Raw genomic sequence first — 121,218 nt, 5'->3', positions numbered from 1 at the left:
TGACACAATTGCACATTCTAAAATTACATTTTCTAAACTTTTAAATCATTTTTGCAATGTCTTAAATTTTACCAACACATGCAACAATTTATCAACAACACTTTGCATTTATATGACATCTTCAATACAGTAAAATGTCCCAAGGCACATCAAGAGTATAGCTTTGAAAAGATTGGCTCTGCGCCACATAAGGAGACATTAGGGCAGTTGTCTAATAGAGGTAGGTATTGAGGAGCATTTTAAATAAGGAAAGGAAAACAGAGAGTTTTCTGGGGTGAGAAATTCAAGAGTTTAGATTCTAGGCAGCTGAAGGCACAGCCCCCAGGGATTCTCAAGAGGCCTGAATTGGAACAGTGCAGGTATCTCAGAGTGTTGTAGGGTTGGAGGAGATTACAGAGATAGGAAGCATTGTGGACATGGCAGAGGTTTGAAAGCCAAGAAGTGAATTTTCAAATTGGGGCATCACTCAACTAGGAGACAATGCATATCAACAAGAACAAGGGCCACAGGTGAATGGGACTTGCTAAGTTAGGACACAGATGACAGAGCTTTGGAAGAGTTCAAATTCATAGAGAATGCAAGGTGGAAGACTGCCAGGAGGGCATTGGAATAGTTAAGTCTAGAGGTAAAAAAGGCATGAATGAGGGTTTTAACACCAGATCAGTTGAGGCAAGGGTGGAAACAAGTGATGATATGAAGTAGGTGATAGAAAAGATAATGGGCTTAAAATCTCAGCTCAGAGTTAAATAGGTTGCCAAGGTTGCAATTATTCTGATTCTGCCTTGAGCAGAGGTTAGCAGGAGAGACAAAATTGATTTATTGCAGCAAGGACAAAAGACCTTAGTTTTTCCAATATTTAGCTGGAGGATATTTATGCTCATCAATTCTAGAGGTTGGAACATAAGAATTTAAGAAATAAGAGCAGAAGTAGACTATACAGCCCATCAAGCCTACTCCACCATTCCATATAATCATGTTTGAGCTTCAACTCCACTTTCCCATCCACTCCCCATATCCCTTAATTTCCCAAGAGACCAAAAGTCTGTCTTTCACAGCCTTAAATGTATACAATGAGGGTGCATCCACAAACCTCTGGGGTAGAGAAATCCAAAAATTAACCATCTGAGTGGAGAAATTTGCCCTCATCTCACTCCTTAATGATCCGCCCCTTATCCTGAAACTGTTCCCGTGTTCTAGATTCTTCAGCCAGGGGAAACAACATCTCAATATCTACCCTGTGAAGCCCCTTCATAATCGTTTCAAAGAGATCATCTCCCATTCTTCTAGACGCCATAGAATATAGATCCAATTTACTCAGTCTCTCATCACAGAACAATCTTCTCATTACAGGGACCAATCTAGTAAACCTTTGCTTACTGCCTCTAATACAAGTATATATTTCCTTGTATATGTAAACCAAGATTCCACACAGAATTCTGGATGTGTTACGGAATTCTCCAGCCATGCATGCCCCAAGACCGGAAGTTCCCACCTGAGCTCAACAGACCTTGAAATGGTCCACCGAATTTTCTGTCCTGCCCGCTATGATTCCTGCTGCGGGCAAGACGGGAGAATTTCAGCTGTGGTCTCACCAAAGTAGCTAGACTTTTTAAAAATGTAATCCTATCCCTTTGCAATAAAGACCAACATGCTATTTTATTTCCTAATTCTTATATCGGCAAGCTAAGATCTTGTGCTCCTTGTATGAGTACATTCTGATGTCTCTCTGAACATCAACATTTACACATTTCAAAAATATTCTGCTTTTCTATTCTTATGATCAAAATGAATAAGTTTTAAGTTTATTTATCAGTGTCACAAATACAGTAAGTAGTCTCACAACACAGATTAAAGTGCAACAGGTTTATTTGGCAGCACAAACTTTAGGAGTGCCACTGAAACAACTATATGGTGACATCAACAAGTTCCATCCCACCATCAGACTCACCATGGACTACTCTCCAGAATCAGTTGCATTCTTGGACACACACATCTCCATCAAGGATGGTCACTTCAGCACTTCACTGTACCGCAAGCCTACAGATAAGCTCACGATGCTCCAACTTCCACCCTAAACACGTTAAAGAAGCCATCCCCTACGGACAAGCCTTCCATATACACAGGATCTGCATAGATGAGGAGGATCGCAACAGACATCTACAGACGCTGAAAGACACCCTCGTAAGAACAGGATATGGTGCTCAACTCATCGATCAACAGTTCCGACGCACCACAGTGAAAGACCGCATCGATCTCCTCAGAAGACAAACACGGGACACGGCGGACAGAGTACCCTTCGCCGTCCAGTACTTCCCCAGAGCGGAGAAGCTATGACATCTTCTCCGGAGTCTTCAACATGTCATCGATGAAGACGAACATCTCATCAAGGCCATCCCCACACCCCCACTACTTGCCTTCAAACAACCGAGCAACCTCAAACAGACCATTGTCCACAGCAAACTACCCAGCCTTCAGGAGAACAGTGACCACGGCACCACACAACCCTGCCACAACAACCTCTGCAAGACATGCCTGATCATCGACACGGATGCCATCATCTCACGTGAGAACACCATCCACCAGGTACATGGTACATACTCTTGCGACTCGGCCAGCATTGTTTACCTGATACACTGCAGGAAAGGATGTTCCGAGGCATGGCACATTGGCGAGACCATGCAGACGCTACGACAACGGATGAATGGCCACCGCTCGACAATCACCAGGCAGGAATGTTCCTTTCCTGTTGGGGAACACTTCAGCAGTCAAGGGCATTCAGCCTCTGATCTTCAGGTAAGCGTTCTCCAAGGCGGCCTTCACGACACACGACAACGCAGAATCGCTGAGCAGAAACTGATAGCCAAGTTCCGCACACATGAGGACGGCCTCAACCGGGATCTTGGGTTCATGTCACACTATCTGTAACCCCCAAGGACTTGCAAAATCTCACAAACTGTCCTGGCTGGAGACAATTCACACCTGTGTTTAACCCTCTCTCCACTCACATTGTCTGCACCTGTAAAGACTTGATTACCTGTTAAGACTTGCATTCCAACCATTATCTTGTAATTGAGTTTGTGTCTATCGTTCCGAAAGCTCGTGCTACCAGATAAACCTGTTGGACTTTAACCTGGTGTTGTGAGACTACCCCAGTCCAACGCCAGCAACTCCACATCATGTCACAAGTAGGCTTACATTAAAACTGCAATGAAGTTACTGTGAAAATCCTCTAGTTGCCACATCCCAGTGCCTGTTCAGGTACACTGGGGGAGAATTTAGCACAGCCAATACACCTAACCAGCATGTCAACGGGGACAAAGTAGAAACGGTTGAGAGCTTCAAGTTTCTAGGTGTCCAGATCACCAACAACCTGTCCTGGACCCTCCACGTTGACGCTATAGTTAAGAAAGCCCACCAATGCCTCTACTTTCTCAGGAGGCTAAGAAAATTTGGCATGTCTGCTACGACCCTCACCAACTCTTACAGATGCACCATAGAAAGCATTCTTTCTGGTTGCAACACAGCTTGGTATGGCTCCTGCTCTGTCCCAGCCCGTAAGAAACTACAAAGGGTCTTGAACGAAGCCCAGTCCATCACGCAAACCGGCCTCCCACCCAATGACTCTGCCTACACTTCCTGCTGCCTCAGGAAAGCAGCCAGCATAATCAAGTACCCCTCACACCCCAGACATATTCTGTTCCAGGTTCTGGGACATGATTTTGCAGAAAACTATAATGAAAACACTCAAGAAACTTGCTACCTTTATGAAATGAGCTTGTCTGATTATCCCAATCTTCATGGAAGTTAAAATCCTCCATTAATACTACACTGCCTTTACTATGTGCTTGTCTAATCCCTGAATTAATGCACTCTGCCACTCCACAGCTGCTTCTAGGGGCCATAGATGCAACTCCCAGTCCAGTTTTAAATCATTGCTTATTTGATTATTCTGTCCATAAAACCTCCGCTGCATGTTTATCTCTCATTTTATCACATCATAGAAGTAATGTCATCTTTAATCAGCAATGCCACCCCCTCCACCAGATTCCCTGCCCTTCCTGTAGACATTATCATCCTTGTATTTTCAGTTGCCAGTCCTGATTCTCTTGCAGCCATGCCTCAGTAATGATTACTATATTGTAACTTTTAAGTTGAATTTACACCTGCAAATTATTTCATTATACTTGATGGGCGGAATGAATCTACTCTGCATTGTATAAAGGGCACTTGTTAACCTGTTATGCTCTGATAATTTTCTCACAAATTTCATATTTCTACCTCTTAATTGGATTATTTGGCATCTTGTACTTTTTACATATATTTCCTAACGCAATTAATAATAATAATGGTCAGTTTTTGTCTGTCTGGATTATATTGATTGGTCAGTTTGAGGGGCAAGTCTGTTGGTGGGTTTCTTTGATGTGCAGTGCCTGACACCTGTCATGGCACGTGGGGCATGCGAAGGACTGAAGCAGTTGCCAATGGTTGGTACAGCGGTGGTATGGATGTTTGGTGGAGAACATAAACAGTGGAAAGTAAGGAGAACCCATTTGCAAAGTTACGCCTGTCTGGAGAGATTTTTGCCATGATAGATGGAGTGATATTGATGGGAGGGATGGGGATGGAAAGAGCAGGATAGGGATGGCATAGAATTGATGGAACAGATGGAATGAGGATGGCATTGAAGGATGGCATGGGAGGGATGGATGAGATGATAGGATTGGTTAAGTGCAGCAAAATCGTGGGGACAATTACTTGATACAATTATTATTCAAAATCCATTTGTTGTGCTAAAAATTAAGATTCACTGAATTTGAATGAAAAAGTTTTGAAAAAACTGTCAGGTGAATTAAAAGAATACATCAGCATTGATCCTATAGATCAAGAAGATGATAACAATCTATACCCTCAAGAGTTTCTACACATTCTAACTCCAAAAGGCATGCCACCACACAAAATTAGGCTCAAGGGAAGAGTTATAATGTTGTTACAAAACTTGAGTCCTGAACAAGGACTTTGTCACGGAACAAGATTAGCAGTTAGGAAGTTGCTTTCTTTGATAATAGCTGCTGAAATTATAACAGGCAAATTTCAAGGGAATAGTGTTTATTTCTGGAATAATGTTCAGCAAATCAGATGCAAACCTATTTTATTTCCAAATGAGGAGAAACAGTTGCTAATTAGACTTTCTTATTCTAGAAAAATAAACAAGTTACAAGGCCAGACTCTTAACAAATTTTGCATTTATTTTCTGTTTTTACACATGGACAGCTTTATGTAACTTTTTCAAAAGTGATAAATTTTACTTCAATAAAAGCTTTTGGTGAAACTGGAGATCCTGTTTTTAAAGCAATGTTTCAATAAAGATGCTAATTGTACTGCAAATTGAACTGCTAGTTTCTGAATATTATTCTACTCTCATCCTTTCCATTTGTTTTATTATATCTGGATCACTCAATGAAGATTGCCCTGATATCAGATCTAAATGATTGGTTACAAGTTTAAACTCGTGTTCTCCTCCTGTAATTTAAAGGAACATTCCAGGGTTACCTTTTATAGAATCATAGAATCCTACAGGGCAGAAGGAGGCCATTTGGCCCATTGAGTCTGCACCGACCACAATCCCACCCAGGCCCTATCCCCACAACTCCATGCATTTACCCAAGCTAGTCCCCCTGACACTAAGGGGCAATTTAGCATGGCCAATCCACATAACCTGCACATTTTGGAGTGTGGGAGGAAACTGGAGCACTTGGAGGAAACCCACGCAGACACAGGGAGAATGTGCAAACTCCACACAGACAGTCACCCAAGCCAGGAATCGAACCTTGGGTCCCTGGTGCTGTGAGGCAGCAGTGCTAACCACTGTGCCACCATGCCGCCCCATTTTATATACCTTTTAAAAAGGAGTGCTGGATCAGAAAGACCTGACCTGGCGGTTTATATATACATATATTTGTAGGTGGGAGGGTAAGTTAGGAACATAGAAAAATGTATAGCATATGAAGCCATTCAGTCCAACATGTCCCTTCTTGCTGAAAAAGCACCATCCAGCCTAACTTCATTTTCCAGCTTTTGGTCCATAGCCTTGTGGCTTTGGCACTTTAAGCAAATATCCAAGTGTTTTTTTTAAATACATATTTCTATTCTAGCTTTTCAAATAACTCCGCTCTGATCTTTCTACCAATTACTTCAAATCTGTACCCCTGGTTATTGAGCTCTCTGCTAATGGATATAGATCCTACCTATCCATTCTGTCTAAGCCCCCTCACAATTTTATATAGTATATCTCAAATAAATCTTTACTCCGCCTCCTTTGTTCCAAATAAAACATTCCCAAGCTATCCAATCTTTCTTCATAGCTAAACTTTTAAATTTTTGGCAATACTATCATAGAAACCTTTTCTCTGGAGCAACATCCTTCCTGTTATACCATGATTATTTTTCTGTACAGTTGTAACATAACCTCCTTGCTCTTGTGCTCTAGGCTTCAGCCAATAATAATCGAATAATCCTGTATGCCTTCTTGACCACTGTCTCTACTTGTCTAAATACCTTCAGAGATCTGTGGACATGCACCAATATTCCTCTGTTCCTCTACATTTTTCAGACTCCGATAATTTATTGTGTATTCCCTTGCCTTGTTTGTCCGCCTCAAATTCATTATCTCACACTTCTCCAGATTGAATTCCATTTGTCACTTTTCTGCCCCCTTACTAGTCCATTGATATTTTCATGTAGTCTACAGCTTTCTTCCTTACTATCAACCACATGGTCATTTTTTATATTACCTGTAAACTTCTTAATCACATCTATTAATATGTTGATATGGCTGTTAAAAAGCGTACAGGATTCTGGACGATATAAATAGAAGACTACACAAAAATAATGAAGTTTTATTAAACTTTTATAATGCATTTCTTAAAAATAATAATTAATTTGAACAGCATAAAGACATCAAGGCAGGTGACGTGTTGCAACTGAAAATGTAGAGCTCCAGTGAGATCCAAGACAAACATGTCTGCAGTAAGTGTCTGCAGCTCAAGGAACTTTGGCTCAGAGTTAATGAGCTGGAATCTGAGCTTCGGACACTGAGATTCATTACAGAGGGGGAAAGTTACCCGGACATTTTGTCCCAAGTGACAGTCACACCTCTTTGGTTAGGGTCTTCTGATTTAGTCCATGGTGAGGGGCAGGCTGCAAGTGAGGCAGATATGGAGGGGGGGGTATTCTCCCAAAAAAATTCTAACTGCCGAATTCATGTGAAAACGGGAGCAACTCCAGTTGTTTTTTTTAACGTGATTTTGAGAATGAATCTCCCACATTCTGTGCATCACGCAAGATTCACTCTGAAAATCAGTGGGCATGGCTTATTCCTGCTGGAGAGGCCAGCAGCATAGTGCTGAGCAGGCCACTGCTCATGCGTCAATCTGTCAGAGTGAAGGTCAGCGCGTGTGCAGTGGTCCCGCACTGCCGTCCTCCCTAACGCTGGCCAACCCCATGACCCCGCATCGCTGCCCCAATGATCCCCCCACCCCCGATCGCTGGTCTCCTGGACTTCTCTGGGCCAGTCCTGATGCCCCCTACATCCCCAATCTCCCGACCATCCTCCCCCAGCAGTGCCGACTCCCCGCTGCAGTCCCGAAATCCCCCCACACCGGCAGCCCCAACCCCCCACACCCTCACCTGGAGGTCAGTCCCAATCACCCCCTCCCTCCCTCTCCCAGCGATCATCTGGCAGAGTGGCAGCAGGACCCTTTGCCCCCACTGATCGGCTTCCCAATAGGCCCCCTCTGTACCACCCCCTTGGCATTGTCTGATGCCCGGTGGGCAGTGCCAAGGTTGGCACTGCTCAAGGGACATCCCCCTTACCCCTGACCTCCTGGGCAATGGCTTCTATTCCCGCCAGCAGGGTCAGCCATCTGTCCCCCGGTAGTAGGGAGCTGACTTCCAGCGCGAAGCTGATTACTCCAAAAATCTTGGAACTGGAGATGCGCAATAAGAATTTGGAATTAACGTTGGGAAATAAGGAAATGGCAGAAGCATTGAACAGATATCCTATGCCTGTCTTTATCATTGAAGATGCAAATAACATCCCAGAAATATTTGTAAATCAAGACGTGAAAGGGAAGAACTTAAAATAATTTCAATCACCAAGACAAGGATACCAAATACTTTTTAGAACTACAAGTTCTCAAGTCCTGATGGATTTCATCCTAAGGTCTTAAAAGTACTGGCGAATGAGATAGTGGATGCACTGTGTTTAATTTTCCAAAATTCCCTAGATTCTGAAAGATCCCAACAGATTGGAAAATCACAAATATTACTCATCTATCTACTCATCTGCACTCAACCCTGGAATGCCTAGATAAAAAAGACACCTATGTCAGACTCCTATTTATTGACTACAGCTCAGCCTTCAACACTATTATTCCCACAGAACTCATCCCCAAACTCCGTGGCCTGGGCCTCAGCTCATCCCTCTGCAACTGCATCCTGAACTTCCTAATTCACAGACCATAATCAGTAAGGAGAGGCAACAACACTTCCTCCACAATCATCCTCAACACCAGTGCCCCACAAAGCTGTGTTCTCAGCCCCCTACTATACTTTTTATATACCTATGACTGTGTGGCCAAATTCCCCTCCAATTCGATTTTCAAGTTTGCTGATGACATCACCGTAGTGGGTCGGATCTCAAAAGATGACGAAACAGAGTACAGGAATGAGATCGAGAATCTGGTGAACTGGTGTGGTGACAATAATCTCTCCCTCAATGTCAACAAAATGAAGGAGATTGTCATCAACTTCAGGAAGCGTAGAGGAAAACATGCCCCTGTCTACATCAAGGGGACGAAGTAGAGAGGGTCGAGAGCTTCAAGTTTTTAGGTGTCCAGATCACCAACAACCTGTCCTGGTCTCCCCATGCCGACACTATAGTTAAGAAAGCCCACCAACGCCTCTACTTTCTCAGAAGACTAAGGAAATTTGGCATGTCAGGTACGGCTCTCACAAGCTTTTACAGATGCACCATAGAAAGCATTCTTTCTGGTTGTATCACAGCTTGGTATGGCTCCTGCTCTGCCCAAGACCGCAAGAAACTACAAAAGGTTGTGAATGTAGCCCAATCCATCACACAAACCAGCTTCCCATCCATTGACTCTGTCTACACTTCCAGCTGCCTCGGAAAGCAGCCAGCATAATTAAGGACCCCACGCACTCCAGACATTCTTTCTTCCACCTTCTTCTGTCAGGAAAAAGATACAAAAGTCTGAGGTCACATACCAATCGACTCAAGTACAGCTTTTTCCCTGCTGCCGTCAGACTTTTGAATGGACCTACCTTGCATTAAGTTAATCTTTCTCTCACCCTAGCTATGACTGTAACACTACATTCTGCACTCTCTCCTTTCCTTCTCTATGAATGGTAGGCTTTGACTGCATAGCGCGCAAGAAATAATACTTTTCACTGTATGCTAATACATGTGACAATAATAAATCAAATCTATTCAAGAAAAGAGAGGTCCAGAGAGGAGGAAATTACAGAACTAATATTTGTCACAGGGGAAAATACTGGAATGTTAAGGAGGTTTTAGCAGAGAACCTTGAAAATCTTAATGCAACCAGGCAGAGTCAACATGGTTTTGTGAAAAAGAAATTGTGTTGACTACTTTATTAGTGTTCTTTGAGAAAATGGCAAGTAACATGGATAAAGAGGTAGATATTGTGTACTTGGATTTCCAGAAGGCATTTGATATGGTTTCGATTGTGCACAAGGCAAGAGCTCCTGGTGTAGGGGGTAACATATTAAAATGGATAGAGGATTGGGAGCTAAGACAAAACAGAATAAGGATAAAGGGTAATTTTCAGGTTGGTAAGATGTAATTAATGGATTGCCACAGGGATCAATGCTGGGGCCTCAATTGTTTACAATATGTATCAATGATTTGGATGCATGAACCAAATGTATGGTTGCTAACTATGTTAATCAGAGTAAGTTGTGAAGAGGTCAGAAGGAGTTTACAAAGGATAGATAGGATAAGTGCATGGATAAAAAATGGCAGATGGAATATAATATGGGATATTGTGAACTTGTCCGCTTTGGCTGGAAGAATAGAAAAGCAGCATATTATTTAAATGGAGAGAAATTGCAGAACTCTGAGTTACAGGGGAATCTGGATTTCCTGCTATAATAATCACAAAAAGTTAGTTTGTTGGTACAGCAAGTGATGAGAAAAGCAAATTGAATATTTGTCATTTATTTCAAGAAGAATTGAATATAAAAGTAACAAATTTCACTACAGTTCTACGGTTGGTGAGATCACATCTGAAGTACTGTGTGCAGTTTTGGTCTCCATATTTAAGAAAGGATATACTTGCATTGGAAGCTGTACAAAGAAGGTTCCATCAACTGATTCCTGGGACGAAGGGGTTGTCTTGTGAGGAAAGGTTGGATAGATTGGCCTGTATCAATTTGGAGTTCTGAAGAATGATAGATGATCTTATTGAAACAATAAGGTTTGATAGGGTGCATGCTAAAAGGATGTTTCCCCTTATGGGAATGAGTAAAATAGGGGACATAGTTTAAAAATAAGGAGAAATTAGGAGGTTTTTTTTATGAAGCTCATTAATCTATGGAATTCACTTCCCCAGAAAGCAGTGGAGGCAGAGTCATTGAATATTTCAAAGGCTGATTTAGATGGATTGTTGGAAAATCTCCGCATGTCTGGCAGCATCTGTAAGGAGAGAAAAGAGCTGAAGTTTCGAGTCCAGATGACCCTTTGTCAAAGCTTTTACAAAGGGTCATCTGGACTCAAAACATCAGCTCTTTTCTCTCCTTACAGATGCTGCCAGATCTGCTGAGATTTTCCAGCATTTTCTCTTTTGGATTCAGATTCCAGCATCCGCAGTAATTTGCTTAGTTTAGTTTGCTTAATTTAGTTTAGTTTAGTTTGCTTAATTTAGGTGGATTGTTGACTGACAAGGGAGTCAATAGGAAAGTAGAAGCCACAATCAGATCAACCTTGATCTTATCAAATGACGAAGCAGGCTTGAGAGGCTGAATGGCCAACTGCTGCTCCTAATTCATATGTTTGTAATTCATTGGTTGGACCTTAGCTGGAGTATTGTACCCAGCACACTTTAAGAAGAATGCCAATGGCCTCAGAGAGAGTGCAGAAGAAATTTATTAGAATGTAGAATTAGAATTATTAGATAATATTAAAATAATGTGACCGTAATGATAATACATTAATAGAATGAGACCAGGGCCATGTTATTTAGAGAGATTAGAGAAGCTGGAACTGTCATCCTTCGATAGTGTTTAAAATTATTAATTGATGGAATAAATAATGCAGAAGAATAGGTAACCAGAGGACCTTTAGCAAGAGATGATTTTATTGAAGCAGTGAACAGGTATGATTTAAAATATATTATAAATAAAATTTATTGGCCTACATCTTTTAAACAATGAAGTTACTATTGAATACTGGAACTATAGGATGGTCAAAACTGAGTCAAATGTAAATTTCAAAAGGGAATCGGATAAATACTTGAACAAGCAAAACTGCAGGACGATTGGGGAAAGAGCAGGAGGGTGAGACTGATTCTTTGGACTCTGGATCGGTTCCAAGTGTGGCCTAACCAAAGTTTTATAAAACTGAAATATGACATCCTGACTTTTGCACTCTGCCCCAACAAATAAAGGCAACCGTGCCATATGCCATTTAGCACCTTATCTACTTGTGTAGATTAAACAGGGTAGATTCAGAGAGAATGCTCCCAGTGGTGGGATAGTACAGAACTATCATTGAATCATATAATCCCTCCAGTGCAGGAGGCCATTCAGCCCATCAAGCCTGCACTGACAACAGTCCCATCCAGCCCCTATCCCCATAACCCCATTTATTTACCTTGTTAATCCCCCTCACCTACACATCTTGGGACACTAAGAGGCAATTTAGTATGGCCAATTCACCTAACCTGCACATCTTTGCAGTGGGTCTTGGGGTCATAGTTGAGGATAAAGGGAAAATCTTTTAAGACTGAGATGAGGAGAAATATTTTCACCAGAGAGCAGCGAATCTATGGAATACACTACCAAAAGAAGTAGTTGAGGCACTATCAGGGTATTGAATTTAATGGTCAGCCATGATCATAATGAATGGTGGTGCAGGCTTGAACAGCCGAATGGCCCACTCCTGCTTTTATTTTCTATGTATGTTTCTATGTAATTGGAGCATTCTTCTAAAGAGCCAACACTGGCAGGATGGGCCAAAAGGCCTCCTTTGCTTTTGTGTGGCTCCATCAATTAGCAAGATTTTGTTTTGCCCTGAAAGCTCTGGCGCGTGGAGCACTCTTGTTCCACCAGGCAGTCTGGTTGTGTGCAAGTTCAGTAAGAAGGCTAACAACACCAGGTTAAAGTCCAACAGGCTTCCTTTTTACCAAATAAACCTGTTGGACTTTAACCTGACGTTGTTAGACTTCTTACTGTGTTTACCCCAGTCCAACGCCGGCATTCCCACATCATGTGTGCAAGTTCACCCAGGGGCGAGGAGAGTGTTTGGTGCCCGAGGCAAAGTAGGCCCGGGCCACAGACCGAAACTCTCCCTCTCCCTGGCCCCGCCCTCACACATCCGGCCCCGCCCACTCTCTCCCGATCCCGCCCATTTCTCAATTGGCCCCGCCCATCTCCCTCGGCCCCCTCCCCCCTGGCCCCACATTTATTCTCTCCCGGCTCCGCCCTGGCCCCGCCCCCTGCTGGAATGCCAGCGCAGCGACGCGAGGGAGGGAGCGAGCCATCGATTGGGGGGGGGGGGGGGGGAGGGAAAGCGCGCGGCCACGTGACCCGAATGGAATGAAAACAATGTGGCGCGCGGCTGTCCATCAGCAGCCTCGGAAACCCCGCCCACATTCTGAGGCGTGGAGGAGGGAGGGGGGGGAAGGAGTGAGGAGAAAATAGAGTCTGATCAAGAGGCTGATGGTGGGTGTAATTAAAACCCCTCAACACAATACTGGAAAGGAAATCAAATAACTTCAGAGCAGGAGCGGCACAAACCAACTCAATTAAACTGCCAAGTAAGGAAAAAAAACTTACAAAGACTCATCACACCTTTCAATGGTTAAACTGCATTGCTTTATTTAAAGTAGCTGTAGATTATGCATAAAGTTTATTGTCCTAGATTTTTTTTTTGCAATAATTCTATTGAAAACTGGGAATGATGTGGCGTGAGGAGCCATTGTGTGTATCTTCTTCCTGGAATATTACTGTGATGTGCCTGTTAACAATTGATGCAAGTTATTGAGCAGGAAAAGTTTATTTATTAGTGTCACAAGCAGGCTTACATTGCAATGAAGTTACTGTGATGGGCATTAATGCCCATCATGATTCTGATGACTGACTGCTGGGTGAATGGGGGGAACCATTTGTTTTAAACCAGGTTATTTGGGACGCTGGGCAGATTGCGAGATATTTTCTCCCGGTTGTGGAATGTAGTTTGTGGGCTGGAGCTGCCTTCCATTGGCTCGGACCCGCATAACTCAGAGAGAGAGAGAGAGAGGGAGGGAGAGACTGCCATCGTTCACTCCATTAATCCGGGGGCAGATTTCTGGGCAGAAGTTTGTGTGTGTGTTGTGTGTTTTTAAGGTACAGTTAACGAGAGAGAGAGAGAGGGGGAATTTCCTCGATGGCAGCGGTAACGTATTTATTTAAACCCATCTCGCGCTGTCAACTGATTTTCTTTTTTTAAAAAAAAAACGTTTCTCTCTCCACTAACCTGAAGTAAAGTTAATCTCAATTCCTTGGCGACGTGATGAATTTTTCAGGAAGGTTCCTTTGGTGGAGGGGGGGGGGGCCCTCTGATCAGTTTTGGAGGATGGATCGATCCGATTTGAGGGGAGAGGGAGTTCGATCTGATTTCCCTTCCAAACAAAAAATCACACGGTAACCGTCTCCGAAAACTTGTTTTTTAAAATATTATTATTTCTCCTTTCCCCCCTCCCCACACACACACTTCGGTGAGGGGAGGAAGAGGGGGCGGCCGAAAGACTCGACGGTTGACAGCTTTGCGGGTAAATGTCTGCTGATTCAGGCCCCGCAAAGCAGCAGCCAGCGCTGCTGGAAGCTGCATGCTTTCGGCAGTCTGTCATCGGTAATTCTGGCGGCTGGGTTGGCTCTGCACTCGTACTGTACAAAACTTTAATGGGGTTTTAAATTGCCCTGCTGGCTCTCTCTCTTTTTTAAAAAAAACAAAAAATAAACCAATATCAGGCCGTGTAACATTTCCCCGTTGAAATCTTTTAAAATCCCAGCTCCCCAAACTTTTTTTTTTGGTTGTGTTCTTCTTAAGAAACTTGGGTGGATTTGAGTCAAATATTGTTGGAAAAGCTTGCTTTGAAAATGATCGATTCTTTTCCAACCCCTCTTTTTTTTAACTTTAGTACCTCATGCTGCTTAAATGCCGCAACTAACACCCGCGTAGATGTCAGTGCTGTGTTTGATAAAGGACCGTCAAAACGTTGAATGTTAACATTGTATATATAATTGCTGCTTTTCGTCGCACCAAACACTTTGTGATCCAAAATTAGATATATTTCTGCGAGCCGATGTTTTAGTTGACATTTTATAAAACAGCTTGACCTTTCCCCATACACCCAAGATAAAGCAGAATTTAACTGAATGCCATTTTGATTGGTGTGTCTTCCTGTTGTCTTGAAAAATCACAAAGAAAAATTGTTGATAGCGATCACTTTGTACCTAGGAAAACTCGCATACTATATTAACTGCGTACATTTCAACTGCAGGGTAACCCCACTCCCCCTGTTTCTATTTTTCCCTCTGAATATTGGTGGACATTTCTCAGACATTTACAACGCAAAACAACTTACATAAACAACTTCGTTTACACGTTAAATTCATTACAATTGTTTGATGGGCAATCTTCGTATAATCGCTTTATAACATTTCACATTTTAAAAAGTCATTTTGCGGGATGTGGATGTCGCTGGAAAGGCCACTATTTATTGCCCATCCCTAATTGTCCATAAGGTGAGTTGCATTCTTGAACTGTTGCAGCTCCTATGGCATAGGTACACCCACAATGCTGTTAGGAAAGGAATTCAGGATTTTGGCCCAGCAACAGTGAAGAAGTGACAATATATTTACAAGTCACCATGGTGAGTGACTTGGATGGAAACTTCCAGGTGGTGGTGTTCCCATTTGCCTGCTGTCCTTGCCCTCCTAGATGATAGTAATTGGTAGTAGAAGGTGTTGTTGTTTTTGTAGATGGTACACACTACTGCCACTGTTGTTGATGGTGGAGGGAGTGAAAGTTTGTGAAAGGTGTGTCAATCAAGCAGTCTATTTTGTCCTCAAAGGTGTTGAGCTTCTTGAGTGCTGTTGGAGCCTGCACTTATCCAGGCAAGTGGGGAGTATTTCATCACACTCCTTACTTATGCGTGGACAGGCTTTGAGTTGGGCGGGGTGGGGGGCAAGGGGTGAGTTACCACAGGATTCTGAGCCTCTGACCTGCTCTTGTAGCCACAGTATTTATGTGGCCAGTCCAGTTCAGTTTCTGGTCAATGGTATCCCCCAGGAAATTGTATATGCTGTATATGGTTAGTTAATAGTCATTTTAAATTTTTTTTAAGGTAGTGGTTTAATTTAGTGTTGTTGAGCACATCACAGGGAACTTAAGCTATACATACAGTAGGTTAAGACTATGGTGGTTTATAACGTCTTTGTACATTGCTCTGACAGAAAGCAATGATTACACAATACATACACGAAAGTTTTGATCGTCATTCTATGTATTAAATGTGATACATCGCATTAGTATAATAGTGTTGTTTATTCAGTTAAGATGTTAGCTGATATGGTTTCCATTATTTACATCTAACATGATAAAAAATAGTTTGATTTGGTTTTAAAATGATTGAGTTACTTGATTTGATAATCTAATTAATAACTACAATCCATGTAGATTTAATTAGTTATTTCTATTCAGTAACTAGATTCCTATGGAATACAGGTTTTCAAACCTGGGTCTGCAAATCCTGGAGTCCACAAGTTCATCAAATTTCTGGTGGGCTAACTACTGTCATATAAAACTTCTGAGAAGCTACTGTCATATAAAGCTTCTGGAAAGTTTTGTGCATTTTTCTTTTTGTTGACTTATTAGCAAGTCTATGTCTGTAGCTGTATTTCAGTTTTGCTTTGCACCATTCTTGCAGTATTTTCTTATGGGTAGCCAATACTCTTCTAACAATTAAGACAGGGCATCAGTATTTCCTGCTCATTGCTTGGTGATTCAATGCAACATTTTTGTGTTTGCCCATCCTATCATATAGTGATTGTTACAACACTACATACATAGTGTATGGAGAGCTCTAGTAAGAAAGTTATGGGGAAAAATGGAGGAAAATGTAACACAGTTATTCATCAATGCCTTATTATGTATGTTTGTATTTGCTTAAATTGCACTTATCTTTCAGGAGAAAGATTATTTAGTGTAGTATGTATGCAATTAGAAATCAGTTTAAGGCAATTTTGTCAACACATTTGAATTTTGATAGAGACAATTAAAAGTGACTATAAATATGACACTTATTAAATATTTGAATTATTCCCAAAATTGCATGTTTTAAAAATAATTTGTAGCTTTCTGATTTATTTGTGATTAGAGCATGTTTATATTAAGAGATATTGTAGCTCCATGAAAAACATTGTTAAACACTATAATCAAGTTCTACATCAAAATGTATATCAGCGTCTGAAAATAATTAGCAGGCAGATGGCAGTTGTTACCTTGTGAAATGTAAATACTTTTGATTATTTCATAAGTACAACAAATTGTTTTGTTTTCTTGTTCAAGTCTTTGCAAGTTATCACCCCCTTGATTGACACTACTATACTAAATAGTTCCATTCAGGGTTAAAGGCAAAAGAAATGAAAGGAATATTGCTATAACTTGCCTAAGCTTGTAATAAAATGTACAGCTTACATTTTTTCTACACAGTCCCTATCGTGAAATGAAAATACCAAAATATAAATACTGTTCCATTTTTAATAATCAAATATTAACCAAATAAGCTGGCAATTATTTTAAATTTTGTATTTAGCTACACAGCTACTGACCAGAAAAATGAAAAACTGACTGTTTTGTGTACTTGAGTGGAGCATTCTATTGAATGGTCCTCATCATTTTTTTTACCTTCACATAAGATAATTGACAACTATTGACTAAAACATTAAGCTATAATCCTTTTTTTCTCCCCCAGTATGATATTTGGCTGGATGTGGTATTTATTGATTTTTTTTGTGTGGAATCTTTCTGTAATTATAATTTGTAAGGTTCCTTTTGATAAGCTGTTAGTTCACACTGCAATCCAGAGGGCAAAAGTTCAAAATCTTGCACTTCCTGATAGTAAAATCTGGCACTTTTGATTATGGTGAGTTTTACTCTTTTGTGGCGTGGCCACTTTAGAGGAAGGAAATAACTGAAATTGTCCACTCTTGCTTGGAACAAGTATTTCTCATCCCTATTTGCCATTCACATAACTGCGTATCAGGCAGTTGTTGAATAGTAGGAAAGCTAGACTACCTTCCGCTTCTTTCCCTTGCAAATAATGATATGTTCTTCAGGACTCGGGCCTTAATTCCAAAAAGAGAATTTTCGTTACCCCAAAGAAAATATTGCTGTAGTTACAAAAAGAGTTATTTTATTAATATACAGTAACTAAAATAACATGTTAGTAAATCAACAAAAGTAGAAATAAACACAGGTTATCAAACTAGTGCTCAGTACATGCATAACCCCAGTCAGATCATAGAAATCATAGAAACCCTACAGTGCAGAAGGAGGCCATTCGGCCCATCGAGTCTGCACCGACCACAATCCCACCCAGGCCCGACCCCCACATATTTACCCGCTAATCCCTCTAACCTACACATCCCAGGACTCTAAGGGGCAATTTTTAACCTGGCCAATCAACCTAACCCGCACATCTTTGGACTGTGGGAGGAAACCGGAGCACCTGGAGAAAACCCACGCAGACACGAGGAGAATGTGCAAACTCCACACAGACAGTGACCCGAGCCGGGAATCGAACCTGGGACCCTGGAGCTGTGAAGCAGCAGTGCTAACCACTGTGCTACCGTGCCGCCCTAGATAGAAACCTGATGACTTTCCAGAGACCGTATGATCATTGGGATGACAATAAAATGTTGGGAATGGAACGTACAGATATACTTCACTCTGCATGTCAAACCAATCTAACTTAGTGTTTTTGAAATCTAGGAATCTAGATGCAGAGTATAAGTGCTTGCAGTGTGGTCTCTGACTCTATGTTGGCTTATTAAGTCAAATGATTAAGTATGGGAAAATATATATTTATTTCTTCATTTAAATTTTTATTTTAAAAATATTATTCATGGGGAGTTATTGTACTTCTTCACTCTACCTTTCGCTGCTTACAGTGGGCAGGAAGTTGACTAGTGGCCCGTTGACGAATTCAAGGATGTATTAAGTACTATCCTAGCTGAAGTACCTCATTTGTCCTTAACCTGTAGGCAGATATGAGAAATTTCACAAATGATAGGAGACAGTGCAAGACAGAGGTGGACAGCAGACTGTAGGACTAGCATCTTAATTGAGCCTTTCACAGTGTTTGAAAGTGCTTTACAGCCTTTAGGAGAGTATAATGTAGGAAGTGTCAGACAAGATATAAGTTCATAATGGGGCTTGATTCAAAGTGCTGTTAATAGACTAAGCTAACCCTTAAACAAAACAAATTGGCTATGATGTCAGAAAAGGCTAGAGTTCATCCACAAAAGATGCAAGTGCATAACCGCTTTTGAATAGCATTTCGTTTCCTCAGATATGGGGCAATATAGGGGCTTGGCTAGGAAGAAGAAAACACCAGATGGAATTTTTGCTTTCTGATCGATATCCAGTGTCTGGTGCTGCAAATTATACCTGTATAGTCACTTGGTGAAAATAGGGTAAAGCTTGACGGTGAAAATAGGGTAAAGTTTGACTGTGAAATCCTCAATTGTTACATGGCTTACTTTGGTGCCTTGGCCCATATGTAAAGAATGTCCATGAGGGAGCTATCCAGCTCTGCTAACAAATGTGCAGTGTCCCAACAAGAGTCAGCATTTTTAAGAGAGGAGGAAAGTAGGGGGGGGGGGTGGTAAACTGTGCTGTTCTTAAATATTCAAATGGTCTAAAAAAATACTAAAGAATACAAGATGTTCTCGGCAGCTTTCAAAACATGCACATTTTTCACTGTGAAGAATTGGGAATGTTCTGAAATAGATTTATACAAATATGACAAAATATACAACATTTCAAAATATTCCTGGAATATCAGAATTTTCTACTTTGTGTTTTACTGTATACTTGTAAGTAAGCAACACAATGGGAGGAAATAAAGTGATCATGACTATTCAGTCAGCAATTTCACATTTAATTTTTCTGTTATCACAAAAGAACATCCTGTGTAACTGTGAAACTCTCTCTCATCATCCTTCTTGACCTGCCTGCAGCCATTGTCATGGTTAACGACACCATCCTCCTCCAATGTCTCTCCACCATCATCTAGTTGGGTGGGACTGCACATGCCTGGTTCTATTTTTATCTATCCAATTGTATCCAGAATACTTGCAATTGCTTCTTTTCCCATTCCTGCATTGTTACTTCTGGAGTTCCCTAAGGATCTATTCTTGGCCTTCTATATCTCATCTATGTGTTGTCCCTTTGGCAAAATCATCCAGAAGGACAGTGTTAGTTTGCACATGTATGCTGCTGACACTCAGTTTTATTTCACCACTGCCTCTCTCAGCTCCACCACTGTTGGTAAGTTACCAGACTGCTTATCTGACATCCAGTACTGGAGGAGCAGAAACATCCTCCAATTAAATATTGGGAAGACTGAAACCATTGTCTTCGGTCAGCAATCCATTCTCTAGCTACCTAACTGTTGTGAGACTAAACACCACCATTCACAACCTTGGTGTCTTATTTGATTCCAAGTTGAGCTCATAGTCACATATCTGCGCCATTGCTAAGGCCACCTATTTCCACCTCTGTGTCATCACCTGACTTTGCCCCTTCCTCACTCATTGGCTGCTGAAATCCCCATTCATGCCTTTGTTACACTCTAGACTTGACTATTCCAACATACTGCCGTGGGGCGGCACGATGGCACAGTGGTTAGCACTGCTGCCTCACAGCACCAGGAACCCAGTTTCGATTCCCGGCTTGGGTCACTGTCTGTGTGGAGTTTGCACATTTTCCTTGTGTCTGCGTGGGTTTCCTCCAGGTGCTCCGGTTTCCTCCCACAGTCCAAAGATGTGCAGGTTACGTGAATTGGCCATGCTAAATTCTTCCTCAGTGTACCCGAATAGGCGCCGGAGTGTGGTGACTAGGGGATTTTCACAGTAACTTCATTACAGTGTGAATGTAAGCCTATTTGTGACTAACAAATAAACTTTATTTTTAACTCCAGGCTGGTCTCCCACATTCTACCCTTCGTAAAGTGGAGGTCATCCAAAACTCTGTTGCTGTGTCCTTATCTGCACCAAATTCCTATATTGACTCCCAATCAAGCAATGACTTGATTTTGAAATTCTCATCATTTCATATCTCACCGCTCACCGCTCCTTATGATCTCACCGCTCCTTATCTCCATAATCTTTTCTAACCCCACAACCCTCCAAGATATCTGCACTCTAATTCTAGAGTCTTCAGCATCCTTGATTTTGATCATGCCTTCAGCAACCAAGACCCTAAGCTCTGGAATTCCCTCCCTAAAACTCTTTCTACCTCTCTATCTTCCATAAGATGCACATTAAAGCCTATCTCTTTGACCAAGCTTTTGATTATCTGTCTTAATATCGCCTCATGTGGCTCAGTCTAATTTTCATTTATAACTCTCCTTTGAAGTGCCTTTGGAGATTTTATTATATTAAAGGTGCTGTGTAAATGCAAGTTGTTGTTGTCACAATCTTATTGTGAGCTCTTCTACATTTCAGGTAAGGATGCCTGTCAATGAAGTCAAAGTACACTTTATGTTGAAAAAAATTTAAGGACCACAAGTAGGCATCGGTAAAAGGAAGAAAACTACAATAATTACAGCAAACTAAACGTTAACTTTCTGAAAATCTTTGCAGCACCAGAAACCCAAAGACAGCTTATTTATGATAAACAAAAGTTGGTTTTGTGATGAGGCCAAAGACATTTCCAGCCACTTCGTATGCTGGAAACAGCCGTCAGAGACTGCAGGAAATTCGGGAGGGGTTGAAACAACCTCATAAACCTTCAGGTCAGGCTTTAAATGTTGGCTCCAACAATGAAACCCAGCTGGACCCGAAACCCACAGTTGGAAAGGATGCTACCAGACAGCAGCAGATGCGACCAGTCCCAAAATTTGGGCCTTATCAGAAAGCTCTCCGAGAAATCAGAAACTCCCTGATGCCCTTTGCAAATGAGTCGGGTTCATCTATCAGTGTTGAAGTAAACAGACAGATGCTTCAAGAATTGGTGAATGCTGGATGTGATCAGGTACGTCATACAGATATTATAATTATGCTATATGCCAATTTTATAAGTTTATGCTTCTATCTTGAAGATTTTAATTTCTGCTGAAATACTGACCCCAAAAAATCCTCGGGGACAACTGCATATTCATGGTTAATGTTAATGAGTGCAGTGGGAAAAAAGAAAGACTCAGAAAAGCTGGATCCCAGCCCAAAATATGAATTTCTATTGGAGCCTGTGGGTGGAACTCTGTCAGCATCAAATATGGCCCATGATGTCTGAGGGGGAATGGCTAAGAGGTAATTAATTCTGACACCAGGAATTTTCTTAGATGTCCTGCTTTGTGCTATATAACCCGGATAACCCAGCATACAGGTCAACTGAGTGGTCAAAGTAGCTGAGGTATGCAGACTTGATCTTGGCCTGAAAGATCTCAGAAATTGTTCCTTCATGCAAGGAAAGCTGATTATTTTTGTGGCTGCATTTTCAGGAATTGGGGGGAAGACGGTTGTTCTCTGCTCCCCCCAGACCCACCGCAACCACACCATGCGGTGATTTGAAGCTGCTTTTCCAACCTCCTTTGGTGGATAACTTAAGCAGTTAACAGTATAAAGGGCACTTGTCACTACCATGTAAATGAGGTGACTCTGGATACTTAGGACTGAAGATCACTGGCGACTGCACTTCTGCCAGAAGACCATGCCTGAGGATTTCATTAACAAACATCCCATTCCCAAAAACTATGGTTGGAACAAAGATTTTTCTCTTCACTGATTTCCCTCCCCCATGATACTAATGGTTGTTCTGTGGGTGCCTGCCAGTTGTCCTCCAATATCTTACCCAAGTAATTAATTTCTAAATAAGTCTGGACAGTGAATGTTGGCAGACTGTTCAGTTGTGGGAGTCATTCAGTCCTCCCTTGAGCTTTACACATTTACAACTATCACTGGATGGCAATCAGGAATGAAAAGTCTACTGATGTTACTTTTTCCCCTTATCTGGGAAGGATGAAGTTAGCTATAGTGCCTGCCAGTATTCTGCTGAGATTAGCTAATTCAGATCAGATTGGGGTGAATCTGGGACTTTCCTGGCCCATATGGTTCAGCGCCACTTTACACAGTACATTTATTGCCTAAACTTCAAGGATTCAAATAAAGAGTTCCAAGAAGGCTGGAATTCTGTTTAAAAGATTCATGGTATTTACTGTGTACATTTGCGAAATAACTCCCAATTGGACAACTTCACAAGCAGGATGTTGTCTGTCATCTCTTGGTATTACTTTGTGGTATGTCCTGAGCATATGTATGATTGCAAAACCTGCATACTTGTGGATCCAGCATCATGCTGGATGTACTCATTTGACATTTTTACTCTTAGTTGCTGCTCGCTAAGGGAAATTTTATACATCACTATTGCAGAATTCCAAATGCATTAACATTGACTGTATAATTTTCTTAACTTGTGGTCCTGGAATCCTGTCTCTCTATTATCTGATTTATCGAAAGTTATTTTAGGTTTCTTCTGTAATTGGATAATGTTTAAAAATTGAACGTGTTTGTTGAACCTTGATTCTGTCACAGTTTTATTGGTGTCTTATTTTCTATTCCTAATTGATATAATTTGCATGCTCTATTTTGCATGCTTTCCTAAACATGTTTTTGATGTTTATTCAACTTGGGTTAAAAATGTAAAAAGCCTTTAAAGGTAGATAATTTAAAAATATTTTTAATTAATTGAAATGTGAAGAGAAAGATGATTAATATTAGCAAAATATATACAGTACTTTGCAAAAATATTTTTCTTTGTGCTACTGGATACAATTTTAAATTTTATTTTTGAGTCCAATGTAAAACATTGGTGTTTAAGGAACTTTTATGTACATTATTTTAGTGTACTCACTTTTGCTCTGCTAGGTATAAAATGGATCTATACCGTTTGCATAGAAGGTGCAAAGGACTTCGGACAAAGCTGCTCAAGCTTTAAATTATAAAATACAAAAGAATATCTATCACATGATCATAAGTTATACTTGTCTCATTGTAAGAATATCTAAAAGCTGTGTTTTGGACTGAAGAGAGGGAAATGGAGGAGAGAGTTCATCCTCATTTTTTTATTCTTTCATGGACTGTGAGTGCAGAAGTGCAGTCGCCAGTGATTTTCAGTCCTAAGTATCCAGAGTCACCTCATTTACATGGTAGTGTCCACAGCAACACTGTTACTGCAGGGGCAAGGTCAGTTTTTATTGCCCATCCCTAATTGCCCTTGGAAAGATGTTGGTGAGTGTCTTCTTGAACCGCTGCATTTCGTGAGGTATAGGTACACCAACAGTGCTGTTAGGGAGAAAGTTCCAGGTTTTTCACCAAGTGACAATCATAAAATGCTAATATATTTCCAAGTCAAGAAGGTGTGTGACTTGAATGGAAACTAGCAGAAGGTGGTGTTCCCATGTACCAGCTCTGCATTAGGCTTAAGGTTATTTTAGGTGGCAGAGGTGAAGGTTTTGGAAGGTGCTGTTGAAGGAAACTTGGCAAGTTACTGCTGTGCATCTTGTAGATGGTACACATTGCTGCCACTGTGCATCAGTGGTGGTGGGATAAATGTTTAAGGCGGTGGATGGAGTACCAATTAAGCGGCTGCTTTGTCCTGGATAGTGTCAACCTTCTTGAGTATTGCTGGAACTGCACTCATCCAGGCAAATGAAGTATACTCCATTATACTCCTGACTTGTGCCTTTAAATGGTGGACAGGCTTTGGGGAGTCAGGAGGAAGTTACTTCCAACCTCTTGACCTGATCTTGCAGGAGATGGTAATTTCCTGGCACTTGTGTGGCATGAGTGTTACTTGCTACTTATCATTCTAAACCTGAGCATTATCCAACTACTCTTAGTGGCATTGAGTTCCACGTTCTAACCATTCTCTGAGTAAAGAAGTTCTTTCTAATTTCTTGTTGGATTTCTTGGTGACACTCTACAAGCTATTTTCTGCCCAGCCTCAATTCTTAGGCTGGTAAGAGGATTGAACTTGTGTGGGGGAAGACTGAAATCAAGCACCCTTCTGAAGTTGCCCCACCCTCCCCCACTTAAGGTCTGATGGCCTCTGGGCCTCCCTCCAGTCCCTTACCCCGCTCCCACTTGCCTCGGCCTTTGCTGCCCTCCCACCCTGCCCTGGGTCCCCTTAAATTTACTTGGGCCTCTTGTGTCCGGACATAGGCTCCAAAGTCCTTCTGCATTTCTTCTTCTGTCCACAGCAGCACTGTTACTGCAGGGGCTAGAGCGCTACCAGCCAATCAGATTGGCCAGCAATTCTCTAAGGCAGGTCTTCCTCCCGAGTGAGGGACAGAAGTCCTGTCTGCAGCTACTTAATGCTCATTCCAGCGTGAAATGGCTGCTGTGCACTTGGAATCAGTGGGGATGTGTTCACATTCTATTCATTATTTTGTTTCAAATATTAATTTCCAAGACCAAAATGTTTTGTTCCTTGAATGATTACTGTAATCTCAAAGCACACAATAATCTCCTCACTATAGGGGCGATTCTCCTAAAAGAATTCTAAGTGTCAAATTCGTGTAAAAACTGGAGTAAATCCTGTTGATTTTTTCAGCAGGACTTTCAAAATAAATCTCCCACACTCACGTGAAAAATCTGTGGGCCTATTCCCGCTGGAGAGGCCGGCAGCATAGTGTTAAGCAGCCTACTGCTCATGCGCCCATCTGTCAGCGCCAAGATCGGCACACATGCAGTAGCCCTGCACTGCTGGCCTCCTGAACACTGGCCAGCCCCGTGACCCCGCATTGCTGGTCCCCGGACGTGTCCGGGCCAACCTCGGAAACCGCGCCCCCCCCCCCCCCCCCCCCAATCCTGGTAGGCCGGCCCTCAGTAGGCTGACCCCCACCCCGATGCCCACCCCCGATCGCTGGCCTCCCTCTGTCACTGATCCCTCTGCAGAGTGGCAGTGGGACCCCTACTCCCATCGATCACCCCAAGAGGCCCCACCCCCATTAGGCCTCACCCCTTAGCATTGCCTGATGCCCAGTTGGCAGCACCAAGGTGCCCCCTGAACATTGCCGCTTTGCCCCTTGGGCAGTGCCTGGAGGCCAGGCTGGCACTCCCAGCCTGGCAATGCCCAGGGAGCATCCCCCTTGCCCCCCAACCTCCTGGGGGTCCTTGATTGCCCCCTCCCCTTAACTTCAGCGGGGTTGGGCTGCCAGCTCCCCGCAAGTGGGGAGCTATTGTAAACCCCGCTGGAGTGAAACACTCCTGGCGGCATGCGAGAGGCTAGCGGGCCTGGAGACTTCAATCCCAGGCCCACTATTCAAATGTAAAGTATATTAAAATTAGAATTTACATACATTATGCAGCTCCGCTCCATTTCTGGCGCGGAGCTGACGGCGTTGGAAAACCTGCGCCCGGAGACTCGTGGAGGCCGTGGAGCCCAGCGGGAAGCCCACTAAATGGCCTCTGCTTGAATCTCCCGCAGCGCAGCAGGCTGGGAGAATCGCTCCCCCCTCATACTTTCTGCGACAGTTTCTACTGCAAACCCAACAAATTCCATCCTACGTAACTAAGGCAAGTAGCCTAACACATGAGCTTAATCTTAGCTAAATTAAGTAACATTAATTTCACTATTATAGTGCTTAGCAACACACCATCCAATCCGTCTTTCAGATGAGATGTAATAGCATTGCCCCATCTGCCCACTCAGGTGAACATAAACAATCCCATTGCACTAGTCAAGGAAGAACAGGGAAGTTCTCCTTCATCCCTAAACCAGCAGTACAAGAAATAGCTGATCTGGTCATTAGCTCTTTGCTGTTCGTGCGATCTTGCTGTGTATAAATTGGCTGCCACATTTCTTCCATTACAAGAGAAATTATATGCACGAAAATCCCATTTTGTGATGATGCTATAAAGGGAAAAAGGTTGTATGCACCACATTTCAAGTACAAAGCAGAAGTATCATAAGATGCCAAGAAATGTTGAGAAAATATCACTTTCTAAGATGGTGCAGCTGTAGATCTGTACTTCCAGATTTAGTATTAAAAATACAAATATAAACTTGAACTCTTGCGAAGGGATTCCAACAGCATTACAGCTGCTTGAAAGTTGTTAGTAATAACCAAAATCAAAGTAGCTCATTTTTTGTGGCATCTGGGCGATTTTTCAGTGATTTGTAATAATCCCAGATGTGCATATATAGAAATGAATTAGGAATTAGTTCAAATTAGAAAACTTATCAATACTTCAATTATACTGTGACCACCTTGTAACAACAAATAAAATTCCATTTTTGTAAATGTAAGTGATTTTGTTGTGGTTGACATAATTTGCTTACCCTTTCCTTTCATTAGAAATATATCATCAAACATATAAAAGAAGTCATAAGAAAAATTAAGATGCATTGATATAGCAGTAGATTTTCATTTTTATTGTGTGGGTGTTAAGCATTGCCTGCGTGGAGCACTGGAAGACAAAAATGAGAGATGGGCTTGCATGTCAGTAACAAAATAACCCAGATTTTTCTTCCATTTAAATGAATGGAACAAACATCTAGCAAATTATGTTAGTGATGAGCAAACCCTCTTCATCAGATTTTTCTTGTGGCACTCTTGTCTAGGTGATGATTAACACTCAGGTGATAAAGACAGAACTCTACCCCATAGTGCCTCAGGATATTCCCATAGCACTCACAACTATGTAACTATTTTTGAAGTGTAGTCACCCTTGCTATGTAGGCACACGTTCAGCTGATTTATACACAGCAATATCTCACAAACAGAAAATAAAATGGATGCTTAGTTGATCTGAATTTTTTTGCTTGGGGGCGAGAATGTTGATTAGGACACCAAGAAAGTCCCCTGCAATTCTTGAAATAAGGCCATGAAATTTTTATAATCTTATGAATAGATGGATACGGCTTCCGTTTAATGACTCACCAGAAAGGCAGCATCTCATAATACAGCATTCTATCAATATTCCTCAGAAGTGTGAATCTAGGTTATATACTCAGGTCCTGGCGAGATATTTAAGTCACAATCAAAGGGAAGGGCATTATACTCTGTTCAGCAAAGCTGACATTCATTTGTACAAGTTAATGGTAGAAAAATTACATTCAAAATGAACTATGAAATCCATATAAGGGGCTAATGTGTGCAAAAGATTTTGCTAACTTTATCAGCTGGGAAAATGTAATGTTCATTCTGTTTCCTTTCAAATTTTTTACTGAATTTAACTTTTTGTTCCATTCTTGGCACATTTTTCTCTTTCGTCCTTACCTTTTGCCTTTACTTGAAGTTATTAACTCTTTGCTGAGTAAAGTTCCATGATTATCAATCTCCCTCTGTCACTTTACGCATGTGGGAATTAATTATGTTTGACTCTTGACAATGTGCAATGCTAGGCTATTTTTGCAAGGAAAGTATCACAGTTGAACCTAATTATATTTTCACCAAACTTTTACACATGCATACACCTCCTGCAGAGATCACTGATTAATGATCAGAAACTAAAAGCCTAGTTAGTTGTTCCTCCCTAAGCACGCAGCAGAGAACTTGCACCCTGGCTGAAATTAGCTAAATCAGCATGGAGATTGTACCTGAAACATTGCCAGATCTTTTCACTGCATAAACTTTCTAAGTCATTGGGATGTCAGGTTAACTTTTTAAAATGAAAACGGAACAGCTTCAAGAAAATTTGTAAAAGTTAATCTGAAAATAAAGAAGCCCTATCTTTGCAATGTTCAAAGGTGTCAATGTTGCACATTGAAGAACATAATGTTCTAAACGATAGTCTTCCTAATATTGTTAGTGTACTGCATCCTTTGCATTTTTCAAGATTTACACAATAGATTGCAGTTAACTTTTAATGGCAGGCATTTTTTAAAACTAGCTAACAGAAGATGCTTTATATGCAGTAGTGCAATCCTCGTGTGCCAGTTGTTTTCAAATCATTTCTGAGACATGATTGCATAAGTAAATATTTGCAACCTAGTTTTGAATAAGACCTCAATCATTGTTCATCAGAAATTATGAGACAAAGTGATGATCGAACATGCCTTTGAACTAAACAGGAAAGATTTGCTGGTGTAAACTTTATGAATGTTATGTTACATTTCCTCTTGAGTGGCTGAATTTCACAGATGCATAGCTTACCTCTCTCAACAATTAATTAAAACCATGTAAAGTACTTCAAGCAAAAGGATAAACACTACCTTGAATTAATTAGCAATTCACAGAGCGAATGGATGACATTTTAACAGGAAAGTTATTGTTTAGTACTAGGCTGTTAATTTGGTCTTGGAATTTGGTAACAAAGTTAGCAGGATGGTTGTATTTCTATAATGATTGCATTAGAACTATTTGCTAGAATTGGGAATAGTTCTTTATTGCAACATGTTTTTCATCTCATTTGACATCTACTTGTTTTTAGGAAGGCATAAGTGTTATTTTCAGCACGATATTTTGTCTAATATCAGTTTACTTACAGATATCAGCGACAAAATGTCTCTCACATGTATATCATAGGGGAAGATTTTTCACCCCTATTTTTGATGGGTGGGAAAGCCCAAGGAGGCAGAGAATCCAAAGTGAGTCTCAAAACGGCATTTATGCTGGTGGGATTTCGTGTTGAGATAGTCCGTGCCCCCCTGCCAATGACATAATGGGGTTCCTGCTAAGAAAGGTTACCATACATCTGAATGTCATTAGCGGCCTTCCCACTGTATTACCAGGTCTTGATAAATGGGGACCTGGCGAAAGGTCCGTGCTGGGGACGCACAGGTAAGTGTCCTCATTCAGAACCTGTCCCACCAGCATGACATTGTGGGATCTGTCCTTTAACTTTTTCTTCCTAAAAGTGTTACAAGACAGTGGGTAAACCCGGCAAGGCAGCTAGCGGGCTTCCCTCTATTTTTCCTGGTGAAACAACACTTGGAAAACAAATTGAAAAATTCCACCCATGTCTTTACAAATTTCTGTCATGTTTCTCCTCCATACCTGAAGTCTTTGTATCATGATGGGATGTGGTTCAAAGGGCCATATACCATTGTCTTAGTTTTTTTCTCACCCAAATGACCATTTTTCATTTCACAGTCTTAGCAGTGAATATTGCCGGACCGTTCAATTTGGGGTGTGAGAGCTGGGAGTGAGAAGAGTGCCACAGACTAGCTTAATCCTTTCTCCATTTGGAGGCTGTATTTTCTGTCAACAGTTACTCAATTGTACATAAGGAGCAGAAACCCAGGCTGACTTATTTTTCTCCTTCCCTAACCGAATATACTGATAGCCAATTGTAATGTTATAACCACAACCAACAGTGCCCCATTTGAAATCAGGCATTGCAGTAAATATGTCCACAAAGGTTACAATAATGAAATTAAATCTGACAGTTAAATTGACAAAGTATGTAGTTGCCGCATAGCCCAAAATGATCAAATAATGATTTTTTTGTGCAGTTGGAGAGGCTCTCTATCTTTGTGAAAATGGCAGTGGTGGTCTGGATCCTGAAGTCCTGGCCTGGATCCCAGTCCACAATTATGCAATTGGTGAATGGGATTGGGTTCTAATTTACAGATCTGTTGTTCACTGCTTAGAGTGTGACATGAAAAATGATCATTTGGATGAAGTACTAAAAGTGGTAATGTGCTCTTTGGAATTGGTAAGGTGCACTTTGAGAGAGATAATGTGCCTTTTGGGGAACATAGGTTGGCATGAGTTGGCATATAGGATTATTAAAAGTGGACATGGGTGTATGTAAGAAGTCCATAAGCTCATTGGAACTGTCAAGGGATTTAAATCTGTCTGTTAAATTTTTAAAAAGCAATTTGCTATATTAAAAAAGATCAGTGCTTGCTATCTCACTCTGTCTGATAACATAAACCCGGGGACTATCATTATGGGATTAGTGCTGCATAACTGATTTGATAACCTTTCAGTATCACAGTGGAATGCCTGTCAGTTCAGAGTTGGATAAACAGCTCCAAGTGCTTATAAAGTGGAAGTGGAACGATGAAGACAAATAGTTGTTTTCATACGAGATTAAAGGAATTTAAATGTAGTGATATTTTTTATCAATGAGACTGTTTTAAAATAGTGAATTCACCAAAGGACACTTAAGAATTTCAGTTAATCTCAGTATGGGTACTGGTTGGCCCATGATGGATACTGTGTAAGTTGCCATGCTAGGTGTAGGGTCAAAGGGTGAATAGGGAGCATGAGTTGACACTTTATAGTTGGCTGTAAAGGGTCATGAGGTGAGTGAGGGCATAGGTTGGCATGGAGTGTATAAGGGGCTATGGATAAGTAGATGGAAAGACATAAGTTGGCATGGAGGTATGAGGATTAATAGGTAGTGGGTAGACGGGTATAAGTTGGTATGGAGGGTAGTGGGGAGCATAAGGTAGCATGGGTTGGCATGGATGGGGAGTGTGTCGAGGTGAGGGGCTGTAAGGGGTGAGGGCTGTTCTTTTGTGTTATTGTTTACTTTCTTTGCCTCAGCAGAGTTTCAGTGCACCAAGGCTGACATTGCCCAGCCCATCTCTACACCTGGCAGCCTCTGACTTCCTTCCAGGGTCGCCTGATCAAAAATTTGACCGGCTTTTCCTGTGTCGGGTTTGCGGAGCTGGGAGTGAAAACCCAGCCATGGTCTATGTCTTTGTCTTTGAGAAACTGGTGCAACATCCCTGCAAGGATTCTGATTAATGAATTAACATCCATAGAACATTTTCTCCTTCAAAAATAATCTTATCATTTGATGCATGTTTTTTGAACTTGTATACATTTTCTTTGTGCACCTATTTCAGTTTTCAGCAATGTCTGAAAACTATTTTAGAATTGGGTTATCAGCAGTTTTAAAAGAGATACATACGTGCCTAGCAGGATGGAATTCCTACTATTGTCACAGCAGCAACTGGAGAAATTAAAGGTGTTTCCTGAAGATGAAGGCTGGAATTCTCCCAAAAAAATTCTCTGTTGAATTCACGTGAAAACTGGAGTAATTCATGCTGGTTTTTTCAGTGGGAGTTCAGAGAAGAATCTCCCACACTCTGCACTACAGAGGTCACTAGCGTATATACCATTAAAAATCAGTGGGTGGGGCCTATTCCGTGAGGCCGGCAGCATAGCGCTGAGTGGGCCACTGCGCATGTGCAGATCTGTCAGCGCTGAGACCGGCACGTGCGCAGTAGCTCTGCACTTCTGGCCTCCCGATTGCTGGCCAGCTCAATCGCTGGCCAGCCCCGCGACTCCCGCATCATCGGCCCTTTCACCACCTTTCCCCGGACCATTTCCAGGCCAGCTCCAAACCCCCTCTTCCGGCCTGCCTCAATCTCCAGCCTCTCCCGCCCTGATTCCCCACCCGTGTGGTCCTGACCACCCCGCCCCAGCAGGCTGACCCCCCTGCCCTCCCTCCCAGCCTGCCCCAATCGCTGGTCTCTCCCTCCCCCCCACCGATCCTGTCTGCAGAGTGGCAGCAACCTGCCCCCTTGGCACTGCCCCATGCTTGATGGGCAGTGCCAAGGTGCCCCTAGTATTGGCACTTTGCCCCTTGGGCAATGCCAGGGGGCCCAGGATGGCACTGTCAAGGTGTCAATGTCCAGGGGGCACTCCTCCATTGCCCAACCTTCTGGGGGCCCTAATTGCCCCCCCTTCACTCCAGCAGGGTTGGGCTGCTAGTTCCCTGTTAGTGGGGAGCTACTGTAATCCCCGCTGGAGTAAACCACTCTGGTGATGGGGGAGATGCTAGCAGGCCAGGAGACTTCAGTCCCGGGCCCGCGAATGGAATTTGAATTATATTTAAATAACCATTTAAATGGCCTTGGCGCCTCCCTGCCGAATTCCAGCACAGAACTGACGCCACTGGAAATCCGGTGCTGGGAGATGCTATCGGGGCAGGAACACATACGCGAACCCTATGAATCGGCTGACGCGAGAATCTCCCAGCTCGGTGCGCTAAAAATTAGCACAGTGGGATGGGAGAATCACCCCCGAAATGTGCGATATTTTGTCAAGAATTTCCTCGGAGATTCTCCTGTTTCAGCGTTAGAAGAACTTGCACTTGTAAATGGCGTTGCACCACACTCCGTGTGGAAGGTACTGCTTCTGAACAGGAGTACTTCCGAGGAAACTTGTAAAATCAAAAGATGTTTTTGAGAAAAGATGTGTGTAATGTTGTGCAATCAGTAGTCTGTGAATGCGATCCTATCAGAACCATAAACAAATATCGGACATAGCATTGGATTAGATAAGTAGAACTGAGTATAAAGAAATGCATTCATCTAGATGCTAACTCCTGGTAACTTGCTTTGTAGCAGTATCCAAACTGTAGTGTAAGGTTTGTGTACTCTCTAAGCCTCCAGATTAATTGGTATGATATTGATAGAAATTGCCAATAAAAATTTAAAATATATGTTATGGCCTGGAATGAACTGCCTGTAAGGGTGGTGGAAGCAGATTCTCTGATAACTTTCAAAAGGGATTTGGATAATTATTTATATTTTCATTTATTAATCCATGGGATTTGGGCATTCTTGGCAAGGTCAACATTTATTACCCATCCCTGTTGGCCTGGAAAGGTGGTGAGCTGCCTTAGTGGCTTTGTAGGCCACTTCACAGGACAGCTAACCGTCAATCACATTTGGTGTGGGAGTCACACATCGGCTTGATCAGATAAGGATGGCAAGTTTCCTTTCCTAAAGGACATTAGTGAATCAGTTGGGTTTTTACAACAATCTGATAGTAGCATGATCACTATTACTAATACTACTTTTTTTATTTGAGATTTATTGATTTAACTGAAATCAGTTCAGAAGTTGCTATGTTAGATTGGAATTCACATCTCCAGATTAGTAGTCTAGGCCTCTATATTACTAGTCCAGTAAAATAACTACTGTTCTATCATCCCCGAACTTGAAGTGGTAAAATAATTGCAGGGCTCTGTGGAAGAGCAGAGGGTGTGATTACTTTAGTATCACTGTCAAAGAGCTGGCATAGGATTGATGTCCTCCTTCTGTGTTGCATTATTCTGTGATACCATAATATAGAGATAGATTTTCAACTTCATTGCCTTTGTGGTAATTGATTGGCTGGGGTAGGGTGGGGTGGTGTGGGGGAGATAGGGTGAGGTTATTGCCAGCTTTTGAAAGAACTCGCTATAATGGGTGGATGGTCTGCTCTGGTAGTGAAGATAAGGTCTACCCCATCATGTCTTCTAAACTTATCATTTACTTCTACAACTTTTTTTTACTAGTTACATTTGAACCTTGGGAGATTTATGCACCTATCTTCAATTCCCAATGCTATGTGGTAAATAATATTTAAACAAATTAATTTTGAATTGCCTTGAATATTATTTTTGTGAGGCAATCAAACAGAAAGCAATCCTGGCTGCAACATATATCTGTGAACTACATAACTGCAATTCACTTGGAATGTGTGCAGCTATTACAGAACAGGAAAATGTGTAAATAAATTCAAGGCTAGAATGTAAGTATGACAGCTGGAATTCTCAAATCCTGTGAGGCTGCCAAGAGCATTTAGAACTCTTGCTAGGATGTGATGTACATTTCAATTTGGATGGTCCCTTTAAAAATTTTTGAAAAGTGTAATTTCATTTTGTTTTTTTCTAAACATGTACTGTGCGTACAAATTAAAGAACACTGTTTATTACTACTGTATTAAAAATTACATTCTGAATATTACACTTCATCTTATGAGTACAGTATGCTATATTGTCAACTCTAGAATAGCCTGTCTTATGTCAACCATCAAGCTTAACTTTGAAGTTAACATTTAGTTACACTGTAAATGTATTGAAAGATAAACAAATGTCAAACTCTTTGGAGATTTAACATATTCAATATATGCCCTAGAAATGACATTTTACTACATTTTATATAACTTTTAAAAAACCTGTCAAAAACACGGAGAGCTCAGACTAAGTGCACTCTTCAGGTCAAGTGGGAATAGAGGGATAATTAGACTAGGGCTAAGGGCAGGATTAAGAAACTAGAGGCAAAGCAAATGGAGCTCGTTGTGGTGAATGGGAAATTAGAAAAGGGTTATAGGATGGAAAGGAGGAAAGTGGAAAGATGTAATTTAGTATGAAACCAAAGGAGAGTAGCGGCCCAGTGGGGTGGAGGAAGAATCCAAGAACCCTTTGCAAATGCTGCAGTGGTGCTGAGGTCTGGGGAAAGGGTTGCATTGCTACAACCAGTGACAGAGGGCAGTAAGCCCAGCTAGAGTGGAACTTGGGGAGGAGAGGTAGTTAGGAGAAAGGATAGGAGTGGGATAAGAAGGAAGGGAGAAAGTGGAGAGGAAAGGAGGGGGGATACTATTTTTGGTGTTTGATTTTAAAAATGTATCAATCTGTCAGAAGTTTTGAATATATTATGATGGGGCGCAGGCAGTGAGGCAGTCTTTGAGATTGTTTCATGATAGTGTCTGATATCACTGAGTTACTTGTGCATGCGCCCAGGCTGGTACAATATTCACAAAGATTTCTGTTCCAGGGTAGTGACAGGCCATCAAAATTTATAGACCAGTCAGGTAGCAAGAGCTTATTGGGCAGCCGCAGCCTACAAAGATTTCCACCCAAGTTGGAAACTGAGCAACATAAGCAGCAGGACAGCAGTGAAGGATAGCAATGCTGGCTTCAGATTGTGGGAGAAGGCAGAGAGGGCTGAAGGGACAAAGGAGCAAAAAGTCAATGGAATTTCCTTGAGTGGGAAGGGATGTGGCTAATCTGTGTTGCTTATTATAACCCAAACACAATAGCTAGGCTCTAAATTGCTGTCTGTGTATTTTGGATTCAATTGGGGTGAAGTTGTTCTTTGGCAGTAGCACAAAATGGGTGATAGTGAATTGGCAGCCCATCTTGTACCTTGTCTGATTCCTTTTGCATTGTTTATCCTACCCTGTCATCAGCAAATGACAGTGACCCAAATCATGCCATCTCCTGGAGAAAGGAAAGAACAAATTCAGCAAAAACTTTGTGAAATTTCTCTCTGAATCCTTTGCAAAACTATAGGGGACCATAGTAAGCAATAACTCCTTTGAACCCAGCTAACCTGTAATTTATCATCAACAACCAGAAATCCCTTTCTCTTTCAATAACTTGTTCAGTTCCCCATTGAAAGGACTGTGAAGAACCCATATTCACTGTATAATTTGGTAACCTGTTTTAGAGGGTGACGGCTGTGGGTGGAATTCGCCCATTCGCTGGCGGGTTCAGTATCAGATGGTGGGGAAGAACCCGGCAGGAGGTCCAAAAATTGGTTTTATGCCAGTGTGAATTTATGCAGGATCTTCTGCTGGTGCCGACCATGGTGGATTGGAAAACTCACTGGAGGCTGGTGTGAAACTCATTTGCATCTCACTAATGGGATGCAGATGAAGGCTCGACCATTCATGTCCAATTTTCCATGGCACTAGACATGAGGAACAACATGACGTGCAGATGTTGGGACTCACACGAACAATGCCTGGAGCTGCCTCCAGATTTCAGGATATAGGCTGCTGGCAACCCTGGACTCTGGAACACCACTGCAGTGGATGGGGGAGCATCTACCGGTGGACGTTTGAGATTCAGTGTCATTGAGAGGGCCCATCTTCCGTCTCAAAATGTTTTTGGAGATCCATGTTCTTGCTCAGGAGCTCCATCTTCCAGCCTCAGAGTGTTCCCAGAGATCCATCTTCCTTTTCAGGGGGTCCACCTCCTTTCTTCAATAGTTGGGCACCTTTTCAATATGGTGCCTGAATAGGATGGTGGGCTACATGCCATCAGGCCTGCCCTGCAATGCAACACAGCATAAAACACTGACGCATAATTAATGAGGCTGGGGCCAGAAGACTTGATGTGCTTTCCTGCTGGCCTCCACAGAAGGAAACACTCCATGTTTCTGCCCCCTCCATGGGATTTTGTCCTCAGATAGGAGGATTCTGCCCTGTGAATGGAAATTCTTCATAATATCTACCTTAATTAGTTGGGATAGAAGAACTAAAACTTTTTTAAGAAGAGTACTGTGATAACCCCTATGAGTTCCATGGGAATCGCTAATTGGTCTCCCAATGGGGCTTGTTGATTACAAGTTCTCTTGGTAACAGGCAATGACCTGTCCAGGTGGAATTTGCCACCAGAGCCCTTTAAAAGGCAGACACCAGGAAGGGTCTGCAGAACTATTGTCCCGTTTGGGACTTATGTATGTACGCCACAGAGTAGTGGCATAACTTTGTGTTTAACAATGAACACTGTTCCTTTCCAGTCAGGCTTCCTGAGTTATTACAAGTACTTACACATATGGATGTACATTATACTGAGCGTGTGCTTCCCATTTATATACGCATAAAAGCTTTCATGTAGAAAGATAATCAAGTTTACTGAATTGTGGATGCAGTTGACAATCAATGTATTGGTACAATAAAAATGTTGAGAGGTAATATATATTCACAAATGTAAGTTTTCAATGTTGCCTGTATCCTAACTTTCACCTAGCCTGTTCATCCATCACCTATATATTTGCTGAGTTACATGGACTCCTGGTCCCTCAGCACTTCAAATTTAAAATTCTCATCCTCATGTTTATATCCCATCATGAAAGTTTGTGAGACCATCTACACACTTTGCATCAACACCACATTTCCTTTTAGCTTTTGATGAGGTTGAAGGAAGAAAGTCAAGAATGGAGCTAGGATGAGATAGCATTTGAAAAGTGCTCCATATGATATTAGCCCTTTCCAAAGAATTTGCAGGTTATTCAGACCTTACAAAATTCTTACTTAAGAGCTTTGTGTTCAAGAAATATAATTCAAAGACCTGAACTACCTTCTGCGCCTGCAGAGCTCTGCCTGTGGTAGTATTATGACACTCAACTTTTATGTCACCAGTTTATTTCAAGCAGTCACAGAGAATCCAGGGCTAAATCCAGGCATGCATTCAGCAAATTGTTGACATAATATTAGGAAAGTTCTGGGAGGTTCAGTCAGTTTGACAGGAAGTTAGCAGCACAACAAAACCACAGCACAAAACCAAAATATTGAATACAAGAGTTAGGACATCTTGTTGAAAAGTTGTACAAGACATTAGTAAGGCCACACCTGTTGCTGGGTTTCCATGGACCATCTTCTGCTTCCCCGTTGCAGACCTGGCAGCATCCACTAACATGCTCTTGATGGGATTTCTTCCTCAGTGAGGGGCGGAAGAGCCCCAGGCTGCCCATTTAGCTAGAAAAACAGCACTTTATGGTTGCAGGACAGACTGGTGTGGAGCAGACTTTGCTTCTCCCATAATATTCTGTCCATAGTTTCATCAAATTGCTGGGTTCCACAAAGTGCAACGTGCAATAGATGGCACGCACCTGCATTATGACTCGCGTAGTAAATTTGCTGAACCTTTTGAACAGAAAATACTTGCAAATAATGAATATACTATGTGATCAAAGGCAAGGAATTCTGCATGACAACGTCAGATTTGCTGAAAATTGCCATGTTACATTACTCCTCAGGAATTCAGCCCTCCCTGATTTTTTTCAGAGAAGAAAATATGAAGTAACCAAAAGTTTTATGCGTCACAAAGCATATACCCTGCAGCTGTGAATGATGACCTGCAAGTAAAGAATATTACAATGAGGTGCTTGCTTCTGCAGTTTGTAACAGAGAAAACTATTAGGGATCTTTTGTGGCCTTGTTAGATCTAGAACAGCTCGACAATATATTCCTAAACAGCTATCCTACACCAAACGTATGTTTTTGGATAGTCACTAAATTCATGAAGCCACTATGCTGTGAGAACAAAGATTAATGCAGCATAAATAAGAACATAAGAACATAAGAAATAGGAGCAGGAGTAGGCCATCTAGCCCCTCGAGCCTGCCCCGCCATTCAATAAGATCATGGCTGATCTGACGTGGATCAGTACCACTTACCCGCCTGATCCCCATAACCCTTAATTCCCTTACCGATCAGGAATCCATCCATCCGCGCTTTAAACATATTCAGCGAGGTAGCCTCCACCACCTCAGTGGGCAGAGAATTCCAGAGATTCACCACCCTCTGGGAGAAGAAGTTCCTCCTCAACTCTGTCTTAAACCGACCCCCCTTTATTTTGAGGCTGTGTCCTCTAGTTTTAACTTCCTTACTAAGTGGAAAGAATCTCTCCGCCTCCACCCTATCCAGCCCCCGCATTATCTTATAAGTCTCCATAAGATCCCCCCTCATCCTTCTAAACTCCAACGAGTACAAACCCAATCTCCTCAGCCTCTCCTCATAATCCAAACCCCTCATCTCCGGTATCAACCTGGTGAACCTTCTCTGCACTCCCTCCAATGCCAATATATCCTTCCTCATATAAGGGGACCAATACTGCACACAGTATTCCAGCTGCGGCCTCACCAATGCCCTGTACAGGTGCATCAAGACATCCCTGCTTTTATATTCTATCCCCTTCGCAATATAGGCCAACATCCCATTTGCCTTCTTGATCACCTGTTGTACCTGCAGACTGGGCTTTTGCGTCTCATGCACAAGGACCCCCAGGTCCCTTTGCACGGTAGCATGTTTTAATTTGTTTCCATTGAGATAGTAATCCCATTTGTTATTATTTCCTCCAAAGTGTATAACCTCGCATTTCTCAACGTTATACTCCATTTGCCATATCCTCGCTCACTCACTCAGCCTGTCCAAATCTCTCTGCAGATCTTCTCCGTCCTCCACACGATTCACTTTTCCACTTATCTTTGTGTCGTCTGCAAACTTCGTTACCCTACACTCCGTCCCCTCCTCCAGATCATCTATATAAATGGTAAACAGTTGCGGCCCGAGTACCGATCCCTGCGGCACGCCACTAGTTACCTTCCTCCAACCGGAAAAACACCCATTTATTCCGACTCTTTGCTTCCTGTCGGATAGCCAGTCCCCAATCCACTTTAACACACTACCCCCAACTCCGTGTGCCCTAATCTTCTTCAGTAGCCTTTTATGGGGCACCTTATCAAACGCCTTTTGGAAATCCAAAAACACCGCATCCACCGGTTCTCCTCCATCAACCGCCCTAGTCACATCTTCATAAAAATCCAACATGTTCGTCAAGCACGACTTTCCCCTCATGAATCCATGCTGCGTCTGATTGATCGAACCATTTCTATCCAGATGCCCTGCTATCTCCTCTTTAATAATGGATTCCAGCATTTTCCCTACTACAGACGTTAAGCTGACCGGCCTATAGTTACCCGCCTTTTGTCTCCTTCCTTTTTTAAACAGCGGCGTAACATTAGCCGTTTTCCAATCAACCGGCACTACCCCAGAATGCAACGAGTTTTGATAAATAATCACTAACGCATAAATGAGAGGGTTAACTGCATAAACTTGCGTTTGTTATACACACACCCAGAATAATAGTTCTGGCATTGCGGGATGCAATGGCCAGTTGAATGATTTTGGTTATGAGACTTGTGTGTTTTACTTGTTGCCTGGATAGGAGGCTGGGGAGCTCACAAGTCTTGCAGCTGCTTTCCAGTGAAATGGCTGGCTCTGTGAAATGTCATGTTGGTCAGCTGTATGCAAACTATGTGAATAATTCTCATAAATGCCCTCTGTATGCGGAGAAAGCTTGACCCTAGGATAATTCATCCTGCTCTTTGCTGTTCTTGCCTTTAGGTGACATAAAAAGATTTGTTAGAAAACTGGAATGCCTGGTTAACTAACTGTTTAAGTATTTTATGAAGTAGAATCAGAACTACAACACAGGTTGTTTGTGGAGCTGTAAAATCCACAAAAATGTAAGTTAAAGATTACTAAAAAATTGACAAATGAACTGTTGTAGAAATTCATGTTATATGCTGTTCATGATAGGGTGATGTTTCATACTTGCTTAAATCTAATGAATGAAAAGAAATGCTGCACTAACATAATATTTGTGATAAAGGGGGTGGGGGCAGTGGATTTTGCCAGGCGCGTGGCCTCTAGGGAACTCCATTAAGGCTTCCCATTATATGTGTGTGTGTGTGTGAGAGGGGGAGTTCTGATGTCCTGATGCCAACGATGATGGGGGAGGGAGGTCTTTAACTTCAATTTGGTTTCAGAACACCCTTTCACCTTTAGGCCATGCCCCTAAGGACAAAATGTCAGAAGATCTGGAGAGAAAACCTGACTGCTTCTCTGGGGATAAACATGCCGTTTTTCAGTCAGAACCTAACGCTTTTTTTGGTAAAATTCCACCCCTCATTGTGAGCAATTAATATAGCAGATTAAATTGAAAAAAGTACAAGTTAATCACTGCTTCACCCAAAAGGAGTGTTTGGCGCCTTTGACAATGAGAAAAGAGATGGTAAAGGGGCATGTGAAATACCTCCTGTAATTTCTTGGGAAGGTACCATGAAAAGGGCATTAGGTGTTGGGGGTAATAGGGGAGTGGACCAGGTTGTTGAGAAGGGAACGGTACCTTTGGAATGTTGAGAGGAGGGGAAAGGAAGATATGGTTGGTGGAGGTGTTGGAGATGATGATGGATGTTCCTTCAAAAACAAAGGCTGCTGGAGTGGAAAGTTCGGACATGGGGAACCCTATTGCGGCTCGGGGAGGGAGGGGAAAGGGTGAGGGCAGAAATGCGGGAAATAGCATGAATACAGTTGAGGGCTCTGTCAACCACATTGGGGAAGTTGCTAGAAATGCTCATTTGAGGAAAAAGGAAAATATGGAGAGTTGCAATAATAGCAGAGTTGTGATGGGAGACTATAATTTCCCAAACATAGATTGGAATATCCCTAGGGTAAGGGGATTGGATGGGGAGGAGTTCATTAGGTGTGTTCAGGAGGGTTTCCTGACACAGCATGTGGACAAGCCTACAAGAGGAGAGGCTGTACTTGATTTGATACTGACCAATGAGCCTGGACAGGTATCAGATATCTCAGTGGGAGAGCATCTTGGGGATAGCGATCATAACTCTATCTCCTTTATGCTTGCATTGGAAAAAGAGAGGATCAGGCAAGCTAGGAAAGCGTTTATATGGAGTAAGGGGAAATATGAAGACATAAGGCAGCAAATTAGAGGAGTAAATTGGAAGGAGATATTCTCGGGGAAATCTACTGAAGAGAGGTGGCAGTTTTTCAAGGAATGTCTGTCTAGGGTTCTACAGGACAATGTTCCGAGCAGACAGGGAGGAGTTGGTAGGTTAAAGGAACCGTGGTGCACGAAAGCTGTGCGGGACCTAGTCGAGAAGAAAAGGAAAGCGTACAAAAGGTTCAGAGAGCTTGGCGAAGATAGGGATCTAGATGAGTTTATGACTTGTAGGAAGGGACTAAAGAAGGAAATTAGGAGAGCCAGAAGGGGGTCACGAGCAGGCCTTGGCAAGTAGAATTAAGGAAAGCCCTAAGGCATTCTATAAATATGTGAAAAGTAAAAGGATGAGATGTGAAGGAATAGGGCCTATAAAAGGTGAAGGCGGGAAAATCAGTACGGAACCAGTAGAAATGGCAGAGGTGCTTAATGAGTATTTTGCTTCGGTTTTCACAGAGGAGAAGGACATGGGTGGATGTACTGTGGGCTTGCGGTGGACTGAAAAGATTGAGTATGTGGACTTTAACAAAGAGGTTGTGCTGGAATCTTTGAATGGCATCAAGATAGATAAGTCGCCGGGTCCGGATGGGATGTACCCCAGGTTACTGTGGGAGACGAGGGAAGAGATTGCAGAGCCTCTGGCGATGATCTTTGCGTCGTCGATGGAGATAGGAGAGGTGCCGGAGGATTGGAGGATTGCGGATGTGGGTTCCTATTTTCAAGAAGGGGAATAGGGATAGCCCAGGAAATTACCGACCGGTGAGTCTAACCTCAGTGGTTGGTAAGCTGATGGAGAAGATCCTGAGGGACAAGATCTATGAGCATTTAGAGAGGTTTAGTATGCTCAAGAATACTCAGCATGGCTTTGTCAAAGGCAGATCGTGCCTTACGAGCCTGGTGGAGTTCTTCGAAAATGTGACCAAACACATTGATGAAGGGAAAGCGGTAGATGTAGTTTATATGGATTTTAGCAAGGCGTTCGATAAGGTCCCCCATGCAAGGCTTCTCAAAAAGGTGAGAGGGTATGGGATCCAAGGGGCTGCTGCCCTGTGGATCCAGAACTGGCTTGCCCAAAGGAGGCAGAGAGTGTGTATAGATGGGTCTTTTTCTAAATGGAGGTCGGTCACCAGTGGTGTGCCCCAGGGATCTGTTCTGGGACCCTTGCTGTTTGTCATTTTCATAAATGACCTGGATGAGGAAGTGGAGGGATGGGTTGGTAAGTTTGCCGACGACACGAAGGTTGGTGGGGTTGTGGATAGTCTGGAGGGATGTCAGAAGTTACAGAGGGACATAGATAGGATGCAAGACGGGGCGGAGAAGTGGCAGATGGACTTCAACCCAGATAAATGCGTAGTGGTCCATTTTGGCAGGTCAAATGGGATGAAGGAGTATAATATAAAGGGAAAGACTCTTAGTACGGTAGAGGATCAGAAGGACCTTGGGGTCCGGGTTCATAGGACTCTAAAATCGGCCCCGCAGGTGGAGGAGGTGGTTAAGAAGGCGTATGGTGTGCTGGCCTTTATCAATGGAGGGATTGAGTTTAGGAGTCTGGGGATAATGATGCAGCTATATAAGACCCTCGTCAGACCCCACTTGGAGTACTGTGCTCAGTTCTGGTCGCCTCATTACAGGAAGGATGTGGAAAAGATTGAAAGGATGCAGAGGAGATTTACAAGGATGTTGTCTGGATTGAGTGGCATGCCTTATGAGGATAGGCTGAGGGAGCTCGGTCTTTTCTCCTTGGAGAGACGTAGGATGAGAGGAGACCTAATAGAGGTATATAAGATGTTGAGAGGCATAGATCAGGTGGACTCTCAGAGGCTTTTTCCCAGGGTGGAAATGGCTGCTACGAGAGGACACAGGTTTAAGGTGCTGGGGGGTAGGTACAGGGGAAATGTTAGGGGGAAGTTTTTCTCACACGGTGGTGGGCGAGTGGAATCGGCTGCCGTCAGTGGTGGTGGAGGCAAACTCAATAGGGTCTTTTAAGAGACTCCTGGATGAGTACATGGGACTTAATAGGATGGAGGGTTATAGGCAGGCCTAAAAGGTAGGGATATGTTCGGCACAACTTGTGGGGCCGAAGGGCCAGTTTTGTGCTGTAGTTTTCTATGTTTCTATGTCAGAAACATTGTTGTGGAAGGTAGCTTCATCAGTTCCAACAGAGACCGAGAAACTTCGAAAGTAAAATAGCATTCAGTCAAGAAAGTGAACGGGAGTGTCAAAGATGGACCACGTGAAGGTGAAAGAAGGGTGGAAATTGATGAATTTTTCCACTTGTATCAGGCGAGAGCACATAGCAGCACAGATACAGTCATTGATGTACTAGGAAAAGAGTCGTGGGAGAGATTTGAGTAGGATTGTAACAAGGTACCCACAAAAAGACAGGCATAACCAAGCCCATATAGGTACCTATAACCACTCCTTTTATTTGGAGGAAATGAGAAAAGTTAAAAGGAAATTGTTCAATCAGAGAACACATTCAGCCAGGCAGAGGTGAATGGGGATAGAAGGATTGCACATCTAAAATGAAGAAAGGCAGTTAGAGCCAAGAAACTGAAAACTGTTGAAATGACAGATCCCAATTTAGATTTGTATCATCCTGAGATGCATAGGTTAGAGAGATTAGCGGGTAAATATGTAGGGATATGGGGGTAGGGCCTGGGTGGGATTGTGGTCAGTGCAGACTTGATGGGCCAAATGGCCTCTTTCTGCACTGTAGAGTTTCTATGATTCTACAAATGAAAAGTTAAAGCCTGTAATTCTCTTTATGCTCATCCCAGCAGAATCAAATTTCTTCCTCACTTGGAAACAGGTATGAGGGATTCGAGTAATTATTTTAGTTCACTGAGTGATTTTCACTCCTCTTGTTTGCAGCTGAATTTTACTAGAGGGTAACCTCCAACCCCAAATAGGATTGCCACCCTTTGGTGTAATCCCTGCAGCAGGATTTACATCCATTCTACATTTTTGTGGCAAATGCAGGTGCAAACGTGACATAACCATAAAATCCCGCGAGAGTCAAAGATTGAGAATCTCACTGGTGAGATCTCCTTTACGGATTTTCCCCATCCCCCACCAGTGACGTAACGAGGTTCCCTTCCAGAAAGGTTAGGAACCTCATTTAAATAAATAATAACATAAAAGGGCTTCCCTGCCATATCATCCCCTCAGATTGGGATCATGTCAGCGAGATTCACAACAGGTTTTAAAAAACAGGAATCAAGTGAAGGGAACCCACTGGGGCGCACAGGTACATATAACCCGTGGGGGAGAGGGATATGTCTGGGCAGGAACTTGGCAATGCTCCTGACACCCTGGCACTGCCCCAACACTGCCAGGGGGCAATGGTGAGAGCAATAGCGGAAGGCCCTCTGAGGAGCTCCATGGGGAGGGAGTTCCTGTGTGCGTGTCGGGGGGGGGGGGGGGGGGGAGGAGTCTCCTTGTGCGGGGAGACTCTTTGTCTTTTTTTTGTTGGAGATTGGGAAGCCCTTTAATATATGGAAATCTGCCATCCTTCCTTACCTGGTCTGGCCCACACGTGACTCCAGATCCACAGCAATGTGGTTGACTCTTAACTGCCCTTTGTAATGGGCCTAGCAAGCCATGCGGTTCAAGGGAAGTTAAAGATGGGCAATAAATGCTGGCACAGCTAGTGATGCTCACATCCCATGAATGAATTTTTAAAAACGCAATGTGGGGAAACTGAGTGCTGAGTATGTTAGACAATAACCTATCACTTCTGGTGGCTTGGTTCAATCCAGCCAAGATTGCTAACATGAGGTTTCCTTTGTGTGGTGACTAAAGTTCCTCTGTTATATAAGTTTGGTCAATTTCAAAATAGCACAGAAAATATCCCTAATTTGGCATTTTCACTTTCTCTCATTGAGGTCATAGGGTGACGTAGAATGGAAAATGGGAACGTGTCATCCTTGTATCACAGGGGCTGCTTCATTCCACAGCATAAGCATGTTTACAAATACAAGATTCACTAAAGAATGTCATAAATTAATTAAAGTTAGCAGATTTTATTTCAGTTGCCCATTAAATTAATATTTTGGGTGAAAATATTTTTGTAATTAGATTGTATATTTGTAATTAGATGGTATATTCAATAATTCAATATTGCAGCTAATAGACTCTTAATGCATTTGTTTTAATTTACACAATGGCACTTGAAAAAGATTATCAATAATTGTACAGAGTAGAATTTGTTTTTGCTTGGGTGCAAATAAGTGGTAATTTAATGCATGCCTTGCCAGGAATATGTTGTTGTATAAATCTAATCATTAGAGGTCACTGGCTACAGCTGAATACACAGAGGGAAAATGGAGTGCAAAATGTACACAGAAGTACAGAAAGTTTGGCTTCCTTCCAGCTTTCATTCTACGCAAACACAGTATTTCTCCTGAATTGCCTTGTATTTGACTGCAAGTGGAATGTGTGACTGAGATGGCACAGTGGCACTGCTGCCTCACAGCGCCAGGAACCCTGGTTTGATTTTGGCCTTGGGTGACTGTCTGCATGGAGTTTGCACGTTCTCCCCATGTCTGCATAGGTTTCCTCCGGGTGCTCCAGTTTCCTCCCACAGTCCAAAGATGTGCAGGTTAGTTGGAGTGGCCATGCTAAATTGCCCCTTCATGTCCAAAGATGTGTAGGTTAGGTAGATTAGCCATAGTAAATGCATGAGGTTACCCCGCGGGATAGGGTGTGGGCCTGGGTAAGATGCTCTTTCAGTGAGTTGGTGCAGACTGAATGGCCTCCTTCTGCACTGTAGGAATTCTATAAGATAGGAGATGAGGTTGGAATGTTTACCAATTCTCAGGCAAATGTTTATGCAGTTTAACGATTTTAACAGATTGTAACTTATAACGAACTGCTGCAACTCTTGAAAAAGAAAATTGATGAAGAGAAACATAATCCCCCAATTTTCCTGCCCCTTGTTGTTGTCCAATGTGCAGTGAAATGGCTATTCATAGAATTTGAGTAGGGGAGTTGCACTGGATTTGCCAGTGGTGCCTTGCATAGTCAGTCTGCTTGTTTCACTCATTCTGTTATTGCACATGAAGAATAGGTACTTAAGTGTGGTACTGGAGATCTGAGCCAGAATTCTTCAGTCATTCAAGCCCTGCTGCTGCTGCAAGTGAGGATGGAGAATTTGGCATTCAGCCAAATCATCATTCACTGCAAAAGGACCAGAGAATCCTGTTTACATGAACAGCCAGAGAATCCGCCCCAATTTAGAACTTTACCCCAGCATGAATTAGCATCTTCAGTTGAGGAGGGAGGCTGGAGGACAAAAATGAAACTATTTAAAATTAATCTTGTCACTTTTTAATATATATGTAATTAATAATTCCGCTATTTAAGAATTTATGACTCTGCACATCATTCCCCATTACCCAACCAAGCTGTCAGACAAAAACTGTTCACTTCTAGGCCTTTGCCAGTGCTATGTTTTAACCAGAAACTAAAAGGAGTTCAAAAGTGAAGCATCCAACAAGTTTGCGATACAATTTCTTACATTTCAACTTCCTCTATTGTACTGCTTAGAACTGAACTATTTCAATCAGTAATTGCTTTAGTAGTCTGTTCCAGACCATGAAAAATTGTTCTCAAAATATATTTGCATTTATAGGATCAGGAAAAAACAAAAATCTACGGTCAAGGTAAAAATGCAGTCAATTATCTACAATTACGAACACCAATACGTTTTTTTGTTTTCGATTTATTTCTGGGATTTCTCACAGGCACAGTCGCATTTGCGATTGGAGCCTAGAAGCAGCTTTGAGACAAGCAGAGAGAGAAATCTGCCAGGAGTTGTTGACTAGAAACAAAGGCTGTCAGAAACAAAGGGTGTTTTCTGATTTTGGAGTCACTGAACAAGAAAGCAGGGAAGTCCAAGCTTGTGCTAGGTTGTCCACAGTTGTGAGCTGCTTCAGGAGAGTTGGAGGGTTGCCCAGCTGAATGCTCTTGGAAGGACCCTAAGAAATCTCATAGCTCAGAGAATAGCAGGAACACTGAGGAGAGTCAAAAAATCCTGAAAGGTGCCCATTCTGTATGCTTCTGGCACACACAAGATACACCTTGGTTTTTTTTTCCAACTTTCTTCTTTGTTTTTCACTATCTCGTCTAAAGATCACAGAATTGTAGAATACAGCACAGAAGAAAACAAGGAAACCATCTTGGGTGTGGTCACAGGACCTTCAAGATCCTGTAAAATATAGGGGAAATGGTGGGTGGAAATAAAAGTAAAATGGGAAAGGTCCTGTTGAGATTTTCGGTGTTTATGAAATATAGTGTTAATTTCAGTAAATGTTTTTGTTTAAATGTGAAATCCTGTGGCCTAATTCTTTCAGTTAATTACTGGGAGTTTGAATTTCTTTTTAAGTAATGATGGCCGCCACTGAGCTCATAACAATATAGAGGGAGCATACTGGAAGATCTGTGGATTTTCATGGCATATACAGCACTGATTTCTATTCCTTGGAAACGTACACCATCAAAATTCAGCATCACGGGAAAAGAGCAGGAAATTGGAATTAAATTGGAAATATATAATGAGAGAGCTGACTGCCTGCATGGACAGCAGGCTGCGTATTTTCTGTGCTGTATTCTATAATTCTGTGATCTTTAGAAGAGATGGTGAAAAACAAGGAAAAAAGTTGGAAAAAACCCCAAGGTGTATCTTGTGTGTCCCAGAAGTGCATGGAATAGGCAGATCTCCTTTGCTCCATTGACAGCGATCCGATTCTTTCCAACCTAACCTAAAACCCTCCATCCTGGAACCATTCTGGTAAATCGCCCTTGCACCCTCTCAGGGACCTTCACATCTTTCCTAAAGTGTGGTGACCAGAACTAGAGGCAATACTCTAGTTGGGGCCTAACCAAAGATTTACAAAAGTTCAGGAGTTATGAATTCCACAGTTGGCAACTCAGAATCACATTACTATGTGATTATAAAACTTAATAGGGTTGTTAAAAATAACAATTGCTATATCTTTAGCAGGAAGAGGAGGCAAAATACACCCTTTCACTATCCTATCCTGCTGGAGAGTTTACCTAGAACATTCTGCGTGAACTGATCATGTTACATAATCACTTTGTTATGTAACTGTTTCCTAAACAAAATTACTGTTTGTCATCATAATCTGAAAGCTATAATTTTAGTTCAACACCTTAAATTGTTTTTGCTTTTAGGAAATGGCAATCCGAGCTCTCAAGCAGACTGGAAGCAAAAGCATAGAAGCTGCTCTGGACTTCATAAGTAAGATGGGCTATCTGGACCCTAGGACTGAACAGATTGTAAGAGTGATTAAGCAAACATCACCAGGTAAACCAGGTAAATTACTTCAAATACATAAAGATAACATTGCTTTATAATTCAATCTTTTATATTGAAAGTTGCAGAGAATACGAGGCATGATTTTCTATTTCTTGTCCACGAGGTTTGGGTGAAACTGGGACAAATATGGGTGGGAAATCCAGAAAGCCATTCTACTGGTGGCCCACTATTGGCATTTTTCACCATCAGTAATTATTCTTCCAAAGAGCCGGCAGTAGGTATCATGAATGGTTACAGTAATTTTGGATGCAAGGAACATCAATGTGCTTCCACTCCCAGTCACCCCCAACACCCTCTCCTTTTACAGCACCTTTTCATTCAAGTGCAGGAGATGCAGCATCAGCCTGGCTTTTTACCTCCTCCTCCAATGTCCAGGGGGCAGCCCCCTGCCTCCCAATCCTTTGGGAGCCCAGATTGCCCCTCCTTCACTCCAGCGGGGTCGGGCCGCTAGCTCTCCGAGTGTGAGAGGGGGGAGATGCTAGCGGCCTGGAGACATAGTCCCGGGCCCACTAATCACATTAAAATGATATTAAAATGTCCATTTAAATGACCTTGGTGCCTCCCTGCCGATTTCCGGTGTGGAGCTGATGTTGCTGAAAATCCAGCGGTGGGAGATGCTAGCGGGGCACGTACACAAGTGAGAATCTCTTGGCCTGCTGCGCTAATTTTTTAGCGCAACGGAATGGAAGAATCGTGGCCCCAGTCTCCACTGCGCTCTAGGAAAGTGAATTCCATATGCAAATGACCTTCTGAGAGAAAACAATTCTTTTTATCTTTGCCTTAAAAGAGACTCCTCTTATTCTTGAACTGAATCCCATGGTTCTGGTCTTACTTACGAGTGGAAACATCCTCCCGGTATCTACCCCTTCAAGTCCCCTTTGGAACTTATATCATCCAAATCATTGATGCTGATTGTAAATATTTAAGACCCTAGCACTGTTCCCTGTAGCACTCCGCTAGTTACAGTTTACCAACTTGAAAAGATCTATTTATTCCTAATCGTTGTTTCCTGCTAGCTAACTAATCCTTATCCATGTTAATATGCCACGCACTACACTATGTTCTCTTATCTTGTGCAGAAACCTTTGATATGGCACCTTATCAACTGCCTTTTGGAAATCCAAATGCAGCAAATCTACAGGCTCCCCATTACTCCTCAAAAAGCTAGAATAAATTAATATTGCTGAAAAAATGTTTTATTGAAGCTTTTCATCCTGCTCTCATCAGGACAATTGCAAGAATATCAACGTGAGGGGAAACAACAACTTTGTACTGTATGAAAAAAGAGTGCTGATTGGTGGGCAAGTGGACTCTGATTGATAAGTGCATTGCCATAGAGAATGCACCAGTTAACAGTGACTGACAGTTAATTGCCAAGCATTGTTTGAAACTAGGCAGCTTGACTTTGGTCAAGGCATTGCCCTGAGGATTGAACCAGCAAATGGCCATCACTTATTTTGTTCAGCCGAAACAGGTGCAAAGTGTGTATTTGTTCTTTCTGTTTGGAAAGGACCCTGTGTATTAATCTCTCCCAGTACCACACTGTGAGCCAGACTGACAATCATAAATTGGTTATCAGTGTAATCTTTAGCACCTCAAGTGCAAGACCCAAGTACTTTTTAAATGGGTTACAGGTTCCTGCACCTATCACTCTTTCACATTGTTGCTGGAATCTCCCCATTAACTCACCACAGAATTGGAGCAGGTGAAGGGCAGACAATGGAAATGTCCATTGATTTCAGGCCTGAACTTCTGGTCTCACTTGAGCGAGCTGTAAAATCCTGTCCAGTGAGTTTCAGACCTGACCACCCTTTGGATTAAAATATGTTCTCTTCAACTCTCTCTCAACCTTGTGTATTTCTGCAAATGTACGTCCCCTGCTTATTGATCTCTCTGCTAAGGGAAAGAGTTCGATCCCATTTCCATTCTAGGTCCCTCAAGATTCTATAAACCTCAATTAAATTAATTTTAACATCTTCTGCTCTACAAAAGACAACACCAGCTTATACAATCTTTCCTCAGAACTAAAATTTCCCAGACCAGGAGGCGATCTCACCAGAATTTGGTAGAGTGTTTGTTCCGGCAAGAAAAACAGCATGTTTATTTCCAGAGAAACAGATCAGTTTTCTCTACATTCTTGCCACACTCTGTTTAAAAGAAAAACAGCTAGGCGAGTTTCACACCAACATGCAGGGGGGCGGAGCCTGAACACGGCAGCAAAGTCTGGCTGCACAGAGATCGGGGTGCCATGTTTAAAGGGTGTCCCGATCAGGACATGAATGATCCTCCCCCACAGCCTACCACTGAGGTCTAGGGGCTGCCCCCCTCCCTACCCAACCTCTCTGATCGAAGTCGGCATTCACCCCCTGATCAGAATCAGCACATGGTTGCTTGCCCCCTCCCCCCCCCCCAACAGTCAGTATCAGTACCCCCCAAATGTCGGACACCACCCCCCCGCCCTCCCATAACCATCATTGCCGGCATACCCCCCGCCGCTTCCCCTTGAACATCGGACTGCTCCCTCCCTCCAACAGTCTGTGCCAGCAGCTGCCCCCCCCCCCTTCCCTACGAATATTGGATCCCTACCTCCCACCCCACTGTCAGTGCCGTCAAACTCCTCTTCCCTCCAAACATCCCCCCTACACACACACAACAGTCAGTGTTGGCATCCATCCCCTGAATGTTGGACTCTTTCAGCCCCTCCCTCTCCAGCCGGCAACTCTCCCCCCCCCCCCCCCCCGGCCCCCCAGCAGCCATTGCCGGCAACTCCATGTCTGGCCATGTCCCTCTCCCCAGGGAGCTATATTCACCTTCAGTCCCTGGGGGAGATCCCCACGACAGGTTCACGTCTGGGTGAACTGTTGTAAACTGTGCTGCGTAACATCACGTCGGCATGGTGTGAATATATGGTAACGGGGCCTGTTAATGTGAACCTGACTACGTCACCGGCAAGGGGCAGCAAAAATTAAAAGTTGTAATCTCGCTGGCGAGATCCATGATTTCTGGATTTTGCCCCATCTTGAGCCCTGGCTGGCAATTCAAGGCTCAAGGCTATTCGTCGTTGCGTATATTTCCCCCATGCCAACACTATAGTTAAGAAAGCCCACCAACGCCTCTACTTTCTCAGAAGACTAAGGAAATTGGGCATGTCAGCTATGACTCCCACCAACTTTTACAGATGCATCATAGAAATCATTCTTTCTCATTGTATCACAGCTTGTTATGGCTCCTGCTCTGCCCAAGACTGCAAGAAACTACAAAAGGTCATGAATGTAGCCCAATCCATCATGCAAACCACCCTCCCATCCATTGACTCTGTCTACACTTTCTGCTGTCTTGGCAAAGCAGCCAGTATAATTGAGGACCCCACGAACCCTGGGCATTCTCTCTTCCACCTTCTTCCGTCAAGAAAAAGAAACAAAAGTCTGAGGACACATACCAATTGACTCAAGAACAGCTTCTTCCCTGCTGCCGTCAGACTTTTGAATGGGCCTACCTTGCATTAAGTTGATCTTTCTGTACACCCTAGCTATGACTGTAACACTACATTCTGCACTCTGTCATTTCCTTCTCTACGAACAGAATGCTTTGTCTGTATAGCGCACAAGAAACAATACTTTTCACTGTAGGCTAATACATGTGACTATAATAAATCAAATCAAAAATAAAAATCAATCTCACGGACGGTGAGTGTGGGTTCAAAATCCCACCCCTGATATTCTCATAAACATAATTCTACTATTTAAGAAAGAAGAAGAGAGAAAAGGGGAACTTTTGGTCATTTAGTGTAACTGCAGTTGTAGAAAAATTGCTATATCTATTACTGGGGCACTTAAGAGTATCATACTATGATTGCACATAGCCACATGAATTAGCTAAAAGCAAATCATGCTTGATAAATTGAAGAGGTAACTGTGCAACTGGTGGCACAGACAAAGAAGAACCAATGGATGTAGTACTATATTTGGTTTTTCAAAAGGCATTTTAAAAAGTGCCACACAAGAGATTATTGCATAAAATTAGGATTCATGAGATTGGGGATAATATGTTAGCATGCTTTGGCCTTGAGATCAGCACTAAGAAATATACTGGCTTTCTGCAGTAAAGCCCTATCTCAAGCCCAAGATTTCAGTCCATGACCAGAATTAGTCAGCAGTGAATTAGTTCACTTCTCTTAGTAGCAGTTGTAGTGCGGCAGAGTGTGATATGTGGTGTTTGAGTGTGAGTTTGAGAGCACGGAGCGGCAGTAGAGTGTGGGTCCAAGAGCACGGAACGGTGGTTGATGTGAGTCCAAGCTTGTGTTCTGTGGTGGTACAGTGCAAGTCCAAGCTCGCATTGCAGTGGTTGGAGAGTGGTTGTTGAGCCCTGGCAGTTGACCCTCAAGAGTTGAAGAGTAAGAAGGTTTTCGTTGTCCTCCCTTGTATGTAGCTTACTTTGAATAAACAATTCAATTACTTTCACCTGCCAAGTAATTGTAGAGCTTGCAATTATTACATTGGCAAAGAGGTAAATCGGGACTATAGTCACCAGCTCCTGGAATCGAGGGGCAAAAGTGTCTGCCTATTATATAAAGAAAATCTCTGCAGCAACAGTAAATAAGAAAAAATAATGCCACTTTTCAGAAATATCGATCCTTTTGACCCAGAGATTGAACACTGAACTCAATATATATTTAAAAACTCCTGTTTCTTTGCCACTAATGAAATTACAGGAGAAGATAAGCAAAAGGTCATTCTGTTCATGATATGAGGACCTCTGACTTATAATTTTATTAGAAATTTAACATCCCCAGAAACTCCGGATACTAACGCCGGAATTTTACCAGCACCCCTTACCTGGAATTGGGGAGGGCAAGGCTCGCTGAACGCATTCTCCATTGGCCTCAGCGAGATCTTATGAGCCTCGGGTGGGCGTGCTGGTAAAATTGCAGCTCCAGCCTTTTGACAACCTTGTAACTTTAGTAAAGGATCATTATAACCCTAGACTGTCTATCATCATGCAGCATTTTAAGTTTAACTCTGCTGTAGGGGATCCAAGGGAGTTGATTGCAACATACACATCAAGACTAAGGAAATTGGACCTTTGCTAAGGGACATGCTGCGAGACAGATTAGTTTGTGGCATAAATAACTTAAATATATAAGAAAAGCTACTAGTCGAGAATAAGATTTCCTTAGAGAAAGTGATGGAAATAGCTCAGATGATTGCGAGTGCAGAAATAGGCACTCTCGAGTTAACAGTGCGTGCATACAGGCGAGGTGAATCAACTATGGCGCAAAGCTTTGGAAAGTTGGGAGGGCAGAATTGAGTGCACCGAAGAGACAGAGCAGAAACTCAATGAGCAAGGCAGGGAACAGAAGAAAAAGAAAACAGGTCAACAAACCAATAATTCTGATGAATGTTATAGGTGCGGGGGAGATCACTGCCAGGAAAAATGGAAATTCTATCTGTTTTGGCTGTAATTGGAGAGACCACATCCAAGTTCCCTACAATTTGCCAGCAGGATCTCGCTGCTCTTTTTACCTGTGTCATTGGTAACAGTATGGACCTCAACCCCTGGCTGTTCACTCTGTAAACTTTGCCCTGGCTGTATCCTTCAGTGAAACCATTGCCCTCACCAGTGTGTAGGGCTCAATTGGCATGAAGGAACTGAGCAGATAATTACATTATCTTGAGAGCCACATTCCAGCAGTTATGGGATTTTGGATGAACATTCATAAAGTATATTTTATCTTAAGAAACAGAGAAATTGTGGGATTCTTTTTGCTTCTAAGGTTTTGAAGGTCACCTATTCATTCTGTGCCCCTCTTAAACTGTAGAATGACCATCTCCTGAAATGTGTTACCCATGTAGCTCTCAACTTCACAGTGCATTGCAGTGACTCCAGCTGTTGTTTTAGTTCAGATTCCTCCAGTTAAAGACGCCTCCTGCACAGGTGGTTGTCCAAGATCCGAGAAGGGTCCTGGAGTACCAGTGTAACACAGCATGTGCATTCAATGGGGCTTAGGCGTCCTGCCATTCCTCTATTCTTTTAGACACTATTTAAACTGACTAAAAATAAACTTAAGGCTTATTCCTGATATGCACAAAAAAAGCACTCAACCCCAATTTAGCAATCTGCTCTTTACCTTGTGGTGACATCACTTTAGGTACTTTTTACCGCATTCACTGATGCTCACCCTCTTACCACCATTCTTAAACTAATTGATCAAATGCTAAAGTACTAAGCATACAAAGAAGATTTACAGATCCTTGATCTATAACTTGTCTTGAAGCACTCAGGGTATTCTGCTCTTCCCTCTGTTGTTTTTGATGTCATTTTCTAATGCCACTTTTTCAGTTTCTACTGTTTGATTTTGTCTGCTCTTGCTCATTTTTCTCCTGCCTCAGACCTTTTGGCAAACTTTCAAGGAACTGCCTATGTGGGTGTTGGGTGATGTCAAGATCAGGCTTGATTGAGCACAGCTGAGTAGTCTGCCAATTTGTTTGGGAGGCACAAAAAATGTTCACTAGAATGGCTCTATAGAACTGTAACCTAACAAGGAGCCAGTACCTTGAAGGGGAGGAGGGGAGACAAGACAATTGGCATGAAGGAACTGAGCAGATAATTACATTATCTTGAGAGCCACATTCCAGCAGTTATGGGATTTTGGATGAACATTCATAAAGTATATTTTATCTTAAGAAACAGAGAAATTGTGGGATTCTTTTTGCTTCTAAGGTTTTGTTTGTATCTATCCATTGGAATTTTAGGGCAGATTTTCTACTGGGATTAATTCCTTGTCAAAAAGGTTGGCACAAGCTTGTCAGTCTTTCAAGCTGTTTGCAACTTTCCATTAATTAATTTTAATGCAGGGAAAATCATGATCAACTTGTCCTGAATTTGTGATAAACACTTGTGCCCTGCTAAGCACCAGGATTCTGAAGAGCTGTAAAATGTTACTGCGTGGCACCGTTTCACATGGCACTCTGATAAGATTGAGATACTGCTGATTGATGCTAAAATATATAATTTTCTCTCATATTTGGAAAAGTGTCTTGCAGAAGAAAACAACATTTGTCATATTGGATTATAATTTTTCTTCTTAATTTTGCTTCTTTTCAAAGTAAATTCTTGCCCAGTTTCTATTCATTCCTTGGCTGACTTGCTGTTAGGCCTCTCATGTTGCTGTTTTTCTGCTCTAAAATATATGAACATGGCTCAGGTTAACATACATATACACACAGTTCTGGCAGGGTTACTGTGTAACAATCAGAATCAGAACTCCTGCAAAACGTTCCCTGTCCTGAGAGCACTTTGGCTAATTGTAACAACCCCACTGCCGCTCCCACTGAGATGACACTGGTAATTAAATCTGGGACTTTCTTGATATGTATTACCCAATTACTCACAGAATAAACTCACTGAATACCTTTGGGGCATCAGGCATCTTATGGTAATACAAATAGACTAGCAACTTGGGGGTTGGGGGGGGGGGGGGGGGCATTCTCCCAAAAGTGCTGAATTGGTGGGGAAAGTGTTCTAGATCACGACTGTTTTGTCAGTTCAGCTTCTCACTCTAATCTCCCCATTCGTGCACTGCAGAGGTCCCAATCGTGAATTTCATCAAAAACCCAGGGAGCGGGGCCTATTTGCGCCGGAGTATGACAGGTCTGGAACTCTGCGCATGCACAGTGGCCCCGATCTGTCAGTCTCCTTGTTTGCTGGCCAGCTTAATCGCTGGCCAGCCCGGGACCCCTGCAGTGCTGCCCCTCCAGCACCCCCTACAGTCCAAACATGGCCCCCACAACAATTCCTGGGCCAGCCTTGAGCGCCCTGATGTCCACCCCACCCCCCTCCGGGTCAGACCCTCCGCTCTAATCGCTGCCCTCCCTCCATCCCAGACTGATCGCCATGCAGAGTGGCAGCGGGACCCCCACCCACACCGATCACCCCTAGGCCCTGCCCACAATAGGCCCCACCCCCTTGGCACTGCCTGATACCTGGTGGGCAGTGCCAAGGTGCCCCCTGGGCATGGGGCACTTTACCCCTTGGGCACTGCCAGAGGGCGCAGGCTGGCACTGCTAGGGTGCCTATGCCCTAGGGGGCACCACCCCCCCGCCGCCCTACCCCCTGGGGGGCTCCGATTGCCCCCCCTTCATTCCGGCGGGGTCTCCCGCTAGTTCCCTAACGTGGGGAGCTACTCTAAATCCCACCGGAATGAAGTACTCCTGGCGGGTTGGGAGATTCAATCGGGACTGGTAAGTTCCCGATAATTACATTTAAAATACATTTAAAACATATTTTTAAAAATTCAAATTACTTACCTGTCTTCCCGCCGGTTTCCAGCAAGTTCTGGCCTGCGACTGTTCTCCAGCTCTGGGAGATGTGCATGCGTTCCCGGCGCATGCGCACATCCCGGAACAAGGCCGGCGACGCACATCTCCCACCCCGACCTGCCAGAAGAGTTGCGGGTCGGGATGGGAGAATCGCGGCCTTGATTTTATTTCAGCCATTTTCATGCCTTTGCTAATTGTAAGGAATTGATTGTGATAATAATGTCATCCAATTTGTTTATTTTAAGGAAAAGGTATTGGACCACATTCCCTTGATCGTAGGCCAAGTTTTGAAGGATCAAATGACTCTTTGCCCACCTATCACCAGATGGGTAATCCAATGTATGAAGTAGCAGATTCTGGAATGGAGAGTGGAAATAAGCATAGTGAAATATCACGGCAATATGCAAATGCACCCAATATGAATTTTTTAGTTGCTGCGGGACAAGCTATGACTGTCAACACTCCAGGGCAGAGATGCTCTCCCATAGGACCTCACTCTGCAATTGCTGGACAGAATCCTTCATCTAATGTTATATTCCCATCCACAACCTGTGATATTAAACACCAACAAAAAACATATTCAGCCAAAGGAGAAACAGGCCAACCTCTTCAAATCATTAATTACACTCTCTCAAATCACAGCAGTCAATCAATCACAATGCAAGGCCCTCAGGTGTCAAGCAATCCACATTATATGAGGCAGCATTTAATGACACAAGGAGAAAGCAGTGTCTCTTTAGGTTATGCTGTCCAAAGAAGTTCATCTTTCCAAAACAAGATGCAACAAGAGGGAAATTATGGAAGTCTTCAGAATAAAAGCTCTGTTACGCAAGGCATTCCTGGCCACACCTTCCAGCAGCCTCCAACTGTTCTATACATGCCACAGTCCCATCATAGACAACAAAGTCCTACATCTCCTCAAATACAAATGTTATCCAGCTTAGCTTCATCATTTGGAAATGAGTTTTCAGAGCTCACCCCAAGTATAATGACACCCTCAAGAAATAGCCTGAACATGGACATTTTTGATATAAACCCTGCCCAGATGCAACATTGGCAAGTACCATCTCCATCAAGGAGGGATTCCTTGCAGAACACTGGACTAGAAACATTGCCAAGATCAGCTGGCCATCTTAGGCCAGATTCCCAAATTCCAAACCGAACCAATTCATTCAACAATCAACTGCAGGCTTCGCCATCTATGAGACAAGTTGTGACCAGCAAAACAGAATCATCCCTAAATACCAGCAACACTATTACAGCAGTAACATCAACTCCTATTCTTCAACCAGTGAAGAGCATTCGAGTTCCAAGACCTGAACCTCAGACAGCTGTGGCACCTTCACATCCAGCATGGTTACAGAGTCAGGGTACGGACAACAATGATATGATGGAGCAAAAACCCTTGGCAGTAGGTGGAGCTGCAAACTATGTCCTTGAGCCTGATGATTACACTATGAAAGAGCGTAGATGTCCTCCACCACCATATCCAAAGCATTTGTTACTTCAGAACAACACAGAGCAATTTGATACTAACTGTCTATGCGTGGGTGTAGAGCAAGGTATTCGTGGTGTTCACAGTTTGACATGCAATAAAACTGAGGAGAGTAGCAATGAAAAAAGTGAGAAAAATAATAAGCCTAACAAATCAGAGAAGATGGGAAAGGATAAAAAACGTATTCAAACATCGCCTGTACCATTTCGCAAAAATAGTAAAGATGAAGAGAAAAGGGAATCGAGAATTAAAAGTTACTCCCCTTTTGCTTTTAAGTTTTTTATGGAACAACATGTGGAAAACATCATGAAAACGTATCAGCAAAAACTAAACAGAAGGTTTCAGTTGGAGCAAGAGATGTCAAAGGTATTGATTTTTAACATTGTGAAATTGTAACTGGTCTGTACAATTGAACTATTTAATGCATATACTTTATTCAAACTAAATCAAATTAAATTTTATCTTTATTGGGTCTGTTCTTTGAGGGACGAACTTCAAGAGAGTGCTTTGAAAGCTAGTATGCTAAACCAGAGTGGTTGGAAGCAATTTGAGTCCCCACTCAATCAGTTCATAGAATCATAGAATCCTACAGTGCAGAAGGAGGCCATTCGCCCCATCGGGTCTGCACTGACCACAATCCCACCCAGGCCCTATCCCCATAATCCCATGCATTTACCTTAGCTAGTCCCCTTGACACTAAGGGGCAATTTAACATAGCCAATCCACCTAACCCGCACATTTTTGGACTATGGGAGGAAACCGGAGCACCGTGAGGAAACCCATGCAGACATGGGGAGAATGTGCAAACTCCACACAGATAGTGACCCAAGCCAGGAATCGAACCCGGATCCCTGGCGCTGTGAGGCAGCAGTGCTAATTACTGTGCCACTGTTCCTATCATAAATGTCATTTTGGATGAATGTAATGAACTGAAGCCTACAATGTGCTTATAGGGAATAATCAACATGAAATTTGTGCCCAAGCTAAACTTGCACATCTACTTTTGGCCGCTTGTAAACACTGATGGAAGTCTGAGAGCTGATCATTCTCCTGGCACTAGATTATATGTAACTTATGAGAGAATGTCAGTCATTTGGATGAGAGCCCAATTTTGAATGTGGCAAAATCAAGGATGTGCTAACCCATGACATTAGCTCATCTGCAGCTAAGCAGGTGAACCACATTGAATTTTGCTCTTCTTCCCCAATTTAACTAAATTGTTTACAAAGGAATTCTTAGACAATGAGTAATAGCATGCTATTCAACCATTCTGATGTCACTTTATATCTTGCTGTATCTTAAAGAGATTGGCATTATGTTTTGTGAAATTTAAAAGAGGGTAAGCTTGTAATCAGTAATGCGAGGAATGAGTATTAGTGATAAAGGGAGGCAGAGTTGGGGAGATTGTCTCTTGCAGTGAGTTCTACATGCCCTTTACTCAAAGAGATGGGAACAGGTGATCATTGGTATCAAAGCCACTTCCACAATGTGCATTGCTGAAAGATTAGAACTTTACCAAGTTAGGAAAACGCACCATGATCAAAAATATAATTATTAAAGCCCATGATGCACTGAGTGTACTTAGCACCCTTAGTTTTTACTTCCAACTGTTCCTCCAATCACAGTCTAGTGTATATTTAGTCCCAGATGAATCCATCTAAAGTAGCTATCTGTTGTATGTACATACCATCACGCTGCACACTGATATTAGAACCCCAGTTTTAACCACCTATGCCTAACAAAATGGAGCGTTCAAGGATTAAAATCCTCGTAGGACTTCCTCACCTGATCATTGCTGCGTACACCATTTTAACATTCTAACCAGGCATTGAGACCCTGGAACCAGGTAAATGAAGACCATGTTGAATTCAGAAGTTAAGCTCTGATGATGTTATTCAGACCTTTATTTATACTCTGGTCAGCTATGTTTGGCACCAGATGCTGACCTTGCATGAGTGCAAAGGAGCAGTAGACATAAGAAAGGCGAGTAGTTCTTTTTAGATTTCCTAATGGGCCAGATGGAGCAGAGGTGCGCCAGCCTTTCCTCCTCTAACCACCAATACCATTGATACCAGGCTTGGGCAAAATTCAGGCCTGCTATATTTACAACTCCCCCCCCCCCCCCCCCCCCCCCCCGCCCCACTCACCCCTCCCTCAATTAAAATCATGGCCTTGTTTCTTACTGCTTTTTATCTTAACTATGGGACATTTTTAGTTCTTTCTACGCTGCTTGCAGAAGAAGACAATTTTAACAGAGAGCTTACACAGGAGGAAGGTTCCTAGCTAGCAGTTGACCTATAATGTTAAACCCTTAGAAATCCTGGGAACGCAAGGCACAGGCACTGCAAGTATTGGGAAGTAGGAGGACGCATGCTTGCGCAGGGCTGCTATTTCATCTCACCTCATTCTCACATTGATTTTCTGACTATAAAACATATAATGCAGGCCACTGTTATATCACCTTTTCTACTGAAAGTTGTATATAAGGGCAGCTCATCATAATTTCTCTTCCTTTAGGTTTGTAAGAGCAAGCTGACTCAGGTTCCAATTGATCTTCACAACACACAGCAACTTGTATTTATAAAGTATCTTCAAATTAATATCACATCCTCAGGCAATGTAACTCCTCTATTCTTCATAAACACCAGCTCAAATGTATCCTCATTGAAGATTTAGACAGTAAACTACAAGAAAATCCATTAGATAACACACATAACATAAGTGGTGGCAAAAGGACCTGGTGTTCATTGGACTAGTTTGCACCCACATCAAATGCTGGTAGATCATTGGTAACCATGCCAATCATGTTCTGTAGATCTTGACTTTGGTACGTCCTGCATGGGACCTACCTTACAGTTCAGTTTCACAACACTGTAGTCCACTATGGAGTGTGTGGTAACTTGCCCTGGAACCCCACATGCCACATGCCAAGAAAACAAGAAATAGGAGCAAGGAGTATACTATTTGGCAAGTCGAGCTCTGCCATTCAACACTTTCAGAACAGTTGATGCTTTCCCTAAGGAATTATGAGGGGGGAATTATGGTATAGGAGCTTCGGGAATATTTGTCAATCAGTAAAATTTATAACCCTCTCTTGCTGTTATAATTTATCCCACGGGTACGTTGCTTTACATATCGCTCACATTGCTGATGTTTCCAGTGTCAATCTGAAAGCATAAAAGATGAGGGTGATTGTGACATATTGGGCATTTTCCAGAACTTTGGTGGAGTTTGTGTATTTGCCACAGGTGTCATGGAACCCATTGCTTAATTGAAGCTTCCATTTGTGCCTCTGATAAATGGAGGTATGTTTGTAATCCTAATGTGGGGCCAGTAGTGGGCCCAGAGTATATGTGGTGTAGCCTGTCTATTAGTTTTCCTTCAAAAAGCCAAAGTGTAAGGGGAACCTCAGTGAGAATGTCTTTGTGACACTGTTGCGACTGTATTGTAATAATTCTACAAATGTTCCTAACAAGATACATTGCAGAAATATGGTAATAAAGTGGTCTGGAAATTATTCACACAAGTCTTAGGGGTAAATTCTCATCTTAACAACTCATTTCATATGAGTTGATCACATTGGATAATCATACACATAAATCTCCGTAAAAAGACATGGATATCAAAGTGATGGTATATGTACACTTTGTTTCTTGCACCAGATAATCCCTATTGCCCACTGTCTTCCTGAAAATACATATAATACAAAAGGAAGCAGAGATTTAAAGCAACAAATCTTCACTTCATTTTCCAATTGCCAGGATCCACTTTGCTGATAGGATAGTGAAGGGAAAACTAGAGGCCATCAGTCAGAACAAGTGTATTTCACTTTGTTTGTCACTGAATATCAATCACGAGTTTTAATCTTGGCAGCTATTTTTTCTTCTGTAGACTTGGGATACTAAAGCAGCTCTACAGTTACTCCACCTAAAATCCTAAACCAGGAGTTGAAGTGGATACTTCCCTAGTTGTTGACTTTGTAATATTGGTTTGTTCATTCACCCAGTAGGCAATCAAGGGAAATATCTGTAGTTTTCAGTAGAGGAATTATCATATAGCTCTTTTGTATTGTTTTAACTGTTTTTTTGAAACCTATTTTCAATTAATTTATGATACATGACTTCCAAAGGCAGGCCTATCCGAAGCAGAACAAGAACAGATGAGGAAAATGCTTAATCAGAAAGAGTCTAATTACAACAGACTGAAAAGAGCAAAAATGGACAAGTCATTATTTGTAAAAATTAAGACACTGGGAGTTGGTGCTTTTGGGGAGGTCTGCCTGGCTCAAAAAGTGGATACCAATGCTCTATATGCAATGAAAACCCTACGGAAAAAGGATGTGCTGAGTCGTAATCAAGTGGCTCATGTGAAAGCAGAGAGGGATATTCTGGCTGAAGCTGACAATGAATGGGTAGTCAAGCTCTACTATTCTTTCCAAGATAAAGAAAACTTATACTTTGTGATGGATTACATCCCAGGTGGAGATATGATGAGTCTCTTGATACGAATGGGAGTTTTCCCAGAGTCACTGGCAAGGTTCTATATTGCGGAATTGACCTTAGCCATTGAGAGCGTCCACAAAATGGGATTTATTCACAGGGATATTAAACCTGACAACATCTTGATTGATCTTGATGGACACATTAAACTCACAGACTTCGGTCTTTGTACTGGATTTAGATGGACTCATGATTCCAAATACTACCAGAAAGGTGAGTCTTGGTTGTATAATTTCTAACATTTTTCTTTAGTGACTTACAGATGTTGCCTGTACTGATAATGTTATAGATCTTTTTGCATGTGTTTATTTAGTTCACAATAGAGCAATGCTGTACTAGTATTCTTAGCAGAATATCAGTTTGAATTAAAATAGATAATGCTGAAAATACTCAGCAGGCCTGGCAGCATTTGTTTCATTTGTAAGAGTGTTTGAAACCCTGGACACTGAGAAGAGAGGAGGTAAAAAGACAGGTGTTGCATCCACTGCACATGGCTGGAAAAGTGACTTAGTAAAAGGAGGGGCTGTTTAGAGTGACTGAGGATTAGACTAGGGTGTCATAGAGAGAACGGTTCCTTTGGATTTCTAAAAGTGGAGGGCAGGGGTGGGGATGGGAAGATGTGCTTGGGGGTGGCATCACACTGAAACCATAGAAACCATAGAAAATTACAGCTCAGAAACAGGCCTTTTGGCCCTTCTTGTCTGTGCCGAACCATTTTTTGCCTAGTCCCACTGACTTGCACTTGGACCATATCCCTCCACACCCCTCTCATCCATGAACCCGTCCAAGTTTTCCTTAAATATTAAAAGTGACCCCGCATTTACCACTTTATCCGGCAGCTCATTCCACACACCCACCACTCTCTGCATGAAGAAGCCCCCCCTAATATTCCCTTTAAACTTTTCTCCTTAACCCATGCCCTCTGGTTTTTTTCTCCCCTAGCCTCAGCGGAAAAAGCCTGCTTGCATTCACTCTATCTATACCCATCAAAATCTTATACACCTCTATCAAATCTCCCCTCAATCTTCTACGCTCCAGGGAATAAAGTCCCAACCTATTCAATCTCTCTCTGAAGGTGGTGGAAATGACAGAGAATGACCCATTAAAGCTGGAAACGATAATTTGGAACAGAATTAATAGTCATTTGGATGGCTTAATTAATGAACAGTAAGAAGTTTCACAACACCAGGTTAAAGTCCAACAAGTTTATTTGGTAGCACGAGCTTTCGGAGCACTGCTCCTTCATCAGGTGAGCACTGATGAAGGAGCAGTGCTCCGAAAGCTCATGCTACCAAATAAACCTGTTGGACTTTAACCTGGTGTTGTGAGACTTCTTACTGTGCTTACCCCAGTCCAACGCCGGCATCTTCACATCTTAATTAATGAAAGCTAGCATGGATATATTAAGGCAAAATTGTGTTTAATTAACTTGCTTGAGTTTTTTGATGAGGTAACAGAGAGAATTGATGAGGGTAACACTGTTGATATGGTGTACATGGACTTCTAATAGGTATTTGATGAAGTGCTGCACAACAGAAGAGAGCAAAATTAGAGCTCTTGGAATAAAAGGGACAGTTGCAACATGGATACATAGAACATAGAACAGTACAGCACAGAACAGGCCCTTCGGCCCACGATGTTGTGCCGAGCTTTATCTGAAACCAAGATCAAGCTATCCCACTCCCTATCATCCTGGTGTGCTCCATGTGCCTATCCAATAACCGCTTAAATGTTCCTAAAGTGTCTGACTCCACTATCACTGCAGGCAGTCCATTCCACACCCCAACCACTCTCTGCGTAAAGAACCTACCTCTGATATCCTTCCTGTATCTCCCACCACGAACCCTATAGTTATGCCAAATTGATACAAAATTGGCTGAGTGACAGGAAGCAGAGAGGAGTGATTAATGGATATTTTTGGACTGGAGGAAGGTTTATATTGGAGGTCCCCAGGGGACAGTGTCAGGACTCATGCTGTTCCTGACTTATATAAATGACCTAGACCCTGTTCAACGGGGCACAATTTCAAAAATTGTAGCTGATACAATACTTGGATGTATTGTGAACAATGAGGAAGATTGTGTAGAATTTCAAAAGAGCATAGGTTGGTGGAATGAGCAGACAAATGGCAGACAAAATTTAATGCAGAAAAGTGTGAAGTGATTATTTGATGGAAATAATGCAGACAGAGAACATAAAAGAAAGGGTACAATTCTAAAAGGGGGTGCAGAAACAGAGGGACCTGGGTGTATATGTGCATAAATCATTAAAGGTGGCCGGCAGAAAATAAAGCATACTGTATCCTAGGTATTATTAATAGGGGGATAGAGTACAAAAGCAAATAATTTATGTTTGTAATGTTCTTGTATGAATGAATGGTTTGGCCTCAAAGGTAGTGGGTCTATTTCTGGGCATTGTATTTTAGGAATGATATGAAGGCATTTGTGAGAGTTCAGGAAAGATGCACAAGAATGCTTCTAAGGATGAGGAACTTCAGTTACATAGATTGGAGAAGTTGGATTTTTTCCTTGGAGAATAGAAGTTTAAGGGGCGATTTGATGGAAGCATTCAAAATTATGAGGGGCCTGGACAGAATAGATAGGGACAAATTATTCCCATTGATGGAAGGATTGAGAACCAGAGGGCACAGATTTAAGGTAGTTGGTAAAAGAAGCAATGGCAACATGGAGAACATTTTTTTCATGCAGCCAATGTTTAGGATCTGGAATGCACTGCCTGAGAGTATGGTAGAGGTAGGTTCAATCAAGTCATTCAAAATGGAATTGGATTATTATCTGAAAATGAAGAATGTGCAGGGCTACGGGGAAAAGGCAGGGTAATGAAACGAGGTGAGTTGCTCCTCAGAGTCAGCACAAACATACTGAGCCAAATGCCCTCCTTCTGCGCTGTAACATTTTATGATTCTGAATACGGAGGTTGGTGGGGTGGAAGTTGAGGACAAGGGGAACCTTATTGTGGTTCTAGCAGGGAGGGAAAGGAGTGAGAAAAGAAATGCAGGAAATGTGGGCGCACTCGAGGGCCCTGTCAATCATGATGAGGACTAAGGAAGAAAAATTGGAAATGCTGAAATAAAAGGTTGCATCATCCAAACAGATGCAGCAGAGATGGAGAAACTGGGAGAATGGAAAAAGTTTTTGTAGGAAGTGGGATGGGAGGAAGTATGGTAAATTTAGTTGTGGGAGTCAGTGGGCTTAAAGTGAATATTTGTTGATAGCCTATCGCCATAAATGAAAATAGAGAAGCTAAAGAAGGGAAAGGAAGAGTTGGAGATTTTGGTGGAAATTGGTAGCAAAGTCAATGAAATTTTCCAGTTCAGGGCAAGAGCAGGAAACATCACTGATACAGCCACAACGCACTGGAAAAAGGAATGAGGAAACAGCTCTGAGTAGAACTGGATAAAGTGAGTTCCACATATCTCACATAAAGGCAGGATAGCAGGAGTGTAAATGTGTACCCATAACAACACTCTGTATTTGGAGGAAGTGAGTGGAGTTGAAGGAGAAGTTGTTAAGCTGAGTGGAAGAGGGTGGTGTTAGATGGGAACTGGTTTTTCCCAGTTAGCTTTTTCCAATTCTGATGAAAAGTCACAGACCTGAAACATTGGGCAGGATTTTCCAGTTCTGTCTACTGTGGGAATCGTAGTGGCTGGAAAAATTTGATGGACCAGAAAAGGCAGATTGATTTTGGGTGGGAATTTCCAGGACCAGAAAATTCAGCTAGTTAACTCTGTTTTTCTCAGCATTGATGCTGCCAACTCTGCTGGGTATTTCCAGCATTTTCTGTTTCTATTTCAGAGTTCCAACACCTGCACTATTTTGCTTTTGTACCACTTTGAGATGCAGGGGATCAGTTTACTCACTGTACATGTATAAGCTTGTCATCTTGTCGAAGAAATATCTCCAATCCCAACTGTATGTGGGAATGGAAAAAAAGCACTCCAGCTTGACCTGCATGATTTAGCTTCCTGGAACGATGTTGACAAAGATTATGAGTAGTCCATGATCTGGATGATCTCGGATAGAAGGAGATCATGCAATCATAGAGTACACAATAATTTCACCACATCCATTGTCAAAACTGCTCTGAAATTTTAAGAGAATCTATTACATCAGGGTTTATTGAGGACAAGGAACACTAATAATCGGTAGGGATCGGTACTCGGGCCGCAACTGTTTACCATTTATATAGATGATCTGGAGGAGGGGACGGAGTGTAGGGTAACGAAGTTTGCAGACGACACAAAGATAAGTGGAAAAGTGAATCGTGTGGAGGACGGAGAAGATCTGCAGAGAGATTTGGACAGGCTGAGTGAGTGGGCGAGGATATGGCAAATGGAGTATAACGTTGATAAATGCGAGGTTATACACTTTGGAGGAAATAATAACAAATGGGATTACTATCTCAATGGAAACAAATTAAAACATGCTACCGTGCAAAGGGACCTGGGGGTCCTTGTGCATGAGACGCAAAAGCCCAGTCTGCAGGTTACAACAGGTGATCAAGAAGGCAAATGGGATGTTGGCCTATATCGCGAGGGGGATAGAATATAAAAGCAGGGATGTCTTGATGCACCTGTACAGGGCATTGGTGAGGCCGCAGCTGGAATACTGTGTGCAGTATTGGTCCCCTTATATGAGGAGGGATATATTGGCATTGGAGGGAGTGCAGAGAAGGTTCACCAGGTTGATACCGGAGATGAGGGGTTTGGATTATGAGGAGAGGCTGAGGAGATTGGGTTTGTACTCGTTGGAGTTTAGAAGGATGAGGGGGGATCTTATGGAGACTTATAAGATAATGCAGGGGCTGGATAGGGTGGAGGTGGAGAGATTCTTTCCACTTAGTAAGGAAGTTAAAACTAGAGGACACAGCCTCAAAATAAAGGGGGGTCGGTTTAAGACAGAGTTGAGGAGGAACTTCTTCTCCCAGAGGGTGGTGAATCTCTGGAATTCTCTGCCCACTGAGGTGGTGGAGGCTACCTCGCTGAATATGTTTAAAGCGCGGATGGATGGATTCCTGATCGGTAAGGGAATTAAGGGTTATGGGGATCAGGCGGGTAAGTGGTACTGATCCACGTCAGATCAGCCATGATCTTATTGAATGGCGGGGCAGGCTCGAGGGGCTAGATGGCCTACTCCTGCTCCTATTTCTTATGTTCTTATGTTCTAATAATGCTAGCTTTTCCTTCAATCAAAAGCATTTTGTGTTGAGAACAATTCCATTCAAGCAGCAAAGTACAGAGCGGCCACAGTAGTCATTGATATGAGATTAGCTTGTTGAAGTTAAATATAGTTTTTCTTTATATATTGGTTGTGGGAGAGAGTTGCCAAGATGGATCCCTGTGTTCACCAAGAATGTTATTATTTGTTTCTGCTCTCCCCTAAATACCTTGGATGTTAATTCCAAACAGACTCCAATGGGCTTGCGAGAAGATGAAGGCGAGTGATGATATAAACCATGGGAAAGATTGCTCTTGTCTTTGAAATTGCCCCCACATATGTAAAAAAACCCTGAGGATATCATAGTGGGTTTGAAAATTGACGTCAACTAGTTCTATGCAACAATAGGCTCTCATTATTTTACTAGTGCACTGAGGGGAGGTTGTAATTGGGTAGGGAGACGTGGGGTGAAGGAGCTTTTGTTTTCCCCAATGAAGTTGGAGCTGGGAACATCAAGGACAGCCTTCCTAATCAGAGGTCAATTGGAACCCATAAGTAGCCAATTAAAAACCACTAAAGGGTGCCATCCCAGTCGGGGAAGGGGCCCGGGCCATGTGGAGAAACTCCCAAATATATCCCGATGGCCACCCTCCAGGCTCAGGGAAGAAGGTCCTTTTGACCAGCCACTCAGCAGCAAAGGCAACCACTGCTTGATGAACCTGCATAGGGGAAACATAAAATTCTGCCCAATGGGATAATATCCTGGTCCTTTAATGATGTCTGTTGCACTTTGGTTGCAATTCCTTTATGTGAGGTCTATTCCTATTCTTGATAAGGAGACAAGCAAGCCAAATAATATTCCATGTGAGGTTTCATAAAGGCTGCAGTCAACTGCACACAACCCTCATTAATCCTAAACTTAGTCCCTCTTGCAGTCAAGGCTAACTTGCCATTGCCTCCAAAATTGCAGCCTTCACCGGCATGTTAGCTCAAAATGACTTGAGAAGGACAGTCAGGAATGATTGGATGTGCACACGTTATCAGTTTAACATCTAGGGAAACCTCTGGTTTTCTTTTGGTCAGAACACAATGGAGGGCTTCACTCTTTTAACCTTCAAACTGCAATTACAGTGTTGCTTGCCACTCACATAATCTGTTAACGCACCTTGAGGTTTCTTTGCATCCATTGATATCTCCTGTCGGGGCAGCAGCCATGATAGCAGACAGAATGTGGATGGACACCTCCAGCCTTCGGAGGCAACGGAGACAGCCTGCCATTGGCTGGTGGTGGATTGTCAATGGAGTTTCCCGTTATATGCACCTTCTGCTGCCAGGAAACCCATGGCGGGGATTGCTTACTCCAGTTGTTCATATTTTGGCCTGCAGACAGATGGAAGAATTGAGTGCCATGACTGAGTCTTCACCAATAAGTGATTGACAAACACAATGTCCTGCAACTGATAGAACATTGAGAGCATGAAGTGGTACATTCAATGCACATGTCCCATCGCCTGCTGTCTCCTGCAGCCCAAACTCCTGCGCACTTGTGCACTTACCTTCAGTTCTTTTGTGGACTCAATGGGCACTAACCTCTGTTGCCACCACCATCCAGGCTGCCATGGTCAGATGAGGGGCCTTCTGTTGCCATATCTGGGAAGCAGGGCCTCCTGCCTTTCCTGGACAACCTGGAGGAGAATCTGCAGGGAGGCATCACTGAATCATAGGTCCCATATATTGTCTGCTCTGAGACATTATGATGGATTTTGAATCCGGAACTCCTGGCTCACAGTGAGTGAATGGTTGCCTCGGTGCCCTTAAAGTATGGCGTTAGGATTTAAACCCCTGAAGTAAGGGTAGGGACAGCAACTTCCTGCCCAGCTGCACTGCAAGATTCACCGAGCTCCTCGTGCATGCATATGTAATAAGCTGAAAAGTACAAGATCCACCATGGGGAAGTGAATCTAATTCCTGTTCCTGCCACCCAACCAATAATCCAGAATGGAAGATACCGCAGCAAGTAACAGTAGGAGCACTACAGGTGGCCTCAGGGCCTTTTATTAGTGACAGACAAACTTTCTTGCAAATGTTTCTGCCACTAATTGCTGTGAACAACTCTTGCTGGAGGTGTGTATTGATGTTGGGTAAGTTTCAATCAGGCCAGTGAGACTATACAAAAGGGTATAAATTTAAGATGACACAGAAATAATTAACAAGAAGTTACAAAAATGCTTTGTTTCCTTCTTTGTTTCTTATTCTCTCTTTTTTGCTCCAATTTCTTCTCTTGCCCTTTCTTAGCCCTGGACTTTTACTTCCTCTCTCTTTTTCCACTTGCACTCATTCTCTATCTCACTTCCCACTCTCTCTCTCTCTCTTTCTTCCACTCCCATCCCTGGTTAGAATGCGGAATTTTCGTTGTTGCAAAAAAACGTTCTGCAACACAGTCCATAAATTATTTTACAAGATAATTAGATAGAACCTTCGAGAAAGAGAAGCGAAGAGTGGTGTTAGACTACATGACACATGTGAAAGAAAACACCAATCCAGATTTGCTGTAACATTTTTTATGATCCTGTTAGTAACCATTAATATTTAAAGAGATTCTGAACACCTTGTGATTAACTGACAAAACCGCACCACAAGATAATTATGCTAAAACAAACTCCATTGTACATCAAAAGATCTAATCAAAGCAAGCACTATTAACTTAATACTATAGTTTAGTTGTACTATGAACTCAGTTCTACTTTACTTCCCCTCAAAGGTCCTGTTACATATTATAAGAATCTTGAAGGTTCATTCTTTAGGTATGCCACAGCTCACTAGAATTCACTTTAATTCTCCTCAGTGTTCCAACTATTCTCTGAGGTAATGTTTAACAAAGACCTTCTGTTAGCTTTTTGGCTAAGTGACCCGTCAACTTCTGTTTAATAGCTCAGGATTGTTGATGGCTCAGCTCCTTGACTGGTTGCAGGCAGATACCCAACTGTCTTTTCACAGCTTCCAAGCCAACTCTGCTGACTGCTTCAGCTTCAGAGCTCTTTGAGGACCATTGTAGATTTCTTCATTTAGCTACAAGTTAAACAAATCTTCCAGCGCCTTTTCTCTTTCGAAATCCAAACTGAGTTTGAGACCCAACAATATTCCACGTGCTGAACGATAAATTTAGTATTTTCTTTGCTTAAAGTGGAGGCCTAACTAACAATCATCTCCTGTCAGCTTTCTCAATCTTGTGAAATGCAGCAAAAAGTGCAACTACTTGCTTTCTGAGCAAACAGCCAGATAAATTAAACTATAGAACTGTGTATCCTCAGAATCCATTTCTATGACAAGATGGTGTACTTTGAGATGCCATCAAACAGAAATGTAAACGAATTATTTTACCTTCACACAACTCTTTGATTATTACTGAAAGGAGAGACATGTTGCTGAAGCTTTTTGTCTTGCACTTAAAAAGACAAAAGCAAGAATGCCAAATCTCAAATGATCACCAGAGAAGGGTGCTGATTGGTTGGTAAATCAATGATTGGCTCAGGCATTGTCATGGAGAAAACAATGGGAGAACTACAGGCTCCCCAAGCTCCCTGGTAATTCAGAAAGGTGGAAAGCTTGAACATATTCCTTGATTCTTCAATGCATATGAATGTTTTATATTGCGAATGGAGTTTATGACCGTTTCTCCAGAATTTCTGTCCCTATCAAGGCACTCCCTTGTTGACCAGCTGACTTTAATCTCTCCTCATCTGGGAACTATATACATAATTTAAATCTTTTATTGAAGTAAGTGAATGCCCTCTGGTTGTACCATAAACCTAATGATAGATCATACATTGTTCAAGTTCCTATTGTCAACTCCGAACTTATTGAATAAACACAAGCTATATTTTGAGTGTAATAAACCCAGTTCTTTTTAGTTGCATTTATATCAGAGTTGTGCTCACCAGTTCCTCAACCAGATGACTCAATTTATCCACAGTTAAAACGTTGTAATTCCTAAAACTAAAATTTATATTCTAAAACATATGAATTATTAATTAGATTTTCACAACACATTCCATGATTCTACATATCAATCCATCCCTGAGCAGGCAAGCTTGCAGCAATTAGTCAAATATTGGAAACAGAACGTAACGATTGGGTCAGTAATATGACCTGAACATTCTGTTGGCATCTGTATACATAAGGGCTGCCTTTGCTGAGGAACCTCAAAGTCAGCTTGGTTTCATAGTTTATTGCCACCCGAGCCATGTCTCTGATGAAGCAGTGAGAATACCAAACTGCATTTCTGGGTGTTAGCAACCACTGAAGGTCTGCTGACTGCTCATAGTGCACTGCTATTCCCCAATGTTGGGGAAGGGATCAGGAGTAAGGGTGACAGAGGCAAGAGTACTGGGATAGATGAACAAAGAACAGTACAGCACAGGAAACAGGCCCTTCGGCCCTCCAAGCCTGTGCCGCTCCTTGGTCCAACTAGACCAATCGTTTGTATCCCTCCATTCCCAGGCTGCTCATGTGACTATCCAGGTAAGTCTTAAACGATGTCAGCGTGCCTGCCTCCACCACCCTACTTGGCAGCGCATTCCAGGCCCCCACCACCCTCTGTGTAAAAAACGTCCCTCTGATGTCTGAGTTATACTTCGCCCCTCTCAGCTTGAGCCCGTGACCCCTCGTGATCGTCACCTCCGACCTGGGAAAAAGCTTCCCACTGTTCACCCTATCTATACCCTTCATAATCTTGTATACCTCTATTAGATCTCCCCTCATTCTCCGTCTTTCCAAGGAGAACAACCCCAGTCTACCCAATCTCTCCTCATAGCTAAGACCCTCCATACCAGGCAACATCCTGGTAAACCTTCTCTGCACTCTCTCCAATGCCTCCACGTCCTTCTGGTAGTGCGGCGACCAGAACTGGACGCAGTACTCCAAATGTGGCCTAACCAGCGTTCTATACAGCTGCATCATCAGACTCCAGCTTTTATACTCTATACCCCGTCCTATAAAGGCAAGCATACCATATGCCTTCTTCACCACCTTCTCCACCTGTGTTGCCACCTTCAAGGATTTGTGGACTTGCACACCTAGGTCCCTCTGTGTTTCTATACTCCTGATGACTCTGCCATTTATTGTATAACTCCTCCCGACATTATTTCTTCCAAAATGCATCACTTCGCATTTATCCGGATTAAATTCCATCTGCCACCTCTCTGCCCAATTTTCCAGCCTATCTATATCCTGCTGTATTGCCCGACAATGCTCTTCGCTATCCGCAATTCCAGCCATCTTCGTGTCATCCGCAAACTTTCTGATTACACCAGTTACACCTTCTTCCAAATCATTTATATATATCACAAATAGCAGAGGTCCCAGTACAGAGCCCTGCGGAACACCACTGGTCACAGACCTCCAGCCGGAAAAAGACCCTTCGACCACTACCCTCTGTCTCCTATGGCCAAGCCAGTTCTCCACCCATCTAGCCACTTCTCCTTGTATCCCATGAGCCTTAACCTTCTTAACCAACCTGCCATGTGGGACTTTGTCAAATGCCTTACTGAAATCCATATAGACGACATCCACGGCCCTTCCTTCATCAACCGTTTTTGTCATTTCCTCAAAAAACTCCACCAAATTTGTAAGGCACGACCTCCCTCTTACAAAGCCATGCTGTCTGTCACTAATGAGATTGTTCCGTTCTAAATGCACATACATCCTGTCTCTAAGAATCCTCTCCAACAACTTCCCTACCACGGACGTCAAGCTCACCGGCCTATAATTTCCTGGGTTATCCCTGCTACCCTTCTTAAACAACGGGACCACATTCGCTATCCTCCAATCCTCAGGGACCTCACCCGTGTCCAAAGAAGCGACAAAGATTTCCGTCAGAGGCCCAGCAATTTCACCTCTCGTCTCCCTGAGCAGTCGAGGATAGATGCCATCAGGCCCTGGGGCTTTGTCAGTTTTAATGTTCCCTAAAAAACCGAACACTTCCTCTCTTGTAATGGAGATTTTCTCTAACGGGTCAACACCTCCCTCCGAGACACTCCCGGTTAACACGCCCCTCTCCTTCGTGAATACCGATGCAAAGTATTCATTTAGGATCTCCCCTATTCCCTTGGGATCTAAGCATAAATTCCCCTCCTTTGTCCCTGAGAGGTCCGATTTTCTCCCTGACAACTCTTTTGTTCCTAACGTATGAATAGAATGCCTTAGGATTCTCCTTAATCCTGCCTGCCAAGAACATCTCGTGACCTCTTTTTGCCCTTCTAACTCCCCGTTTGAGTTCTTTCCTACTCTCTCTGTATTCCTCCAGAGCTCCATCTGTTTTCAGTTGCCTGGACTTAACGTACGCCTCCCTTTTCATTTTAATCAGATCCTCAATTTCCCTGGTTATCCACGGCTCTCGAATCCTACCTTTCCTATCTTTCCTTTTTACAGGCACATGCCTATCCTGCAGCCTTATCAATAGTTCCTTAAAAGACTCCCACATGCCAGACGCGGACTTACCCTCGAACATCCTCTCCCAATCAACATCCACCAATTCTTGCCTAATCCGGCTATAGTCAGCCTTCCCCCAATTTAGCACCCTGCCCGTAGGACAGCACTCATCCTTGTCCATTACTATCCTGAAGTTAACAGAGTTGTGGTCACTATTTGCCACATGTTCCCCTACCGAAACTTTGACGACCTGACCGGGCTCATTTCCCAGAACTAGGTCCAGTATAGCCCCCTCTCTAGTCGGGCTATCTACATACTGTTCCAAAGAACCTTCCAGTACGCATTTTACAAATTCCTCCCCGTCCGGTCCCCCAGCTCTAAGCACTTTCCAGTCTGTGCCAGGGAAATTAAAGTCCCCCACTACAACAACCCTATGTTTTCTGCACCTATCCAGAATCTTCTGACATATCCTTTCCTCCACTTCCCATGGGCTGTTGGGTGGTCTGTAGTACACCCCCAGCATAGTGACTGCACCCTTCCTGTTTCTGAGTTCCACCCACAGCGACTCAGTACATGACCCCTCTAAGTTGTCTACCCTCTGCACCGCGGTAATATGCTCCTTAACTAATATCGCTACTCCCCCACCTTTTTTAGCTCCTCCTCTGTCTCGCCTAAAACACTTATACCCCGGAATATTCAGTTGCCAGTCCTGTCCTTCTTTTAACCAAGTTTCCGTCACCGCAACCACATCCAAATTCCGCACAAGCATTAAGGCCCTAAGTTCGTCTGTTTTACCCGTTACACTCCTCGCATTGAAGCAGATGCACTCCAGACCTCCAGGCCCAGTCAGGTCCTCCTCCTCCAGAGTGCTCCTCTTCTTAGCTAGCCTTGCCCTGGCCCCCAGCTCGACCCCAGCCTCAGTATTTACTGACCTCCTGTTTTGTTCCCCACCCCCCTGCCACACTAGTTTAAATCCTGCCGAAACACTCTAGCAAAACTCCCAGCCAGGATATTTGCTCCCTTCCAGTTAAGGTGTAACCCATCCTTTCTGTACAGTTGCCATCCTGACTTGAAGATTTCCCAGTTATCTATGAATTTAAAACCCTCCCTCTTGCACCAGTCCTTTAGCCACGCGTTCAGCTGTAGAATCTCCCTGTTCCGAGCCTCACTTGCACTCGGCACCGGGAGCAGTCCAGAGATTGCTACCCTGGAGGTCTTACTTTTTAGCCTAGCACCCAACTCCCTGAATTTCTCTCGTATGACCCCCCTGCTCTTCCTACCTACATCATTTCCCCCAATGTGTACAATCACATCCGTTTGACTACCTTCCTTTTTAAATATGCTTCCTACCCTCTCGGAGACATCCAGTACCCCGGCACCAGGGAGGCAGACTACCATCCTGGATTCTCGTTCAGTCCCACAGAAGCGCCTGTCCGTGCCTCTAACCATTGCGTCCCCCACAACTATCGCTCTCCTAAACCCCTTCTTTCCCTTCCGGACCCCTGAGCCTGTCTCCGTGGAGGCGATCTGGTCCTCGTGGCTTACTCCTGGAGGGTCATCCCCCTCCACAGAATCCAAAACAAGATACCTATTTTGGAGGGGGACAACCACAGGGGATCCCTCCACAGACTGCTCACTCCCTTCCCTTCTCCCATCTGTTGCCCATCCCTTTCTTTTATGGGAGACTGCCACTGGGGTACTTTCTGGCACATCACCCTTCTGACTATTACCCCTCCTAACTGTGACCCACGTGTCTTCCTTCCGAGACCCTGGTGTCACTACCTGACTATAACTTTTATCTATTACTCGCTCATTTTCCCTAACTAAACTGAGTTCATCGAGCCTCAGCTCCAGCTCCCTTACACGATCCTTCAGGAGATGCAGTTCCACACATCTGGCACAGATATGGACTTCCGGGAGGCAAGTTGTCTCCAGGAACTCCCACATCCCACACCGAATGCAGTATACTGGCCTCCCACTCATACCAGCCATGTCCTTTTTAGTTTTGGGGATAAAACAAAAAGGGGGTGTAACCGAAGAAAAACAAACAAACAACCTTCCTCGCCGAAGCCCTGTGAGCCAAAGCCCTTTTAGCTCTCACTCTGTCCCCTGCTCACTCCGCTGCCCGCTAACGACGCTGCCCGCTCAAAGGTGCGGCCTACTTTTAAACCCTCCAAAACCTTCTCAGGCTGCTGCTGGGCCTATTTCCTGTTTAGAAAAAAAACCCTCCGATTTTTTTCACTAATTTAACTGAAAAAACAATTAAATAAATTAGTGCACTCACAAGCTCCCTTACCCTCAGCCTGCTCCTGTGGAACAATGAGTGCCCAATATTCTTTTTAAATTTAAATAAGGCATCTCCTTCAGCACTCTTTCCAAACAGTGATTGTTTGACCATGCTCAGGCTCTTGCTGCATTGCGGAATGGGACATAGCTCCTGACCTTACTAAGATGAGCATCTTAGGAAATTCATGGGCCTATATCCTCTACAACCAATTTTCTGGGAAGTGGAAATTGTATTGTTAACCATGTGTTTCTGATATGAATGTATGCAATAACTCTGTGCTATATAACATGGTTACAATATTGGATTTGGTTTTTTTAAAATTCCATATCTTTCATACAATTCCACTCTAATGCAACACTTTAATATATATCTTGTTTTGAGGCTGTTAATTTTGTATTTCATTATCTAAAGGTTTATATCATGTGCCAGACATTTTAAACAGAAGATAGAATATGGCGTGATGAGGTTGATTTTGAGCCCGCACTCTCCATCTGTGGAAATGGAGGTATGTGCTCAAAATCCAGAAAACATGATTCACGCTGGTGAGTTTCCGAGTTCTGATCTTGCCGGCATCTCGCTGGTAGAGTGGCGTGGAACACGCCACAGGACCACAGAAAGCTCATTTTAATATATTAGCACGACATTAGCAAGCACTCTCTCCAGGACCTACCCCCTCACCAGATATTTGGCGAACTCTGGCGTGATGCAGACTGGCACCATTTACAACAGGTTCACCTAGAGGTAAATCTGTCATGGGGTTCTCCCTGGGGTCGCAAAGGTAACTATAGCCCTCACAGGAGATGGACATGGTCAGGCAGTGGCCTGGCAATGCCTCCTAGCACTACCCCTTGGCACTGCCAGGTTGGCACCATGCCAACCTGGCAGTGCCAAGGGGCAGGCCTCAGTGGGAGTTTCATAGTGGTGGGGGGGGGTGGATCATTCATTTAGATGCAGCGCTGGCCAAGCGCAGATGGAGGAACAGGGGATGCTGGCGATGGCCATTTGGAGGGTGGGCTGATGGAGGTGGGTGCACTGGGGAGGAGTGGATGAAAATTATTGTTGGGGGGGAGAAGGAGCCGATGATCGGGAGGGCGGGGGAAGGGGCCAATGATCTACGTGGTGCAGCGTGTTATAAGATCAGGAGAGAAAACCGACCAGTTTCTTGGGAGAGAAACATGCCGGTTTTCTTGTCGGAAATAACACCCTGCCATTTTTGGGTAACGTTTCGCCCACTGTAATAGACTTGAACACCTCTGCCATTTTGAAACTGTTAATTTTCCCACCTCAAAAATATCAGTGTAAATAATTATTTTGATTAATCCAATTTAGCACAGTTATTCACATCTGCATTCCGTCAAGAGACTTCAATTAACATAGTTTGATTGCAGGAGTTAAACATCTGGACTCAGGTTAATAAAAAAGAATCAGAACTATAAGCAAAATATTTTGCTGTAAAAGTTAGTTGTAGTGTGACAGGAGTTTTTGTTTAATTTGTTTTATTTCCCAATTTACAAAAAGGGAGCCATGCCAGACAGGACAGCATGGAGCCAAGTGATCTCTGGGGAGACTTGTCTGACTGTAAATGCGGCGACAGGTTAAAAACCCTTGAACAGAGGGCTGCCCGACAGCACCAAAGATGCCTAGCCCACTCGTTGGTTGGAACTCCAAACTATATCGCTCCTGAAGTTTTATTACGAAAAGGTTAGTGCCACAGGGTTTGTATGTTTTCAGTATATTTTGAAATAACTAAATGGCATTAAAGGTTATATAACCCTGGTACCAGGCAGGCAACGCAATCTTCAAATTCCCAGTTGTAGCTGCAGAGAACAGTACCTCTCCCCCAACTGCATTGTCCTCTGCAATTACTGCATTACTTTTCACTCCCTGCAACCACATGGTGCTGTGGTCAGTTTACCCATCTACCATACAGACTTTGCCTTCTTCCACACAAAGAACAAGAACCTCTCTGTTGGATAAGGACAAAGGCCAAGGCTGCTCCCACACTGCAACTGGGGTCTCTTTACTTGCCTGACCTGCAGTTGTGTCCTTCTATTCCTGACCATCTATATATGTTTAGCTTAAGAGTGTGACTGCCTTTTGGATCAGTGTTCAGGTAACTCCTCCCTTCCTGATGCCCCTTAATTGCTACAGCTCAGATTCCACCTGAACAACTCTGAGCTAAAGTTTCTTGAGACGCTGACACTTACTGCAGATGTGGTTGTCCAAGATTATGGTGTTATCTACTACTAGATGCTGCAACTGTCACATCGCCTATTCATTCTTTGTTCATTTAATTAATTAATTAAAGCGGAGTAATTAATCAACTTTTTTTCATTAAACTAATTGCTTCATCTAATTTAAATTGTAATTAGATTAAATTTAAATATTTACTTGTAGTCTGTCATCACTCCTTGGGCTGTGATGTTACTTGTAATTTTTCTACTGTTCTTTCCTAAATCTTGGCCTTTCCTTACATGTTTGGTATATTTGTGTACCTAAAGGATACTAAGTTCTTAATACTTGGATACATGAGAAACATAGCTCTGATTCCTTGACTTTTTCCAATCCTCACTCTACACTGAAAATTATACCACGTTTGGAGCTTTTTCTTCCCATTGCCAGGTATCAGGTGGCTGTTTTCTGACACTATTCCTTTTAAATCCCAGCTCTTTTCCTGCTGCACCCTGCCGCCGCCAATCCTTTTAAATCTTTCCATGTGCTTCTCCTCATCCCCTGAAGGAAGTGGTACAGTCTCATGGTATCAATTGCCCTCATGCAATTCTTATTGTAGAGATCTATACACTGAGTACAGGAACAGCACAACCAAACTAAATCTCATCCTTTTACTACACATGGATTGTCATCAGTAATGGCAATTGGTTGATTTCTTCCTGTCCTCTTCCTCCCCCCCCCCCCCCCCCACTCTGCTGCAACCCAGAGTGCTGAGACCAATTATAATACCCCTACATCAAGACAGCATTTATCCATAGTACTTAGCAAAACCAAGGTCACTTGGGCCAAGGAGAAACAATGGTTCACAAATAAAGATGGTCTAGGCTGTTGAAGGTATAGGTTATAGTACGCCATTGTTGTAGAACTTCTTCAGGATAATGTCTTGACCCATTCATGTTTGGGTGCTTCTTCAATGATTTTCAGTCAGAAAATCAAGAGAAGTACTATTTTCATGTTGAACTCCATTTTTAATTGCTAAAATAACAAAGCATTCCATGCCAGGACCTGGAAAACACCCAGGCTTCAGGTGGCAGGTAACTTTTACATCTTGTAAGTGTTGGGTGACCACCATTTCAAGTAAAAGAAAATCCAGCATTTTCTCTTCATCTTTGCTAAATTCTCAACCAGCAGCATCTTGAGAGTCACCATTGACCAGAGCTGAACTGGATCAGTCATGTCAACACTGTGACTACAAGAGCAAGGCAGAAGCTGAATAATCTGTCACGAGTGGCTTACTTTCTGACCTCTTAAAGCCCCTTCAGAATGCCTAAGTCAAAAGTGAAACCTAATATTTATCTGGATGCACTCAATTAGAAATAAAATGTGGCCTAAATTCCAGAAACCAAATAATTTGTTTAATTCTCTGCCATTCCAAGACTGCGGTCAATGCAATCAAGTATAGATTAGGTTTCAAATCTGAAATCTTTCAGCTCTTTGTGACTTCTTGACTCAAATGTCTTATAAAAAGGCATATGAAATGTCTAATCACCACACATTTCTTCTGTCCTATAGCTCTGGCATCGTACTCGGGGGTTTTCCCCAAAATTCAATGTACTTCAAGTGGACCCTGCATTATCTTGAACATACTCACTTGCAGCCTGATTTCTGCAATAGCTTTTCTTTGTACCATTGAACATTTTTAGGCCTTCTGTATTATTTTGAGTCATATATCCAAATTGGTTTCATTGACTTCTTTTACCTGTTTTTTCTATCTCTTTCATCCCTTCATTATCTTTCTTTTCATCTCTTAACATGTTACATAACTCTAAGCATAGGGGAAAACATCTGATCAGGTAAATGGAACAAATTTACCGACACTGAGGAGTATGAGTAATGACTAGGGTTAGTGACATTTTCACTTCCCTAATATTCAAAGCATAAAGAAAGAACTTGCATTTATATAAGGGTTGAGTGTAATTTCCAGCAGTGACGATTTGTATAACAGGATCTTTTATACACCTATACCAATCTTTGAGTCGATGCAGAAAAGAAGAATCTTGAAGATAAATACATGATAGGCTACATCTGTCCATCTCTCATCCTCCTGCGTCACCGACTGACTTTATAATACCAATGCTTTTCTGACTAGCCTCCCATCCTCTATAAACTTTAGCTCATCCAAAACTGCTTGTCTGTATCCTATCGAGCAATAAGTCCCATTCACCCCCCACTCTTATCCTTTGTGACCTACTATTGGTTTGTCTGTGTTTCTTAAACTTAAAATGCTTAATCTCATGTTTAAATGCCTTCATGGACTGTCCTCCTTTCTATTTCTGTATCCTCCTGCAGACCCTGCCCCTAACCTCTTGATTCCTTTGATTCTAGCCTCCTGTGTATCCTCTCGGCTGCTTCATTTACTCCATAATTTGCAGCTGTGCCTTCAGCAATCAAGGCCTCAAACTCTGGAATTTCCTCCCGATGCTTAACCACCACCCTCTTCTACTTTAAGACCCTCCTTAAAGCAGTAAAAATATTAAAAATACATATCAGAGCACCACCTACAGGACTAAGGGGGAATGCTGTTTCAATAAAATGTATGCTCATGGATTAAGTTTAATACATAACAGATGTTCAATCCATTGTCCCTGTGCCAGCGATTTGTTAGAAGAATTAAAAACTTATTCCATTGCCTCACTCCCTCTCCATAACACTGTAAAATTATTTACTTAAATAATTATCCAATTTTCTCTCAAAATGTGTTTCAACTACTCTCCACTGCAAAGTATTCAATGCTCCAATAACTTTCTGTGTAAACAAACTTTGCTATTCCTCCATCCTCACCCTTGTAATATCTTAATATTTATCTTTAATTTTAAATTGAAGAGACTCTCCCTTTCTCTCCTGAAGGTGCCTTGCGTCTTGCTAGGTATAGTCCAAGGGCACTAACTGCTCTTTGATATTTTGCTACATGTATGCTTCAGTAGTAAATCTCTTCAGTCTGATCGTGCTGGAAAGGACAAACAGTTGAGTCTGATCCCTTCTTTGAATGATGTTCACACATGCACATTTTCAGCAAAGATAGCTGGATAATGATCACGAGCAAGAACTTAATGGTCATTCTAATACAGGTGCATTGAGACTACTTGCAGTGGCCCTACCTTCAGGAATGCTGAGATCAGCTAATGCAACACCAGTTGGACCAAATGGCCTGTTTCTGTGCTCTATGTAATTTTTATGATCTGAGAGTCTGGAAACAAGGACTGAGGCCTGCTTGCTACATGTACAATTACATTTGGGTCTCTGCCAAGCAGAGATCCAGGGAAATATAAGGGGGCATGGTGACATCATTTTCAACTCATTGCCATAGTATTAATATGCCTGTTCCAGACACAAATGTGCTCTGCCTTGCCTTCCTCTCTAGAACTCTTCAGAGATGTTTATGAAGTACAAAGTACATGGGGAGCCAACATCATCAATCTCTGCCTCTTTTTCTTCTGGCTGGTGTCCAGAAAATGTGTATCTTATATATTGGGTGGTTAGTGTCTGAAACAAGCTGCCAGAAATAGTAGTAGAGGCGGGTACAATTTTGTCTTTTAAAAAGCATGTAGACAGTTACATGAGTACGATGGGTATAGAGGGATATGGGCCAAATGCGGGCAATTGGGATTAGCTTAGGGGTTTAAAAAAAAAGGGCGGCATGGACAAGTTGTGCCAAAGGGCCTGTTTCCATGCTGTAAACCTCTATGACTCTATCTCAAGTAAAATCCAGAGGAAAATAAACCTCATCTATCCATCTAGCCAGCCTTAAATTCAAAGCAAATGTTTTTTTGTCCACCATACTCTATTCTCTGACTGAGAGTCTAAGTAGGCAACCTGTTTCCACATTTCTGAAAACGTGATTATTTATTGATCTAAATTCTAACAGGAATCTGAGAACAGACATGGACCATACTTTATTATGTTTCTCTTGTTGTGCAGATAAATTGTGTATAACAAGTGGTGGTGGAGGAAACTATATCAAATAAATGAATATACATCACAATTATCATCTATAGGCAAATTTTGGTTACAGACCAATTCTATTAAATCTTATAAATAGAATTTACTGTCCAGAAACTGACCCAATTGGTCTGCGTCAGTTTTAGTCTAGAAGTTAATTGCTCTACTCCACTCTTAGTTACATACAAATCTTACTTGTATTTGAGGATTGTCTTAACTGATGCTGTCTTTCTTTCAGGATACAGTCAACTTTGTGATTGGTGGAGTGTGGGAGTTATACTCTTTGAGATGTTAGTGGGGCAGCCTCCTTTTCTTGCTCCAACTCCTGCAGAAACACAAATTAAGGTAGGTACCTGGAGTGATACATCATTACTGAAGTATGGTTCAGTAATTTAAGTATTCTTCTCAGTTCAGTACATCAGAATTGATATTAAGGTATGTACACATGGTACAGTCTCCCAAATGGTGTACTATATGAGAGAACGATAGCACAGTGGTAATGTTACTTGGCTAGTATTCCAGATGTCTGTCGAACCCTCCAGAGACATGAGTCAAAACCCACTGCATGTGGTCGGGGAATTTAAACTCAATTAAAAATGATCACAAAAACCCATCTGGTTCACTAAGTTGGTTCACTAATCCTTTCTGTCTGGCCACACACTCAACTGTCTCTGAAATGGTTTAGCAAGCCACTAAATTGTACCAAACTGCTACAGAGAAGTTGAATGAGAATGAAACTGAATGAATCTGATATTGACCTAGCTACTGGAAACAGCAAAGGCACATCCTACCCAATGAATGCTGTAAAGTTCTTCACACTTAACATCTGGGATTTTTGCCAAAATTGGGAGAGTCAGTCAACAGCCTGACATAGTCATACTCACCGAATAATATCTTACAGATAACCTCACAGACTGCTCCATTACCATCCCAGAAGTATGTCCTGTCCCATCAGCAGGACAGACCCACCAGAGGTATGGGTAGAGTGGTATACAGGTTGGATGGGGGAATTTAATGTTGATCACCAAGAGTGGTTAGTAAGCACGACTACTGGCTAAATCTTGAAAGGTACACCAACCAGACCGGATCTGTAGCAAGTGGTAAGAGAAGCAACAAAAAGGGAAAAACCTACTTGATTTCTTTCATCTACCTGTCGCCGATGCATCTGCCCATTTCAGTAATAGTAGGAGTGACTGTCATGTAGTCCTTATAGAAACAGATTCTCCTCTGAGGAAATTACCATTTGCTGTGTGGCACTACCACTTACACTAAATGGGACAAACTTCAAACAAGGGTTGGGTTGATTGGCCAGGTTCAAAATTGCCCCTTAGAGTCCTGAGATGCGTAGGTTAGAGGGATTAGTGGGTAAATATGTGGGGGTAGGGCCTGGGTGGGATTGTGGTCGGTGCAGACTCGATGGGCCGAATGGCCTCCTTCTGCACTGTAGGGTTTCTATGATTTCTAAGTTTAGCAGCTCAAAAATGGGAATCCATGAGGTGCTGTGGGCCATTAGCAACAGCAGAATTTTATTGAATCATATTTGGTAACCTCATGTCTTGGTATATCTTTCACACTACTACTACCATCAAGTCAGGGGACCAATTCTGGTTCAATGGGTCATGTAGGTGAGCATGCCAGGAGCAGCACCAGGCATATCTAAGAATGAGATGCCAAGTTGGTGAAGCAGCAACACAGGACTGCACGCGTACTAAACAGTGGAAGCAGCATGCTCTTGACATAATTAAGTGATCCTGGACCAATGGATCAGATCAAAGCTCTGCAGTTCTGCCACATCCAGTCATGAATGCTGGTGCACAATTAAACAACCAAGCACAAACATCCCGATCTTCAATGATGATGGAGCTCAGCTCGTCAGTACAAAAGACAAAGCTGAAGCATTTGCAACTATCTTCAGCCAGAAGTGCCAAGTAGATGATCCATCTCAGCTTCCTACTGTGGTTGCTAGCATAACAGATGCCAGTCTTCAGCCAATTCAGTTCACTCCAGATAATATCAAGGAACAGCTAAAATCCCAGTTATAGTAGTACTGAAGACTTTTTCTCTAGAACTAACCACATTCCTAGCCAAGTTGTTAACTACAGCTATAAAACTGACATCTACTTGGCAATGTGGAGAATTGCCTAGATATATCTGCCCACAAAAAGCAGGACAAATCCAATCTGACCAATTACTGCCTCTCCTGTCTACTCTCAATCATCAGCAAAGTGGTGGAAGCTGTTGTAGACAGGGCTGTCAAGCAGCACCTACTCACCAATAATCTGCTCACATTGCTCATTTCAGCCATGGCCATTTGGCTTCAGATCTCAATACATCCATGGCCTAAATATGGAGAAAAGAGTTGAATTCTAGAAGTGAGGTATCAATGACTGTGACCACCTTTGACATCAAGGCAACATTAGACTGAGGGAGGCATCAAAGAGCCCAAGCATAAACTGAAATCAGTGGAAATCATGGGAAGACTCTCCACAGGGTAGAGTAATACCTAGCAGAAAGGAAGATGGTTGTGGTTGTTGGAGGCCAATCATCTCAGTTCCAGGGCAGCAGTGCAGGAGTTCCTCAGGGTAGTGTCTAAGGTCCAAACATCTTCAGTTGCTTCATCAACTATAGTTGAGAAAGCCCACCAGTGCCTCTACTTTCTATTGAGACTAAGGAAATTTGGCATGTCCGCTACAACCCTCACGAACTTCTACAGATGCACCATAGAAAGCATTCTTTCCGGTTGTATCACGGCTTGGTATGGCTCCTGCCCTGTCCAAGACCGAAAGAAACTACAAAGGGTCATGAATGAAGCCCTGTCCATCAATCAAGCAGCCTCCCATTCATTGACACTGTCTGCATTTCCTCTGCCTCGGAAAAGCAGCCAGCATAATCAAGGACCCCACACATCCTGGACATACTCTTTTCCGTCTGGAAAAAGATACAAAAGTCTGAAATCACATACCAACCGACTCAAAAATAGCTTAATCCCTGCTGCCATCAGACTTTTGAATGGACCTACCTCACATTAAGTTGATCTTTCTCTACACCCTAGCTATGACTGTAACACTACATTCTGCACTCTCTCCTTTCCTTCCCTATGTGCGGTATGTTGTGGCTGTATAGCACACAAGAAACAATACTTTTCACTGTAATAATACATGTGACAATAATAAATCAACTCAAATCAAATCAAAAATCAATGACCATCCCTCCATCATCAATTCAGAAGTGGGGATATTAATTGATAATCAGAACTCCTCAGATTGTTATGACTTGGGATGGGAGGAATGCGCAGATTATCTAGTCCCATTACTCTGGAGGTTCCACCATTAGGTTAAAAGTTTAATTCAGGCACCAAAATGGCCAATTATCCACCTTCACCACCGTCAAACCCAGAATAAAGGAGACTTTAACCAGATTTCTTTCAATAAACGCAGATTGATTGATTTATCATGAAAGAAAAACTTATTTTAAAAAATAAGTTGAAAAAACTAGTCAGCATACAATTGTACACTGCAAGTATGACTATCATTCCTTTTTAAAATAACCCAGCATTCATACACCTAAAAGCAGACAAATAAAGGACAGGCAAATGGGTTTTCTGCAGAGATGGGCTTTCTAAACTCTCAAATTATTGTACAAGTGTTGCTCCTTCCTGTCTTCGGGTCTTTAAGCAGCAAGACCCGGAGAGAGGAAGGAGCGACACTCCGAAAGCTTATGCTACCAAATAAACCTGTTGGACTTTAACCTGGTGTTGTGGGACTTCTTACTATACTTTGTTACACACAAAGTAACTAATATTTGACCTACTCCATTATACATTCAAAAGGTATCAAAACTTCACAAAATAACCAAACTTGTGAATTGGCTTAGAGATACTTCCCATGATGAGGCAAACTGATCAGATTTCCTGCAGATGGGTTTTGCTCCCAGACTCGGGATTTGGCTTCTACAGTGTTTAATCCTGGGTTTTTGCTGCCGATATCTCTTTGTCTGTCTATATAGAGATCCTGCTGGTACTGATCATGTTTCCAGTTGCGTACTCCAAGGACAGGCATTAATCAATCACTGTCTTTTTGGTCACAAATACTGAGAGTCGTGCCTCTGTGAGAGGGTCGTAAGTCTCTCAGGAACATGACTCATAGGGATCTGTGTTCAACCACTGTCTGTTCAAGGCATAGGAACAGCCACTGTTCAAGCAATTCCTGTGTTTATTCCATAGCTGCACATCCTGCTCTTTGCTGCTCCCACAGTCCTTAGCCTGATACAGAGTTAGCTCTTTTAACCATCAGGCTTTGCTGGTGTCATCACTTTGGCTCTGACGAAGTGTTATCATGACTTGAAACGTTGGTTAATTCTCTCTATGCAGATGCAGTCAGACCTGCTGAGATTTTCCAGCATTTTCTGCTGTTGTTTCACTCTGCTGATGTCTTTATGACCGTTCAGGCTACAACTCAGATGGGGATTCTCTGGCTGCAGGTTGATGACCGCACACAGAATTTCAGGCAAAGCAGGCAGAGAACGAGTTAGGGCAGCCTTCCTTCTCGGCTTATTCTTCAAAAGTGAGTTCAAAAACAACAGGTTCAAATCTCAAAGGTCCTCTGTCAGTAAACCACCAGGCCTTTGCCTTTAAACATTTTTTCCAGACAATTAAAATAATTACAGTTCAATAAATAAACAGCTCTCCCCCTTCAAGGGCCATGCTGATCAGGTAGCTGAAATCATGTGATTTCCTGGAAAAGGCATGCATGTTAACAGCCCATGGTGAACTTATGACCTTTTAAAAAATTTGTGTCCAAATAATGCAGTGTCCTTCCAAATTTTAAAATAAAAATAGTTTGTAAAGATATGGTTTTCTCATATCTTTTCTATATTCATCAAAATGTTTAACAGCCAGTAGCAATCCTTGGGTTTCCTTTTCTACCATAGAGTATCTCTTTTGACGCCAATTAAATATTTTTAGAAAAGCACCCCACTGGCTTCTCCAAGCCTGATTCATTTTCTTGCAATGAGAATGCACACACATCCTCCCAAAGTCACTAGCAGCAATTGCCACTTTTAAGGGTTAATCAAAATTAGGCGTGGCTAACACAGGTTCATTAGTTAGGATCGCCTTCAGATTCTCAAAAGCTGTCTAGCACTCTCTTGACCATACCACCTTTGCTTCCTTTTGCAATAATTCTGTTAGTGGAGCATCTATTGTGCTGAAATTTGGCACAAACTTACAATTGAAGCCATGGATCCTAAAAATCTCATGATTTCCTGTTTAACTTTCGGCACAGGGAATTCCATTGAAGCCTGTACTTGCTCTGTACTTGGCAACACTTGCCCCTGCCCTGTGAAATGCCCTAGATAAGTTACTTATGCCTTTGCGAACTCACTCTTGGCAAGGTTTATTACTAGAACTGCCAACTATAATCATTTAAATAAGGCTTCCAATTGTTCTACATTACTTTTCCACATTTTGCTGTGAATTAATACATCATCCAAGTAAAGTACAGGCAGTCCCCAGGTTACGAACGAGTTCCGTTTTTAAGTCTATCTGTAAGTCGAATTTGTATGTAAGTCGGAACAGTTACGTACGGTTCACATCTAGTGTCAATTAGTCAAATGTTTGTCTTAGTATATTAGTATATATTTTACCTAAAACCTCTTAAATATAATAATACAGTAATAATAATAAATGGAAATGACACAAAACTTGGATTATTTTTATATTTATATATATATGTGTGTAGGTATAAAAAACATTAAAGTAATTTCTTAAAGTAAACATCAAGGGAGGCTTGAACAGAGCTTTTCTTTTTCTCATTATAAATGGCCTTGTAGCAGCTGAGGCCGTCGGTAACTATCCGGTAAACTTTGGTGAACCTCTGCATTAGGATCTTTGCCATCCCTGCTTCAATGAGACGAAAGGCTTCAGCTAACTCCTTCGTCAAAAACTTCTTGAGTTCTGGGGTTTCTAGGTCCCGGCCACCTTCCTCAAATGCTATCATCTGCTGCTCCAGCTCCATAAGGTCCTCATTGGTCAGTTCTTCGGCATGGGATTCAAGCAAGTCTAAGACATCGTCTTCATTGATGTCTAATTGCAGTTGATTATTACCAATATCAACCACAGCTTGCCTGGCTTTGGCGATGTCCTCAGCTGTAAACCCCTTAAAACGATGTGCGAATTGGGGGCACAATTTGTTCCACACTCCTTTCATGCTGGTTGCCTTCACTTCCTCCCAAGAATCTGCAATGTTTTTGATGCCATCGTAGATGTTGTAATTCCTCCAGAACTCCTTTAAGGTCATTGCATCATCTTGGGTAGCCCTGACTGCTTGTGAGAAGGTCCGGCGTAAATAGTAAGCCTTAAAGGAGGCTATGACCCCCTGATCCATTGGCTGAAGTAGTGATGTGGTGTTGGGTGGTAAAAAGACGACCTTTACATTGAGGTGAAGGTCATCTAAAGTGCTTGGATGTCCGGGGGTGTTGTCAAGCACAAGGAGAATTTTGAAAGGAATCTTCTTGGCCAAGCAATAACATTCAGCAGCAGGAACTAAATAGTTCAGGAACCAATCTTCGAAGAGTGCTTTTGTTACCCAAGCCTTTGTGTTTGACTTCCAAATAACGGGAAGAGATGCCTTGGTGATTCGGCTAAGTGCCCTCGGATTTAGGGAGCGATACACAAGCATAGGCTTAAGCTTGCAATCCCCGGATGCGTTACCACCAGGCAATAACATTAGCCTATCCTTGGATGCCTTACGCCCTGGAGCAGTTTTTTCCTCTTTTGAAATGTATGTCCTTTCAGGCATTTTTTTCCAAAATAAGCCAGTCTCGTCTACATTAAATATTTGCTCAGGTACATAACCTCCCTCCTCAATAATTTTTTCCAACATTTCAGGAAACTCTCTCGCAGCACTTACATCGGCACTCACTGCTTCACCTTGCGCTTTAACATTGTGTAAATTTACCCTCCCTCTGAAACGCTTGAACCAACCCCTACTCGCAACAAATTCTTCATCACAAGCATCTTCACTTGCTGCACGTGCAGTTTTTGAATCACTGAAAAGGCTTCGAGCCTTTTCTTGCACTAAGCCAAGGCTAATAGGAATATTACGCTGATTTTGATCCTCTAAGCAAATTACCAATAGGCTTTCCATTTTGGTAATTAAACCACTGCGTTGCTTAGTGATAATTGTCACTTTCATCGGGACAGAGCCTTTTACATGCTCCATTACTCTCCCCTTGTCCTTTATAATTGTCCCGATCGTTGATCGACTGTAGCCTACTGCTTTTCCAATGTTTGTTGGCGTTTCACCTCCGATCGCTTTATTATTTCCACTTTCGTTTCAATCGTGATCGTTTTTCTTTTGTTCGATGCATCACCATCACACGCATCAGATTTACGCTTTGGAGCCATGATTACGAGGGTAAACACGTGAAAAATTTAAGTCAAAACACAACGCACACAACAGTGTTTATGCGATCCGACTTAAAATGGCGATGACAGCGATGCATTGTTCTCCCTTGGGCCGACGAACCGCTGAAAACGCGGTGTTTTGAGCGTCGCGCAATGTAGTCCGCCCGTTCATTAGTACGAACCATTGTATGTGACTCGATTTTTTAAAATAATAGGCTTTACGGAGGTCGGTACGTAAGTACGGGCGTTCATAAGTCGGGCATTAGTAAGTCGGGCGTTCGTAACCCGGGGACTGCCTGTACACAATTAGGAACACTGGTTACAATTTGATTCATTAGTCTTTGGAAAGTGGCTGGAGCATTTTTTAGCCTGCATGGCATTACTTGGTATGGTACATAGCCCATTCAGTGTGACAAAAGCCAAATTTCCTTCGTTCATAATGTTAAAGGTACTTGCCAGTATCCTTTCAATACGTCTATATTACTAAAGAACGTGGCACTGCCAACTCTGTCAGTACAATCTTCTAAAAGAGGGATTAGGTAGAAATCTGGTTTTCTTACTATGCTGACATATCTATAATCGATGCAGAATCTGGTTGACCCACTGGCAAATTCCAACTGCTTTGACTAGGTTCAATTGGGTGATTTCTAACATATATTGAATTCCTGCCTTCATTTGAGTTTGTTACCTCTGGACTTAAACAATAAGAATGTTGTTTTATAGGAGGAGATACCCCCTACATCCACATCATGCAGACAAAAGTTGTTCACCCTGGTTTATACCTACAGATTTCTTTAAATTCTGTAAGTAACCTCACTAGATCTTTTCATTGCCCTGCCTCTCAGTATGAAAGTAGTGTCTAATGTCCTATATTTCAATGTTAGCTAACTGGATAATAGGAAGTTCAATTTGTGAACTGCCAAAGTCTCCTTCCGCCTCACTCACATGCTCTCTCTCATCCTTCACTGTCCTTACTACCTGACATACATGCTCCTTCTCATCTTTGTCCCTACAATGTTATTGTTTCAACATATTGATATTACACAGCTGATTCTTTTTCCTGCGATTTGGGGTGTTTGTCAAATAATTTACTTTATCAACCCTCTTAATTACTTGTATGGACCACTGAACCGTGCTTTCAGAGGTTCCCCCTGCCAAGGCAATAGCATTAACACTTCATCCCCTGGTTGAAATGTTTGAGATGCAGCTTGCCTATCTGCCCATTTGTTCATTTTTGTTTGAGAAACTTTAAGATGTACTTGAGCCACTTTGCAGACACATAGGCTGGAATTGTCCAGCTGTTCACGCCAGCAGGATTCTCTGATCCCGCCGGCAGCACATCCCCCACCCGCAGGTTTCCCGGAAGCATGGGGTACTTTCAATGGGAAATCCCATTGTCATCGTCGGGACCAGAGAATCCTGCCACCAGCAAACAGCATGCCGCCTTCCACCGCCAAGAGATAAATAGAAAGTTCGTCCTTTTGACCTAAAACCTTCTCTTGGATTAATTTCAGAGGACCGCTTTTCTCAATGTCCATAAATTAATTCAAATGGATTAAAACCAGTAGATTCATTCGTGTATCTCGGATGGCAAACTAAAGAAAGTCCAGACCTTTGTCCCAATCATGAGGATGTTCCACGACAATATGCTTTAATCTTTGTTTTGAGAATTTGATGATACCCCTTTGAAGCTTTCTGTGTCTGGATGATTTCAATTGTTTTATATCCAAACTAGCATGTTTTGAAAAATTTTAGACATGAAATTGGAACCTTGATCCGATTGGATCTCTACCGATAATCCAAATCGAGTAAAAAAACTTAGGTTAACTTCTCTACCACTACCTTAGCTGTAATTGTTCTTAAAGGGATGGCCTCTGGAAATCCAGTTGTCATAACCATAATAGTGAGGATATACTGATATCCCTCTTTTATTTTTGATAATGGTGTCACACTGTAACTGTTTCTCTTTAACCTCACTTGGGCTTTCCGTAATTATGGGAGAAGCTACTATTTTTGCACCAGCTAAATCTTTTCCCAGGAATAAGTGAACTCCACCACGGGTAACTTATGAACAACCCTACCACCACTGATCCAGAAATTATGTCACTCTCCAAGTTCACCTGGTACTTTCCCTCTTGACAAAAGTTTTCTGTAACTTTCATGTCTCTTATTCACCTCCCCTGAACTCACAGCAGGGTTCACACTTGGCTCCACAATTGTAGCAAATGCTACAACATGATCTGTTGTATTTTCAGTTAGAGCTCCTTTTCTTGAATCGCCCTTATGTATGCCAATAAGTCCCTGGATTTCCCATGCAACTTTCAGCAATTCGCACAAATGTGTCCCAGCTTGTTACGATGAATACACTTAGGCCTTTGAATATGTAACTTCCATCCTTCCTTTCTGACCTGAGGAGGAGTTCCCAGGGTGTTCCCAGTGTTCCTTCTTTTCCCTGGCTACTGCCTTCCTTTCATCTTCCCATCTTCTATCCTTCTCGGGTTTGTGGGGCTAACGAAAAAAGGATTTGGATTTATGAATCAGCTCATAATCACTAGCCATCTCCACTGCCCGTCTCGCTGTTGCAACCCTCTGGTCTTCAACATGGGTTTTAACTACTGGAGGAAGTGAATATTTAAATTCATCTGAGAGCATAATTTCCCTCTGGGCTTCGAAAGTTGTATCTGCTTTTAAATGCCCATATGCAATGCTCAAAATTACTTTGTTTCTCCCTTTCAAATTCAATATAGGTCTGCCCAGGCTGTTTACTTAGGTTTCAAAATGTCTGCCTGTACGTCTCAGGAATCAACTCATATGCACTGAATAGTCCATTTATGTATTGTAATCCACAGAAACCTCTTCTGAAAGTGATGCATAAACCTCACAAGCTCTACCAACCATCCTACTCTGTAGGAACAATTTCCAGTTTTCTTTTGGCCACTTCATTTACTTAGCTACCTTCTCAAACAAAATAAAGAATGCTTCTACATCCCATTCCTCAAACTTTGGAAGGACTTGTACAAATTTATACATCTCCCCACAGGGCTTTGGATTGGAGGTGTTTCTTTCGGCTCAGAATTTTCCTCAGCGTCTGAGACCTCTTGCTTTAATGCCACCCTTTTAAGCTGGTATTCCCTTTCTCATACCTTCTCTTTTTCCCTTGCCTCTCGTTCCTGCTCTCTTTCCTCTCTTACTAACTTCTCTCTCTCTCTCTCTGGAGGTCAAGTTCAAGCCTTTCATTTCCATTTCCTCCACTCTTTTTCATTCAATTTTTTTCAGTTCCTTTTTGTGTTTAAGTTTCTTCATTTGCAACTGAATTCTAGCTAAATCAATTGATACACAACCCCCTCCCTATGAGAAAGTGGTCCCTCTTGTATCCCTTCCAATTTCAAAAGCTGCACTAATGCCACGACTATATCTGTTTTTCTCACCAACTGCAACTCATCTGCCAATCCCATTAGCTTAGACTTGGTTACTTTGTGCAAACCTGTCAGGGTTAAGTCTTTCATCTCTAGAAAAGTCATAGCAGCTTCCACCATTTTGGTTTACTAATATATAAGAAACCTGGTGTCCGTCTTTTTCATCTTTACCAATTATTAATATTCTGCATCCAATCACCCATTGTCCACATTTCAAAATCTCACAAGAACCCCCAATTTATATTGTAAAATGGATGGGAGGATTGTGCAGTTTACCTAGACCCACTACTCCGCAGGTCACACCATTATTCATTTAAAAAGTTTAACTCACTCACAAAATGGCTAATTTACCTCCGCTACCATTAGAGTAAAAGAGACTTTAAGCACACTTTTTTCACTGGACTCAGAATGATTGATTTATTAAAATAACAGTACATTTTAAAAAAAACATGTTGAAAGAACTGGTTAACACACAATTAATTGTACTCTGCAAGTATAACTATCTATCCCTTTTTAAAATACCTGGGCATGCGCACCTACACACACAAAAACAAAGGACAAACAGATAGAGTCTCTGCAGAGATGGACTTTGGAGGATGGGCTCTATAAAATAAAGGACAGAGTTTGATGGTTTTAACATTGTTGATCCGGAGCTCCCTCGTGTAAAACTAGTCCCATTTGATGTCTGGAGGTTCTCACCAATGGAGATTCAGTGTGGAGGAGAAGAGCTGGATCAATTCACCTTGTCTCAGCTTTGCAGGTTTTCAAATGCAGACAAGTTATATTCAGATGAGGATTCTCTGGCTGCAGGTTGATATGATGTGGAGATGCCGGCGTTGGACTCGGGTAAACACAGTAAGAAGTCTCACAACACCAGGTTAAAGTCCAACAGGTTTATTTGGTAGCAAAAGCTACTAGCTTTCGGAGCGCTGCTTCTTTGTCAGGTAAGTGGGAGTTCTGTTCACAAACAGGGCATATAAAGACACAAACTCAATTTACAAAATAATGGTTGGAATGCCAGTCTTTACAGGTAATCAAGTCTTAAAGGTACAGACAATGTGAGTGGAGAGAGCGTTAATCACAGGTTAAAGAGATGTGTATTGTCTCCAGACAGGACAGTTAGTGAGATTTTGTAAGCCCAGGCAAGTCGTGGGGGGTTACAGATAGTGTGACATGAACCCAAGATCCCAGTTGAGGCCGTCCTCATGTGTGCAGAACTTGGCTATCAGTCTCTGCTCAGTGACTCTGCATTGTCGTGTGTTGTGAAGGCCGCCTTGGAGAATGCTTACCCGAAGATCAGAGGCCGAATGCCCGTGACCGCTGAAGTGTTCCCCAACAGGAAGAGAACACTCTTGCATGGTGATTGTCGAGCGGTGTTCATTCATCCGTTGTCGTAGTGTCTGCATGGTCTCCCCAATGTACCATGCCTCGTCCAGGTACATGGTACATTGTGCGAGGCATGGTACATTGGGGAGACCACGCAGACGCTACGACAACGGATGAATGAACACCGCTCGACAATCACCAGGCAAGAGTGTTCTCTTCCTGTTGGGGAACACTTCAGCGGTCACAGGCATTCGGCCTCTGATCTTCAGGTAAGCGTTCTCCAAGGCGGCCTTCATGACACACGACAACTCAGAGTCGCTGAGCAGAAACTGATAGCCAAGTTCCGCACACATGAGGACGGCCTCAACCGGGATCTTGGTTTCATGTCTCACTATCTGTAACCCCCATGACTTGCCTGGGCTTGCAAAATCTCACTAACTGTCCTGTCTGGAGACAATACACATCTCTTTAACCTGTGCTTAACGTTCTCTCCACTCACATTGTCTGTACCTTTAAGATTTGATTACCTGTAAAGACTTGCATTCCAACCATTATTTTATAAATTGAGTTTGTGTCTTTATATGCCCTGTTTGTGAACAGAGCTCCTACTCACCTGATGAAGGGACAGCGCTCTGAAAGCTAGTGGTTTTTGCTACCAAATAAACCTGTTGAACTTTAACCCGGTGTTGTGAGACTTCTTACTGCAGGTTGATAACCACACACGGAATTTCAAACAAGACAGGCAAAGAAAGCATTAGGGCAACCTTCCTTTTTGGTTTAGTCCCAAAAGTGAGTTCAGAAACAACAGGTTCAAAACTTTAAAGGTCCTCTCTTGGCTGATCTCCAGTAAACCACCAGGCCTTTGCCTTTAAACCAGTTTTTTCCTCCAACAATTTAACTAATTACAATTCAAAGAAACAAACAGCTGTCCCCCCTTTCAATGGCCATGCTGATCAGGTAGCTGAAATCATGTGATTTCTGAGAAAAGACATGCTTGTTGATCCAAGGTGAACTTATGACCTTCTTTAAAAAAAAATACAATTCTCCAACTAATGCAGTGCCCTTCCAAATTTTAAAAGAAAAATAGTTTGTCGAGATATAGTTTTCCAAACAATATACTGAAGCAGTCCGTGTGAGCTGGTAAGTGGCATGCAACATTCACACCGCTTAAGTGTCAGGCAATGATCATTTTCAACAAGAGAGAATCTAACTATCTCCCTGTGTCATTCAACGGCATTATTATTGCTGAATCCCATATTATCAAGATCCTGGAGATTACCATTGACTTGAAATTTCATTGGATTAGCTATTTAAATACTCTGGTTACAACAGCATGCCAGATAATGTGAATTCTCAGGCAAAGAACTCATCTCCTGACTCCTCATTATCAACAAGACACAAGTCAGGAGTGTAATAGAATACTCCCATTTTGCCTACATGAGTGCAGCTCCAACAACACTCAAGAAGCATGACACCATGCAGGATATCCCATTCACTCCTCCACTACCAGCGCAGACTTAGCAGCAATGTGTACCATCTACAAGATGCACTTCAGTAACTTACCAAGGCTACTTTGAGAGCACCTTCCTAGCCTGCAATCTCTACCTGCTAGAAAAACAAGGGCGGCAGGTGCATAGGACTACCACCTGCAAGTTTATTTCCAAGTCACACACCATTTTAACTTGGAACTATATTTTTGTTCCTTCTGTGTTGAAAATCAAAATCCTGGAACTAATGTTCCAACGCCCTGTGGATGTACCTACACATGATGTGGAGATGCCGGCGTTGGACTGGGGTGAACACAGTAAGAAGTCTCACAACACCAGGTTAAAGTCCAACAGGTTTATTTGGTAGCAAATACCATAAGCTTTCGGAGCGCTGCTCCTTCGTCAGATTAATTTTCCACTCCATCTGACGAAGGAGCAGCGCTCCGAAAGCTTATGGTATTTGCTACCAAATAAACCTGTTGGACTTTAACCTGGTGTTGTGAGACTTCTTACTGTGATGTACCTACACCACATAACTGCAGTGGTTCAAGAAGGCACCTCACCACCAACTTCTCAATGGCAATCAGGGATGGGCGATAAATACTGGTCTTGCCAGTGGCACACACATCCTAAGAATATTAAGGTGTGTGAATGGAGTGGTACATTTGACTTCTTTAGCACATTAAGAACATTAGACTGCTTAGTCATTAGGCATCCTTGATCATAGAAGGGTATATGGCATGCATGGATCCTGGTTTGTCAGAAAAGGTATACCTTTTGAAATACCAGTTTAATGGCAGCACGATTTAAATCTGCTACAATTTTATCTTCCCAATTTTCGTCCACTACCCATTCAACCTTGAACCTGGCATGCAATTTTATGCTCCAGTGTGGTTCCTTGCTACATCAACATAATTATTCTTCTTGAGTGGCCACGATAAAGAGTATCAGTGGTCATTTCAACTACAGAGGGAGATATTGCATTTCGAACTGGTCTAATCAACTGACATCCATTGAAGAGTTCACTGGATAGTAATCTAGATCAGATTCTTCCTAGCTTGTGGATGCTGAAGCCAATTATCACCCCCTCCGCCCAGTCGGTCTGATTTAGTTTCACAGCATGAAGTGCATTTACCTTCTTCGAATGTGTGTGTTTTTTGAGGTCCTGTGTCAATGGGAGTGTTTAGTGGGCTGTGGTGTTCTTTGAGGAGGCTGTTTTCCTTGTGGACATCTGGAGATTCAGTGTTCGCTAGCACAGGAAGCCACTTGAGCTTTATTGGTCTCAGCATCCCAGAAATGATCCTAATGACTTCCCAAAGGTGGATATCTACCACATGTGTGTGGCAGCTCCTGAGCCAGGTTGAGCAGCAGTACCTTGTTCTTGGTGTCATATTTTGTTTCATAGTACTCCTGGGAAATGCCTTGAGATGGTTTCTAATGTTATAGTCATTGTTGGATGGGATATATAAATTCCTGCTTCAAAATCCTGCACGGGACAGTGGTGGGAGACTTAGAATACTCGATCACAAAATAAACCATTGCTTCTCGGCTTACAATTCATGTAAATTAATCTAACATATGGTGCTGAAATAATTATATGCTTCATAATTTCTGTTCCTCAGGTAATAAATTGGGAGAGCACACTCTACATTCCACCACAAGTAAAACTTAGTTCTGAGGCAACAGATCTCATCACGAAGCTCTGTTGTGGAGCCAGTGACAGAGTGGGTGGAAATGGAGCAGATGAAATCAAGGCTCATCCTTTCTTTACTTCCATTAATTTTTCCGAAGATATCCGCCGACAGCCAGCACCCTATGTCCCAAAGATTAGCCATCCCATGGACACATCCAACTTTGACCCAATAGAAGAAGAGAACTCATGGAATGAGAGCGGTGATAGCACCAAGACCTCTGACACATTAACTAGTCATGTTAGTGGCAATAAGCATCCAGAACATGCATTTTATGAATTCACCTTCCGAAGATTCTTTGATGACAATGGCTATCCTTTTCGGTATCCAAAACCTTTGGACAATGGTGAGCCCAAACAAAATCAGCCAGATTTGGGCCAGAGGGATTCTGTTGGCCATAGTGAAAGCTATCAACCTGTTTATGTTTAAAGAGTATGTGTAACATTTTCTGTAATTTTTTTTGTTCTGGCATTTGAAACAGTACAATCTACAAAAGAAATCAAGATTAATGATTGAAAACGGAAAGCACTTACCTTGTCTTAGTGGCATATTGTGGCCCCTATGGATAATTGTTGAGCTCCTGCTGCTGAACGTTTTGTTAGAAATATGTGCGATATTTAGCATCAGCACTAATTTTATAGCAGAGAGTAGAACTAGCTAATAAATAGATACCAAACTCTAAATCTAGAATATATAGACAGGATTGGAAATAAACAGAGAAAGCTGAAAGAAGTTTTGATAACTGGCTAAGTGCAATAATATGTAAATCAATATGTTATGTTTTTATATATAGTGCCATCAGTAACTGTAATACAATAAATGTACAATTATCTTATAAACATTCTGTTAATTTTATAATCTATATTGAAAGGTCTGGAGCAAATTACATAACACTGATGCTGCTTTGTATCCTTGTATGATACATACAAAAGTATTTTTCAATACAAAACGTGAAAGAGTGAGTTGATGAGTGGATTATGCATCTTAGTATGCTTTTGGTGTGTGGAACTGATGCATGAACAGTATTTTTTCTTTTCAGTTAAAGTAGTTTATGGAATACTTTCAAAACACAGGCCGGTCCTGTGTGAATTGATTCATTTATATTAATTAAAAAGAATATAAAGCTTGTTCTTGAGAAGCTATTATGTTAGTCTGCCTCTTTAGTACTGTCAGTGATGTTATAATCTGTGTCCTTTTGCGTGTTCTCCATCTCATAAGGTTTTTTGATTTTTTTTCTATCCACAATATTGATATATCTTTTAAGATGTCATTGTTGTCTTACTAAGTGCCAATTTTCAGCCTTTTTACAAAATAATAGACACAGAATGTTTCTCTGTTGATCAGTGTGAAATGACCAGTTTCAGTTTGTTAAGCTATATCCATATTCATTAATTATTCTGACATACCTGTAATACTAGTTGGGATGGTTCAGTGTTTGAAATAAAGTGTAAGAATATGGTCATACACAGTTGGACTCTTTATGTAGAGGTAGTTGGAATACAGATCTAAACATACCTCAATTTTAGGAAAATTAATATAATGATATTCGCCCTTTGTTGCCAAATACTCAACTATGCATAAAACCACTATCTTGTGGTCAAAAACGTAATACTATGCATTATCAAAGTCTCCTTAATCAAGCTCAACAATTAATAACTGATAAATTCAACTTGGTACTATTCAGAAAGATGTAATTGGACATCAAGTTAATTTAATTTTTTGATTTTGTTTCTTTTAAGATCTATCTAAATGTGAAATAATCATTTTTTTAAAAGGTATATTCTATTCTCCACTTTGACTCATTTCTTGGGGTCCTTAAAGCAGTTGTGGTTTTAGGAATTAAATAAACATTCTAGATTTTTCAGAAATGATGTACATAGTAACTATTCACAAATCAGTGTAACATAAAATACTAGTTAATGTTTGGTTTTAATTAAAGGCCAAAAAAAACGACAACCGTAGTCAAGTTGACTATTGTAATATTAGTGGGATAATATCCAATAAGATTTTTGTTGTAAATATTGTCACCAATCCATAAATGCATAAATATTACATTAACTTATGTTATTCCTAAGACATTTACATTAACTATATTTGAAACTCTTCCCATCTGTTAGGTCTGCTTGGTTACATTCAGTTGGATTCTTTTGTCCTTTTATTTCCTCCAGACTAATTATGTTAATTTTTCTTTCCCCTGTTTTATTATCCTTTGCTCCTCTCTTAAGCTGATGCTGAATTACATTAAATATTGTTCTACTCATGCTAACAATGTGACAATATTTTACTCAACTGGCCATTTTAAGATGAGAACCAAACAGTAAATATTGAAAGGAGCCATGAGGAGGCTGGTGTCACAGCCACACCTGATTCTGACATCCTAACACATGCCCTTTCACACACAATCATTGGATGGTGATCAGGAGCAGGGATTCCTGCCCGTCCTACCTGCTCCCATAACTGAGATCAGCTAACTCAGCAGAGACAAAGGATTAAGTCTGCTACCTTTCTGGCTTATATGGCTCAATGCCACGCAATGTCTTTGCTAACCTGTTCTGTGTTTAATAGATTATCACGTTATTCATAAGAAATTTGAAGTAAAACTGAATTGCATGCACAAAAGAAGTATAAATGAATGGGTGTCGAAAGCAGTTCCACAATGATGTGGGGGGGGGGGGGGGGTATGGGTGGGGGTCAGCAGGAAAATATTTTTGAGAAGAGGTATAGATCAATGTCCAGAATAACATTCTGTGTCAAATTAAAATGTAAGAAGGCTGAATACTAGAAGAATTTTTTGTTATGCAATCATCATCAAATATGCCCAAATCTAATTTGGGGAGCTAGTCACTATTTAGCTTAATTGCATACATGTTTATTATGACACCTATATTTGCCTGTACAATGTATCAAGTTCTTTTGTTTTGATAAACTTGGAGTATCTATGCAATGTGGAAATACAATTAGTAAATGTCATTGTAAACCTTATAGAGCACACACAATCTTTTCTAAAATAAAAAGCATATGGTATTCAGACTTCATTAAAAAAGTTATCTATTTTGTATGAACTTGTTTACATTTATGGTTAAAGGGGTGTTCTGAACATATGACAATTATTGTGTTGTGTTTGTTCTGTGACGGTCTCTTTTTAATTATCCAGTATTATTGGTTTTATAACTTTGTCACTTATATCTAACAGGTCTCATGTTAATTTTTTTCCTCAGGAATTTAAATACAACTTTATTTATTAGTGTAATATGAATGCCTTTTTTGGATCTATGTTTTGGAAAAATCACAAAAGTAAAAAAAGTAAATAAAATGTGTTTTGTGTGCCTTTGTGACAATTTGTAAACAAGTTAAATAATTTGGAAAGATCCACAAAGTTCTGTTATCATTGTATTTAATCATTCAAATATATTTTATTGCTGCTAGAAATCTGATGTCCTGTACCTAAAAGAATATGCTTCTTTTAGAAGTTACTTATTATTTTTTCATTGCATCATGCACGATTGCTGACAGAGAGAGCAAGTAGGCAACCAGCTCTTCTATCTGTCACCCACATCGCTGTCTACAGTAAGTCTCTATTTTAAGTCTGTTCTACTTTAACAGTACAGATATAATGGGGCCAGGCTTCGGCAGACATATCATCTCCTGACCATTTAGGAGCAACTTCTCCTGCTTCTTGACCTTCGTCTTCACCACCTCTCCTACTCCTTGGCCCTTCTACTCACTGCCTCTCCTGCTCACCACCTGCCTTCAGTTTGCGACACCCTCCTCTTGCCTGCTTGCCATCTCTCTCCCATTAACTGCCCCTCCTAGTTCCCAACCCTCCTGGTCGCCGGCTTGTAATTGCTCCCTGACCCTTCTACTCAGCTCTTCTCACTCCCTCACTCATTTCCTCCCACTCAACCCTTTCCTGAGCATTCCTTGTAATTCTACACAATAACGATTTTCTGTAAAGCTATATTTAAAAAAATCTAACTTCTAAAAGCAGTTACATTCACACCTTCCTTGCAATCTGCAAGACCAGCTACTGCTCTATGTAGTTTGGAAAAGGCCTCTTGCAGCTTGCGTACAGTGCTCTTAGCAATGTTTCGAGGCGAGGGAAGTGACAAGGGGGGTTGATGAGTGCTGTGGCAACAAGTGGGGAGGGTCAGCCAACAGCAAGATTGGCGAGCAGGAGGATTGGCAAGTGGGAAGGAGGGTGAAAGTGTTGGCATATTCCTTATATTTTAAACATTTTTAAAAGTTTGTTAACCAATATAGGAATTTAGGAATGTACAGTATTTCATCCTACAGGGTATGTTTTTTAAAAAATTTTTAACGAGAAAGATCCTACAGAACCGAACTACAGCTTTTACTTTGGTTGTTATGGGAAAATATGACTTGCTTAATGTTCTTTCATTTGAAGTTGCACTTTTCAGGAATGCAACTACGATGTTAAGCAAGGAATTGCTGTAATTGATCACAGGATGTGGTACATGAATGCTTGATGTGATTGTGTTAATGTTTGTTTCCCATCCCCATCTGACAGGATGTATTTGGCCTTTGTTCCACAAGGTTTCAAAGTGGCATAACACAGATGAGTAACGATGTGATTAAATCACAGTGTAAATGCCTGCATTGTTACAGTAAAAAAATGTGAACACTTGAGTTCCCTGACAGCTCTTAAAATGTACCTATATATATATATATGTATATAGATAAGAGAGAGAGAGAACAGGAATGACCCAGATTTAGTTCCTTCTTTGTACTGAGGTAGCCAAGCTCAGAAAAGTGGGATCAAGAATATTACAGTTGGTTTCAGAATAATAGAGCCAGGCAGGAAGAAAATTGATCAAGAATTTTAATTGCTATCTAGTGACACCTTCTGGAAATCCATATATATGGCTAGCAGGTGAAGGCATAACCAGGCTCGTCCTCCTGAATCAAATAACACCAGCAGTTAAAAGTGATAATTTTCCCACTTGCTTTTCTGGTGGATAGCCTTGCCCACTGGGAACACATTGGGAATATGTACTGAAAAGCTTATGCAAAAATTTAATTACACGTCCCCAATATACTTAACAGAACCTGCCCAATTTTCTACTCCGTTTACTTGAATAGACATAAAGCAAGCATGCAATCTGTCCTACTGATTTTCCTTATTATACTCGACTCAGATGACAATTATTTCTGCCAAGTGCAACAGGAAAAAAATCTGCCACTTGGTATCTGACAGCAACAAAAATAAACTGCATTAACTTGATGCATGTTGATCAGAAAATAGAATGCTAAGCCTACAAAATATGGGGGGGGGCAATTTTCCTAGCCCACTGCGCCAACGGGCCAGGAGACATCAGCAGAGGCCATTTCGTGGGCTCCTGGCTGGGCACCACAGCCTCCGCGCATCTCCCAGACGATTTTTTCCATATTTAAATTTCAATTTCCATTTCATTAGCGGGCCCAGGACTGAAGTCTCCAGGCCCACCAACCCCCCACCCCCAGAAATGATTCACTTCAGCGGGGTTGACTCCTGCTCCCCACTAACCGGAACAGGCGCCCTGACCCACTGGAAGCAACAGAGACCATGGAGGCCCCCGCAGGAGATCGGGGGGTAAGGGAAGGTACCTCCTGGACAGTGCCAGCCTGGCCCCGGCACTGCCCAAGGGGCAGTGCAAATGAGGTGGGACCTATAGGGGGAACGATCCGTGGGAGTGGGGGGTCCTGCTGCCACTCTGCATTGGGATTTGTGGCAGAGGGAAGGAAGGGGGTGATCGGGGCTGGCCATCTGGGGTGGGGGGGTCGGGACATCGGAGCTGGCCTGGAGAGGTCCAGGAGGCCAACAATCAGAGGGTGGCGGGCTTGGAAGGCCAGCAATAGGGGGGTCGCAGGGCTGGCCAGCGATTGGGCTGGCCAGCGATTGGGCTGGCTAGCGATTGGGAGGCCAGCATTGCGGGGCTACTGCGCATGCGCCGATCACCGTTCTGACAGATTGACGCATGTACAGTGGCCGCTCATAGCTATGCTGCCAGCCTCTCAGATGGGAATAGGCCCTGCCCCCTGATGTTTCATGTGAATTCCGCTAGGACACTATAATGCTCAGTGTGGGAGATTCATTTTGAAAATCCCGCTAAAGAAATTGGGATTTACTCCAGTTTTCACGCACATTCAGCACTGAGAATTTTTTTGGGAGAATCGCCCCCATGAACTTTTAAGGGGCATAAATCTGGGGATTGGATTAGCTGGTTCCAATACTTGGGCTAAAGGACCAATGAGTACATTTGTCTGAACAGAGCAGCAGTCAATGCTATCAGATATTCTGGAGTTGGCATTCATTTCATATGCCTGGTGAGCTCCCATTTAGCACCTGCCTTGCACTGAAAGCTTGCCAAAGTGGGGAGAAGGATTTCGGTACACATAAGTAGCTCTTCATGCTAGTCAGGAGTAAAAGGGGTGCAGCCATATACAGTTAAATGTCATAGTGATGTAAAAACTATTTGCCTTTTCAAAGGCCTTGTATTTGAGGGCCCCCGCACGGTGGTTAGCACAGTAGTTAACACTGCTATCTCGCAGCGCCAGGGACCAGGGTTCAATTCTGGCCTCAGGTCACTGTCTGTGTGGAGTTTGCACATTCTCCCCGTGTCTGCGTGGGTTCCTCTGGGTGCTCTGGTTTCCTCCCACAGTCCAAAGATGTGTGGGTTAGGTTGATTGCCATGATAAATTGCCCCTTAGGGATTAACATGGTAAATATGTGGGGTAAATGTGAAAGATTGCTTTGTTAGCTACTCCAATGCATTCATCCCAGAACACAACATTTATGACAGGAGGTGGCAGCCATTGCATTGCTGTGCATTCTAGGATTCTCTCACTGATTGGTTTTAGTGATGATAATTTACATAATGAATGTATCCGAGATCCAATATAAATCGATGTGGACTAGTCTGGAAAGTTGTATTATCAGAACAAATGTGACAAGAGATGAAGAAACTGTGAGGATGCCATCCTTGCAGGGAACAAGGGTGTGAGGAATTGTCATCAAGGTAGCGGGACTGAAGTCTCCAGGCCCGCTAACACCTCCCACACCGCCAGAGTGTTTCACTCAAGCAGAGATTACACTAGCTCCCCACTTTCAGGGAACTAGCGGCCCGACCCGGCTGGAGTGAAGGGGGGTAATCGAGGCTCCCCAGAGGGTCGGGCGGGGGGATGCTGACTGGGCATTGCCACCCTGGCAGTGCCAGCCTGGGCCCCCAGCACTGCCCAAGGGGTCAAGTGCTAATGCCCAGAGGGCACCTTGGCACTGCTGATTGGGCATGGGGCAGTGTCAAGAGGGCGGGGCATATTGAAGCAGAGCCTTGGGGCAAGGGTGTCTCCCTGCCATTCTGCGTAGAGATGAGTGGGGGAAAGAAAGATGGCCAGCGATTGGTATGGGCTGGGGTGGGGGGTCAGCCTGCTGGGATTGGGTGATGGGGGGGGAAAACGGACATCGCGGCTAGCCGGGAGGGGCGGGGTCAGGGCTGAGCCTGGGAATGGTCGGGGTCCAGTGATCAGGCCGTGGAGGGGGTAGCGAGCTGGCACGGGGCTGGCCAACGATTGAGCTGACCAGCAGTTGGATGGCCGGCAGTGCGGGTACATTGTGCATGTACCAATCTTGACACTGACAAATTGGCGCATGTGCAGTAGCCCGCTTAGCGTGCTGATTTCAGCCTCTCCAGCGGCGATAGACCCCACCCCCGGAAATTTAATGATATTCATGCTGGTGGCCTTTGCAGTGCACAGAGTGCGGGAGATTCTTCTCTGAACTCCCACTGAAAAAAACAGCGTGAATTACTTCAGTTTTCATGCGAATCTGACACTTAGAATGTTTTTGGGAGAATTCTGCCCATTATATTAAACCTTAGTATATCACACTTACAAGACACAGGAGTGGATGCACAAGAATGATATCCGAACTGCAAGGATATACCCATCAGGAATGAATGAACAGATTGCATTTCTTTTTTAAAAAGGATGACCTAATAAAAGTGTCTAAAATTAAGGAAAGTTTTGATGGAGTTATAGAGTAGACGCAGAGAGTCTTTCCACTTCTGAGGAAGATCAAAACAAGCGGCTATTCATCGCCTCCAGTCCCTCAAAATCGAGGATGACATCCGTCAGACTTGGTAAGTCTCCTCCAATATGGTGGACTCCAGGTTAAAGAGCAGTTCAAAGTGCTCCTTCCAACACTGACAAATAGCGTTGTCATCCTTGAGGAGCCAGAAGCCATCCAGTGGAGAGGGTTTTGTCTGGCTGAATGGACTCCTTAGAAGGTCTAGGTAACCTGTGTTATGAACCCCATTGATGTTCAGTGCGAGAATATTCCAAATCCCAGAAGGGAAATTTGGAATGCCAGTTCTAACTATTTTTTTCAATTTGAAAAAATTGTGAGGGAAGTGATGAAACCCGGTGAGGAAAATGGGTCAGTCTGATATAAATATTTAATAACAAAATGTTTATTAAACTTTAAAATATGCAACAAGAAAGGTAACAGTACAGAACATTTACCATTAACTACAATAATGGTTATCCAGACAGTATTCTTAAGTTATCCCCCAAACCAAATCTATCTACTTTCCTAAACTCTGAGAACACACCTTCCCCAAGACAACAACCAATAGGTTTTATCACTGTGAGCCAAATCCAGCAAATAATTACCACATGGGACCTGTAGCTTTCTTCAGGGGGGCCTCCTTCTAGTTTAGAGTGGACCTTATGGGGTCTCACACAGACTGACTTCTGCTGCTCTCTTCTGCACAACAGCTTGATTCTCTGAGAGAGGCTTGCTTTGCAACTGGGCATGGCTATGATCTCGGTCCCTAGACTACTAGTCTCCACTTTGCTTAACCCCTTGGCCTCACTAGAAGGAGGGGCTACAGGCTCCATGCCTCCCTCTTCTGGTATCCCTGCTGATGCTGTCCTGAGCACCTCTGAAATTGTTGAGGAGGTTCCCACCCTTTGATGTGGGGCTGCAGGCAACTGGTCCACATGCCGTTGCCAAACCAACTCATCCCGGGTTATACTGTATAGGACAATGGCCTTGTCTTGGCCACAATTGTGATAGGAACCTGCTTTTCCCCCGAAGAATAGTTCCTGGCAAATACCAACTCGCCCTTCTGGAATGCCCTCATCTTAACATGCTTGGCTCAATGAGCCATCTGCGCCTCCTGGTTTCTCACCACCACTTTTCTTGTCTCATCTGGCCTCAGTAGCTCAAACATTGTACGCAACTGCCTTCCAAACATCAATGTTGCCAGGGAGCATTTTATATGAATGCTACTGACTAGACTTTCTACCTTCTGGTAGAAATCTAATCCCCTCTGGACAGCAAATATCTCCATCCCAACATTAAACTTGTTCCATTATCTCTTAAAATTTTAATATTTTTGCCCACTTCATTCCATCAATATGGAAGGACTTTTCCTTCCCACATAAAGTCCTTGAACACATCAGCAACCTGCCGGTCACCCTGCCCGTGAACAATCTGTGCACACATTTTCACGCTTCCATCCAGTCCTGTTGTTTGTTCCCCACTGCGCATAACTCCGACTGACTTTCTTGTTCCAGTCTCTAACTTAATATCTCCTTTCTTGAGTTCCACAATTCCAACCAGTTTGCCTGCTAATACCCAGCACACTGACGTTGTATGGCCCAGTTTATTACAACAAAAGCATTTAACCTTCCTCATATCCCAGGTACCCTCAGCACCTTCTTTTTCATTCTGATGTGGAATCTCTGAAACTTTTAATTATTCTTTCTCCTACTTGACTTCCTTTTTCCTCACCTTCCCATTTTCTATCCCTTTCAGACCTAAAAGGCTGTAAAAAAAAGGTTTTTATTCATGAACTAATTCATAGTCAGCAGCGAGTTCCACAGCATGCCTGGTAGTTATAAATCTTTGTTCCTCCACATAAGTCCTCCACATGAATCTTTGAATTCTTCCAAAATACTAACTTCTCTAAGAGCCTCTTAAGTTCCTTCTATATTTAATGCTCTTAGCCGGCTATCAAAATTACTCTGTTTAACTTTCAAATTCAATACAAGTCTGTCCAGACGGTTTTCTTGAATTTCAAAACTTCAGTCTATAAGCCTCTGGTACTAACTCATAAGCGCTTAATATAACTTTATTCACTGTATCATAATCTCCAGATATTTCTGGTGACAAAGATACATACACTTCGTTTGCCCTACCTACTGGTTCACTCTATAAAAACAACATCCAGCCCCCTTGTGGTCATTTCATTTGCTTAGCTATCTTTTCAAATGAATTGTGTTAAAGTTTATTTATTAGTCACAAGTAGTCTTCCATTAACACTGCAATGAAGTTACTGTGAAAATCCCCTAGTCACCACACTCTGGCGCCTGTTCGGGTACACTGAGGGAGAATTTGGCATGGCCAATTCACCTAACCTGCACATCTTTGGACTATTATGGTTCAGGTCAGAGACTCCAAAATGTTCCATGGAGCCTGCCTGGTTCATAAGTTTTGCATCTTGAATTTGGCTAGGATAAGCATGATAGGCTTCCCTTCAGGTATGATTCAAACGACCTACTAGGGAACTTTTAATCAAACATAGAATATAGTTAACATGTATAGTAAGAAAATTAGCAAGAACTTTTATCAACTACAGACAAGAAACGAAACAACCACTATAATGTATAACCCTTAATAGAGATATCTAATGTGTTCCAATCAAACCAGAACCCTTAAACAACCCTTCAAATGGCTTCAATACAACAAAGCCTACTGCTCACGTGATAATGGAAATTGAGTCCTTTGGTTGAAGTCTGCAGTTCTCTGGATTCACTCCGAACAGTTTGAAGACAAGGCAGCTTCCCAAAATACCAGAGAGACTCTGATCCAGCCCCCAACAACAGCAGATTTTCACCCTTCAGGAAAACAAAACCTTGTTTTCAGCTAACCAGCAGAATTTTTAAAACCACAGGGAGAGAGGGAAAACACTTATTTTTAGCTTGCTGTCCCTTCTGAAATTAAAAACTCAAACCTGCAGCTCCAAACTGAATTTTTTTTTAAAAAACCTGTCCAAAAACACATGACCGTCCTCCTAACAATGCAGGATCGTAAAACTAATCCTGGAGTAAACACAAACAAACCCATCTAAGCCACTTAAATAGCAATATAATGGCATTTCCAGTCAAGCCCGCAACAGTGACATCACTGAAGCTGTGAGAGCTGCAGAAACCATGATTTTTTAAAAAATTCTTAGAGGTACACTAATGTCACAATTGAAAAATGCCTCCATGTTCTTTTTGTCTACTTTTGTAAGTGCCTGTATGAATCTAAGCATTGCCCCACTAAGTTCTTGTTCAGAAATATGTCCTTCCTCACTTTCCTCTGGTGTCTCATTATTAACTGCCAGCTTTTTAAGATGAAATTCTTTGTCTCCTCTTTTCTTTCTTCCTTTGCAAACTTTTCCATTTCCAATTTCCTTTCCTGTCTCTTTCTCTCTCCTCTTCCATTTCAAGTTTTTTCTCTCTCTCCTTTGCCTCCAATTAATGTTTTTTTCATTTCAATTTCTCTATGAAAAGCTCTCTCTACTCTCTTTTCTTCTCTTTCTATTTCTAAATGTTTAATTTGTAACTGAATTTTTGCCAATTGAGTTACATCACCTTTTGGAGAACTTGGTCTCTCAGATAATCCTTGCAATTTTAAATGCTTAGCTATTCAATCATATCAGCTTTCTAAATTTCTGCAGGTAATCTTAATTGTAACATATTGACCTTCATCCCTGTACCAAAGAAAAGCCAGGCAGCGTGTCTTAGTGACTATCGCCCAGTGGCTCTGACATGCATCATTATGAAGGGCTTCGAAAGGTTCGACATGGTACAGATCAATTCCGGCCGCCCAGATTTCCTGGATCCACTAAGTTCGCCTACCGCTGCAACAGCTCCACAGCAGAGACCAGCTCGCTGGCCCTACATTCAACACTAAAGCACCTGGATAACAAAGACACTTATATCAGGCTCTATTTATTGACTACAGCTCAGCCTTCAGCACCATTATTCCTACAAAACTCATCTCCAAACTCCCTGGCCGAGGGCTCAGCTCCTCCCTCTGCAACTGGATCCTAAACTTTATAACCTACAAGCCGCAATCAGTAAGGATAGACAACAACACCTCCTCCACAATTATCCCCGCAAGGCTGAGTCCTCAGCCTCCTACTATACTCCTTATACACCTATGACTGTGTGGCCAAATTCCTCCAACTCAATTTTCAAGTTTGCTGATGACACCACTGTAGTGGGTCAGATCAGTCGAGAAATGGATTTTGGGAAATTAAGGGAATTGAAGGTGGATAAATCTCCAGGGCCTGATAATATTTATCTCAGAGTACTTAAGGAAGCGGCCCTAGAAATAGTAGATCCATTGGTGGTCATTTTCCAAAATTCTTTGGATTCTGGAATGGTTCCTATAGATTGGAGGGTAGTTAATGTAAGCTCACTATTGAAAAAGGGAGGTTGAGACAAAAGAAGAAACTTTAGACCAGTGAGCCTAACGTCAGTAGTGGAGAAGTTGCTTAAGCCCATTATCAAAGATTTCGTAGCACAGCATTTGGAAAACAGAGGTATAATCAGACAAAGTCAGCATGGATTTACAAAAGGGAAATCATGCTTAACAAATCTACTTGAATTCTTTGAAGATCTAACCAGGGAGACCAGGGAGAACTAGTGGATGTAGTTTATTTAGACTTTCAGAAGACTTTTGACAAGGTCTCACATAAGAAGATTACTTTGTAAAGTTAAAGCGCATGGAATTGTAGGTAGTGTCTTGAGATGGATAGAAAGCTGGTTAGCAGACAGGAAGCAAAGAGTTGGAATGTATGGGTCTTTTTCCAATTGGCAGGCAGTGACTGGTGTGGCACTGCAGGGATATGTGCTAGGACCTCAAATGTTAACATTATATATTAATGATTTGGACAAGGGAATCAAATATATTATCTCCAAATACGCAGATAATACAAAGTTGGGTGGGTGAGCTATGAGGAGGATGTAGAGATGCTTCAGCGTGATTTGGGCAGGCTGAGTGAGTGGGCATATGCATGGCAGATGCAGTATAATGTGGATAAATGTGAGGTTATCCACTTCAGGAGCAAACATAGGAAGGCAGATTATTATTTGAATGGGTATAAATTGAGAGAAGTGGATACTTAGCAAGACCTTGGTGTCCCCATGCACCAGTCGCTGAAAGTAAGTGGCAGTTACAGCAGGCAGTAAAGATTTGATTATAGTCACATGTATTGGTGTACAGTGAAAGGTGTGATGCACTATCAATCAAGCAAACACTAGTTTGTGTGCAAGAACAAATAGGCTTTTATTCGCAAAAGACTTGGAGCACACCCAGGCTGATGAATTGGTCCAGACTGAGGCAGGGGGTGGGGAGCAGTCACCTTTATACCTGGACCAGGGGGGGAGGAGTCTCAGGCAGGGCCGGCAGGGGCATGTCCAGGCATGTCACACACACACACAGGCAATAAGCTTAACAGTGGTTTACCACATTCACCCCTGCTTTTAAAAAAGAGTCCAGCGGGGATGAAGTGGATGGAACGATATTTACAGAATTACAAATTCAGTCTCTCTGGGGGCTTGATCTGCCGCTGCGACCGCCGTAGTGCCGGTTGTGGTGTCGGTTCCGGTGGCCGCGGTGTTGGTTCAGGCGCCAGGCCGTAGTCGCTCGAGTCATCTGTAGTTCCTTCCGATTGTCGGGTGTGTGGTGGCGGCTCCTGGGGCTCAAGCGTGCTATATACAGGGGTTGGGGGTGTGGGGTTGTGGATCATCGTGGTCCCTGGGGCACCTGCGGGTGCCAGGTCTCGAATGGAGACCGTGTCCTCCTGCCCGTCGGGGTACGCCACATAGGCGTATTGGGGGTTGGCGAGGAGGAGCTGGACCCTTTCGACCAGGGGGTCCGACTTATGGGTCCTCACGTGCTTCCGGAGCAGGACAGGGCCTGGGGACGTCAGCCACGACGGTAATGAGGTCCCCGAGGAGGACTTTCTGGGGAAAACAAACATTCTTTCATGAGGGGTAGCATTAGTAGCTGTGCAAAGGAGTGATCTAATCGAGTGTAGTGCATCAGGGAGGACCTCTTGCCAGACCTTTAGACCTCAGAGCTAGTAAAACGGCCTTCCAGACTGTCGCGTTCTCCCTCTCTACCTGTCCGTTCCCCCTGGGGTTGTAGCTGGTGGTCCTACTCGAGGCTATGCCTCTGGAGAGCAGGTACTGTCGCAGCTCATCACTCATAAAGGAGGATCCCCGGTCGCTATGGATATAGCTAGGGAAACCGAACAGGGTGAAGAGGCTGTGCAGCGCCCTGACGACCGTGGCCGAGGTCATATCCGGGCAGGGAATAGCGAAGGGGAAACGTGAATATTCGTCAATGAAGTTGAGGAAGTATATGTTGTGGTCAGAAGAGGGGAGGGGGCCTTTGAAGTCGACGCATAGGCGTTCGAAAGGGCGGGTGGCCTCTATGAGGTGTGCTCTGTCTGGCCGATAGAAGTGCGGCTTGCACTCTGCGCAGACCTGGCAGTGTCTGGCTATAGACCTGACTTCCTCAATGGAGTAGGGCAGGTTACGGGCTTTAATGAAATGAAAAAACCTGGTGAGCCCCGGGTGGCAGAGGTCATTGTGGAGAGTCTGCAATTGGTCTATTTGTGCACTGGCACATATTCCCCGGGACAGGGCGTCTGGGAGCTCATTGAGCTTCCCGGGCCGGTATAAGATGTCATAATTGTAGGTGGAAAGCTCGATTCTCCACCTCAATATTTTATCGTTTTTGATCTTGCCCCACTGCGTGTTATTAAACATGAATGCAACTGACCATTGGTCTGTGAGTAGGGTGAATCATTTACCAGCTAAGTAGTGGCGCCAGTGCCGTACAGCTTCCACTATGGCTTGGGCCTCCTTCTCGACAGAGGAGTGTCAAATTTCAGGGCCTTGGAGGGTTCGTGAGAAGAAGGCCACGGGTCTGCCCGCCTGGTTAAGGGTGGCGGCTAGGGCAAAGTCAGACGCATCGCTCTCCACCTGGAACGGGATGGGTTCATCTACAGCGTGCATCGTGGCCTTCGCAATGTCTGCTTTGATGCAGTCGAAGGCCAGGTGGGCCTCTGCCGTCAGGGGAAAAGAGGTGGATTTGATGAGCGGATGGGCTTTATCCGCATAATTGGGGACCCACTGGGCGTAATACGAGTAGAAGCCCAGGCATCTCCTCAGTGCTTTGAGGCTGGTAGGGAGGAGGAGTTCCAGGAGGGGACGCATGCGGTCGGGATCAGGACCGATGACCCCGTTTTCCACAACACAACCAAGGATGGCGAGGCGGTGTGTGCGGAATACACACTTCTCCTTATTATAGGTCAGATTTAGGAATGTGGCGGTGTGGAGGAATTTGTGGAGGTTGGCGTCGTCGTCCTGCTGATCGTGGCCACAGATGGTGACGTTATCCAGGTACGGGAAGGTAGCCCGCAGCCCGTTCTGGTCTACCATTCGGTCCATCTCACGCTGGAAAACCGAGACCCCATTGGTGACGCCGAAGGGGACCCTAAGGAAATGATAGAGGCGGCCATCCGCCTCGAAGGCAGTATATTGGCGGTCTTCCGGGCGGATAGGGAGCTGGTGGTATGCAGATTTTAAGTCGATGGTGGAGAACACCCGATATTGCGCAATCTGATTAACCATGTCAGATATGCAGGGACGGGGGTACGCGTCCAGCTGTGTGTAACGGTTAATGGTCTGGCTGTAGTCAATGACCATGCGATGTTTCTCCCCAGTCTTAACAACTACTACTTGGGCTCTCCAGGGACTGGTACTGGCCTCAATGATCCCCTCCCCTAGGAGCCGTTGTACTTCGGACCTGATAAAAGCCCTGTCTCCAGCACTGTACCGTCTGCTCTTGGTGGCGATGGGCTTGCAGTCGGGGGTGAGATTTTCAAACAGTGAGGGAGGGGCGACTTTAAGGGTCGAGAGGCTGCAGGTGGTACGCAGTGGGCGATCTAAGAACTGGTGATTGCAAACAGAGAGCGGGGGAAAAGGCCCATTATACTCCATGGTGACGCTCTTAAGGTGACTCAGGAAATCTAGCCCCAGGAGTACGGCAGCGCAGAGTTGTGGCAGCACGAGGAGCCTGAAGCTTTTGTACACTGTGCCCCGTACAGTCAGGGTCGTCACGCAGTACCTGAGGACATCCACCGAGAGGGACTTTGAAGCCATGGAGATTGTTTGCTTCACTGGCAGTACTGAAAGGGCATAGCGACTCACTGTGTTAGGGTGAATAAAGCTTTCCGTACTCCCACAGTCAGATAAACAGTTTGTAGTGCGACCATTTACCTCGCTGTCCATCATGGACCTGGCGAGTTGGTGAGGCCTGGATTGGTCCAGCGTAACCGAAGCCACCGTTGGATTTTGCGACGCGGCTGACAGCGTCCAAGATGGCGGCCCGCACGGCTCACACGCGGCTGAAGGCATCCAAAATGGCGGCCCGCACGGCTCACACGCGGCTGAAGGCGTCCAAGATGGCGGCCCGCACGACTCACACACGGCTACCGGCGCCCAAGATGGCAGCCCCCGCTGGTCACACGCGGCGCTACTGGGCTTGGAGGTCGATTTCGCCCTGCATACCTTCACGTAATGGCTCTTGCTTCCACACCCAGAGCAGATCGCATCCTTCGCCGGGCAGCGTTGTCGGGGGTGCTTCCCCAGGCTGCAGAAGTAGCACTTTGGGCCTCCGAAGACTGCCGCAGCGGTCAGGTCATTGGTGGGACGTGGCGTGGCGTGGCATAGGCCTGCAACCCTCCTGAGTACAGAGGTGGCGGCGACTGTGGCATCCATGATGCGCCCCCGTGGTCGGGGGTGTAGGCCTCGAGATTACTGAAGGCCACCTCTAACGAGTCGGCAAGCGCCACAGTTTTTTGTGGCACTTGCCGACCCTTGCCCACCCTGTTCCAGCAGTCGTTGTCGGATATAGTTTGACCTGATACCCGTGACATAGGCATCTCTGATTAAGCCCTCAGTGTTTTGGGCGGCTGTTACAGCCTTGCAGTTGCAGGCCCTGCCAAGTGCTCGCAACACACGCAGGAATTGATCGCCCGATTCTCCTGGCTGTTGTCTGTGAGGAGCCAGAAGATGTCCGGCGTAGATTACATTAGACCGTTTGTTGTACTGGCCTTTAAGTTTCAGCGTCTCTAATCATTGAGAATACTTGATCGCTTACCCGGGCGTGGAGCAGTGTAGCTTGTCAGTTTCGATCTGGACGACGGAGGTGGAGGTGGTGAGGAAAGTTTTGAAACAGCGCAGCCAGTGATCGAAGCTGTTAGAGGCTCCTACAGCTTGAGGATCCAATTCTAGTCTATCGGGTTTTGGTATCTGCTCCATCCCAAAACTTTTGCGAATAAAATTGACGCACTATCAATCAAGCAAAGACTAGTTTGTATGCAAGAACAAATAGGCTTTTATTTGCAAAAGACTTGGAGCACACCCATGCCGATGAACTGGTCCAGAGACTGAGGCAGGGGGTGGGGAGCAGTCACCTTTATACCTGGACCGGGGGGGAGGAGTCTCAGGCAGGGCCGGCAAGGGCATGTCCAGGCATGTCACCCACAAACACAGGCAATAAGCTTAACAGTGGTTTACCACAAGGTGTTTTTCTTGCGCACTATGCAACGCATGCAGTTCATAGAGTACATAGGGGAGAAGGAAAGGAGAGGGTGCAGAATGTAATGTTGCATAGGTAGGGTGTAGAGAAATATCAACTTAATATAAGATAGGTCCATTCAAAGTCTGATGGCAGCAAGGAAGAAGCTGTTCTTGCGTTGGTTGGTATGTGACTTCAGACGTTTGATTCTTTTTTCCCAACAGAAGGTGGTGGAAGAAAGCATGTCCAGGGTGCGTGTGGTCCTTGATTGTGCTGGCTGCTTTTTCCAACGCAGCGGGAAGTGTCACTGAATGGGAGGCTGGTTTGTGTGATGGGACTGGGCTTCGTTCAGGTTCCTTTGTCAGAGCAGGAGCCATCCTGAGCTGTGAAAGGATGCTTTCTATAAAAAGAGGCGTTGGTGGGCTTTTTTAACTATAGCTTCAGCGTGGAGGGACCAGGACAGGTTGTTTGCAATCTGGACACCTAAAATCTTTACGTTCTCGACCATTTCCACTTCCCGATGGGCCGAGTGGCCTAATTCTGCTCCTATGTCTTATGGTCTTATTCCCATTATGTTGACAGGGGCATGTCCTCCACTATGCTTCCTGAAGTCAATGACGATCTCCTTCATTTTACTGACATTAAGGGAGAGATTATTGTTGACACATCAGTTCACCAGATCCTCTATCTCTTTCCTGTACTCCATCTCATCATTGTTTGTGATTGGCACATAGTATGTTGGCCTTCACAGTGAGAGGATTTGAGAATAGGAATGTTTTACTACAATTGTATAGGACATTGGTGAGGTCCCACCTGGAGTGTTGTGTGCAGCTTTAGTCCCCTTATCTGAGCATGGATGTTCTTACTATAGAGTGCAGCAAAGGTTTACGAGGCTGATTCCTGGGATGGCAAAACTGCCATATAAAGGAGAGATTGAGTCAGTTAAGATTATATTAATTGGAGTTTAGAAGAGTGATAGGGGATCTCATTGAAACTTATAAAATTCTAAGAGTATTAGACAGAGTAGATTCAGAAAGATTGTTCCTGATGGTGGGGAAGTCCAGAATTTGGGGTCATAGTTTGAGGATAAGAGGTAAACCTTTTAGACTGAGGTGAGGAGAAATTTCTTCACCGAGAGTGGTGTATCTGCGGAATTCACTACCACAGAAAGTACTGGAGACCAAAATTGTGTGATTTCAAGAAGGAATTAGATATAGGTCTTGGAGCTAAAAAGGGATCAAGGGAGATGGGCAGGGGGGGGGGGGGGGGGGGGGGGGCGGAGGATGGCGGGATCAGAGTATTGAATTTGATGATCAGCCTGATCAAAATGAGTGGCAGAGCAGGCTAGAAGGGCCAAATGGCTCACTCCTGCTTCGAATTTCCATGTATGTTTCTATGTAATACACTCTCCAAAACAACATCCCATAGGTTTTAAAACCCTTGAGCCAAATCCAGCAAACAATTACTGTGGTGAACCACAGATGGTTATCACTATGGGTACTTGTACATATGTTACTCTTGTTACTGTTGGGGTTAGGGTTGGGGTGTTCCACCTGTTAGCATTGTTCTGTGGTACACTCCGTTTGGCTCCGCCTTCTTTAGGAGTATAAAGGTCACTGCTACTTCCTAGTGGCCCTTAGTCTGGGATAGTATTGTTAAGCAGTGTGCTCTATTCTTGTTGTGAGTAAAAGCCTTTATTTCCAGGTACGTCCTAGCCTCCCGAGTGAATTAATCGCGCATCAATTTTATTCACAACAAAATACCGAAAATTTTGTTCGAAGAAAAATGGAGCAGATGCTGAAACCCGATCGGCTAACCTTGGATCCGCGTGCCGCGGGAGCGTCGAATACTTTCGACCTTTTGTTGAAGTGTTTCCAGGATTACATCGACGCCTCGACAGCAGTCCAGACCGACGCCGACAGATTGCGGGTCCTCCACGCAAGGGTGAGCGACACTGTGTATGCAACAATCCGTGATTCCCAAGATTACAAAGAGGCCATCGAATTACTCAAGAAGCTGTACCATAAACAGCCGAACGAAATTCATGCTCGTCACCTATTAGCCACTCGACGGCGGCAGCCCGGCGAAACGACGGGACAGTATCTGCGCGAACTTCAACAGCTAGCCAGAGCCTGCAATTGCAAGGAGGTGTCGGCTACTCAATACACCAACGATCTGATCCGTGATGCGTTCGTGGCGGGAATCGGCTCATCCTATATTCGTCTGCGGCTGCTAGAGCAGGGTAACTTGGACCTGGCTAAGACTTTTGCATTGGCCAATGCAATGGAAACGGCCTCCAGAAGTCTTGAAACCTACCCCACTGACCACGTGGGAACAGCATGGCAAGTACAGCCACCGCCTCAACTGTACCCGGCGGCTCCTCGGAACAGCGCGATAATGCTCTCAACATCAGACCTGACGGCTGCGGCAGCTCCAGGAGGCCCACGGTGCTATTTCTACGGATTGGCGAAGCACCCTCGTCAGAGATGTCCGGCCAGGACGGTATTTTGCTCCGCCTGTGGGAAGAAAGGGCACTATGCAAAAGTGTGCCGAGCAAAGCCCCCTTCCAAGCCAAGCAGTGCTGCGTGTGGCTCCCCAGGGTCCATCTCCTCGTCTCCGGCCTCGTTGATGTCTTCAGCCACGTGCGATTCACGGGCGCCGCCATTTCCTATGACGACGATGCAAGCCACGTGCGACCTGCGGGTGCCGCCGCTTTCAACATCATCGACCACGTGCGATTCGTGGGCGCAGCCATTTTGGTCGACACCGGCCGCAAAAGACCAGCAGGGGTCCTCGTCATCGACTATCTCAGCTGCCTGCAGTTACACTCGGGATCCAACAGTGGTGTCAATCATCCTGGACCAGGCCAAGCCTCACAGACTCGACAAGTCCATGATGGACATAGAGGTAAACGGGCACCTGACACATTGCCTGTTTGACAGCGGGAACACGGAGAGTTTCAGTGAAACGGTGCGCTCTCCGCGTGCAAACTGTCAGGCAGACAATCTCCATGGCGTCGAGGTCCCAATCTGTTATTGTTCTTGGGAGCTGTGTGGTAACCTTAATGGTGCGGGGCACAGTTTACGAGAACTTCAGGCTCCTCGTGTTACCGCACCTTTGCGCTCTGGTACTCCTGGGGCTAGACTTTATGGTCCACCTGAAGAGTGTGACCCTGCAGTACGATGGGCCACTCCCTCCACTTTCAGTGGGAGAACAGCAGCCTCCAAATTGTCCAGCGCGCTCCACATGCAGTCTCTCGACACTCAAAATTACCCTTCCCTATTTGAAAATCTCGTGCCAGGCTGCAAGCCCATCGCGACTAACGATTTACCCTGCTCACGGGCCAGCGGTCCGTGGCCTTTATGTTCAACAACGCGTTAAGGGGAAAAATTAAGAATGATAAAATCTTGAGGTGGAGAATCGAACTGTCCACCTACAACTATGATATCATGTACCGTCCGGGGAAGCTCAATGAGCCCTCAGATGCCCTGTCGCGTGGAACATGTGCCAGTGTGCAGGAGGACCGGCTACAGGCCCTCCACAATGATCTCTGCCATCCGGGGATCACTCGGCTCTTCCATTTTGTAAAGGCCCGGAATCTGCCCTACTCCATAGAAGATGTCAGGTCGATAACTCGAAGCTGCCAGGTATGTGCAGAGTGCAAGCCGCACTTCTACCGGCCTGACAGGGCACACCTCATTAAGGCCACTCACCCTTTTGAACGACTGAGTGTCGATTTCAAGGGCCCCCTTCCTTCGACAGATCGGAATGTGTATTTCCTCAACGTGGTTGACGAGTACTCCCGATTCCCCTTTGCCATCCCCTGTTCTGACATGTCCTCTGCCACGGTCATCAAAGCCCTGCAGAGTCTTTTTACCCTGTTCGGCTACCCCAATTATATCCACAGTGATAGGGGTTCGTCGTTTATGAGCGACGACTTGAGGCAATACCTGCTCTCTAAAGGAATTGCCTCAAGTAGGACTACCAGTTACAACCCCAGGGGTAACGGACAGGTCGAGAGAGAAAACGCTACAGTCTGGAAGGCTGTTTTACTGGCGTTAAGGTCTAGGGGGTCTTCCAGTCTCCCGTTGGCAAGAGGTACTTTCTGATGCGCTTCATTCAATCCGGTCCCTCCTGTGTACGGCAACCAACGCTACCCCACATGAGCGGATGTTTACCTTCCCCAGGAAGTCTTCCTCTGGGACCTCACTGCCGTCTTGGTTGACGTACTCAGGACCTGTCCTCCTGCGGCGGCATGTTAGGGCCTGCAAGTCCGACCCTTTGGTTGAACAGGTCCATCTCCTCCACGCCAACCCTCAATATGCCTATGTGGCATATCCTGACGGGCGAGAGGACACGGTCTCTATCAGAGATCTGGCGCCTGCAGGGGACCAGGAAACCCCCGTCAATCCCACACCCCTGGTTAGGATTCCTTTGCCCATTCTCTCCCCTCCTGACACGGCGCGGGCAGCATCGGGACCTCCACTTAATCCTCTTACTCCCGTGTACAGCTTGCCTGAGTCCAGGAGATTGTCGCCACCTCGAGGTCCTCAGGTGTGTGAGGAACTGGAGGAGTCACTGGACACCACCTCGGAGAGAGGGTCATCACCACAGTCACCAGAACCGGCACTGGAGCCAGTGCTGCGGAGGTCGCAGAGACGGTGCGGACCTCCGATACGGCTGAACTTGTGAACATATGGACAGTTCGTATTGTCTCCTTACCCCACCGGCCTTTGTTTTTAAAGGAGGGGTGAATGTGGTGAACCATAGATGGTTACCACTATGGGTACTTGTACATATGTTACTCTTGTTACTGTTGGGGTTAGGGTTGGGTGTTCCACCTGTTAGCATTGTTCTGTGGTACACTCCGTTTGGCTCCGCCTTCTTTAGGAGTATAAAGGTCACTGCTACTTCCTAGTGGCCCTTAGTCTGGGATAGTATTGTTAAGCAG

The 121,218-nt window shown here is 43.2% G+C and overlaps 1 protein-coding gene across 5 annotated transcripts; it reads left to right on the top strand.

Annotated features, from left to right (window-relative positions):
* Positions 1-13,528: 13,528 nt before the first annotated feature.
* lats2 (large tumor suppressor kinase 2) lies at positions 13,529-101,892 on the top strand. 5 transcript variants are annotated; one of them, XM_078222111.1, is made up of 9 exons: positions 13,529-13,693; positions 21,034-21,562; positions 48,772-48,913; positions 57,480-59,095; positions 62,859-63,441; positions 78,640-78,822; positions 83,531-83,637; positions 87,772-87,854; positions 98,549-98,664. In XM_078222111.1, exons 2-8 carry the CDS (start codon positions 21,224-21,226, stop codon positions 87,820-87,822), a joined length of 3,021 nt encoding a protein of 1,006 aa, XP_078078237.1. In that variant the 5' UTR covers positions 13,529-13,693; positions 21,034-21,223; the 3' UTR covers positions 87,823-87,854; positions 98,549-98,664. The 5 variants fall into 5 exon arrangements, with proteins under 5 accessions (XP_078078237.1, XP_078078235.1, XP_078078233.1 ...); XM_078222109.1 differs by lacking the exon at positions 87,772-87,854 and having other exon boundaries at positions 48,772-48,904; positions 98,549-101,892; XM_078222107.1 differs by lacking the exon at positions 87,772-87,854 and having other exon boundaries at positions 98,549-101,892.
* The last annotated feature ends 19,326 nt before the right edge of the window (positions 101,893-121,218 follow it).

This window comes from Mustelus asterias, chromosome 10, assembly GCF_964213995.1.
Source record: "Mustelus asterias chromosome 10, sMusAst1.hap1.1, whole genome shotgun sequence".
In the NCBI taxonomy this organism is placed as follows: domain Eukaryota; kingdom Metazoa; phylum Chordata; class Chondrichthyes; order Carcharhiniformes; family Triakidae; genus Mustelus; species Mustelus asterias.
This window is presented reverse-complemented; position numbering and strand designations above follow the sequence as displayed.

What these genes read in the sequence shown, in the direction of transcription:
- lats2 (XM_078222107.1), top strand. Translation starts at nt 21,224, where the DNA reads ATGAGGCCAAAGACATTTCCAGCCACTTCGTATGCTGGAAACAGCCGT. An exon ending in TGAATGCTGGATGTGATCAG is followed by an intron (nt 21,563 to 48,771) that starts GTACGTCATACA and finishes TTTTGCTTTTAG; the next exon opens with GAAATGGCAATCCGAGCTCT. An exon ending in TTCCAAATACTACCAGAAAG is followed by an intron (nt 63,442 to 78,639) that starts GTGAGTCTTGGT and finishes ATTTACAAAAAG; the next exon opens with GGAGCCATGCCAGACAGGAC.